Here is a 129,768-nt window from a genome sequence, read left to right as displayed (position 1 = left end):
GCTGAATTTTGAGCAGCTCCTGGACGAGAAGAATGATATGCATCGAGTGCAAATTGCACGCTCCAGTCGCGCCTCCAACGAAAGAACGCCGCTTCTCACTGCGCCTCAAACGAAATCGATCCCGAACGACGATGCACTCACTGCTAGTATATGCAACTACATGAGCACCGAACCTGCAATTCAAGACGGCTTAGCAGTCTTACACAGCAAGCCAGAGGACCTCAGCCTTCCGCCGCCAACTATAAAGCCATCGGTTCCTGGCTGGAGCGAGTGCGGCAACGCCTTCGTCAACGAGCTGACGCGCTCAGTCACATTCAAACGACCGACAGTGAAACTATCAAGTCTCCGCAAGATCAGCATCGGGCAGATTGGCTCTAAGAACGTCCTCGAGATCGACGTAGCGGACTTCGCATTACCCGGAGATCCGGAAGAAGACCACCATGCGCTCCGGCAGCGGATACAGAAGCGATTTCCCTTCTTCGACGAGGCGTGGTACTCCGACGAGAAAAATCAACATCTCTCTTCTAGCGATGATGTTGAAGATGAAGGCCACGACGACGATGACGATATACTCGCTTCCCTTCGAGATGACGAGAGATGGGAACAGGAGCCTACAGCGGAATTATTGTCCGCTTTCGAAATCAGACCGCCTGATTTTAGCGCCGAGGTGTTCCTCTCGAAGAATCTGAGCACCTTGTTCTTCTTCATCCAGTATCCGACTACTGCGCTTGGATTGCTTTGGGAGCTGGTGCTATGGGCGCATGAGCTCGCTGGCGAGCCCATCGTCGTTTCGTACGTGGCGTTGCGTGAAGAGCTCCGATCACTTGATACTACGCGCAGACCGCTACTCAGTCTGCTGCGCTGGGTACCTATGGTTTTTGGGCGTGTTATTGTCCTGCTGCTGGCGGGTGTGGTTTGCTTGCTGGGGGCGGCGTTGGTGGTCGCCGTCGTACTCGCTTTTATGCTGGGATGAAGCCTGTATAGTTGGGACGACCTTGTGAGAGTACTTACTCCAAATCATGGTGTATATATGATCAATGATGCTTGTCGAAGGAGACATAGTAAATTCCGAGAAACCTGCCAATAATTGATTCACTTCGCTTGCTCTAAGAATCTACTACTGCGACAGCAGTCCGTGCTACAAACATCACGTCATGTCTTCACGGCTTAACAGCACCTGCTAGCTGCCCCTTTTTTCGCGTTTGTCAGAATTGCATCTACTACGCGCGATCGAACGCGATGTGGAAGTTCGTGACCACAGTCCTTAAGGACGACGAGCATTGCTCTTTCGATATCGTCTCTCAAAGCTTCCCCATGCTCCATGGGGAACACCTGGTCCTTTGCGGCGTGCACAACGACAGCCGGGCAGCGGACTTGCTTGAGTAACTCGCGCGGTCGCCTCAGCCCGGACGCTCCAGAATGGTTGAACTTCGTCCACACAGTCCCGCTTTCCCTCTCATGATGATCCGTGACCTCACACTCTCGCCTAGCTTCGGCTCTCTCCGCTTCCGTTGGCGGCTGGGTAGCCAGTGCAAGGGCTAGGTTCACATACGCTTCAATCCAAGCCTCATGGTCGTCTTGGTCCTCTGGCACGCTGAACGCCTCACCTAACAACCACTGCCCTTCTAAGTGCAATGGTGGCAACTTATCACTGGGATTCTGTTAGAGGGCACGGTTACGATGAGCTCCTCGGCCATCTTTACAGAGTAGTACCACAGCCATTGGATCCATAGCATGAACATACTAGATCAGCTCGTCCAAATATACGTCAACTTGCGGATAACTGTAATTGTCTGGGAGGAATACTGACGCGGGGATGTCAAAATCAATCTCTTAGGCTGTGACATACTTAGTAAGGCGTATCACAATATCCCTTCACCTGGCAGAGACCTGGGTAGTTAATTGCCCCATAAGCTAAACTGTTTATGGAACAGATTTGCCTGAAAAGCTTGCAAAATTGTACGTTAAACATGTCATCAAGAACTTGAACTGATGTAACATTATTCATTATTACCTATATATTTTGTTCTCCCCTACGCCATTTTGGTAAGCGACATTACTGATATATCTAGTATTCTAGCAATTCGTTCACGCCGCAACTGTGCCTCTTGGGCACGCCAGAGCTGCGAGGATGCAAGTGGCGACGAGCAATGGCGGTGGAATTGGAGGGTAGACGAGCTGGGAAGCCCTCCCAGCTCTTAGCGTATGTTGCAACCACGTGGGCAATGGCCTTGGCGTTGATTTCGAAGGGGAACAAAGCAAGGTTGGTCACGTTGTCAGCAGCGGAATGGTAGTTCTGGTCGTAGGTTTCGCCGGCAATTCCACCGTAGATCGCCGCCTCCTCTTCGGTCTTGATGCCATCAGCTCCAGTGTCAAGACCACTGCAGGGCACGCCGGCATCCAGGAATGGGCCGTAATCACTACGACCGTTGAACTCAGCTCCAAAGGTTGTCAAATTCCTGGCGGCGAAGAAGTCCTCGAACAAATACTCTGCGACATCAGAGCCAGGGGGTCCGCTAAGGTTGTAGCGACTTCCGTCACCATCATAGATGCCAAGGTAGTAGTTGGGAGACGCGATCATGTCGAAGTTCAAATAGAGACGGATCTTCGACAGGTCCTCAGCCGTCGAAGTGTTGACGAAGTGCTCAGCTCCTAGCAGACCCTCTTCCTCAGCAGTCCACCAACCAAACTTGACCTGAGCGTTTGTTCTGTATTTAGAGAGTGCTTTGGCAACAGTGAGAATGCCGCAAGATCCGCTACCATTGTCGTTGATACCGGGCCCCTTATCTACCGAGTCGCTGTGAGCGCCCAAGAATAGAACGTTGTCTGGGTCGCCGTACTTGGAAGTGGCGAGAACATTGTGGCTCGTGGCTTGGGTAACGTATGCCCAGTAGGTACCAGAGCTGGTAATTGTTTCGCCTGCTTCGATGCGCTCAGCTAGCGCGAGGCCGTCAGCCCGGGTAAGACCGCCCAAGGGAATCAATTCGTTCACTCCACCGAGAGTGCCTGCGGCAACTCCGGCATCGAGATTGTTGTAGATCATAGCAGCGACGGCACCCTTCGCGCCAGCATTCTCAATCTTCTGGACAAAGGTGCAATCACCTCGGCCAATGAGGGCTACTTTTCCAGCAACGCTGTCGGGGACATCCTCCTGTGTGTTGTCAGTACAAGCACAGTATGAAGATCCTTGCCATCTGGACAATACGAAACATGACCAACTTTGTACTTACCGGCTCACAACCAAGATTAGCAACATTGACAAGAGGCAAGTCTGTCCAGGTACCGTTGTTGCCAAATTCGAACGAATCAGTGTCAAAAGCAACACCACCGGCAGAGAATTCATTGGCAGAAGCGAGCGTAACCTCCGTGGTGAACTCCTGGAGCTCAACCTTGTAGTAATCACCAAGACCCTCTAGTGTGTCTTTGAAATACTGGACAGTACCCTTGTGACCCTCTGAACCGTGTACCTACAGAGTGTATTAGTGATTCCATTCCAAAAATAGTCCAGCAGAGTATATGTTGTGGCAGCTTACCCGGTTGCGAGCGGTCGTGGCATACGCAACATCCTCAAGATCCTGAGCACACTTCATGAGATCCTTGAGGTGAATGGCATTCACGAGTGGTTTCTGTTGGGGGTGGTCAGCCTCTCATGCCATGATCTAGCTATCGCTGTGGTAGGGGCAAATGAGCCTCACATCTTTCACGAGAGGGAGCTTGCACTTCGAGGGGTAATGGGCGGGCTCAGCATTGCTGTTCAAGGCAAGCATGCTAGTGGCCGTGATGGCCATAGCAGAACTGATTCCCTTCATGATGATTGGCAAGGAACGAGTGAAAAGAGGATGGTTCCACGGTAATAACCTGGGCCTATCAATCCACCTGAACCAGCGACGTACAGGATTGACTAAGGGCGACGAGATCCAGGTTGGAACGAGAATATCCAGGCCCCAAAACAGAGAGCTGCGCGGCAGAGGCCATGATTATATACCCAGATGTGTAACTAGCGATCGAGCTATATGGCGAGGAGCTTGTTGCAGCTACTACATCTTGGCTCTTGCTAGAGCTGTTCGTGATCCCTGGCCGCGCATGGCGTGAGTAGCCATCAAGAATCTGTGGGATGCCTGGTTCCAAGCGATGTGAATGACTGGTCGAGTTCAGATACCTACAGTAGTGTATTTCGTAATAGCTGATCAAGAGCAAAGAAGCAATCTCACGGAGGACTTGGCAGATGCAGCATCATTCCCAGCTGGGCCCAAGGACATGGTTGGAGCAGTTCTTATCTAACGTGACCTGCCTCATCCAGATAGGTAGGCGTGTATGCCAAGAGCCAAGACCAGAGCCGGGAGGGCCTCCGGCAACAGACCGAATCATCGGGATATGAGATAACGGTGATTCGTGCGTTAGCGTGCGCGTGCTGGGTCGGGGGGAGCCGTTCTCGCCTGCAGCCCCATCCAGGTACCAGAAAGCCTTCTAGAACAGTCCAGTGGCCATGATGAGGCTATATCCGATTTCATTCCTGGCGCTCTGATCAGTCTTTTTTTTTTTTTTTTTTTTTGTCTCACGTGTATGTTAGGTTCGTCTAGGCCTAGGGCTAATAGATGATAACAGTAGTGCCCAACCTATGTGTGTACACACTACTTCCTACGATTGAATACCCCGGCGAGCTAGCTGAGGCCTCGTCAAAAGATAAAAGTAAGAGGGTGCTGGTCGTCCATCGATTTTTTCATGATGTGACTTCAATGGGCGTTGCAAATTTGGAGTTAGATAGGTATACCTACCGAGTACATCATACGTAGAAGATAACATTGACTTGGTTAGTCGCGGTAACCTCAAGAAGAAGGAAACAAGAATGTTAGCGGGTTAAACACGATCCACATGACCACCTTCTTCGCCTTCTTCGTAATGGGACTCTAGTACTTTCTTATTGAGTACCGTTTGATTTTCATCATGGCAAAATTGTGGTAGATAGAAATCAGCCATTCATTTGATGGTTCATGGTTCATACTAGGTACACATGCAGTACGGAGTGGGTACATGCAGAGATGGTACCTATCAAACCGCTACGACTATGCGGATGGGCGCGCGCTGTAGTGGTTACTCCAGTGCTGTACAAGCTGAGTAGGCAGTAAGTAGGCACCTATAGTAGGGTAGGGAGGTACTTACGTGTACCTAGACTAGTACCCGCCCGTCTCAACCACATATCCTTCCAGGACGGCAAGGACAGGTCTTATAGCCAACATTCATCAGAGGCAAATCTGGCCTTCATAGTGCACGTATACGCCGTAATGCGGTGACATGTCGTCCAACGCCGAGATTCGGAAACGTCAACATGATCGCGCCTTGGAAGCAGCGCGCTGGTTGTATGAAACCCAGAAAGCCGAGCTCCTCGAGGACCCCAATCGACATCGCGCTACCATCTCGTCTACGCGAATTGCCGCTGAGAGGTTTGGCGTTGCCAAGTCCACCGTAGCTCGCCAGCTCGTGAACTTGAAGAACCCCAAGCCAAAGCCTGCTGCTGCGTCTCGGAGCATTGGCCGTCCGAGTCGCCTTACCGATGTCGAAGAGCAGATGCTCTCTTTCCACATATTGTAAGTTGCATCTGCCGGCCCTCAGCCATTCTGGTCCACTGTAACTCTACATTCCCCCACACAACGCCTTCCGTGAACTGTGAGCCTTCGGACGGGTTAGTATAACTCAGGGGTATTGATATCAGGCTCCTAGTATGTTGCGACGTGGGAAACGGTCGGTCAACAGAACCGTGGTACAAGATGCTGCCGATGCACTTCTGTCGCTGAGAAGTCCACCTGGGCAGCCCATTAGCCCCAGCTGGGTGAGACGATGGCTACAACTTGATCGGGCCAAGCGCGATGCCATGGTGAGGACCAACGGCATACCTTCAACTGGACAGCCAGTAGAAGCCGAGGCTGACGAGGCCGACGACGATGATGACTGTTCTAACGAAGATGCACTAAGCGACTTAGAAGCGGCGGGGTTAAACCCGTATCCTTCTGTCAATGAGGCCTCACCTAACCTGGAGCCGTTGCTGCAATGGAGAGCAAACAACTAGGCTAAAACTCGCATCATTACTACATAACAGTTGCCGCCATTTTCTTCATACCCTATTGTTCTTTACTGCCAGCACCGAGTGGTCAATCTGCCTAAGTTTTCTTAAATTTTGCGAATAGGGCTGGAGAGTGTTCACGGCTACGGGAGCAAGGAACATAGAGCACAAGATGATCGACATCACGAACTGAGTTATTCCTTTCTGATGGCACTGATCGAATATTAGGAACTCAACACACTATTTGTTCACGGTGGTATTTCCTATTGCTGCTATCAGCTGGACTACTTCTTGAAATCGAATCCGAGTAGTCAGCTCATCTTTCTTTGATGTCGGCGTACGGCACTCGAAAAGGATGCCTTTCAATTGAAATAAATGAGGCAACACAGGAAGAGTATAGCGATGGGCAACACGAGTCAGCGGAAGATTGACTCACGAACAGAGCGTCGTGAACGTAGTGTCTGTTTCGAGGGAACCAAGGGAACCAAGTCGCACTCGGCTCAATAGTCCAAGTGGGCTTTATTGACGCTCTACCGATAGGATTCGGTACAGAAGAAAGTCTTCACTAGTAAGATTGCATTTGCAATTGTTTATCTGATACTTAGGTCGACTAGGGGACTAGCTATGTGCACCACCTGCTTCCCGGTCAACCAGAAGTAGGTCGAGTTCACCTAGTCCAAAAACAAGACTGGAGTCAATAACGACTTCGAATTGATGTACAAGTAAGACGATTACGCGCTCAATACGGGTATGTGGGCTGGAGTGAGAGACGGAGTCAATATCTGTGTCGATGCGAAGAACACCAAATTTGGTCCGCGAGACGTGGGACGTTGCTGTGTAAAGTGTTGGTAGCGCACGACCAGATTGGCTTGATGTATGGCTAAGGTCTTCCGGTTCACTTTTGATCTTGAGAATACCTAGACAACTTTTGCTTGAATTGTTCCTGCTGTGTCCGCCCCCAATGACACGAGATAGATAATCCCTGAATAAGCACAGAAGATTTCCGAAAAGCATCCCCCGGCCCCCACCCTTCAAACAAGCCACCAACCACAGTTCCAACATATATGAAAAATAATGACAACTCTCTTTAATCATAACAGTAGCGCGATTGACTCAAAGTCAAGATTGTCGATTCTTCTTGAACGCGAGGCCGTTCTCTCTCGGGAATATACCGTCTCGATGCCACTTCTCTTAGGCTCTGGGTGGTTTATGTATCTACTGCCCAGGAAATGCTGAATTAGACTTAGATGTTCTACGTATCCCTTTAGACGCCATTTTAACTTCGCAGCACAGGGATGTCGTTAATGATCCCCTGTCTAGTGTCCTTGCCTTCCTAAGTTCTTGGCAGCGTTCAAAGGGATGGTGCAGCGGTGGAAGAGTAAAGACGAGAGGGTGTGGATTAGATATTTGTTTGCTGTTAGCTTTTGTGTATCCTTATACTGACTTCTCGTTGGATATGTAGGGTTTGCGCTGCATGCCTCGAGGGAGGCTTCTGCTGTGTCATACACTTAGTCCGGTTCTGCTCCATGCAGGGGCAAGTTCTCCATCTCCATCTCACTTTTGATGCCTACAACAAGAAAGCAAGGAGCGCTGCCTCAAGCAGGCCTCCAGAAAGGCAATAATAACGAAATCTCTGAGCAGGTATAGCTAAACATATCAAGTTAAGTAAGAAGTTCCTGGCGCTTACTCAAATGCAGCTTTCTACAGCAGCTCCAAAACCGACAGGCCGTCGAAGCGAGCGAATACGTGCCCAAGAGCTCCTTAAGGCTCATAAATTGTCAGTTCACAAGCCTGCTACTACAAAAAGCCCGGGCGAAACGACTCGTGAGACGAAAGCACGCCGTAGAAAGCTGCGCAAGTTAAACTCTGGGGGGATAAAACGTTCGCCAAATCGCGAAGTCGTTACGCCTCGTGACCGCAGCTCTGCCACAGCTCCGAGTTTACCGGCGCAGGACCAGACCAAAACGAGACGTACGCAAGAGGTAGCAAGGGAGAGTATTCAAGAGACGAGCGCACTTTGTCGCCTCCAAGATTTTGCTGATTACGATCCCGACCCTCAAAAGCTACGGCTATGTTCGGTTCGTCATACCATAACCCTCAAGATCGAGATTGTAAACTCACGATAATATAGCGTCTCGACTCGTGGTTAGAAGAAGTGCGCGTTTCGCCGGTAGCCGACGTCGACCCGTTCTTTTCAGATTTAAAAAGACTCGGTAGTAGTAGTGACATGGCGCGCTCTACTTCCTATTCAACAGAAGAATCTGCAGCTGCATCAGAGCGACAATCTACGGTAAACCCGGATAGAACAGAGAGCGCAAGAAGGGAAGCCAAAAAGGTCTCATTGGCGGAAGGCTTGCGAACCCGCCTGGTAGAGTTTGAGGAGCGCGTCGATGATCCGAAGACGGCTGATCTTAAGGTTGTTATAATTACAAAGGCTGGTGCTATTCAATTGGAACAGACGACGCTGTTACGCAATAAGATCGAGTTATTCCTCAGCAACCAAAATGACGCCAATATCTACGACACAGTGGAAGAATTGTCCGATGCTATAAACGAGTGGAAGTCAACAGTCCAAATGGCGACTATAACAAACCGAGATTTCGAAAGGGACCTCGAACATTGCAAGCACCCCTCCAACGCGGCCGTATTTCAGCGAACCGTCATGATGTCCATCCTCAACCGCCACCAGATCAGCGACAAGTTCGACTTCAATTGCGAAGGTGCGTGGTCACTACGAAGTAATTACTACGTGCTGCCATCGACAGAAGAAAATACCATTCCAGCCCCCAAGCCAGATCTTGCTATCTTCTTCCGTTTCAAATCGCTCGTCGGACGGGGGCCCTACCAGAAATCTACGCCCATCCCGGACGGCTTCAAGGCGTGCATGAGCCCGGACGGGTCCATTAATCGCTGCTTCCCTTTCATTTTCATCGAGGCGAAGAAAGGGTTCCACGACCTGACGCCGGCACTCATGGCCAACATGCACAGCGCTAGCCAGGCGCTCTTCAACATCTATATTTGGATGAGCGCGGCCGGACACCAAGACGCATTCTTCTCCGACGTACGCCTATTCTCCATCGCCATCAACGCCAAGGAGTTCGCGCTCCGGGTTCATCGGGCGCAGGCCGTCGAGGAGGGCGAAGGGTTGGAGTTTTACTACGACGACATTTGCGACGGGCACGGGTACAAAAGGGACCATATCTGCAATCTAATCCGGAATGTACTAGTCGGTTACGCGGAGAAGACACTGCTTGGTGTCTTGAAGCAGAGCGTGTCGGTCGTTTTGAGAAATGCAAGGCAGATGCAAGCGCACAAGAGGAAGAGTGAAGTGGCTGGTCTTGTGGATGGTGATCCGCTATCCAACAAGAAAACGAACATAGCGATCTCTAATCAAATTTTAGACCCGTCGGGCTCATTTGGGATCAGTCAGGTGGCCATTTGACGTGGCATCGATCAGGTAGGTACCTTTCCTTTATCGAACATTCCCATTATACCCATACAGGTTTCATGTACGAATGTCCCGTGCATCAGTAACCGTACAGGCGTTCCATTTTGACATTTCCATTCCTTCTTTCCCTAGGTTAACTCATATTATAGGAATCATACTACAACGAGGGCAGATAACTGGGCTTGGAACTTGATGATATTCAGGATACAGTGATTTAACAAGGCTGCAATGGTCCTTAGCTAGTCAGTTCCTTCTTGGCCTTGGTGGCTTGACCTGACTCTATCATACGTCTGGTCTGCCAGCCCTAGTGGATTGGCTTGTTCCATGAAGCGAAGTCTGTACAATCTTATTTTCAATATTGCCTGCTTGTTTCTGAAGATCATGAACAGCCTGCCTTGGCCTTTGGTACGGCCGAAGCGAAAAGCGAACCGCATGTTCAGCTTGTACGCGTGTAACACATACACGTTATGAATATTGCCGGTGAAGACTTTAAGTGTAGAAATTCCTATTCGGGTCTAATCTAAGCTATCTTTCCAAATAGTCCCGAATTCCATAGCGAAATCTACGTGATCCATGACAAAATATCGACGATACCGACTTAACTGTATAATGATCCAAAGGCGCTCTAAGCTCCCGATATTGCTCGAACCTTTGGGGGATTGTCCCGGTTTCGCGCTAGCAACATGGTTCAAGCTGAGCTGCTGAGTGTTCTTATTTTAGCTCACATAAGATATTCCTTGCCTTCTTCTGTCGAGATAAATCCACGCCGCTGAAGACTTTGAACATTGGCAATCCTAATCGGGTCTAATCTAAGCTATCTTCCCAAGGAGTCCCGAGTTTCATAGCGAAATTTACGCGATCCCTGATGAAATATCGACGATACCGATTTAGCCTCATAATGATCCAGAGGCACTCTAAGCTCCTGACACTGCTCGAGCTCAGTGAACAAGCTGTCGAAACTGGGCCATTGTAGCACGCGCTTTGTCGTTCGCCGCTTTGTAGCAGGTTTCCATTTTCCAATCCGCTCGATCTCGCGAAGCGTATTGGAATAGCCCCTTGCTCGGAGGTATGCCGGGTCGGGATTCGGATTGTATGTTCGTGCAAAAGAGCTGAACGAATCTACAATGAATTGCTGGAAAGGCAAGTCGTTTTCGTCTCGCATAGGCAGACCCTCGCGTGCGAGGTTGCCGAAGAGATAGTACAGTTCGCCAGAATGGCATTTGAAATACTCCCCGTCGGGATCCCCATGTGGATAAGCCGTCGATTTGGGCGGCTCACATACATCTAGCCGTGGGTAGTTTGTGAGCTGGTAGGTACGGTTGAATTCGTAATAGTAGGCGGAACTCAGTCGGTTATTGAACAGAGCCCCGTAGGCAGTCGCTTGGTCGATACATCGGAATTGACCGTCTGTGGCGAGTCGAGCGGTCATATTGAATAAACCTAGCGTTTTATTTGCGATATTGGGAACCGGAAATAGTTTCGGAGAAGGCACCTCGAGTCCCAGGGATGCTAAATAGGCCGATTGGTTCGTGGTTCTAGGATAGCCAATGAAGGCAGCACCGTCATCTCGGGTGGTGCCAATCATTAGATGAAAAGGATACCTTGACCCCTTGGATATGTCGAGTTCGTCTGACACTAGATAAGTACCGTCCACTACTAGAAATGATGCTATAGCTCCGATAGCGCTCAGGTCGGATGATGGAATAGAACGGAGGCAGTTGACCTGAGAAGTTGCATCTGTACAGTTGGTCGATGTAAGAAGTGCATTTCCCACTTCCTTCATCTCTTCATCTATTGTCATGTACTTGGAGAACCTGCTTGCACCACCTACACCTCCTGGGCTGCTGAGAGGTATGGCTGCCGCGAATTTGCCAAGAGCCTTGGGCGAAGCAGCCAGGGCTCGTACGCTAGCAGCTCCAGCTGATTGGCCGAAAATAGTGATTCTGTCCGGATCACCACCGAATTTGCCAATGTGACTTCTCACCCAGTTGAGCGCTGCAATCTCTATTTGAAATGCTCATAGTTAACAACTTTTGTCTTGGCCGATGACATGAGGAAATGATTGTATGAGGGGGGCAAGGTGTGACAAATATTTCCAAAAGGCTACTTTGCAAGAACTAGGTACTCGTAATAGGGGGAAGTTGGGAGGAGAAGAGTACTAAGGGTCTCATTCAGAGGCTACTTACGATCCGCAAGGCCGAAGTTGCCATTGGTCATCCCGTCATCGAGAGCAAGGAAGCCGAAGGTTCCTAAACGATAGTTGATAGCGACGACAACAACATCGCTTCGAGAGGCCAAATTACCACCGTCGAAGTCCTTATCATTCCCAGTACCGCTAACGAATCCCCCGCCGCTTTGTTCGAGTTCGAGTTAGCAGTGATCTAGAGCACTTGGGTGAGATGATGAAAATGACATTCATAATAAGATCATGTGTCTTCTAACTAACCAAGAACATCTTGGTGCCAACCGCAACAACATCCTCAAGTTACATCATAGGCTGGTGTGGAGGATTGGGATAAAGCCCACTGAGACGGTAAACAAAACTAACTCACTGTATCCAGAACTATAAAAGGTCAAGTGTCGTTAGTATCCTGTTTATGATTCCCCGCTTCAATATACGGTATGCGGCACATATCAGCATACCATGACAGGTCTCAAAGATCGTCTACCGGATTTCGGCCCTGGAAGATAAGGGGTCCAAACGTTGAGGAAGTGGCAATCTTCGCTGCCAGAGCTGCCCTGTACACAAGCAGATCCATACTGTGTTGCAGACATATGGCTGTTATTGCCAGTATAGGGCACCGGATATGCAAATCGCTTTGGCTGGGTAGCATACCTGATCCCCAGGAATCGGAAGCTCAAACGATCTCGGAACCTATACAGCGAATGATCAGAGTTAACGATCTACTCGAAGTGATGGAAACCTTACCCAGTTATGTAGTCATTGTTTGAGCGAATCTGCACCTGCCATTTCTTGTTCTTGTCTTGGTATGTCTCATTGGAAAAGGGGGCAGAATGCGTACATAGTACGGGTAGTTCAACAGCTTCGGATATGCTCGACACATGCCCAGTTGTGTCTATGGTCCTAGCAGTCGAGTGTCCTGACTTAACCCAGAACCTACGCCATTTATCATATTTTCCCGTGTATTTCAAATAGTCTAAGTTCATTCGAATGCGAGATATTCCCAGCTCGGGAGCCCAAAGTTCTTCGCCAAGCGCCTGGCATGATTTAGAAGCATCGGCGTGCGAACGCGCATCGAGGATGATCAGCCCTGAATCGGCGAAAGGACTGCGCGTACCTGAAAATTCCGTTAACGAAAGATTTCACCGGAGCGTTGTGGGATCTTTACCTTGTAGGTCATTGACAATGAGCGTAGTGATGGATGAGTGAAGGGACTCAGGTGAGGGGGCCGCTGCGACAGCATATGCTGACAGCAGATATAGCGACCACAGCGCACCCAGCGTTATGCCTCTCATTGCATTCATCTCTTATCTAAAGCCTTGGCCTACAGTGGCATACAGCAGATGAGATACTAGGAAGTGAAGAGCATCATTTCAAGAGTTCACAGACGCCATAATTTATTCGGTATGAGAAATTACAACATCGTACAGGCGCTACCCCCAGGACAGTGGGTAGGAGGTAGCGTAGTGGGGTTCCGTACTCCTCCATCCTCCTCCATCTTCGTACAGCCTAAATTACGCTCCTTCTCCTCCATCCAAACGCGACAGCCAGCCCCGAGACAACAAATTCCATCAATGAGGCCATCCGATTAATCGAACGAAGCGTATGTGCACGGGCCTATGCCGATAGAGTTTTGCAATGCGCCAAAAAATTGGTTGTCCGCCAGGATAGATAACCAAGCATGTCCCACCCCGCGAGCGCAAAGCTGCACATGAGCCTGCTTCAATCTTTAACGAAAGCTCCAAGAATCGGGCGACTTTAGACTTGTCGCAATCTTACTTAGGCAGGTATAGGGGTGTACAAGACTTCTTTGTCTGTACCGTGTAACAAGACTGTGTCCCCTTCCCCGACCGTATGCGGTTTTGCATGAGCCCAAAAGCCTGCGAGGAAGGCAGGGCGCTTCGTGTCGAAAACAAGGAGAAAGAAAACAGTAACTCGTCGAATCAAGAGGGAAATCAGAATAAGCTATGGTTTTATGAGCTGCTGGAAAGCTGAACGAAGATTCATCGCATCGGTATTACACAGACAAGACATGGGTATCAGTGTGCCGTTTCTCCTCTTTAGAGAAAGCCTAAGAGAGCAATGATTAGAAGCCGTACTTTCACGATGTCTTCAAAGAAGCAAGCTAGAGGCTCTGCCGACGAAGACAGCTTCGCAGCGAATCCAAGGATTCGTCTCTTCTCGTGACAATTAGCTAATCGTGTGATGTGATGAACTTACCTTCTTCCAGATGGACCACTCAGACTGGTTCGTAGTGCCATGAAGTCCCAGGCAATTAATCCTCCAGTTCGTCCAATTTATCATTACATGCTTCATCCGCCTCTTCATTCTGCGACCGAGGAACCCAGATATACTCCACCGAGCCCAGTTCTTTGACATCGTCATCGAGATCGGAAGCCTTCTCAATCAAGTCACGGTTGGCGACCTCGTTACCAGCTGCGTTCATCCATCCATTGCGCACCCACTTGAAGATCCACTCGTTCATACACCCGATAGCATATCTGGAGTCGGAGTGAATGCGGATATCAAGTCGGGGAGACGAATCCAATTCTTGGTATTTCTCCAGAGCCCATTTGAGAGCTACAATGATAGCTGCGATCTCCGCTCGTTGGTTGGTGGGAAGATTCGGATACTGTGACAATTCTACCGTTCTGTGGAAGGATAGGCCGCTCCGTGTTTTGAGAACGCACGCGGCGGCGCCAATCGCCCACGGTTGGCCATTGCCACGGCAGCCTCCATCAACGTAGAATTCCATGACATACACCATGTTGCTAGCGAATTTTCAGGCTTCCTGGCGCTCTTGGAGTGTGTATTCAGGTGAGATGGCGGTGAACAGATTTGATTAGGAGAAGTTGCGTGCTGCGATATGAACTATGTGATGCTAGTTGAGGTTTGCGTTTGCGTTTGCGTTTGCTTTTGCTTTTGCTTTTGCTTTTGCTTTTGCATACAAGTGTTGAAGAGTTGGTATCTAAGTCTCCAAAACCGGGTACTGATATCCAAAATTGCAATCTTTCATATCATATCATTTACATTTCACATTAACATAGATTTAATGGATATATGCTTTTATTGAACTACTCTAATTTTATTTAAGAGATCTTTAAGCAATAATTAAGTTAGGTGTTCAAGCTATTGAACGCGTTGGTGTTGAAGTCGTACGGTCGATATTTAGTAAAATAGGGGAACCCTGAAGCTCTGTCCCATCTCTTTAATTGGCTTAAAATTGAGAGAGGGTACCTGAGTACATAGCTATATGTCTGCCCCCCCTTGAAACTACATATGTACCTGGTAGGTAGGTAATCGTCATGGAAACTCTCCGCCGCCCAAAATATCGCTTGCTCTCTTCCATAATATACCCTGTCTGCCGACAAACGAGCCTGCCTGTAACACGGCGCCACAGGACTGGGATACGCGCGCACACGCCGTACATATATTGAGCAAGCGGTTTCGGCAGACCAGCCTAGTAGTCTAATATATTCTTTTCGTCGGAAGTCTCAAGCGTACGTACGGTTGAATACAGGTCGCCTCCGGCTGAGCGCATTGCAAAAGACCCTTTCAAATGAGACACGAAGGTTACTAGCATGAGACACTTTCGGGCTCTGAGAAATTGCAAAGGCCGTATGTATCTAATTCAGCCACCAGAGCCAAAAAGGAATCCGGCAGCCGAGGACCTAACAGACCCAAAAGAGTGTTGTCTCGTGAACAGCTTCAATTCGAAACCTCTGTATCAGCTCATGTTATAGGCACGGTCGATTTGAACCTAGTCACTGCTCTTATATATGAATATCTCTATTAGCGCCAGAAATTATTGCATATAGAGTCAGATACAGAACGGTGCAACACTAATCTCGACGAAGTAGGCCTGCACCTGATGGACAGATTAAGCGCAGCTGTTCCATGACACCAGCAAGATTCAAAATTCTTGGAAATGGAGTCCCTATTACCAGCTATGACCTACCTATTAGCCCATGCCTTGCAATTGACTTATCAAATAAACGCCCTTATACCGCCTGACAGATTAAAGAAATTATAAGATCATTCGGTATCATTGTTACAAATGAAGTACAGTTCGGTGAGCCACACCATCAACCAACTATAGAAATTATCAATACAACAACACCTATCCGTCTAGCCCAGATTGCTCGAGGCCGTAACTAGCTGGCCACCCCTATGGCATCGTATCAATGAAATAGCTAAAGTCCAAAGTAAACTACTATGTAGTATATGGGTTGATGAAGCATTCATACTCTCCTGTAAGTATTATGTAAGCGTGCTTAAAATAAGTGTTTAGGTAATCATAAGTCTTGGCGCCAACATGAATCTGGCGGCGAGCGATGAGACCCTCGTGAGGCTAGAAGCGGCAGATACCGAATTTCCTAGGATTACAGAAACAACGCGCCGTTATGTCTGTACCCCGCCCTAGTCTTTTATTGGGTGCTTGGGCACAGAATAGTGGAAATACTCCCCGAATTGGAAGCGCCACATCAAATTTCTCAACGGCGCTTTGTTTCTATAATCTCAGGGATACCATCACAAGGGTACTACAGAGTAACATATCTACCTCAAGATAGGGAACAGGGTTCGTTTTGCCTTCAAAAGTGCTTTCTGATTCATGCGAGGGTTTTAGTCAATGGTGCTGCCTATATCTTTTGTATGGGCGGCGATTTACCAAGTGCGTACATAACCATGTACGCCTACCGTCCCGGTGTCGGCAACTGCCGAGGGGTTTTCTACTATTGGATGCCTGATGAAGCTTACTATATTTCTTTCTTTTCTTTCTCAATGTATCATTTTGACTTGCGAGACTAGTATCTTGCGAATGGCGAACGGTCGCGATCTGACATAATTGCCAAAGAGCTTATGTTGTGTTAGATTACTATTGCTACTTCTTGGTAAAAACGGAAACCCGAATACCGATTGTGCGGTTATAGTCCCCAGGCATTGGCTTCCCGATACTCAGTAGCTGGGGGTATCATCGGGCCAGCTTGGCACATAGATCTAGGTTGGATCACATGCTCTCGCGTCATAAGGATGTCAGTGAGAAGGGGTTGTTGACAAGGGTTCTACGCTGCACTTCTGAAATAAGCCGAGCAAATCTTCCTCGCCACTGGATGAGACAAGCTGACTAGATTTCCAATCATTGACTTAGTTAAGCTTATTCCCGCCTGATTCGTATACTTATGGTGTGAACTCCTTTCCATAGAGTTTGAAGCCCGGACAACCAAGGCAATTGTTTGCGATGTTTCTATTTCTTTGAAACGACTAACGGGTAACGGACAAAATAGTTGACCGAGGCCGCCGTGGGGATATCTAGTTTTGAAATATCGCACCGTTCAAGTGCCATGTGGAATTAGCCTACTATATGTTTATATCTTTATCGTATTCGATCATATGCCCCTTTCACTCGACCAGGCACTACCCAAACGAGACACATGTGGTGCGCACCGTGCTCGATATAATAATGTAGTTATAAGTCTCCAATGCTGTGTGACGATACAAAAGAAACCTGGGCATATTGACGGCCGAATCAGACTGCGTTGGATTCATGCGCAAACAATCGATCATAGATCGTTTACGTATTACAGCAACAGTCGGACCAATTGAAGCATTATATCTGACGTGTATCGCCGTCAATGCTCCCGTTTACCAGTCATGGGGTTATCTACAAGGCCGTCAGAGTAGCACTCTCTATGTTTACTAGGTAAGTCAAGAAGTAATCATGCAACATCCAATGCATCCAGCCTATCGTTTCGAAAAGTCTTATATAATATTGCCGTGCCGGGTGTGGGTTTGTGTGGTGCCTTGGATGTCTGTTCCACAGGCTATGCCGCGTTCCAAATGTTCGAGTCTAGGCAGCGTTTGCGCATACTTAGACGGTAGTGAACGGAAGAATTCATGGTGTATTTGCTTGATGATATAAGAAGACACCAAAATTATTTTTCCAGGGATTAATGATCTCTTCTTAACTTTACCCATTCATCAAATTCGCAACATCGCATCAAATCTTTCGAATCTTGCGACTGGCATTGAACACCATGGCTACACATCTGGTCATAAGCCTCCTTGTGGCCACTGTGGTGGTCATTGGTATCAAGATCTTCCTTGACGCTGTAAAACAGAAGCCAGGTCCCCTACCTCCAGGACCTAAAGGATGTATGTAATATCCCGAGACTTCCCATATGTCTTCATTCGATTCTCTCAATGCGTCAATGCTTAAAATGTATTTTGAAGGGCCGATTTTAGGAAATATCAACGACTTTCCGAAGGCTGGTGAGCGCGAGTATGAGCATTGGTTGAAGCATAAAGACACCTACGGTATGCAGTGCCACGAATTTTAAATACCAGAGCGAATAGCCACTAACACCTATGACGAGGCAGGACCTATCAGCTCTGTAACTGCGTTAGGAACAACTCAAGTAATATTACATTCGGCGGAGCTAGCCATCCAAATGTTGGAAAAGAGATCCTCGATATACTCGTCGCGACCGAAACTAGTATTTGCTAAACTGTAGGTAATAGTTTTTGCACGCCCCGTATGACAAACAAACGTGTATGTATGGCTTAGCAATTTCAAGGTGCCGCTTCTACGACATTTTCAGTCTCCTGCCGTACAACAAACAGCATCAGGTGACCCGAAAGCTCTTGCATACGGCGCTTGGCACGGAAAAGCTCGCTGCTCGCTATATACATATACAAGAAAAAGAAGCACATCGTTTTCTCTTCCGCGTTTTACAGAAGCCAGATTTACTCTTCGACCACATTAAGGTGTACGTGAAACATAATCCTTCGCTACACAATGCGACGGATGCTGACATCCGGTAGTGAGGCTGCCGCCATTATTCTCAAGATGGTATATGGATATACAGTAGAGCCTCACAAACCAGATCCGTTGGTCCAAGTTGTCGATGAGGCCATGACCTATTTTTCGGAGACTTTTGCCATCGGTGCGCGGCTCGTGGATTTCATCCCCGCTTGTATGTGATTTCTTCAGTCCTTTGAGAACCCATGTGATACTACTACGAGACGTTCGCAAGGGTTACCAAGCTAAGCCTTCACAGTACAACACGTTCCTGAGTGGGTACCCGGTACTGGATGGAAGCAATATGCCAAAAAATGTCACGCTACGGTAACAGCAGCCGTAGAGATGCCATTGCGGTTCGCTCGGAAACGACACGCTAGTGGTGATTTCGAACCGAATATGGTCTCAGAATTTTATGACAGTAGAGGCGATGAAGTATCGGCGGAGGTTCAGCACTGTTTTCAGTCGGCCGCTGTAAGTAGTCTACGATGTCAATAACCCTCCATCTATAAGTCCCTGGATAGTTGTATCCTTCCACCACTTGAATAGCTACAGAGAGCTAACGAAGATTCTAACAGACGACTGCATATTTTGGTGGCTCCGATACCGTATGTCAAACGTGCCTGTCCTAAATATACTGAGTTGGAATGCGGGTTAAATTAACTTGTGAACTAGACCGTCAACACTTTATGTGTTTTCTTTTACTGCATTATGAACGCTCCTGAAGTCCAGCGTAAGGCTCAAGAAGAGATCGATCGAGTCATCGGGAATGGCCGACTCCCCGAGTATAGTGATAAGGACAGCCTCCCTTACATTAGCGCCATAGTATCAGAATCGTTTCGGTGGCACACAGTAGTCCCTATGGCTGCGCCCCATACAACAGAAGCTGACGACGTCGTCAATGGGTATTACATTCCAAAAGGAACGACAATTCTACCCAATGTATGGTGGTTCACCAATGATCCAGCTGTCTACCCTAATCCCTCGGAGTTCAACCCAGCACGCTTTCTTGGCCCAAATCCGAATCCAGATCCGAGCAGGCATATTTGGGGTTATGGCCGTCGCATCTGTCCAGGGCGTTATCTCGCCATTTCGTCTACTTGGGTAACTATTGCTCGGACTTTGGCGGTTTTCGATATTGGTAGGGGCATAGACGAGAATGGCCATGAGATTGAGGAACCCATGAAGATTATCCCCGGTCTTATCCATCGTGTGGAACCATTTAAGGCGACCTTTAAGCCTAGGAGCCCCCAACATGAGGCACTGATCCGCCAAGCCGAGGCGTTGTACCCATGGGAGCAGTCCAACGCTGATGAATTGGAGCACATCGTCACTTAAATAAGTTGGTAAGGGATGATAGCCCATTTTAGTTGAGTGTGGTACGAGGCTGCGGATGTCCGAGGTATTGGCCTGGTTTCGACCATTTTACAGCTTGGTTGTTATAGGAGCAGTTTTCAGTACCAGCATGACACCATGTGGTTATTATCATATCCTACGTTGTTCTTAGATCGTATGGTTACGATTGATTATCTTTTGTTTTTCACGTCAACTGTCATCCTACTAGATAAAAATGATAGTTTTAAATTATGACTGAACCAACCAGACAGTCGTGAGGGCTTCCTACTGCGCTCCTACAGTGACAAATGTAGAAGGACGATTCATATATGGGTATGCAGGCTAATGTTTCGCTATCTTACAATGTTTGATAATGTTCATTGAGGCCGTAGGCTAGAGGATTGGTGGTCACTAGAGGCGGCCTGGATGATGTCTCGGAGTCATCGTGTGCAAGTTGAAGGGAGGTGGAGGGAGGTTATCGGATAAAGTACGTAGAACGCCATTTGATAATCAAACTTCAATTGACTATAAATTCACAGATGAATGGCCTCTGCTACAATGTGAACAGGGGCTAAAAACACAATTACGGACATGAGCTAATACCATTTTGACGATAATGATGAGCATACGGCGGCAACCTTCCACCACTATGAATCGTGAAAGAGAAGACCAGAAATACGGAGGCCAGACTTGACGCGAATGTTGACCAATTGAAGCTCAGGTCAGCATTCGCCATGATGGTAGAAATGATTGCGTTCGTTTGCTTGCGCGGTTCACGTAGAACGCTATGAAACGTACTTAGTTACGGCCAGTCTTGATTACCCGTTACCCGAGTCAATAACCATTCTAGATATGCTTGTTACCAAGGAGAGTGGGACAGAGAGTCCCGCCAATAGGGACAGTCTGAAGAGGCCAAGGTCTTGCTCTGGTTCGAAGTGATCGCTTAAAAGCCTCTGGATTTCGCCCAGGTGGCAAGTATGGGAAGCTACTCCAAGTCTCAGTAGCGAACGTCGAAGATGATTCCTATTTCAACCCGCAGTGATCTGTTAGGGGTTGTCATAGGATTCGCTAGAGACGATGCATCTATGAACATCCGTCGATATCCTAATCACTCCTAGGTAAATAAGCGCACGCCGAACCACCGCCCATTGGAGGACAATACAGCTTGTACGACAACTTTGTCAAACTCTGTACTTAATTGGTAGCTTGGGTGGTAGCGATCTGTTGTGATATGTAGATATGCCATTACTTCGTATATAGTAGGTTGGAACCTTACCAGGCCGAGCCAAGTAACTTCGCAGGAATGCTCAGAGTTCTTGCGCGCCTCATGGGTCGAATTCAACTCGTCATGCATGCTATTACCAAGTCATATCCGCGCAGTGTAAGTAGGCTGAGAGCCTGAGAAATTTCATAGGATCTAGGCTTGCTACAGATGGAGATATGTTATGTATTTGTTGCTTCTGATCACCGCGGGTGGGGACACAGGGGGTCAGCCATTCGGGAGAGTAAGGTAGTAACTCATGTGTCAATATATTACAATTAAACTCATCAAACACTGACTATCTCCCTTAGCCCTTCGTGCTATCGATATCTTCCGCTACGAGATTTACACCACTGTTGTTCTCGTCAGAGAATATCACCCGCCACTTACCAGCAGCTCTGGGGACGAAATCAACGAGCACACGTTCTTTCGGCAGAGGCAATGCTCTACCAGCCGACTGGCCCGTCCTTGTAGCCGGCCATTTACCACCAGGGGGAACAACATCGACGCGCACAAGTACCAGGGCCATCAGCGCTAGCATTTCTGTGCTGGCCAGATGGCGACCTGGGCATAGGACATGACCGCCACCAAAACCACGGAAAGCGGCAGCTGGATGTTTAAAGTTGGACTTGCGCTGGCCCGCTCTCAAGAACCGCGTATGGTCGAACTCGCGCACCGTTGGTCCCCAGAGTGTTTCATCGGTATGGAACATACTGTTGGGCATCAATACGGCACCGCCCTTCTTCAGGAAATACTGATCGCCTAGCATTGTATCCTCGTATATAAGACGCAGCGAGGTGGCCGTGCCATAGAACCTCATCACCTCTTGAAGGGTGGACACCAGCAAGGGGCACTCTGTCCTCATGCGCGCGAGGTCGATAGTATGAAATCCGTCAACTTCGTTTACGAGTCGCATGACCTCTTCTCTGCAATCTTTGAACACGACGGGATCAGATAGAACTTGCCAGACGCACCAATAGGCGCCCGGAGCGGTGTTGAAAGTCGCCGCAGCCACTTGGCCAACTTCGACCCGAGCCTTGTCCTCCAAGCTCAGACTAGTGCTGTCATTCACTTTTTGCGTGAGTTGAACAAAAAGAGAGCCGCCGTCGAGGTGCTTATTTTTGCCGAAATAATCAATAAAGGCTGAAACCAAGCGGTCTCTTGCCTGGCAGGCGCGTCTCGCGAGGATGTTCGGGAAAAGGCCGATGAACATGAGAGGTAGTCCAGATTCAAAAATAGACCAATCCTTGAGGTTTTCGGAGGTACGGAATGGATTATGGGGGCCGTACATGGCGTCGGTTGTAGCATCGAACGTTGCTTGACGAACGAAATCGTAAAGATCAACAGTCGTGCGGCCTTGTGATTCAATTCGATCAAAAGAGGCAGCAAATACCCTGCTTGCTGAGCGTGAAAGAGAATTCAAGCTGTCACCGGGTGCTCCAGCATGTGCGGAGGCTCGCTGGTGGCTGTACAGGTAACCATCTTGGGCCAAGAGGTTATCGCCGTAAATCTTGCTTATGCCAGCTTGGCTCACGCTGCAGACCTTCTTACACGTCTGGGCTTTCATAGGAGCGAAAGGGAGCGTGTCGATGTGACGGTCAACGCGCTGCAGTATCTCCAAAGAATTGACGATGTAGACCGGTACCCACGGTATGTTCAGCGTGTAAATGGGCAGACGGGTTTCGTCTCTGGTCATACCACAATATCAGTATCGGGAACTACGGGGTCTCAGGATGAGGATAAGACGGCGAGAGACGTCGCGCTGTACCTTAAGCGCTGATAGAACTTATCTTGTCCGACTACCATACCGAAGAGGGGACTGAGATAGGGGATGGCGCCAATAACGGCCTTGGGTTCTCGTGCATCATGCCTGAGGAACACAAGAGCCCGGAAGAAAGAATAGATGACGGCGATCGCTGTCGCTGTCAGAGCCAAAGTAGACGGCATTTTGAAGCTTGGAAGCAGGTGGGCGTTCACTAGCGTCGTCAACGGCGACGAAGGGGAAGAATGTAGCTAGAGAGATATCTTAGCCTCACGGCGATTCATCACAAAACGAAAGGTCATGCTCTCGGCTCAATGAGTGCAAGGTACCTACGTCAGATACCTTACTTATGTCAGGTCCTTGTTAGGATGCTACTTAATACGTGTGCCGCATCCCTTACCTACAGATTTGAATATGGTTGGTGTGAATCAATCGGCCCCCAAAACTCGCGGTAATCTCGTAATATTCAGGCCGCCGTCATACCAGTTCTGATTTGCGTTGCTTTCAACACGAACCCATCACCAAGAGTCTGTCTCAGGCTTGTTTGCTGTCTGGATCATTATCATCATCTCAGTGTGACCTTAGTTATTACACCTTACATAGTAAGCCTACCGGTACCTCAGATTCATCGCTACCTTTCGCAGAGAAACAAACAAGGAGAATGTAGGCCCAGCTAACAGTTACCTACCTACCTACATAACACAGCCCCTTCAACATGCATTGCACCACAAATGTCCGACGCCAGCAGATGTGGGATGGTAGTGGTCATTGGTCAGGCGATGCCAAGGCGTACCTACTGATGGGAATGTTTTTAGGTAGGTAGGTATTCTCAGTGCGCTAACAGCCGCCCTATCGCGCTAGAGCTAGGCACCTGCTTAGTGCATTTCGGCGCAATATATCCGTGGACCTCTAACGGTAAATCGCTCTCTAGAGGTTCGGTAGCCCGAGCGCTACAGCGTCTGAACTGCGCTAATGCTCGCTGAGACCTAGGTACTTCATACTACCAACACTCGCCAACCTACCAAGGTAAGTACTTTATATGTAAAAGATGTACCTACCTAAAAGATCCCCCGCATCCCGCCTTCATTCGGGCATCCTTCCCGCACCAGGCACTTCGCTCTGCCGAGATCTTTGTGGCCGCTACTTAGACTACCTACTTACTTAGGTACCTACTCTAGTGAAAGATACTTAGTAGTTTAGAACTTGCGCCATCCTCTTGGAGCAATGCATCCTTCAGAGGATTGTTGCATCGACCGTCTCGGTGTCTCATTTATCGCGTATTGTAGCCAGAAGTGTGCTGTATATCGCCGAGCCAGCACCTGTGCTGTGCCTCAGACGTACGCCCAGCGTTACAATGTCGTAATCGACGCCATGCCACCAACCTGCTCACTCAAAGAGTACCCAGTACATTGGCCGTTTGCAAGAGTCTTCCTGTACGTTTCTATTGGTTCCAGGTCCGTGTTCCACTGCACCACAGATGGCTCAATGAAACCCTGGTCACGCAACGAACCCCCCTTCTCTGCCCCTTCTGTTCAGCCACTCTCGCCACTGTCCAAATCCTGATCCTGCTGTGTCACCCCAGATGTCGTTGGAATTTGAAATATCGGGACGCATCTCGCGCACAGTACTACTTCGTAGTGTAACACAGCATAGCACGCCTATTGAAGAAAGCGAGACCCGGTCCGTCAATCCGTTTGCTGATGTTGCCGCTGCTGGTGCTAGGTAAGTAGTAATGGAAAATGGAAATGGCAATGGCGACGGTGATAGCGACGATTTATAAGCATAGAGCTGAAATAGGTGCTTCAAATTACCATAATCGATATGCTTAGAGCTATACGATAGGCCGTTATGGCATTATATTGAGAAATGAAAGACTCGTTATCTCGATTACGGTCCTACAGTCTGCAACAAGGGCTAGCAAGAGAGCCTGGAATCGGCTCTATTCGCGATACAATCAATAATCTGGCTGTAAAAGGCGGTTGCGTTCCATATGGGCATATTCATGGACTTGGTGGCAGCACACAATTGGATCAGTCTTCCTGACCTGCGAGGTCCACCAATACGTCTCAGATACGCGAGGACTAAATAGCCTCACGTTTGAGTACGAAGGCGTGTTTCACCAAATCCTGTAGGCCATACACGTGGAAATATGTACGGCGCGCCTAGCACGTGTAGCAGTGTCAATACTACGCCGCCAATGGCACCTACTCTGCATGTGTTGTGTTACGTGTATGTATATTAGGTGAGAAGCTAATCTTGTGTAGCCACCTTCTTGTTGATATTCGTTTTACACCATTTGTGCTGGCGACCGTTCGACAAGCACAGTCTTCGTCACCTTGAGATCTTCGCGACCATCACCTGTTTTCTGACTCCCGGCATCTGCCTCGATATCTACCGTTGCGTTGCTATTCATAAGCCATGTATCGCTCATCTCCATATAGCCATCGCTGTCCTTTGCGGGCTTCTTGCGCCTGTTATCAAAACGGCTGTCATTCTTCGTCCGCGGTCGATTAGGACCGGCAGGGACACCAGAGGACCCGCCTCCGCTTTTGTTGGTTCCAAGGGATGACCGGAAAGATGAGAATAGTTTTGAGTGCAAGAATTGAGAACGTAACATATGTGCAAAAGCGGTCGAACAAGGAATGACGAGAGATGCGTTCATATCGATGAGGCTATACAAAATCATGAGAATGGTCCAAAACAGCAAGATCAGATCGCCAGGGTTAGGGGGTGCTTGACAACTTACAGTAGATTTGAAATGACCGCGGCGTTATAGGAGACGTCGCTTCCCTGAGGGCCCCCATTGATGCTGAATGATCTATAGATAAGGGAGATGACGCCCGCAATGACAGCACTAAGGAAAGAGCCTTGTTAGTTTGGGTATGACGGAGCTGATGTGTCTAGGAAGCATCATACAGAACACCAACTAAGAAGACTGCTGTTATCTGCAATTTTCTTCGGGAGGATAAATTTAGTCTCCACAGGATTGGGAGCGGTAGAATAAAGATATATAGATCGATCAACACAGCTGCAGCGCCGGACGCAACACCCCAGTACTGCGAGAAGAAATGCCCCGAAGCTTGACTTGCGATAACACTGTCCCAGGTCTGGCCACTATGGGGGACGAGAAAGTATGTTGAAACAATAATAGCAGTTATATAAAGGGCAGAGATGGCTGCGATGCCGATGTAAATTGCGATGCGCGTTACGCGCGAGACCGTGAAGATCTGCAAAAAGAGGAGGAAGGTGGCGATCTTAGAACATGGCAGGCTGATGTTCGCCAGAATTGTCCAGATATATATCGCCTTCGTGGTCAAGGTCAGCAAGGTGGTTTGGTGCATCTACCCGAGATGCAAGTTACTTACTTGTTGGTATTTACCATTGATCCAGCATAACGGCAAATGCCACGTGTGCCGGAAGTACCGAGAATCTGGGAAGACAGGCATGGTTAGCTGAATTGAAAACTCCAGTCACCGAAATATATCTGGAACCAAGTTACTTACCAACAATTAAGCTCACTTGCAGCGCAATGTTCGCGCCGAAGGCAATGAAGACAAGAACTAAAATGCTTTAGTATCAGATCGATACAGAGTGTTCAGGGGCAACACTAACGATCACTCCATTGGGGCTTGCGGAAGTTGGTATAAAGTCGAGCGAAAACAAAAACTGTAGCCAAGACAGTTGTCGGAATCGTCACGCCGATACCAAGCGCTTTCAGATCTGTGTTGCTGAAATCAATATCCTGTCCCGCCGGCGGTGGCCCTAGGGGGATCTGGCACAGATCGGTTCCAGGTGGAAGGTCTGCGAGAGACATCACGAAGACTTGGAAAAGAAGACTGCTTGAAAACGGGCGGTGGTTGTTAGTTGCATCAAGCAGAGAGTGTCCAAGTTCACATGGATACCAGAAGACAGCAACGAAACCTAGGACTTGATGGTACGGAGCAAGGGGAAAGATGGGTTGAATATGAAGAGGGATCTCTTTCTGTACTGATACATGAACACGAACGTGTTGCTATAATAACGAGCGAACCCCTCGTGAGCCATACACAAGGTTGTAATCGACGCGTAAATTTATCTCTTAGTAATTGCCACGCAGCCAAGGTGACTATGATCGCCGAGTTGTTCACCACTCGAGACGAAATGGATGGCACGCACTACGATGCAGGTCATTCAATGGAGTGTTGCACATCAGATCCGCTGCAACATCTCGGTCCCAACCTTCCAGTCGGGCAGGAGAAGAAGGGGAATGCACCCGAACTCTGCTCCTGAAGGATTCGTGATGGCACGAGGCTTGCTCGCTTGGAGGGGATCTGGTTGGCTCGCTTCGTGCTTATCGTGCACGCGTGCGGCGCAGAACTGAAGCTCTGACCTATCCTCACCTTCTGCACCCCTACATCAAGGCGTGTCTAGCAAGGTTGTATAGCGAATACTACTCTACCTACACTTCTCTGGGTTAGTGGAATGAGACCAAATTAGCAACACACGCAAGTCCTGTCCTACCCAGCTTACGGGCTGAAGAGGGGAGACACTTCTCGACACTACTTACACTATTCAGTGTCATACTTATATATGTAAGTATACCTACCTACCTGGGTAGCCAAGATACCTACCTAGTCGACACTCGGCAACTACCGTCCATCGAACGGCAATAGATATAGCCGGCTTTGGAAGAATTACCGGTGCTACTACCTGGTGGCCAAGAAAGAGGCTTACACTATGTTGCGTGCTGAGCCTTCCTACTCCCGTACGACGTATGACAAGGCGGTAGACTCCGAAAGATGTAGATAATGTGAATTGGCATGGAGGGGAAAGTTGTAACCTAGGTACCTACTTAAGTAAGTAGTGCGGGGGATTTGACAGAGATCCTGATGCAGAGATTCTGATACAATCGTGGTAATGGGACTCTTCTGCTGTGCCTGGTACCTGCCTTATCTTTCTTCATCGAACGGTAGTTGTGCCCCCATGACAGTGGCACTTCTAGATCTGTCACCTTGTCTCAGATAAACTTATTATTCTGTCATCAGCAATTTCCGGTTATCTAGATGGTCCAAGTACCTGACTCACTACTTAAGTATAGCCTCGCCACGTGCAATAGGCTGAAGGTCCTAGAGGGCCTAGAAGAAGGCCGGGATCCCCCTTTCAGTCGCTGTGCCTCTCGTGTCAAAATTGACTAAATACACAGTCCTCCGTAATTATATCCAGGACTTACATAATACATAACGACCTAGCTGAGGTCCTACAATAAGATGCTAATTAACAACTTGAAAGCTTTCGTGAGGGTTACATACGGGGCTAGGCTTGCGAATTGGAAGGGTTGCATAGATGGCTAAGTAGGCTTTCAGCTATTGCGTATGGTAGCCCTGTATCTGCCTGTAGAAATAGTCATCCCTGCAACAGTCCTGTGGATCCCTAGGTAAGGTATTGACCCCCGCTAAGGTACTTTTCATGCCTTGCGGCGTTTCCCGTCTCCGCCGGTCCCGAGTCATTGGGGAAACGCACTCTCCCCTGACATCCAGGCATCTGATTCATACCACCTACCTACAGTAAGTACTTGCCTATAAAGTTTTGTATGTCTATCAAGCATCATTCCAATGATTCCGAGATGGCCCGAGAAACAAGCGGAGAGGATGATGCCAAACACATACAAATAAGGGCGCCCGCTATCAAGCTATGCGTGGTATGTCACACGCGTGCGTTTGGCCTCCAGTCGAGGTGCCATCACGAACGGCTTGTAACCACCTTTTCGCGCAATGGTACCTAGTAAGGCAGATCAATGATACCGAGCCCAGGGTAGGTGAAGTTGATAGGTGCCTCATGTTGCAACCTTGATCGTCCGCCTTTTCAAACGAGACTCTGCTTGAACAGGTGCTTATAATTAGGTGGCTAATGTAGGGCTGGGGGAGAGTGTTATCTATCTTTTCAAGGAATATATTCCCTATTTAGTACAAGCAAAACTAGTGGTCTGCATCTTGCCTGTCAAGTGTGCCTTTAAGAAAAGGCGGAATACTATGCCGAGTATACTGTACTAGCAGGGAACTTTTAAGCTTGTTGGCCATGCAAGCCACCATCCAACACCACGTGATCACCCACACCCGAGTACCCGAGTACAGATTGATCGGGTAGGTACCTACTCGCCTACCTACCTCATCGCCTCCGGCCCCCAGGTAAGCCACCGGGCTTTCCCATCGATGGTCTGATCCTGGGCACAGCACGGGTACATCGTCATGGTCCATTAGTAAGTAAGTTAATCTAAAACGATGGTCACTCACTGTTTCAAGGTTCAGGTGCCGACGACGATGAGTGATCGGTAACGATGCCGTTCTTGTCGTGGTAACTGAAGCCAAAAATAGACCTATACCTAGGTAAAGATCGTAATTCCGCACTGATGCAGAACCTCGAAGGACCATGCAGGGCGAGTGGTCCCTGTGCTCCAGATGTGTCCAAACTCGGCGCTACTACTACGTACAGTACCAACGAATCCTCGGCCAGTCTTAGCGATGTTGCATGGCTGCAAGTCACCCCTTCACATGTGTATGCAGCCTTCTTCGATGACACCAGATGATTACGACACTCCGCTCATAAGGAAGATAGGTGATAATTTCCTTCCTTGGATGAGTCAGAGTATAGCGTCGCGCAGATCGCGGCGTATCTGTATCTTTGTACCCGGCATCCTGTGAGAGCGGTACAGTACCCAGGAAGGGTAGGCAAAAGGACTCCGGACCTGATAGGTACGTGGCCAGGGTGGGGGTTTTGTTTTGTTCTCGCCATGCCGGTAGAGTCTGCCTGGAGGATTTAGTGCTGCCGCAGGTTCCAAGGCTTTGAAGAGGGCTGTACCAACATGATCACTCTACGTAGTATGTAGAGAGAGCCTCGAAGGGGTCAGCCTAGATCTGTGTTACATAGAACCCACCTTTCTCCCAATTAATATAAATGACACTAGTAAGAGGGCAGTCTGAGGGCAGTGATAAATCATTCATAAATCGTTTCTTGGTTTCCTCTGGCCAAGTCCATCAAGACCTTTCCGGCGATCCATCATGAACCAGGCTGCCGTATTCTCATATGATCATTCCATATTCCCGCTTTTGCAATGTGCGCAGGTGGAATCGCGCCCCTTTGGGGCTTCATACTGAAGAACCTGTCACCATGGATCAAAGACTTGAGTATAGCAGTTGTTTTGAAAACTGCTGTCGCTCTTATTTTGATCAAGTTCTTTCTTGATATCTTACTATACCATTACACTCATTGGTGCCGAGGCAATGCCGCGGGCCAAGTTCCACCGCGCTACCCTTCTCTTATCCCCTATTTGGGTGCAGCTCTCGAGTTGGCGCTGGATCATAAGAGCTTCGCTCGAAGAATCTCGTAAGTGTTTGTTGAATTATTATGAGCGCGCTTACTGAGACTGTCTGTGATCAGGTATTATGGAGGCAAATTGACAGCAAACAGAGTGCAGTTAGCCGGCAAGGATTATTATTACATCCAGGACCGGGAGACGCTTGAAACATTATTCAAGCATAAGGCTATGTCTAGTGCTATCGAGATGTACGCCTACAGCCAGTACAATGTGATTGGGATCTCGAAGAAAGCAGCAGACGTTATCAGAGCCGATAACTCTGGCCCTTTCCCCCAACCAAATCCAGCTAGCAATGTTCTTCCACACAACCGGGTTGAAGCCGTGACTCATGGCGTTTCGTTTCGCGGGCTTACTGGACCCGGCTTGAAACCGACTACACGCCGGTACATGAAAGGAGTCCCTCTGAAATTCGAAGGCATAACCACGGAGTGGACAGAATCGGGTGACCTGGTACGATTCTTCAGAGAGCACGTTGGTGAACCCACGCTCCGGTCAATCTTGGGACCCACGATGTTTCGCATAAACCCAACGTTCCTCGATGATATTTTCGAATACGACAGGGTCCTTCCCTACTTCCCCTTGGGCCTGCCGCGTTTCCTATTGCCAAAAGCTTATCGTATTAGGGAGCGCCTCGCGGATCATTTCAAGTCGTGGTACAAGTATGCGAGAAAACACGCTGATCCATCGCTGCGTGACCCCGATGGAGACGGTGACCCGATATGGGGATCCGAGTTGATGCGTAATCGGCAAGCGCTTCTAAATGCTGACCACCACGACGATGACACCTTGGCGCATCTGGATACTGGCCTTGCTTGGGCGTAAGTTCACTCCTTGGTAACATATTGGAGACCACGTTGTGCTGACTGTTTCATAGGAGCATAGGCAACGTTGTCCTTGTCACGATGCTCTCGGTTTATCACATCTTCCAGAGTGAAGAGCTCTTGAGGCGTGTTAGACACGACCTTCAGGAGTACCTTAGCACGCAGTCTGGGACAATTCACGACGTTGACCCCCAGCATCTCGCAAAGGAGGTACCGATTCTCTCGTCTATTTATGCAGAGACGATGCGCATGTACATCAACATCTACTCAATGTACAGCTCGCCGTACGAAGATGTCAATCTGGGGAAGTGGGTGTTGCCCAAAGGCGCACATGCTCTTGTCATGTCGCACCCCAACCACATGGACGCTTCGTTTTGGAATACTCGGAATGGCAAGCATCCTGTGCAGACATTCTGGGCTGATCGGTTCATGGTAGACCCATGTGATCCCACCAGTGGGCCAGTCAATCCCGAACTTAACAAGACACCGCAGCAAGAAAAGCCAAGCGGTGAACAGAAGCCATATTTCTCGCTGGAAGGCTGCCAGGGCGCCTGGCTTCCCTACGGTGGTAAGTTCTATAATCTTTCCCACCCCCATCTACAGGATCGCATCTGACCACATCTCGTCTTTTTTTGTAGGTGGACACGGTATGTGTCCCGGTCGCTTCCTCGCCAAGGCCATCATCGTCTTCACAAGCGCTCTCATAGTGTCAGAGTACGACCTCGAGTTCAAAGAGGCGCTGGAGTTCACCAACACAAGGTATGGGTTCGGAATACCGGATCTCAAGAACCGGGTTCCTTTCAGGATTAGAAAGCGCGCACTACGGTAGGGGATTTCTGTCGAAATGCCATGGCGCTAGTGCTCCACTGCTCCTCCCGCCTCTAGTGTACCGTACTCCATGTGAAAAGTACCCAGCAGCCCTACACGATACCTAAAGTGTGTGCTTGGCCGAGTGCTTACATGTAGTAAGGGACGTGTCTATGGTAGATACTTATATTTTCTGACGATAGCACATCTCCGTAGATAAGTAGATACCGATTAACGTAACTATTGATCTCAACTCACGTTGCACGTCTATTGTTTCCAGAGTCGCATTCTGAAGCGATCTCGCAGTGGCAGCTTTACCTGTTCTGGCTACCCACCCTTGCCACTCCATTCGGGACGAGATGAGGTGTGGCCGTGTACAGCAAAGGACTCTGCAGCTGACTCCTGAGTGAAATACCGATACTTCATTCGTTATAACCCATCCTTGTCATTAGGTCATAGTAGGTACTGAGTACGTATATACCTATGCAGTACTGCCTATGCATACCTGCTCCAGAGCACCTACTCTGACCTAGGTACCTAGGTACGTAGTACCCAGAAGCTAGTAGATGCAGATGCCTGGCTACCTAGCTACCGTAGATCTAAGTACTGTAGCATTATCCCTACTTAAAGAGGTAAGTTGCCGACAGCTAGGGCAGGCTAGGGGAATGGAGTAATAGGTATCTCTAATTTAATACTTAGCGTTATACTGGCGTATCAGATGTAATACAAAAAGTACCAGTAATACTTGACTACATACCTACCTACAGTACCTAGGCCTTCAGACGTCGAATGCCTACTTCGTAGAAGTTGCGAATGAAACCCCTGCTTTCCCTACCGCATCCTTCGGCATAAGTACATACCGCATACACTCGAAAAACTCGAACAACACTAACAAGACACTAACGGCCTGTAGCCAATCATACAGCGTTAATTCCTGGGGAAGTGGGTATGATCTTCACTTTATACCCACTTCCCCAGGGAATAACGCTGTATGATTGGCTACAGGGCCGGTAGTTTGTGTTAGTGTTGTTCGAGTTTTTCGAGTGTATGCGGTAGAACCAATGTCTGAAGTGTGAGATCGGTGGCTGCATCAATAGTTCTTACTAAGGACTAAGGGTTGAATACCTACTTCGTAAGGCAAGAGCCGCTGTGCCGCACGCGCGCATACTTACTTACCACTTTACTGCTGAAAGCCAGCCACCCCTTGCCTAACCTACAAGCACTTGTTGGCGCTGTTGATGCGACATTCCGGTTCAATCTAATGACTGGCTCGTCAAATTTGGAATCGTCAGATAGAAGTGCGATTGAATGCACATGCTTGTAGACGCGTATATGCACGGTTGCTATGTCCCTGATGTCGCGTGGCATTTCGTTGTACCCTCTCAGTCGTCGTCGTCGTCAGGTGACAATCGCGGGCCCGAAGTTGCTCGCACCGTTGTTGTTTGATTGCTTTCGGCTGAGAGCTAGTCATTGACTTAGAGAACTTCCCCATCCTCTTCAAAGATGGCCACGGAGTCGGTCAAGCGAGACTCGGCCTTTCGGGACTGGCTTGCTTCTAGACAGGCCCGCCCGGCGTTGCGTATCGGCCTGGCCTTCCGCAACCTCTGCGTGCATGGATTCATCGCATCGAACGGGCTTCAACATACCGTCTCCTCATACCTTCTTTCCCTCCCACGGTACGTCGTCGACCAGCTTCTTCGAAGGCGCGGCAGTCGTGTTGAGATTCTCGACCAGTTTGACGGTCTGGTAAACCATGGCGAAATGCTACTTGTTCTTGGCCGCCCCGGCAGTGGCTGCACAACCTTGCTCAAGACGATCGCTGGCGACACACATGGCATTTTCGTAGATCGAAAGAGTCGGATCAATTATGAGGGTGAGAATACTTCAATCTTCCCTCAAATCTCTCTAACAGACCACATGATAGGAATCCCCTATCCTGAGATGCACAGGCTCTTCAAGGGCGAGAGTGTTTACCTTGCCGAGCTTGACGAACATCTACCTGAGCTTACGCTGGGCAACACCCTGACCTTCGCTGCTTCGACTCGCGAGCCGACCTGGGGACAGCCAGTCCAGTCACCCAAAATCAGTGCCGACATCTCTATCCTCTTTAGCCTTGAAGGCGCGTATGATACGTTTATGGGAAACGCGCTGATCAGGGGTGTCAGCGGCGGCGAGAAAAGACGGACGAGCATTGCTGAAGCTCTCGTTGGTGGGGCTCCCTTGCAATGTTGGGACAACAGTACCCGTGGTCTCGACAGCTCAACGGCATTGGAGTTTGTCAGCCTCTTGCGCAGACTTACCGACGAAAGCCACTCTACCGTCTTGATGACTGTTTATCAAGCTTCTGAGAACATGTATCAGGTAATATCTTTCGTCTGGAGCAGAGACCTTTGCACCATACCTAATCGGGTTCGTCTGACCAATTTGACTCCTAGAAATTCGATAAGGTCACCGTCTTGTATGAAGGCCGTCAGATATACTTCGGCCCAGTTGAGCTTGCAGCCCAGTACTTTCAGGATCTTGGCTTTGAAAGGCCGCCCCACGCGACGACGCCGGATTTTCTTACCTCTCTGACCAATCCCACTGAGCGTGTCGTCCGTGAAGGCTTTGAGGGTCGAACACCTCGTTCTCCTGATGACTTTGTCAAGGCCTGGAATAAGAGTAGTCTTCACGATCAACTCATATCGGATATTGAAAGCTTTGACGCGGCTCATCCAGTTCTCGAGAAGGAGGAGACAAATAATAAAAGCAAGGCGGGATGGCGGAATAAACTCGCGTAAGTCCTAACGCGTCTTGACCCCATTAGACATGTGCACTGATGTCTTGCAATGACACATAGTCTAAGGACTTCAACATACGTCATCTCTCTTCATCTCCAGATCTTGCGTTGCCTCCAGCGAGCTTTTCAGAGACTCAAGAACCAGCCCGGGCCGGTGATTGGGTCCATTGTTGCCAATATCATTCTTTCTTTAGTAATCGGCAGTGCATTCTACAACCTGCCCCAGGATTCCAATAGTGTCGATCGACGTGCCGTTCTAATATTCTTCTCTTTGCTCTATACGGCACTTGCTCCTTCATTCGAGGTAACGTGCCGTGCCACCCTTTCCGAACATTGACTTAAAATTTACCTATGTAGTTGGCCTTGCTGACTTAAGGGCCGGGGTATAGATCCTCCTCATGTGGAAACAGAGACCTATAGTTGAAAAACATAATCGGTATGCTCTTTACCACCCTGTCGCCGATTCTGTCGCTTCAATTATAAGCGACCTTCCGAACAAGCTCCTCAGTGCCGTGGTCTTTCAGACTGTGTTGTATTTTTTCACCAACTTGCAGCGCACGCCAGGGGCGTTCTTTACGTGGTTTCTATTCAATTTCGTGCTAGTGTTGAACATGTCAATGTGGTTTCGTTTTGTGGGTTCGATCTCTCGCACACTCGAACAGAGTACCGTCCCCACGACAATTCTGATTTTACTCGCCGCCATCTATGTGGGCTATGTTGTCCCTGTTCCCTATCAGGTAGGGTGGCTAAAGTGGTTTCGTTTCGTTGACCCTATCGCATATGCTTATGAGAGCTTGATGATTAACGAGGTATGTTGCACTTTTCCAAAACACATGTGGGCCTAACAGGTCATTGATGGACCTCTAGTTTGGGCATCGCCGGTTCCCTTGCTCTCAGCTACTGCCTAGTGGTCCATCATACGCGGATGTCCGTCTACAAGATCAGATTTGCTCTACTGTTGGGTCAGTTACGGGGCAAGATTATGTTGAGGGAAACGCTTATCTTCTTGTGAAGTACGGCTATTTGCCCAGTCACAAATGGCGGTATGTTACAATTCATATTCATCCCACTGTATGTGCGATTGAGAGCTAAGATGAGCGTGCTCTCCGCGGTTTCAGCAACCTTGGCATCCTTATAGCAATGATATTCATTGTGTTCGGTTTATATCTACTGGCTGCTCAATATGTACCTGCCCAGTCTTCGAAAGGAGACATAGGTCGTTTTCGACGCCCAAACTCCCAATGGAAGAAGTTTCGCAAGCCAGACTCCGGAGAGGAACATGGATCGCCTAGGTTCGCGCAATATTTTGGCGAGCAACATGTTCGCAACGTTAAGAGTGAGAACACGCAACAAATCGTGGCACCCAGCATTTTGAAGCAGTCTTCCGTATTCCACTGGAATAGTCTGACTTACGAAGTCAAGGTTGGGAAAGGCAAGACCAAGAAGATCCTAGATGATATCCAGGGATGGGTAAAGCCTGGAACTTTGACTGCGCTGATGGTAAGTCCGCCGTTCCAGGAGCAGCCGATTTCTGAAACTAATATAGCTCTCTCATTCAGGGGGTAACTGGAGCTGGTAAAACAACACTCCTAGATGTGTTGGCAAACCGCGCCAATTTCGGAGTTGCTCGGGGGGAGATCTGCATAGACGGGCAAGAAAGGGATGACAGTTTCCAGAGAAAGATAGGGTATGCCCAGCAGGAGGATATTCATTTGTCCACTGCCACTGTTCGCGAAGCTTTGGAGTTTAGCGCCTTGATGAGACAGCCCGAAGCCAGCAAAGAGGAGAAATTGTCTTATGTTGACAATGTCATCCAGATTCTTGATATGGAGAGCTATGCCAATGCTGTTGTTGGTGTACCAGGTGATGGTGAGCTTCTATACTGACAATGCCCAGTGGGGATGTCGACGCTAACACTTAGCTAGGTCTTAATATTGAGCAGCGCAAGCGACTTACAATCGGCATCGAACTGGTGGCTAAGCCAGAGCTGTTGATATTCTGTGGTAAGTTTATCGTTTATTCTTGACTTATCATGATCGTCATACTGATCGGATACACCAGACGAGCCGACCTCAGGCTTAGACAGCCAGACAGCATGGTCTATCTGCACCCTACTCCGGAAGCTTTCGGACAACGGACAGGCAGTCCTATGCACGATACACCAACCATCATCGCAGCTGTTCATGTTGTTTGATCGGCTGCTCCTATTGAACAACAAAGGCCAGTGCGTCTACTTCGGAGATATTGGCAAGGACGCCTCGACGCTAGTGTCCTACTTTGAAGAGCGTGGTGCCAAACCCCCCGCCGCCGGGGCTAATCCCGCCGAATGGATGCTGCAAACAACTAGCAGGGAAACGACGGAGGAATCTAAAGAACTGTCGCCAAGTGAGTTTTGGGCCCGGGAATGGTCTACTAGCAAGCAGAAAGAAGATGTCAGCCGCCGCCTCGTCGAACTCAAGAATGGCGATGCAGCCGAAAAGGTGGTTGGTGTATCGGAGCAAAAGTCGTACGCGACGCCATGGCTCTTCCAGATGGTTTCTGTGACGAAAAGGATATTCCAAGAGTACTGGAGACGGCCAGTCTACATATACTCGAAATACGCGTTATGCATCGGAATCGTAAGTACAACAGCATCCACACCACTCTTCCTAACCTAAGACTGTAAATTGCGTCCGCAACTGACTGACTTCATGTGTCATACTAGGCTCTCTTTGACGGGCTCTCTTTCCAAAACACCCGGCTCGACCTCCAAGGTTTCCAGAACCTCCTCTTCTCTATGTTCCTATTAACGCAGATCTTCGGGACAATGGACCAACAGGTGATTCCAAGGCTGATGGACGGGCGGGCCATCTTCGAGGGCCGCGAGCGGCGATCCAAGACATACCACTGGACCGTCTTCCTGGTGTCCAATGTCATTGTCGAGTTCACGTGGCAGTTACTGGCCTCGGCGCTCATCTTTGTGATTTGGTACTATCCCACAGGCCTGTGGCGGACCGGCGAAAGCGATGCAGCGTTCGGCATGGCGAGCCGCGGTGCGCTAAGTTTCATCACTATTCTCCTCTTCTGCTACTGGATCATCACCTTTTCGCAGGCCCTCGGCTCCGTCATCGAGCTTGAAGAGAGCGCTGTTCAAGTCGCAACGCTGCTGTTCTATTTCTCATTGGTGTTTTGCGGGTAAGATAATCAATCAAGTCCCCAGACCTCCTCTTCCGTGGTTCGACTTACTAATAGAGCTTGCCCACTAGAGTCTTAGTTTTTCCAAGAGACCTCCCTGACTTCTGGGTATTCGTCTGGCGCGCATCACCACTGACTTATTTCGTTGACGGGCTCTCTCTTGCGGGCCTGTGGAATGTGGATCTGACCTGTTCGCCGGCCCAGATTCTGCGTATCCCCGCCCCTAGCACTGCTGGTAATGGTTCGATGATGACTACCTGCGGCGATTATCTAGCGGATTTTGCAGAGCAGAACTTCGGCGCCGTTATGAATCCGTCGACGACCACGGGCAGTTGTGAGTACTGCCCGCTCGCAAACACCAAGCCTTTCTTCCAGGAGACGCTCCAGGTCTCGGGCGATAATCCTTGGTATAATGCGGGGTACCTAAGTGTTTTTATTGTTTTTAATATTCTCGCAATGTTTGGCCTGTATTGGGTCACTCGGGTAAGGGGTAAGAGTGGTGGTCTTTCATAATAATATCGGCGAGAAATAGACTCTTGTCTTGACTGGACGAGCGAACGCTTTTGTTGAGGGAATCCAAGCTTGCAGACAGGATATATAATTAAAGTTTAGACAACAAAAAACACTCGGCAACAGTGACATTCGTTGAGTCGGCCAGCAAGGAAGCATATTTGACGCTAACAGCACTAGATTTGCTTTACATGAGGGGCCTTGGCGAGCTCTGAATGCGATATCTTAGTCTCGCGGTAAAATGCCAGTGGCTAGTCGGCAAACATGAGCGCCGATAAGCTGGATTTTGTATATTGAAGATCGAGAATTACATAATTATGAGTATATTTTACCCAGCCTCACTAAGAAAGACCAGCTTATAGATAAGCCTGCCTATATTCTAGATACTCGATCATCTCATCGATTCCAAAATTTCTTCATCGCGAGCTTTTGCGAAATTCGGACTACCTCCGGAAAGCTATGTTAATGTTCTTACCTGCGCTCTTGATGATGCGTGAAGCGCGTGATTTTGTTCTCGGTAGTCATGTCGACTGCTTTGTGCACTATCAAGACCTTTCTCACGGAGAGATTCTTATCAACATGGATTGATGCTTCGAGACGGGTGAGTTGCTGACATTGTTTGAGGGCTTACAGGACCTGGACCAGGAGGAGACTGGGATTTTTCATCGCTCAATAAGATATCTGTATCAACGCACTGTACCAAACCTCCAAAGCAGACCGGTCTTGGCTTTCAACGGCGAAATGGCCTCTTAAAGAAACCTCGTTGTTATCGGGTTTATCGAGTGGTAAGTGTGGTATATACCACCATTCGGTGGGCTGCATGTATGCGTGCATTCGCAGACCCAACACATTCATCCGTACACCGTTCCTCAGCTAGGGCATTGGATTCTCAGCATGGATCTATAAGCGCGGCCTGCTTCTGTTGACTCCAACACCTTCGTTATGTAATGATTATCCTAGCATGTGTGCTAGGTGAGTCCCGTACCTCAGTTCTTCCCTACCTGCTCTTCAACGCTCGTATGCTTCACGATGCAGATCAATTACTTTTATGAGCGCCGGGGAGGGAGAGGCCTGCAGTTTTGATCCATACGGCCCATCTTGCTTTCCTAAAGAGTATATTCGCTAATCCATGATTCATCATCGTGCGCAACCCTCACTACCGGCCAGATGCAACCGTAGACGACCCAAGCTACATGCAGCATGCGGGAAGAATCGCACGCGAATGCTACTTGACGTGGGAAATCTTTTCTCTGCATTTCTATTTATACTGTAGGTATTCGATCATTGATCGCCTCATCGCCTCCAACGACCAAGGTTGCGAGCAAAACCACACATATGTATACACGGGCAGGTACAGCGTTTACATACTATGTACAATCTCCAGCGAGAAAGCCTGTCGCCAAGCAAATAAATCCCTTCGACGGAACGAGCAGTAGGTGTCCGTCTGCCCCTCCATCGCCGTCACCAGCGACAACTATACCACCACCACACTCTTTTCTTTCGACGCCCGCAAGGCAAGCGGGCCAATTGACCAACCAGAACGAACCCTGACAGATGACAAGCGAACCCCTTGGTTTGCTTACGGAACTATTGGACAGAGTGGCGCTGCTTACCTACCTACACACTATAGGGTCACAACAACGCCTTTTTTTTCCTCTGCGAGAGTCACCATACGATGCTGAGTAGGTAGGTAGGTACCTAGGTAGGTAGGAAAGTAAGTACGGTATTCGGTTTTCCCCCAACCCCGCAATTGGAGAGAAGCGTGGTACCCGCGGGCGAAATTGGGGATGATAAGATACCCGTTGTAACATCATGGGCTTGCATATCATATGGGACACAAGGGACCTTACTTATGTAGTACATACGGGGCTCGCACGTTCCGCCGTGCTGGGTCTTGGCGCAACGTCGGCAGAGGTGAAAAGGATGGTCCTTCGAGGTTGAATCGCCTGGGTACCTAGGTAGGTAGGTAGGGTTTCCCTCACACGACGTTGCCCTCGTTTGAGCGGCGGAAGGACCCCATGGTCTCTGCGCTATGGAGGGGAAAGTTGTATTATCCCCTTTCTTCCCTTTGTATTATTAGAAAGCTGGACACACACCTGCATTTGGCTGTTTGTCGTGTTTTCTGCCTGTCATGAGTTCATGATGGTGGAGGGTTTGTTAATAATGATAGATATTATATTATATGGCTGGATTGTGGAGGGGGGCCTGTCGCGGGTATTTTGTGGAGTTTATTGACTGAACTACCTACCTACCTTTCCCTCTCGGTTATTAGGGATGCTGTAGGGCGGAGGATCCGGAAGGCGGGAGGAAATGAATAGTACGTCCGTCTTAAGTGGTATGGTAATGTCAATGTTTCCCCCAGGGTTGTGTCGTTAGTATGCAATACAGCCACTTGAATCCTTGCGTGCCACGAATCCCGCTGTGAATATGTGCGTCCAGTTGCCTGCGTCGTGCAGATACGCCTTGCTCACTGTCAGAGGTAGGGGTGTATGTGCTGATGCTCTTGCGTAGGACCATGCAGTGCGGTGTGTGATTATATATAACTGTGGTGATGGTGTGCCCCCTGACGGGAGGAATCGCAGACTTCATTTTTCACTTCGACGGTCAGCTCACAGTCACCAGTTCTCATAATTGCTTGTCCTCAATTGATTTCATCCAGGATTCGGTTAGTCATTGTGATATCGGATTGTTCAAGATGGCAGGTAGCGGTAGCGACGTTACGAATAACCACGATGTCGAGAAAGGGCTTCATCGAACGGATACGGCCGTCACAATGCCTCCGGAGCTCTTCGAAAAGGTGAGAACAGGATCGAACTTCAATCGCGTACTTTATCATCACCTCAAACTGCTAGCTGATTCTCTCCCCTTAAATACGAGCTACCTCTATCTACTTCCACCTGCTATCCTACTTCTAAGCTAACAATCGCACCCAAAGCTTTATCTTACCCCGAAAGTCCCAAAAGTAGGCGATTATAACTTGCGGTTCGCCAACCCTACCGCACTCGGCTTCGTCGGTTTCGTCATCTCAACTTTCACGTTCTCCATGGTCTTGATGGGCTGGGGCGGCTCCGAGGGCTTCTCGCCAGTCGTCGGCATCTTCTTCTTCACGGGGCCCTTGCTCCTGACGTTCACCATGGTCTTCGAGTGGGTGATGGGGAACTTCTTTCCGAGTGAGTCTGATTCATCATGGTATCGCGCAAGAAGCCGATACTTCGTCGAAATCACATGGAGGAAGATGTGTTATCGGTTTTTGATGCCAAAGGAGACGAGGGAAACGGGTGGAAAATAGAATAGTGAAGGAGTAATAGATGAAGAAGAGGGACGGGGAAGGATCCAAATCAGTTCCCATGTCACAGAGCGCTAATATCTGTGAGACTAGTGATGGTCATGGGCCTTTTCTCCGTGTTTTGGCTGTCCTTTGGCGTCATCCAGCTGCCGACCTTGAACCTATCACTGCCCTATGCGACGAGCGGCGACCCTACCGGCGCTACATCGCCCGCTTTCAACACGGACGTAGGATTATATCTTCTCGTCTGGGGCTTCGCGCTGTTCACCTTCTTCATTTTCACGCTGAAGATCAACACCGTGTTCGCACTTATCTTTGGGCTCGTCAGTGCGGCTGCCTGGATATTGTCAGCTGCTTGTGAGTTTGCCCACTCTGCTTCATTTATTCATGGCCTTAGGGGAAATGATATGATTTCGAGAATGAGATGGAATTTGTGATATTTCAGATGAAAGTGGCTGCGCCCTGAAGGAAGTTTGTCTCGGGAACGATGGGTTGAAAGAAGGGTTATTGCGCAATGATGACCGTTGTGCTCGTCCTGAGAAGAATGAAAGCTAGAGATATGTACCCAGACAGGCGGCGGAAAGCTCAAGAGCAGGATCTCCTAGGATACCTATTCACTACTCCTCATTCATAATACATCAAAACACTGACATACCTCATCGTTAGATTTCAAGGTAGCAGCCGGCGATTTCGAAACAGCCGGTAAACTTCAAAAGGTATCTAAAAGCCAACAATTTCACTTTCACTTTCACTCTCCTCTCCCCTTCCCCTTTTACCTTCATCCAGACAAATTCACCAAGACACGACTGCCTGACTAATCATGAACGCCAGGCCGGAGGCGCCCTCCTCTTCGTCGTCGCCGCATTGGGCTGGTACATGACGTTCATCATCATGGCAGGCGAGATGCGCATCACGGTATGTACAACGGCCCTTTTGCCTGAGACCTCAGTCACTTCACGTCGTATGGTTTGGACTTCGCAAATCCCACGATACGATATACACTTTACAGATCTCGACTAACGCGAAGTCACGCGCGCAGTTGAATCTACCCGTGGGCGACCTGAGCCGTTTCTGGCCGCGCACCGACATTGACCTGGCCGCGGCGGCCGCGACTTCGACGCGGGAGCACGGAGATTGAGTAAAGGATTGTAGTTCTCCGGCTCTGGGTGTCGTGAACGTGGCGGCAGGAGAAATAAGTGAAGGGCGTGTTGTCTCTCGGGATCGATTGTGCTTGTATATGGTTATGATTCACATCTTGAAGTCACTTCGTGATAGTTGGCTTGATCATAGTTCCTATGGGGCCCGCAGCTAATGTCAACAACTATGAGGCACGTATTCATATGATAACATGAGTAGTTCGAATTGTTTGAGCAACAAGGAGCTGTGATTAGTATGGATGTCAAAAAAATTACCGAGACCATTTTGCGTACCCTACTATCTTCATCAGACATGTCGTAAGTCAAATATTGAAATAATGATTTGGTCGAGTTTTATGACTCGTCTATCAACTTGTTTATTTTCATTTTCTTATTCGCGTAGCCCAGCCACGTACATACATGATTTGTTTTGACATAATGCTGACTGTGCGGTGCGGAAAGGCGTGCCAGACGGGGGTACGTACAAAGCAGAGATTGTGTCTGTCCCATCCATCGATCTAGTAAACATGGTCGCAGTGTTGCTATAATGCTACGATGCCAATATTCAATGCCAAAAAAAAAAAAGACAAAAGGCTCTCAGAAACTCCAAAACCCCTTTCAACTCCCCGGCCTAATAGAAAAGAGGCCCAGTCAGGGCAGATGGTGGTATAGACAAGATTCAAAAATGACAATGATTTTTGCCAGCCAACTAACTCCTGTTCCTCTTACAGCCCCTCGTCTTCTCTTGCCATAATGCTGCCTTTTCCTGTGCCGATAATGCATCTTCACACGTGTCAACGTTTCTTCTATGATTGGCTACTATTTCCCATCCTTGGCATGATCCGGGCATCAGTGAGGATAGGCTGGACCCCAATGAATGCAGAGGCGTAGACATCCAATATAGTATTTTCGCAGCCCAGGCGTCAAGAATGGCTCATAAATTTAACATAAGCCGATCACCAAGGCTAATTTTTCCAACATTCAAATGCAAGCTTCGGGTGTCGCATCCAGTAGCCTGTTTGGGCATTTAAGGTTCTGATGACTCAGAAGATTGAGTTCATTTTAGTGACCACCAACACTGTCCACAACCCTCGAAGCGCTATCGTCTTTCTTTCCACCCACTGAACCTGCGCTCGTATAATTGGGATTCCAAGATGACATGATATTGCCGACTCCAGAGGTTCGCTTCCTGGCGCGGATAGTGCTGTCTCTTTCGCCATCTTCGTCCATCTTAAACACAAACTCCCCATCTTCCTCGCCGATAGGTGTCGTATATCGTGCACTGGAACTGATGGAACCACTGCTAACATGTCGCTCACCATTGCGCCCCCCGGGTCTCGGGATATGTGAGTGTGGATGCAATAAGGGCGATTCTCCCCCGCTTCCATTGCCATCAATTCGGGTACGTTGCAGTTGATCGCTGAGTCCCTCAAGACTACCGGATCGACTGGCGACACGGGACCTCATCACGTCAGCGCTCAAGCTGGACTGTCGTAGAGGACTTCCAATATGCCCGAAAGCCCCAGCACTCGCTCCTATAGCGTGCTTTTTAGCCTCTTGTTCTTCGTGTTGGCGCTGGAACAGAGGACCCCATCGACTTGGGCTTGATGCGAGCGGACTACCGAACTTGGAGGTCGGCTCTGCATTGGGCGTTCCAGTTCCACTGAGACCGATGATACTGGGCGACGAGCCATTGCCTCTGTGGCCATTCATGTCATCGTCGGCGGCACGGGAGCCGCGACGAGCTTTCTCAGCAGGTGTCAAAAGCTCCTTCAGATTGTCGGGCACGTAATCTTCCTCCGAGAAGGGGAACTCGGACTCCCAATCCCGATCAATTGCACCAGAAATTACGCGAGGGGCGCTGCTACTGAGCACTTTAGTCCTAGCATAGCGACTCGAGTGCATCGGTCTCCGACCAAAGTATTCATCAGAAGGCTGCGTTGGTGGCGAAGAACCAGTAACGGTAGAAGAAAGGCGATCATTACTACCAAAGGCAGAGTGATGCAACAGCTTGAGAGCTTCGGATGTACGGGCGTCCTTAGCTGCATTTAGTGATGGAGAGGGCGAGTCGAGGCCAAACTGGGAAGGCACAGAGGACGGCCAAGGACCGGCGGGGAACCTGGCTGCGTTTGAGATACCGTTCGAGTCGAATGAGGCTGGCAAGGGCGCATCAAGCACGGATAGACCTCCAACTGGTGACAGGCCCAAACCCAGCCGGGTGGGCTCTTCGTCTCGAGGCGAGCCATAACCAGAGCTTGTGTGAGAGTATGTTGTATCAATCACGGGGACGTTTTCGAAACTCGGGCGACGATCGAGGGTTTGGAAGGAATCCCCAGGCGGGATTGCATAGCCATAAGGACTGTAGGGAGCAGCGGCATCGGCACGCATGAAGGAGTTGGTAAGAGCGCTGTTGGAATTGTTATAGGCGGTAGGATTGATACGATTGCCTAGATGAAGAGGCTGTCCAATGGAGATACCATTCTTGCTGTAATTGATGCGTCGGCCGTCGGCAAGAACATGGACATTGGCACATTTCGGACCGAATTTGCAGTTGCCCTATATTTTGTTCCACTTGCGTCAGCATGGTGAACACCATTGTTTCAGCCGAGCTCGGCCGCTAGCCTCGGCCTCTACTTTGTTGTACGACTTGAAGCGAGAAGCGCAACCGACAAAACGCAGCGATGGCGAGGTACAATGAACAAACAGGGACAAGGGTAGGGCAGGCGCAGATGCAGACGCAAGAAGCAAAGACAGCGCTAGCGTCGGAGCCTAAGGTAGAGGCGAACAAGCGCCAAAGGAATTATAGAAGAGGATAGAGGAATGTGCGGCTGCTACGAGCGAGTTTCGGGATCGCATACCTTGGCAAAGTATTTGCAGACGGTTTCTGAGGCAGCACCAAGATCATGGCTGAAGGGACAAGCCGAGCCAGCCTGACAGGCGCCTTGACGGAAGAATTTGCAAGGGACGTGGGAGGTGTCTATAATTGAAGGCCGGCGACGATTAGTATTTGACCAGATGGAGGACGTAGGCCGTGGGATTACGACTGAGTGCTGGAACGTACTCGGTGGGCTGCGCGGGCCGTCGAAGCGGCCATGGGCTGGCCCAGGAGCGGGAGCAGCTGCTGTGGGAGGAGCACCGCCTTGCGAGGGAATATTGAGGCTGCCCGACCTCATATGGCGATAGTCACCCATTGTAGCGGCAGGCGGACTGCTCGGAGAGACTGCGCGGTCGAACCGCAGCGGCGACGAGGGGGACAGCGGGTGGGATTTCGGGTGTTGCGACGAAGGGCGTTGGGGCGACAAGTGGGAGGAGTGAACGTGGAGGTGAGGATCGAGGTAGCGGCGGCGGCGGCGGCGGTGGTGGTGAAGAAGGAGGGTCGACGAAGGAGGGGCCGTCGGCGCTGCTGTCGAGAGCATTGGCTGGGCTGGTGGTGGCTCGCGCCCACTATAATCCCCTGCCTGGAGACGGGGTTTCGGGTGGCCGATTATTGCACTATCGCCTATCGCAGCTACCTAGCTGAGCAATGTATGTATGTACCTACAGTATGTAGGCAGGTACTGTAGGTACTGTACCTCGATGCCCAGGGGTCTGTCAGGGAGTAGGTATGTAGGTACCTACCTAAAGGTACATACAGGTAGGGAGGTTCCGCCGTTACTCGTTACCTCTGCAGGTGCTGCACTGTGATGTTACCTTGCGCTGACAAAGAGATGCAGGTAGATAAAGTAGGTACTTGTAGCTCGGTACCTAGAGGTAGTAGTAGGTAGGTAATCGCGGTAGGTAACAACAGCCCTCCAGCCCTCCAGGCGCCAAGGGTAGCGGGGAAGGCAAGTATCTTAAGAGGGGTAGGACACTGGAGTGTACTTGAGGCCCTGGCTGCTAGGGTACCTTATGTAGGTAGGTACCTAGGTGTCTTGATACTTAGGTCTCTAGGTATCTGGTAACCCTCTGCTCCCCCGCATTGGTAGGCCAGTTACAGCGGCAAGGTCCTTCTGCACCACTGCACAGTACTACAACGCTAGGTACTTAGTAGGTACCTTTCAGTAGGCGGTATGGCATGTAAGTCTCGCCAGTGGAAGCTATGCGGGCACTCGACTCGAGACTGGCGGTGCGGTGATCTCGTCAGGTAGCAAGTTGGCTATTATTCGTCAAAAATACATTGGCATCTCGAGTATCTGACAGCAACATCGACCAGATATATAGAGTGGTGACAGCTTACACCGCGTCCCCGTCTATTGTTAGTCTACTTACATCCGTAGACTTTCCCTGTGGTCAAGTTCCGCGAGAGTGGCACGTAATCGGAGAGCCGCTCCTGTTCCGCTGAACAGTGGGAGAGCAAGTAATGGCAATAGCTGATCAGATGTTCAACTGCTGGCTGGCTCCCAAGACAGCTATCTTATTTCCAATGACAAACTGCCACAAGCTTAAGAGTAGAGTTAAACAGGGGAGACGAAAGTTAAATAAAGATAAAGTTGACAAGGTATGGAGGAGTGACTAAATGCATATGGCGGATATCGTGCCCTTTTGTCATAAATGGCCGGGTGGATAACACATGTGGCGGATCAAGGATATCAAAGGATTCCCAGGTTAGACTCGACCAGGGGCAAATCGGGGTAATGTACGTCTCTGCAGGTTTTCAATGTAGTGGGAGGGAAGGGAAAGAGACTAACGATGACGGAGAGGACGGGGACGGAAACGCGAGTGCGTATCTTTTCGCCCGTGAACAGGATACAACTCACGCGCGTCAACTACATACATGCTAGCAAAACTGGAGGGGCGCAGAGGTCACTTTTGCACTTGCACGATGTGGCCTATACGAGCCGGTTGCTTGGTTTAAGACTAAGACGCGCAACAAGACGGGCCGAGTACATCGAGGATGCCAGAAGTGGAAACTGATCGGACATGTTGGTGTGGGAGGGTGAGTTGGGAAGGGTTGTCGATGATGGAAAGTGACATGTTTCCTAACACGACACATCTAACGAGAGGGTGAAGAGGGTGAAGGATCCGTGGAGTGTGAAGGCAAAGACAGAGGCAGTGTCTTCCGCGAGTTGTTTGTCTCCATCCCCAAAGAGCCTTCAAATTGGCATACACTACCTGGGTAGGTGGGCAGCCTGTTTTAAGTTCTATTCGCCTGACTTCACCGAGATGCCTCAACGAGTATCCCGCAACAGTGTCACTACCTCTTCTTACGCGTAACACTGACCTGTATACGCCAGCTGAAGAGGCTGTGTTAGTAGACACAAATACCAAGACGAATTCGATGTGTATGGCTAGGTAGGCGTGCATACATCGAGAAGTCTCATTGCACTGTGCCTATATTCCTAATATGTATGCAATGCGATGTTGATGCAGATGGTGTAGGTCTGGCATTCTTCATCTTCCGTGTCAGATTTACCTGAAGTCCTGGAACGTTGCATGAGACTGGCACTACGTAGATAAAAGCCCTACTTGAGGTTCTGCTTCAAGATCCAAGCACATATCTGTCATTGGCCACTTCTTGATTTCTCTGCCTCGTCGAACAGTATGCATGCTCTGCTCATGGTGTGGCTAGGATCAGTGGAATCAAGCTAGGAGTTACATGTATGTAGCTTGGCTGTCTGTATGAAGTCCTGGCCGCCCGGAATAAGCGCCTTCAGTGCAGATTTTGCACGCCAGAACACCTCATAGTAGTAGTAGAAGACAACAACACAACTCGATCGCCTGCCCTAACGGGATAGATGATTGTTGGTGCATTCGGGATTTTATCATGTTTGAACAGCTGACCCCGGCAACAGCATCACAACTACCAACTTGCTGTGTGGGCTTCCGGTCATATGCATGTGGGCCGATGGCACTCTTGCATGCCATGTAACCCTGAAGATGGCGTCGATCGTTAGAGCATCTTGTATGCACTTAGTAGAGCGCACTAGCATCGCCGTGCATCAACTGCTTGGATGCTGGGGTGCCTGGATGCTTGGATACTGCTTGGATATCCCGCCACCCTCTTTATTTTTACAAAGTCCGCGCGCCCGCCGCGGCGGACCGTTAATCGCACTCGTTCCTGTCCATCCTCCATCATGTAGGTAGATATTCGCAATCCGTTGCGGCCACAATTGCCTTTAGGCAGAGATGTCTTCCAGCCCCTCCTTCGTACATACACTATGGACGCGGGAGGAACACCGAGAACAAATGCCTTTTGAGATGACTCAAGCCATCCGAGGCAGCCCAATCCTCATGAGATCCTCCTCGCGGACGGATGCGATCCACGCGGCGGGGCCCCATTCACACACTGGAATCGTCGCATAGTAGGTAATCTAACGCTGGGTCCCGCTCCATTGTGACATGAAGGTGCCTTGGCTGCACCCGGGTCGGTACTTGGGCATGGTGAGCCCTTCGGTGAGAGGTTTGCTCGATCCGCAAAATCAAATACTTGCTACCTAAACGAATGGGAACTTCAACCGAAACCCCCCCAAACGCCCTACCGAAAGGGCTACCAGTACAGTACATTCTAGGCAGCCGGCTATACAGGGATAGCAACTACTGCCTTTCTTGACTGAGCATCTAGAACTCCTCGTACCTAGTGGGAGGTCTTTAGCATGAAATAGTAGCATCGACTAATAAATCTATATGCTAGACCAGGTAGGTACTTGTATACTCAGTATGTACTATCTTTCGATTCATCGTCGCACCAGATATCCCGTCTTCCGCTTACAGGTTATACTAGTGTAGGCCACTTTCGGCATACATACTTGTATGTATATGCACCTACAGCAGGCCGGCTTTTAGGATCTGGGTTAGGTGATCCATCTGCCTAAGACAGGGCGAACCCGACGATCACCGGTTCACGATCGAGCTTAGCTCGTAGCATCCAATTGGATCAGCGCGATCTATTTCGAGCAATCTGTCTCCGGGGAGGAGAGTTTGGACGCTCAACTCTGAATGGTTGAAGGGAGGATAGCACCGTACTACATGACCAGCCAATGGATAAGAGAAGGATAGGTGTAGTTGGACGGAAAGAGAAATAAGTTTGAAATGTGGGGGAAGGGGGGGGAAGGGGGGCGCGGCAGATGAACCTGCATCGTGAAATAAATGCCATCGTAGATTTGTCGATGGCGATAGTTGTAAGTATGGTGTCTACAATACGAGAAACGATAGTCGCACTTCTACCCAACTAGAATAGGTATGAATAGGTATCACCGCAAGACCCAAGCAAGACTCGGTCGACTTCGGAGCCGACGAGGGACCCCATAACATCCAAGACCTTGGGCATGTGTTGGGAGTAGCACCGGTAGGGTGACTGCAAGTATACCCTACTCGCTCTTTGTAGCCGTGGAGTGTGATATCTGACGAGTCCAGAATACCACATCTCAAGAACTGCACACACTAGTTTTAGCCGGATGCAACGGTAACAAGCACTCGGGAAATACCACCTAGGCTATGTTAACATCTTGCGCCAGGATAGAATGACGTTGCTGAATGCAAGGCAGATTCAAAATTCGACACAACAAACGCCCAAAGCTTCACAATAGCACAAATAGTAGATATCCCAAACTCGAATCGTCTACTGAATAGGTAGGTAGATCCCTACGTAACCCAGGCATAAGTATACCTACAAATATACCAAGTAAGTAAATCAGTAATCGAGCAAACTAGCAGAAGTCGGGATACATTAAGCTCGTGTTACCCCCACGGACTGGATCATGGGGACGGGTTGAACAGCTGAGCTCATCCCTGCGTGATAGGTACCTAGTCTGTGATGCACTTGGACGGAACGAGCAATGGCAAGCTGAGGTAAGCGCTTCATTCGATCGTGAAGAAGCTACATATATTTGATATTGAGGCAATCGACATGGAGGATACTTAGAGTAAGTACCTACCCAGGTCAGCGGGTGCCGCTCTCGGCTTGCCGTTGTATCGGTTGCGTTAGGACGCTATCTGACGCAGATAAGAGTGGTCTGATGAACGGTATCCCTACCTAGGTACCTATTGCCCCGTGGGTGTTCTCAGATAGCCGCCGGAGTGAAGCTTGGCCAACCCGCCGCAACCGAAGCAGCCAAAATTCCGTGAGTGGCGATTCAAGGCAGGCAGCGTGGTGGGACAGGCAGGTTGATGTGGGCGTAGACGGTGGAGGAACTTGTGCGCTAAACCCCAGCGCAGCTAACCCATCTCGCCCATCTCTTCTCAGTTGAAGAGAGGCTCGAGAGGCTCGAGAGGGGGCACAGCAGAAAATCAAGATATATTTGAGGGTGTCGTGGCAAATGTGTCGCCACAGGCATGGGCGGTATACTATGTATAGAAAGGATGAATCCCTCCTGAACAGTTATGCCATACTTATGTACCTGTGTGCTTACATCGCAGATGGTTGCTTCAATACCTACCTACGAGTAGTAAAAGTTCTGGCGTTCTTGATTAGGCACATTCTCATAGGTATACTACTTCGTAAGTGCATTCATTATTCTTATCTACTACCGAAGGCACAAACTTGAAGTTGATGCATGCGGGGAATACTGAAGGAAGGGCCCATATAATTTGGTTAGATGTATTATCAAGTGGGCTAACGAGGATGGCTCCAAATGGACACCGGTACATGACTTGTTTTCCCAAGTTGAACACTGATGAAGCTATCTACATGTTTTCACCATGATGATATGATGATATGATGTACCTACCTACATACATCGTAGTAAGTAAGTAAGGCACATTCTCATTCGCAAAAAAGGTAGGGCTGTCATGGCGGCCCTGAAGGTGCAACTGTAGGCGCCTCTACATGTACTGAAATGCCAAATGCCCAGTTTTCACGCCAATCCATTGCTTCTCCACTCCTCACCTTGATCCACACCACACTTCATGCTGGTATCCCTTGCTGTTGCTACGAGAAACACTCATTCCTTCTTCCAGCCAGCCTGCGGTCCCCATCGTACTCATGATCGCCCTGTCACCAGACTCGGCCTAGAGGTGGCTTGTGAGATAGAGCGAGAATGACGCGACAATGGCGGGAGATGTGCCCGCAGGGGTCGTCAAGCCGTCTCCAATGTCGCTGTTGACCCCCGTTCTCCTCGTGTCGGCTACCTGCATTCTCCAGAGTCGATCGTCCTCGAGTGCCGGTAATGGCATGGGTTATGTATCAAACGACACAAAAATGCCCTGTCTACCCAAGCATCTACCCGTGAGGACTGCTTTCATCGCGCCCCAGCCGAGAACACCTCCCTGTTCAGTACATAGGGTAGGCGTATGAGTTTGCCTCTCTTCTTCCCCTTTCATCGAGAGTGAGGTACACAATGGTCCCATGTTGATGGATTTATTGCTTCTCGTTAATGACTAGTGTCTATTTTATGCAAAAATTTGACCGTTCTTAGATGCAACCCGTTTGAACCGTTACCGAGAGCATCCGGCAGCCCCATACAAAATCCACGGATCACTTCGCAGAGCAGAACAGGTGGTTGCTCAGCTTAAAATCAGACCAGACTTGAGTGCTTCCTAATAAGCCCCGAGCGAGAATCGTCTATCTAACTCGATTGGTCTTCGGTCTAGGTGTCAACCGTAGGGAGCAGGGCTCTCCCCACGCTATGGGCGTGCATCAATAGATGTTGATGGTTGTAACACTCCGCCGCCGCCTTGCTAGTTGTCTCTCCACTCATATCTCGCCGAAATGGTCGCCTTGCAGCTTTATTCATGTCTTCTGATCTAATCAGCCTATCCAAGACACTGAGAGGCCAATCACATCTCCACTATTCAGCACCCAGGGGAATCAAAAATGGCTCCGGGCTAGCTTCCCACAGTTGACTGATCCAAGCAGTCGATCTTCAGAACCAATATTCTACGTGCGTTCCGTGTGATCATGAAGCGAGCTCCGCTGTCTCAGACTCTAGGGACGCAGCGCGTTGTATCGTAAACCAGCTCGACAAAACAACGGCAGGTACTCAACATATAATTTGCTTGGTGGGTGCTGACATCCCCATATCCCTGGATTCATGATATACAAAATCAAAACAACTAAATGCTCGATCGTCACCCCGTCTCGTCCATATCCCCACCGGTACTTCCTGGCTTAACCCGCAGGTCCTAGTCTAGACAATGACTATGCATGCAACCATGAGCGGTGCAATTGACACTCGCCTTTAAGAAAGGGCAACGCTCCAGATCATCTATATTGATATAAGACTATCGCCATAAGCCGCATGCCGCAGCAGGTTCGCCTATACCAAAGTTTCCTATCTCATAATCTCATACTCATGTAATTACTCCTTCCACGTGCCGTATCATCGCCATCGGGAAAGGTGTCGCCATCTGACCAAAATTAAGAACGGCAGAATGACTCACAACCAGCGGTTAGGGTGATATACAAGCTTCTCAGCCAAGTCCAGGTGGCAGGTCTGAAGATGCCATTCTTCTGACAATTCCATAGCATTGGATTCACTATACTGGCCACCGTAACACTACCATCACCAAGGAATCGGCATGTAGGTTTCTCATCTAACCATCCTAGCTTTAATCGCTAGTATATCTCATGACTACTGCTCCCTATGCTTAGATCGATAGCCTATCGAGCTATCAGATACATCCTTGTCTGGCACACCCACTTCAAGCCACCCTCGCACTTTACCGCGTAAGTGCCTCAGCCCTTTCTCAGTAGTCTAGCATTAACATTCGTTAATCTACACTTTCTGTCAAGCCAGACATCATCTACACCTGCACTTCACCATGATCTGGGTGGCTTATGTAGACCCATGCCACTATGCTGCCGTACCCCACAGCATGGGCTTCATGCATGCCAGCATCCACAGCACGCCACTTTCGAGCCCTAGTGTATACGTACGACCCGCAGTCTTGCTGCATCGTAAATATGCTCTCGCATGATTTGAGACTTGACTCTACAAGAGTACTGGTCTTTATCAATGCGTTTCCCAGCAGTAAAGTAAACTGTGGATTCGGTGACAACCATAGCGCATAGATTCGCAGGGAATCGACTAATTTAAAATGCAATAGCTGTAGACTTATACATATCGCTTGCGGGCGTGACCACCTTGATTTGCTGAAGCGCTACAACCCTGGAAACCAACCCTTAAGCCCCTTAAACGTGGGCGTCGTGAGTAAACCCGACAAGATCCAAGCTATTGTATGACATCATTGATTTTTGATTGACACCTTGTGTTTTAAAAGAGCTGGTTCTGAAAAATCGGTCATAAGGTAGCTGGCTATTGACTGCCTGCCTCCCTACACCCCACCGAGCTATTACACAAGTAGTCACTAATACCGGGCAGGTGTTAATACTCGTGAAACTTGGCTCCGACGCTTGTCTGCTTCTTTCGAACTCCCATCAGGGAAACATACGTCTTGTGTACTTGATACTAAACACAGTTGGCTAAACTCGGGCTTTTTACACAGTTAAAGACTGTGGTTTCTTGCTTGATCTTGGAGAACTTCATTTACGACAAAGCAAGGACGCAGATTCTCTTGTGTAGTAGCTTGTAGCAATTAAGACTACCACACTAGCATTTAGAGGGGTGTTCCCTAGGAAGTAATACTTTACATCTTCAAAGTGCATATCAATGTGGGTGAGAGAAACGTGCTTAGAAAGACTGGAAAATAAATAACCCATGAAAGTAAGTGTATGTACTACGCGTTGTCGTCGCACACATGATAGAGCCCCACCCTCACGTTCGCGGCCGGGGGCCATGTGATCTTCCCGGGTACGGAAGGGTGGGAGGGGTGGGACGCGGTTCGGTTGGGGGGAAAAGGATGCGAAAGAAAAATGGAGGGGGGAGGCAAAGGAGCGGTGCAAATGGGAAAGGGAGACGAGAAAAAAAAGAGGGTTGGACATCCCGGATCCGTCGGTAACACCCGGCGCGTTGATTGGGAATGTTTTGTTGCCTATCCACCCATCCACACCCCCATCGTTGCAAAGTACCTGACCTACCCACCTACATAACGGTATGTATGTATCTATGTATGTATCTATGTATGTATCTATGTATGTATCTATGTATGTATCTATGTATGTATCTATGTATGTATCTATGTATGTATCTACACCATCCATCTGTGCAGATACGGTATATGGTGGTTGCCATTATACCTGATCCGACCTGGCTTGATCTGAACATGGGGGAACCGATTCCCGTTTGTGGCGCCTTGGGGTTTGAGGACTCTGGATGCGTGAGTCATGGGTGTGGCGGAGTGCTACCTGCCTACGTACCTACGTGCCTGTCTACCTACCTAGTTAACCTACCTACCTTTTGCTTCGTATCTGTCGTATCGCACTGATGGCGAATGAATCGATGTTCGGGTTTTGATAAAACCGGCGCTGGATTGAAAGGGGGGGAGTGTGGCGGTTCCATTGGCCGTTGGAGGCTTGCTCCTTCTTCGGTGTGGTTCCGGGAAATGGCGTTCTCTCTCTTATGGTGGTGAGGTGACGTCGCTTGGCAGAATTAATGCGCCGAAAGGGGTGTTGGAGGCTCGTACAAGACCTTCATGTGGATTGTATCGTAGCCCTGGGTGTTTTCTTTTCTGCGTGCGGTGTCCTTGTGGCGCCTCGCTGTGATGGATAATTACCTCCTCATCTATATCCTCGAGTGCGGTACACCTACCGCTCTCCCCTGACGTCCCAGGTATTTCTTGATCCTACCTTGTGATGAGGCCATTATTCGTCTTTGACATGTTGCTCGCAGTGTAGAGGGAGGTTTCCCTTTATTCATCCCCTAGCCCTCTCCTTACACAGTCTGGCCATCGGCTAAGGCGATAAGTGACATCCCCTATTGCTTGAGTATATCAGGTACCATTGTTATATAGATAGCCTCACCTCTTTTCAATCTTTTGATGAGATATAGCAGATGGATGCAACCTAGTAATCTAACTCTGCGACTGACAGCCCCAACATTCTCCGTGATAATCGCGGTAGATATGAGTCTGTAGAGAGCCATGTGGCATCATGTCTGAGACCAGGGGGCTCAGCGCATCCTCTCTGGATCACTATTGGATTTGACGAGTTAACACTGGCGTTCTGATAGCAGAAGACAGCTGAAATTAGTACTTGCTCCTAGCGCCCATGCGGTATAATAATTATAGCTAGACCTCAAGGTCTAGCATCCTGGGATTCTCGAAAAGGATTTAAGCTGAAATTTCACCATCTGAGACCGATCTGATAGAGGTTGTTTGAACTATGACAGCTACTCCGTTTGTGGATGCCCCTATCTAGTATGTCTCACATTAGCTCGTTTCTATTCTGTGCCAGGACTATCATCTTCATCATCCATCCGGCCTGCGATGCTAGACAGTCTGGTGATCACATCAAAGATACCTTGTGATCAGAAGACGAGCGGGCGCTCATCCGCGCACCTCACATCTAGTACAATGTAATATGTGGAGGTGTGTGGACTGGGAGAGGAATGGTGGGATGTTATTTCCCCTTCAACATAGTCAGCGTCTTACCATAGGAGTTCAAGGTGCGCGTGCATGGTGATCATGACTTGTAGCTGACCTCTGAACACGTAAGATATGGAACCTCGCTCTTCCAGGGAACTGTATTGCAATAGGTATCTTCCATTTCGAGCAGCCTACGTGATGAAAAGGATTAGTCGCCAGCTGTGATGCTTTACATGACTCACAATCTCCTAGCCAGGTAATTTTCTAAGATAGCGTGGTTTTGGGACGTTCTCCAATTTTCGCTGCAGTTAAATCACTTCACAGCGAGAGTGAAGAGAAGTTCTGCAAGTTGTAATAGGTATCTCGTCAGCATCTACTACATGATTATCTAGTCCTTTTTCTAACTAGATGCCGGGACGTACTTAACGCGTAACTGTTTCCTTGTTCGATATCTTAATAAGTTTATATCATGCAGAGATTTAAAAAGCAGTGAACTATACAGAGAGAGTGTCCAATAAATTCGGCTTTTACATGTTTGACTGTATTGATAGATACTCTTGAAGTGAAACTGAACAGAATCTCCCTTGCGGCTACTCTGCCCCTTTAAATAGCAACCACCACTCTAGATTCATGGACCCGACTTAATTGACGTGGTCTGTAGGTATACCAATTCGTCGCGTAAGTGTCGTCTTTGCTTCCACTAGATCAATTCCAGCTAAAGCGAAGAAAATAAATTCAACTGAAAGCATCAGGAACAGCAGATGAAAGATGAACGAAAGAGAGAGGGAAGGTAAGACTAAAAAATAGAGACAGTTTTTCACTTTAAGTTCGTTACAACTTTCCCCGGTGGCTTCCTGGCACAATATCATATGCTAACAGAAGACAACACAGGAGCCATTTGGAACCTGAAGGAGCTGGCTAACTCTTCAGGAGCAACTAAATATTACAATGCAACCTCGTCAGGTTTATCTGGAATTAGATCAGGCTGATACTATTGTCTCTATTGCCAACTATCTCTTCTGGTCCTGATGAATTTCAATCCGGGAAGTCTAGAATCCTGGGTCGCAGTTAATATTGACATCCACTTGCGTCGGACACATTCTTCGGAGAAGATGAATATGCGTTTCCAAATAAATTTATGCGAATAGATCTACAATTCCCATTATAAGGGTCCTTGAACTAAAAGTTAGTTTTATAGGTCAAGACACATATGTAGGCAGATATTAAATTGATGCAGCATGATCCTCACCTAGTACATGCGACCTGATCAACCTTCGACCTCCGTCAATCAACATGCCAAGTAACTACTTGCGCATATAGTCGTCGCATTATTAGTAATAACTGAAGATGTGTCTTCAAATTTTCGACACTTCGGCGCTTCCCATTGTGTAGACAGACCTCTTAGAAGCGATAGGTCGTAAGTGAGTTGCCAAGGAGCATGATGTAGATGCGATGAAGCCGGATCGTATCCACTTAACATCTGCGGCTACCGTGTTCCGTAAGACAGGATAATGGAGAGCGGGAGGAGTTGCAGGAAAAGAAAGGGTATTGGGTGCGGAGAACGAGTAGATCTAGTCGCACTACATCCGGGATCGCTGCCTGTCTTAAAGCTTGGTCGTACAACTAACTGTAGGATTGAGTTCGTCCCCGCACTTCACATGCGCACTTCCGGTGATGATGACTTAGGTGGTCAAAAGTATAATCTCAGTTATTATTCCATTGGATTTCTTTGCTTCACGCATCGATTCCGTTAGAGTTCCCCTATTCCAATACTAAAGTCTTGAGAGAACGTGTTGTGACCGACAATATGGCCCCTCAGCCGAGACTAGAAGGCAAGGTGGCTATCGTCACAGGCGGAGCTTCGGGGTTCGGCAAGGGGATTGCAACTAAGTTCGTCGAGGAGGGTGCCCAAGTCCTCATTGCAGACCTCGCCGAAGAAGCTGGTAGAAGTGCGGCAAAGGAGTTAGGATGCGCGTCCACCGTCGCAGATGTGACCAAGCGCGAGGATTGGGAGCGATTACTGAAAGAGGCCGTTGACAAGTTCGGCAAACTCGACATTGTCATCAACAATGCAGGTGCTGCTTACAACAACAAAGCCACTGAAGACGTCACGGAGAAAGACTTCGACCTTGTCATGACCGTCAACGTCAAATCTGTGTACCTGTCTACGAGTGTGATCGTACCTTATTTCGTGGAAAAGAAGATCGCAGGGTGCTTCGTCCAGATTGCGTCCACAGCAGGAGGTGAGTGGCGAACGTCTGTGCTAGTTAACTTGCCGTGCGTTTAGATGGCATGAAGTCCTTGCTCGCCCACTCTCTTCCACTTGAAAGTAAACCGTTCTACAAGAAGGAGGAACTAATATTCTGATCAATAGTGCGACCCCGCCCACGGCTCACTTGGTATAATGCATCTAAAGCAGCCGTGATCAATGCTACAAAGGTAGGTGTGCTAGATTTAGCAAGATATCATGGCTTCTACTAAATCTTCCATTTCCAGGGCATGGCTGTTGAGTATGCTCCGCATTCGATCCGGTTCAACTCAGTATCCCCTGTCATTGGAAGTACTGGTATGACACATCTCTTTATAGGCAAGCCGGACACCCCTGAGAATCGTAAAGCCTTTGAGTCTGTCGTACCGCTCGGCCGAGGCTCTACTCCAGCTGATGTTGCCAACGCATGTTGCTATCTTGCTAGCAACGAGGCAGAATTTATCACTGGTATTAACCTTGAGGTATGCGGTGGTCGCTGTGTGTAGGCGTGTTGGATTGGTATCATCGACGGCACGAGCCAGGTTAACTTGGTCATATCTGCAACCTGACGGGATAATATGTTTGAATGTCAAATATTATGAGCTTATGGGATTGCTAGGTACCTTAATACTGACTCGGCTTTCATCCAAATGGGATATAATTAAATGCTGGGCTAAGGCCAGCAATACCAAGACAGTCAGAGAACCTTAACATTCATTTTATATAACGTAAAATATACCACCCTTCAAGGGCAATAATAACGCATTGTATTGAACAGAAGGTTCGCAGTTTGATGTACCTGACAACGTGCCATGTTATACTCTGTCGCCTCGCGGCGTTGCTCTGCTCTAAGTTGAAAAATCGCATAATAGCTACCCCTCTAGAGTCGTTGCCACACTTTTCTCTCTCTTCAAAATACTTTAAACTTTGTCTTAGAAACTCCCAGTTGAGCCCTTGCTCTTTCTGTATCCTCTAAGGCTATGTAGTAGTCTAGACATCCGCAACTTCAATTTGCTAAGCTTCGTGTTCATGGCGCTAGTAGTCGAACGTGACGATGTGCCTATAATATCCGTTGGCCGACCTGTAGAAATTGCTTATATGTCAATTTTCAGCCTAATGCAGCGCAATTGCCCCCATACTGTTGCTTGGGGCGGTGGATAACGTACGTATGTTTCCTGCACCGCCAATCCCATAGCCGCGAAACTGTCTATCGTCCTCTACAGTATAGCCATCGTCGTGGTCGTATTCTTCGATGTTGCCACCGTCATACGAGGTTTTTCGTCTCTTTTGAATGACACGTACATATTTGCAATGCACATCTGTACGGGTGATCGAAGTGCCGTTTTTCACCTGCCTGGACTTTGTTACCGATACTGTCTGTACGACCGCCAGTCGACCTTGAATACGCACGCGGCGAGCGCGCTGTCGGCGGGGTAGAGGTCGGCTTGCCTCTCGGTGTAGGTTAATAAGAGGAACCGTCTCGTCGTTTGTGGCACCTGTTCTACTGTAACCGTGGCCGGAGACGAGATTAGACAGTCCATTCAGTCGTGGAGACGACGACACGAACCGCCGGGGACGCATCATGATAGCGTCGTAGGCGAGTTACGGAGGTATGTGGATAAGTTTGTGGTAACATGAGTGATGTTCCGTGAGACGCTGAATTGATGTAGTTATGATGACTCTAGAAACATGTACGATCGAGGCTACGTTTGTCCAAGTAGCTAGTCCATGTTTCACGCAGATTTACGAGAGAAAAAGAAACACTTTGACGAAGAAAGGGGCAAGGAAGCACAGACACCATGCATGCACTGTGAGTCGGTCGAACCCCGTCGACGCCTTGCAAGCTAATAGCTCGTGATGAGATACAAATGATTCCAGTACCATAGAACCGTGAGTTTGAGGCGTCGCTGGCTGTTGTCGATCCTTGCAGAGCGTAGCAATCATGGCGTTTAATATCCAGTTAGTCTAACGGTTAGCTTTCAGCTAGACAACGATAACACTGTGAAAACACACGGTCGGTACCGGTAGTTGAAGGTAGATGATTACGTCGTACCGGTGGGTAGGACTATATGGGGTTTCATCGCTTTTCTCATGATTGTCCGGTAACTGGCTACCACGGTCCCTCCATCTAGAGATACTTCCTGATACGGGGACGCCTCGCTGAATATTTCCTTCTCATTGGCCATGCCGAATACTACACGAACACGTAGATTGCTTGCGACTCCTGTGAACATGTTATATGCGATTGGTCATTGTCGCCGGTAGTAGTTGTGACCAAGGTTGGGTAAGGGAGTGAGTGGGTGGACTGTCGGCTATGCTTCCTTACATGAGGGGCTAAGGTGTAGGTCGGACTTTGCGACCCTAATAAAAGGGCACCCGCGAGCTATATCTTGTGTCACCATCGTCTTCAGACGGTGCGCTGTCCAATATGACTATCTGTCGGGATATGGTTTCTTCACTGCGATTACGGCGCCCCTTCATTGATGCCATTCGACATCTCGTCACACAAATGCACTGAGCCATTCAAGATACGACACGCAACATTGCAGTTGATATTGGTCGGTAATATATATGTGATGTTTGTGTGACAATTCTTATCACTTGACCCTTTAGCTTTTCACAGCGTGAGCAGGCGAATGAGGCTATGAGTTGGCTGACCACCGGCAGCAGCGCCGAGAAAACGGAGGCTTTCGCCCCCAAATCTATGCGCTCTCCGACCGGATCAGAACCCGATTCTCATCAACTATCCTCGATGTCAAGGTGACAACTCGGAGCCGTCTTTCGCAGCGGCTAAACCTTAACTAAATGCAACAACACATAATGTTAGTTAGACACGCATCAATGCGTACACGTCATGCTGCAATAGGCACACTAGGGTGTATTGTAGAGATGTCAGCTTCATGACGATAGCATGGTAACATACGCCAGCCGTTGAGCGGCGGCGGTTGTAAACTCCGTCGGAGAACTGCAATATATTAAAACAAAACGTCGATCTTTCCAAGTGCCAGATCACGGAATGGCATCCGATCTCTTATTCCCCATCTGGTCGGAGAAGCGGAGACAGCTGAGAACGAAATAAATTCACTGGAACGGGAATAGCTTAGTCCGATCTTACTAGGTTGGTATTTCCAACCATATTTCTAAAGCCAAAGAAAAGACCCATTTCGCTTTCCGTCTCCCATCAAGGTCCATTCGGGCTTCCCGTTTTGACTCGAATTGCATCACTACCTAACTTTAATTAGATGTATTACACATATTTACACAAGAATGTCGACTGTGGCGGCGCCCCAGGCCTACTCCCCTACGAGTTATAGATATTCCCGGTTGCCATAGGTCGTTACTCTGGTCGTTACATGTATAACTCTTTCAGCCCCGGCTTATATCCGCTCCACCACTCGGGTCTCATTACGACCCTCGGCATCACCACACCGAAAACCAAAATACTTCTATCATCTACTGTAGTGTTGTGTAATAGAAGATTGGTAATACGCAGACACCGGATCAGGTAGATATACACATATGGATACATAATCTTCGGTTGCTGCGTTATCACCGATGACAACTGCGTATGTCCGTATCATTACGATATGTAATATCCCCGGGACTCACGGCTAGCCCCCGGGTCTCCAACGCGGTGGCGGCAATCCGTATCCGTAAATGCAAGAATTGAAGCTCCCGAAATCGGGTCTAGGATTCACCATGTTGTACATAAAAAAAATACCAAATACAGGATGAACAGCCGCCTCAAGCTCACGAATAACAAGCCTTCGTTCAATCGACACCTGATTACTAAGATAATCTTGCTTCAAAGATGCCCGAGTTACACTAGCTTCCCCCATCGCGGCCCCATATCCCATCTTCTTCAGTACCCACCGCCTGCGGGTCGGATTCAAAAGCTTACTTAGTTGGTTTAACGCCAACAATACAGTAAGGATGCGGAAAGCGTGTGGCTCATTGGGACGAATGTGTCACTCGAGGCTCCGATGCAGGGGTGGTCATTCCAAGGGCGATCTGCCGAACGAAATTTCTTTTCCCGCCTGGTTCATAAGCACGTTTGATAATAAAAACCGCAACTTCGGCCACCGTCCATCTCACCCTTTAGCCCGATATAGGTCCCAAGCGCGGAGTCATTGATTCCTCTTACTTAGTATATGAAGAGCTGAAAGGACTAATCAAGTCGTTCGTCTCCATCTCGACTTAACATTCCCGTTGTGAATGACTTTCCCATCTATTATAGTTGGGCCTTCTTGTTTCTAGATACGATATCGTCATCAATAATTCAGAAAGAAAAAGGTGTATCGTGAAACAATAAGAACTCTCATTTGGACCTTCATCATTGAGTGAAAGTGAAGTGTTCGGCATACTCCCGTAATTCAGCCTCCGTTTGATGAGAAAGTCCTGATACAGCTACCGTTCCGAGCACGAACTCATGGCTTCAGATACGGACAAGAGGTCGACCTCTTCCACTACTCCGAGCTCCAGCGATGGGGAGTTGCGGATAGACATTGAGAAGCAAGAGTCTAGGAATGCTTCGATACATGGGCAGCCGCGGGCCCAGGGTGAGGCGGTATCAAAGGGCAAAGAAGAAGACGATCAATGGGAGGTAGAGCCGGAGCCGGATTTTATCGACCCCAATGCAAGCGGTGCTGTCGGCACGTTGGGGCGGGTGCTTAGCCGGATCTCGACCAACGCGAGTCGGAACCCCGGACCACCGCCGGACGGAGGAAAGACAGCCTGGCTGATGGGTAAGCAAGACCGGTCTTCTATATCCTATTTTGAGGCAAGATCTTGTCATACCCAATCTGTTGCGTGCTAACAGCAAAAACATAGCCTTCTGTGGACATTTGGTCGTAATGAACACATGGGGTTACATAAACTCATTCGGTATCTTCCAAACATACTACGCGGACACTCTAGGGCGGCCTCCCTCCGATATCTCTTGGATCGGCAGCATAACGGTGTGGCTGACCTTCTTCATTGGAGCTTTTTCGGGTCGTCTCGTTGATGCTGGCTTTCTGCGACCCGTCCTGGTCGTCGGGGCTACCTTTCTCCTTCTCGGCATCTTCACCACGTCTGCCGCTACACAATACTGGCAAATCCTCATTGCTCAAGGTCTGACTACGGGGATCGGGTGCGGGTTTCTGTTCTGCGCGGCAATCACAACAGTCTCGACGTATTTTAGCAAAAAACGCTCTTTCGCCATCGGCATCGCCGCATCCGGCAGTGTCACAGGCGGTCTGGTCTTTCCCGCTATGGCCCGCCAGCTTCTACCGCAGATCGGGTTTGGGTGGACGATCCGCTCCATGGGTCTCGTCACGGTTGTTTCAATGATTGTCGTAGTAACGTGTATGCGGTCGCGCGTTCCCCCGCGACGCACGGGCTCCCTAGTTGAATTGGCCGCATTTCGGGAGCTCGAGTATACCTTTTACGCATTTGGGACATTTTTCAACTTCTGGGGCATCTACTTCCCCGTATACTACATCAGCGCGTATAGTCGCGATCCTAAATTTGTTCACCCCTCGCTCTCATACGTTGATTCCCTCAATTTGGTCCTGATTCTGAACGGCGTCAGTATCGTCGGCCGGTTGCTGCCGAATCACCTTGCTGACCGCTGGGGTCCTCTCAATCTTCTTGGACCTTTCTCTTTATTGGGTGGCATTCTGAATTTCGTATGGATGGTCATCGATACACCTGCAAAGGTATACGTTTGGGCTGCGTTTTATGGAATCTCGGCAGGAGGTGTTCAGAGCTTGTTTCCGGCAGGATGCAGCTCGTTGACGACGGATCCGCGAAAGCAAGGGACCCGTATAGGCATGATATTCACAATTGTCAGTTTCGCCACGCTGTCGGGAAATCCAATCTCTGGAGCCATCATTACTGCTAATGGTGGAAGATATGTCGGTGCTCAAGCCTTTGCCGGAACCATTTTGTTGCTCGGCACGGCCTTCATATTTGCAGCAAGGGTTGCAAGAATGCGAAGAACAGGCTCAGGGTGGGCAGTGAAAATTTGAAAGGCCGTGTGAGATTTAGAGGCTCCAGGCTTCCCCTATTGAGGTAGCGTACCATTTCCGATGGAAGAACGGAGCATAAAAAGAGATAGATATGTCTTAATTGATTAATACCACCGGAACTCCTGTGCGTCCCTTCCGTGGCCTGGCTTCGTGTGTCATCTATTCTGGCTAGACTTCAAGAAATAATAGTGTCGGTAGGTGCTCCAATGCGTAGAGGTGGGTTCAAATGGATGGTTGCAATGTTTGCTGTCCCCAATCAAAGCCATTAGCAAATATCACATTGCAGCACGCTGATCTCTCGTAAGCCTGGGTCATAGTGTTCTCCATGCTGTCTATGCTGTCGCTCTCTAAGTCATGCTGCCTTGGCAGGGGTGTCCTTAACATTCAGTCGGTCCGTAGTAATACAATTATGTGGTGACAGCTGAAAAGGTTACTGTTTTCGGCATCGCTAAGACACAGAGTGCGGAGGTGGCTGATTCCCGTGGTCAAGAGGAGATACCAGAAGAGTCAATGGTTCATCCGGTGTGCGGCAGAAGATAAGATGGCCAAGTACAAATCCACCACGTGTGTGATTGGGATATGGACGGACCCTGAAGGGTCGCACATGAGTTACACTTGCTTCCTCATCCAGCCACTGGCGAGTAACCTATTCAAGAAATCCTACTATTAGAAATACTACATAATACACCTCCTCAAGCACCTCTTTGGCAAGAGCCTTAGAATCTGGGTTTTCCCTTGCTTAACACGAAAAGCTCCACAGCCATACACATCTTAATAGGGTTTTAGGGTTTCGATTGAAGAGATTATAGATAACGATGGCTGAATTTCTGATCACCGACGAGTCTTTAACTAGTGTCGAAGGGAAGGTAGTTATTGTTACAGGTGCGACGGCGGCTCCGAGATTTCATGAGAGCCGTGAACAGTAAACTTACACAAAGCTCTACGCAGGTGGTTCCTCGGGAATTGGGCTATCGACAGTACAACTCCTCCTCTCTCTGGGTGCATCCGTGGTCGGCGCTGATTTGCACGAACCCCTAGAGGGCGCCGTGAGCTCGGCACGATTCACATTCAATCAGGCCGATGTATCGAAATGGCAGGATTTGGTCGGGCTCTTCAAGAAGGCCATACAGCTCCACGGCCGGGTTGACCACGTGCTTTCCAATGCCGGTGTTGGACCACGAACCAACTACATCAACGGAATCGAGCTTGACGAGAATGGAGATCCGAAAGAGCCAACCAGCCTTGTGCCCGATGTCAATCTCAAAGGCGCGATTAACACGGCAACCCTCGCCATCCATTACATCCGCAAGAACCCAAGTGGTGGTAGCATTGTCGTCACCAGCTCTGCAACGGGCCTACATCGTTTCCGAGGTGTGGATTACAGTGAGTGTCTCCCATCACCTTCTGATCCGTATCGAAAGAGGGCAGATTCGTCAGACTCGCGTACCAGCAAGCAAGTTTGAAATGATGAGACTAACGGTTGACAGCGGTATCGAAGCATGGCACTATTGGATTAATACGCGGCCTGCATACAGCACTGGCAGCGCAGGATATCCCTGTGCGCATCAATGGCTTAGTACCTCACTGGACAGCATCGGGCATAGTCCAAGAAGAGCTATTCAAAGAACTGGGGATCTACACGCAGCCAGCGAGCGCGGTCGCGCGTGCGGCCGTGAAGCTGTTCGCTGATGAATCGCGCCGCGGGCAGCTCATCCACGTTGATCATGGGGTGTATAAAGAAGTTGACGAGACCCTCTTGCAAGTCTATGAGACGTTCCAGCACGAGGAGTCAACGGGCGGCGACGAAGGGATCGCCCTGCTAGCAGCGCGCTTGAACTGGTTCACAGATGCAAAATAAAGAGAACGCAACGCAACGTACGGGGATTGAGGCGGTGAACAGGGAAATGTTGTAGGTGCCTGACCTGCATCTTTCAACGCAGGCAGAGGGGATCATCAGATCATCAGAATCACAATACCTACAAAGGACATTACAGTAGGTACCTGGCACCTGTTGTTGGGGCGGTCTTTGGTGCTAATCAAAGCGCTAGCCTTAGCAGCCTTAGGTAAGAGCCACACCAAAACTTAGCGTGGTCAGTGGGTAACTACATACCTAGGTACCTGGTAGGTCAGTACCTAGGTATGTACTTAGGTAGTTGCCAACATATATCAAGGGCTTAAGAAAGACTGCGAGGTTTAGGAAGTGCGTATGACGATGAGCATGAACGATGAGCATAATTCTGAATACGGAAGCAGCTCATGTGCAATAGTAATCACTTCAATTGTCCGAATTTTTCATGTCGATAGCTCTGCACCCACCTACGCTACCTAGGTACCTTGGGTCCTGCCTACCTACTTACCTACGGTAGGTACCTACCTAGGTAGTGTTAAGGCATCTATCTGACTGCCAGCCCAAGTTATCATCCTCTCCAACATTTCAACGTCCACACATGCCTCGATTCACTCGTCAATTGATAGCTCGTCCACTAACTGGAACATTCCAAACTCGTCAATTGTTTATTCAACTTCCATCCAGCGTCTAATCAACATTTGTCGACTACTTGTTCGGCATATGTTCGACTATCCGCAGACTCCTCAACGCGAAAGACTTGATTATATAGCAGTATTTGGTTATGTCCAGAATTAAGAAATCGTTCGATGCCACCACTGGCCAGGTATTCACTCAATGGGATTTTTCCGGCCCTCGTGGCATGCCTGGCCCCTGGAACCACCGACTTAGTCGTATGCTATATAGTTTCGAACCTCCCCAGCCCAAACCTGAGCCTCCAGCACCGCTCGTCGACATATGTGTAGAATTTGTCGTGAAACACATCGATCAAGTAAGAACGGAACATCTTCAGCAACTCCCAGTTCATGGTAAGTATGATATCCTCACCTCATCAGATGTAGTTGCTGACACTCGATGGTTGGAGTCATAAATAGAATATGGGAGCGCATAAAGCAATATAACTGGATATCCTTGGAAACTTGGAAACTCCTGGCTACGATGCTGGCACCAAATTGTAGACCCACAGAGGACATCTGTCCCCTCCTGGTAAACCATTATATGGTTGTGGCCAAGATACAGCCCCTCGCAGCATTCATAGAGCCCTTGAATTCTCCTACATTTGACTTTTTAACACACCTTACCATTGCTAGCAATGTTCCCGGTAGCGCCGCCGAGCTGTTACAACTGGTCCAGCTAAAGAATTTGGCTATACTGGAGTTCATACAAGTTGATACGACACCAGAAGCGCGTGGTTTCTTACATATAATGGACCAACTAACGGACTCGGTTTTGCGAGAATGGTCCACAACGCCGGGCGCCTTCCCGCTGCTCAGGGTAATGAGGATTTGGGGAAATGGTTGCACCACAAGACACTCCCTCCGTTATATTAGCGCGTTTCCATCCCTTGTTCTGTATGATGTGGCTGGAGAACAGCACGACTGGCATTTTACGGACCACTCCGTCTGGAGAGGACGACATGGAACCTGGAAACATCATCATTTTGAGATAAATCTACATACTCACGGGTGGCTTTTGGACCGCGCTCTCATTCGTGATCCAAGAAAGTTGAGTCCTGCCCCATTCGCCCGAAACAACCCCTCATTAAATCAACAGGAAATTATAAGCTCATAATTTAAAGTATTTTCTAACCAAGTATATAATAGAAGGACGTCTCCTGGAATTAGCTCCACCATTAAAAATTACTTTTACGGCGATCAATGCTGGGGTTTTCTCATGTATGGTTATATCGGAAGACTGCTATCCAACCGAGACCTTAGCTCGCAAGGACTGGTCCTTGGTGAAACTGCACTCGGCCTCGGAAAATTGTCTCTTCCACCCCGGCCTATCGTCAACGTCACCCTCGGACCAATGGGAAGCGACTGTAGTAAACTAACTAGGTTCACTAAAAACGACGACCTCGCCCGAAACTTTGCGACCCAGATCACATTTGTGCGGTATATCCATGCTGAGAGACAACAGGAAGCAGCGAAAACGACGCCGGCCACAAGTAAGGCGTTCAAGAGGCCGTCTTCTCCTCAGGCTGCACCGGATAAGATACGGGCTAAAAAGCGGCTAGAAACCTCGAGTCTTCTTGATTCTTTCAGCAAAGGGTAACCATTCGTGTGAAAAACGAGAGATGTCTCAGGGTGGAATAACCGATTGGAATGGACATTATGTCTAGTTCTCTTATACCTAAGCAGAACCTCTACTAGGCATCGTAAAGAGTAAGAGATATTTTGAATAAGGGTGTTTAACACGAATTCGTGAAATATATTGTAACAACGACAGTAATATCACTGGTTTGACTCCTATGATCTACCGCGTGTGACCAATACCACCGCTCTAAGACATCTAATGATCCTTTGTAGATGTATAAGAAATAATACTGAGAACCCATTAATCTCATAGTCGATCAGCTTTAAAAGGAGCCCGGACCTTCAGTAGAGTGCATATAGTAGACCCATCAGGTCAAGAGACATTTAAAACTATAAATATGCTCAAATCCGTAGAGGATCTTAATTCTTGGCCCTTCTTAGTCTACGAAGATGGCTACACTTCTCTATCATTGGGATACTAATGGATATAAAACACGTTATGCTTCTCATCCTCACAATGCAACGCCAAAACCAGGAAACGCTATATACATGATGAATAGGGAAAGACAGTAGTAGACATCGTCGTTCAAGCTTTATAGCATGGGCTTCAGGTCTTCAGCGACGTGGAATGGGGCCTCGGTCTTGCTCTTGATCTCATCCACAGTGACACCATCCGCGATTTCCACGAGGGTGAGGCCATGGGCGAAGTCAACATCAAACACGCCCTAAAGAGCAAGGTTAGACGAAAGATACGGTACTGAGTCAGCAGATTGAACACTTACCAGCTCCGTGATGATTCTTGACACACAAGCGCGACCCGTCAAAGGGAAGGCGCACTGCTTGACGATCTTGGGGTTTCCCTTCTTATCTGTGTGCTCCATGGTGACGACGACCTTGGTAGCGCTGGGGTTGCTGACCAGATCCATAGCACCACCGAAGCCCTTCACCTTACCGGGCAGCATCCAATTGGCCAGATCACCAGTGGCGCTGACCTGCATGGCGCCGAGGATGGTGAGGTTGATGCGGCCGCTACGAATCATACCGAAACTCTCCTCGCTGCCGAAGACAGCAGCACCTGGGCGCAGAGTCACTGTCTCCTTGCCGGCGTTGATGAGGTCGGGATCTTCCTCGCCCTGCTTGGGGTAAGGGCCGAGGCCGAGAATACCGTTCTCGGACTGGAGTTGGACTTCGACCTCAGGGCCGACGAATCCAGGGGCAAGCATGGGCATGCCGATACCAAGGTTGGCGTACATGCCATTCTTGAATTCCTTGGCGGCTCTCCGGACGATGCGCTCTCTCTTGGCAGCTGTGTCACCTGAGCCAAGGATCTTCTTAGAGTCGGCGTCGTTTTCATCCTTCGCCCAAGTATACTTTTCGATGTTCTTCGGGGTGGTACTCTGGATCACTCTCTTCACGTAGATACCCGGGAGGTGGACAGCCTCAGGGGCGATCTCGCCAGGCTCGACGATATGCTCAGCCTCGACGATGGTCATCTTGGCATTGCGTCCCATAGCACCGTTGAAGTTGTTGGCAGCAAGACGGAACTGGCAGTTGCCGAGTTTGTCAGCCTTGTAAGCCTTGACAAAGGCATAATCTCCTTTGATACTGTGCTCCAGGAGGTACGACTTTCCGTCGAATACTTTGACATCTTTCGGGTAAGAAAACTGATCCGGTGTGCCGTCACTCTTATTTCGCAAAGGGAGATCGCCTGTCTGTACCACTGTTCCAAAGGCCGCAGGTGTGTAGAAAGCTGGGACACCCTTACCACCAGCAGCGCACCGCTCGGCCAGGGTGCCTTGAGGAGTAAGCTCAAGTTCGACTTCACCCGTCAAGTACATGGTCTCGAATGTCTTGTTTTCGCCAATATAACTAGCAATCATTTTCTTAACTTGCTTTGTCTTCAAGAGCTGGCCCAAGCCGGAGGTGTCAGTTCCTGCATTGTTTGAAACGGCCGTGAGACCGGTTATCTCGGGCTTTTTCAAAACTTCGTTGATTAGAGTGTCAGGCACGCCGCAAAGACCAAATCCACCGCAGAGAACGGTTGAGTTAGGCTTCATATCCTTGAGAGCTTCCGAGGCCGAGGGGTAGACCTTATTTATTTCAGCCCTACGTGAAGTGGCAGAAAAGGCCCTAGCCATAACTCGAACATGCTACATGGAGAAATAGTCAGCGTATGCCAAGCATAGCCATGCAATAGGGATTACTTACATTAGAGCCATGACGAGAGTAGGCTCTCAGAGTCCGCATACATACTGCTGCCGACGGCATGGTGAGGCGGGCTCTTGCGAGGAATTAGCTTTAAATGCACGGCTCCGTGGGTATCTGCCGCTTCACGATGTGGGGAGGAGCTCGTCTCCGATCATTCAAAGCTACCTAACAGAATGGGAAGCAAAGCAGTGCAATCGCGCAAAACATGTAATCCGTGCTCTCGCGGCGATTTCAATCAAACCAAGTAAAATAACTAGGTTGAGAGAATTCTCAAGGAAGACAACGTTCTGACAACGTTTTGAATGTCCGATGCGTTCGCTCAAAAGAGCGCCGGTACAATTCCGAGTCACGGGTGTTGTTCTCGGCTATGAGACGACGCTCCACTGAGCACCCATGGCCCGTCTCAAGCTCCAGCTTGTTCTGTCTCTCCAATGAGAGGGACTGGTTCCTGGCGGTCTGGTGCGGAGCTGGGGAAGGTGGATCGTCTCCAGACTTCTTTGAACAAAATCCGTCGGAAAATAGCGGCAAATGGAGAGGTTTGGCCAGTCAGGCTAGGATAATCATTTACGCATTGTATCGGCATCACCTGTGGGAGGCACATTGATGACCGCGGGGTTAAGCGCGGCTCAGCTTGAACTAAAGCTGAAGGAATACATACTGATACCCTGGCGACTTTAGGCAGGAAGACAATACCTATGTAAGTATGAATCACGCTTTGTGCCAGTTGACCTAATTGACCAGCATGCTTTGTTATTTTCGCCTTCGAGAATAACATCACAGATCACAGGTGCCCGTTGGTGTGGACATGCATGTAGGAGGTGGTTGGTGCCTCAGACCCGGTAGACGCGATTCTATCGATATAAGAATAGCCCCGGTAAAATTAGGTAGGGTGGGCTGCCCAGCGCGTCAACATCAGGAGCATCTATCGATAAAGCATCGTGATAAGCAGCTTCCAAAAATTTATGGGAAGCGGGACAATCGCAAAGTCGGCGTAGCAAGCCAGCCCCAAATTCATCCCGGTATTCATTGCTGGCGCATATGTAGACAACATTTCTAGCGTTCTTCTTCTTTTCTTCTTTTTTTATCTGGACGTTAATTATATGAAAATGGAATCCAATTCGCCTAAACGACGAAAGTTGGATCATACCAATAGCGGTCCGACTTTCGAAACTGCTACATCATCCTCCATGGGCGTCTCGGGTTCGAGTGCCTTTGTACTAGAAACCGACGAGTTATTGAACGAGGTTAAATTGGACTATTCAAAGGCTTTCGTTGGGCTCGATCAAACCTTGCGCCAATTCAAAGACGCGATCGACGGTCTTGAGCAATATGGCCCCATTCCTGTATGTGACGCGGGAGCGCTGCGGCGCATTGCTGTCGGATTGTATATGTAACACTCGCGGCAGAGTATTTGCTAATTGGTAGCAAAATAGATCAACGAAGCATCAGCAACCTGGGAGAAGACGAACCGTACTGCTATTCCCTACCCTGACCCGAAACCTGCGAAGGACTGCCCCTACAAGGTCGCTTTCGAGAAACCCACCCATATCAACGTCGTAGGGTCCTATACGTCGCGAACCATGGTTAAGTCGCAGTCCAGCTTCGCTGTTGATATGATTGCGGTCATGCCGGCTAGCCTATTCTCGGAGAAGGATTATCGTGACTATCGCTACTTCTACAAGAGGGCCTTCTTTCTAGCCTACATTGCCGATGGCCTACGCAAGAAGTTTTCTGAGCTGGAATTTGTGTACACCAACTTCAATGGCAATGTGCTTCTCCCTATCCTGGTCGCGCGACCACAAGCCCAATCCTCGAAGAACCAAGATTCCGAGACTCAGGGACAGCCGGGAAAGCCGCTCCACTACGAGATCAGGGTCATACCCAACGCACCCGAAGGCTTTTTTCCACTATCGAAGTTATTGGCCACTAGTAGTTCTATTCGCCGCAATGAAACTGGGGAGTCAAAAGATACGAAGTTGCCGACATCTTTCTACAATAGTACTCTCAAGTCAGAGAGTCAATTCATCTCTTACTTGAAGCTCCTTCATCGCGCATCAAATACATGCGCTTCCTTCAAGGATGCCTGTATACTGGGTCGTATCTGGCTACAGCAACGTGGATTCGGTGGTAATGCAGCCGATGGTGGTTTTGGCCACTTCCACTGGGCGGTGCTGATGGCGCTTCTACTTCAAACTGGGGGGAGGAAGGGTGAACCAGTTCTTTCGCCTTCACTGCACGCTTCACAACTGTTCAAGGCCACGTTACAATACCTCGCTTCATCGAATTTACACAAGAAAACCGTGGTTCTCGGGCCAGCCCTGAAAACCCAAGAAGCTATTCGCCAAAATGGACCGGTTCTGTATGATTCGGCCCGAGAGATCAATATCATGTATAACACGACAACTTGGTCTGCTTTCATGCTGAACGAGCACGCTAAATTGTCGCTGACAGCTATCAATGACCCTCAAGTTGACCAGTTTGATTCATTGTTCATCACGAAAGTTAACCAACCGTTGCAGATGTTTGACTTATTCGTTAAAATAAAGATTCTGCCTGGTGGTGCGCGAAACTCACCTGGCGTTCTCGACGGTAGGAGTCCAACAATGGCCGCTGCTGAGGACATATACCGAACAGTGAAAAAGGCGCTTGGCGAGCGAGCCAAATTGATTAATATTCAATTACCCAAGCTATCGACTTGGAAAGTCACACCTTCGTCTGCCAAAACAAAAACAGAGAGTATTCTCGTTGGTATAATGTGTGATCCTGCCAAAGCATCTCAGGGAAGAGAGTTCGGGCCCCTTTACGAGCAGAAAAAGGATGCAGCTAGGTTCCGGGAGTTTTGGGGCGATATTGCTGAGCTTTGGCAGTTCCCTTCCGGCGAGATAGTCGAGTCAGTCAACTGGACCGAATACTCTCCTCTCGGTTATTTTGGCATCTGTCAGGCCATCATTCGTTATATCTTGAAATCGCGACTGGAGTTGACTGATGATGACCTCGAATTCCACGGCCAAGAATTCTCGAATGTGATATCCTTATCTCCTACGGATAAGGCGAGCTTCGATGCTGCAAGGGCCTCCTTCTCAGTATTTGAGAAAGACATACGAGAATTAGAAGACCTGCCTTTATCTGTGAGACAAATCGCGTCGATCGGCTCCGAGACAAGATTTTCATCTTTGCGCTCGCCAATCCCCAACCAACGAAAGCAAGGTGCGACACCAATCGATGTAGTGCTCTCATTTGAAGCATCTGGGAAGTGGCCTGAAAATATTGCCGCGATCCAACGAGCCAAGATAGCACTATTATTACAGATTGGCCGTTCTCTCGAAGAAGCCAAAGATGGAGTCATGACGCATATAGGGCTAGAAGATGCCTCGCGCGAGACCGAGAACTTAGCATTCTTGGATATTATGTATGAAGACGGGTTTTCGTTCCGTCTGCGGGTTCATAGCGACCAAGAGGAGACTCTGCTTGATAGACAAACCAAAGACCAAACACTCGACCGCCACGTCCGGACTGAAGCTGCAGCCCTGCTTTCATCTGCGAGATGGAGAAGCGCAATTCTGCCGCTTCATAACCAGACCATCTCAACATACTGTACCCGTTTCCCCGCATTATCTTCATCGATACGTCTGGCGAAGCACTGGTTCAATGCTCATCGTCTTGGGAACTACTTTAACGAACCACTCATTGAGCTCTTTGTACTACAAGCCTTTTTGCAGCCTCATCCATTCCCAATGCCCTCATCGACATCAACCGGGTTTCTACGGACTCTTCTATTACTTGCATCATACGATTGGAGGGAGGAGCCAATGATTGTTGACCCATCGGATTCCCTGTCTGCCTCGGAACGTCTCGATATCTCAACACGATTGGAAGCTTGGAGGAAAATCGACGCAAATATGAACCGCACGACGCTGTTCGTAGCCACATCCTTCGACGTCACTGGCGTGGCCTACACACAGGGTATTCCCAAGGTCATTGCAACGCGCATGACAACCCTCGCCCGATCCGCTACCAAGGCTGCGAAGGACAAAGGTATTGAACTCGACCCGCGCACGCTCTTCCAATCCGGCCTTCGCGATTACGATGTCATAATACATCTCTCGGCCAAGGCGATCAAAGGCGTGCTTCGAGATGACGGGACCAAGCACTCTCACTTCAAAAATCTCGACGAGAGCGGTAGTTCCGAAGCCCTTCCTCTCTCCGAACCCCCCGTCTCAGCTCTCCTAAGACGTCTAAACTCCGTCTACGCGACGCCGCTTCTCTTCTTCCACGGCGGCCCGGAAGATACAGTAATAGCGGCGTTATGGAACCCGCAGCTGCATAGCCGTGGATTCAGCGCGAATATGCCGTCGTCGTTTAAACCGACGGGTGCGGACTCGGATACGTTTGAGTTGAACCGAGAGGCTGTGCTTGCCGAGATTGCGAGGATCGGCGGAGATATGATTGAGAAGATTGATGTAAAGAGTGGCTAGCAGGAAGAAAATCTTGGAATAGAGTCGGGGCTGTAATTAGAGGAAAGACAGGTGTTGGCATATATAGCAGTACTACTAGGTATTTGAGTACCCGGTGCATCGGTTTTTCTCACAACAGGGAATACTAAAGAATAAATCTGATTGTACATGTCATAGTTGATAAGCCCGTGTTACTTACCTAGGTAGTTTACTTTGGTCTCTGTCAACACCACAAAGAATGGGAAGCGAATTCGTAAGTGTCAACTAACTACCTACTTACAATTACCGTAGTTCCCTCGAGGCGGCCACGAGCCACGAACACAGAATGAAAAGTTTTTTTTTCTAGCTAATAAGGTATAACTAACATGTTTTTTATCTATATAATTTAACGTAAGTTAGGTATATATATATGTTATATACATTCAAAGTGTAAAATACCAGGGAGCGTGATGTTCAATGGGGGGTATACATATAATCAAGCATCTAGAAATGCTAGAGGCGAGGGCAATGCAATAAGAAAGAGCCGATGACCTCTTGTCAACGCCATCACCGTCTCACCATGCAGGGATAAATGTATATATAACAATTTGGAATAAAAACCAAGGGAAGCCAAGCAACCAACCAACCAGACAATGCAATTCTTCGTAACGGCATGAACGCGTACAAAATGGAATAAATGAATTGAATGCGCGCACACACTCATTTAATCCATGTATCCAAAATTTTTGAGACTTCTTACTCATTTTTCGCATGACACATTTACTTTCAACCCATTCTTTAATCCTTGATGAAATCTAAAGAGCCAGGTACTCATCCATGATGGGCACTCAGTCTTCGGGAAACAGCTCCTTGAGATTGCTCGCAAAGACACCGTTCTCGCCATCCCACCGCTTGAAGAACTTGCCAGCCATTGGGACAAGATCCTTGATCTCAGGAGGTAGGACCTCGAGCCCGCCGCGAAGCTCGACGGCCTCGATGCTGCCTTCGGCGATGATGTGGTGATCAGATCCGTCTGTTCCCACCCTGTGCTGCAGTTAGTTTTTCCGCATTCGGTTTCTGTCTCTATACGTGATTGAGGAAGAGAGAGGGGGGAGTAGGATTGGGGGATGATAGATTAAGAGGAGAGCGATCACCTACATGCACCGATAATAAGGCTCACTAACTCCATGCCACGAATCGCGTAATGAAGAGTTCTGGTCCCAATTGGCAATACCTCCTGCACCCTCAGTCGTCCATCCAAGAATAATGCCGTGATAGTCATAACGTTTGTGTTTGAAAACCTGACCGACCCGAAACTTGACGTGGATGCCCGGGGCGAGATCGCTACGCCGCCGTGGTGCACGAGTAGATGCGTCTACACGGCGGATATCTTTGATCTGATCGCGAACCCGTTTCGAGGGAAGCTCCCAACTGCTCTGGCGTCGTGAAGGAGCCGCAAAGGTGTCATACATCGGACAGACATACTTTTCTATCAGCCAGGAGTCCTCCGGGAAGTATTCGTAAAAATATGTCAGCAGATCTCGGACATCCTGCTGCCAATCCCAGCGCACTTCGTCATTGTCGGGAAGAATTGGCACCATCATGATACTGGCCCAAATCATGCTATATAGTGCCGGTTGAAGATTACGCGCCCAGTCTCCTCTATTAAGTTCAATCATGGGGATCAGCTGAGACAGGGGTCGATCGATTGTCCGGAAACTAGTGAATGAGGCCCTGATATTTTGGGCGGTCCTCATGACGATCAGATCAGTTGATGTGGGTGTAAGCATATCATCGTGGCCAGTGTAGATTCCTAGCCTGAAAAGCATATTCTGAATATGATCAATAGGAACTTCCTCGTCTGACCCATACGGGTCAAGAAACATGCTTTGCTGCTGTTCGGCCACATCTGAAGGAAGAGGTGCCCCATCCAAAGATATTCCGGGTGGTGAGAGCACAATAGCATGAACCTGATTAGGTAAAGCGCATGGGTAGGCTTCGAAACCGGACCGCGAAGCCAAAGCTGAATAAATGGCAGCCGAAATGATGGGAAGCGACGTGTGCTGATCATCGCGAAGCGCTCTGCCAATGAGGCAATTACGCAAGTAGCGATAGGTCTCTTCGGTGGGGTCGTTCAAGCCAGTCATGTTATTGGCGTGTAACCACCGAGCAAGAGCAGTCGCCTTTTCCCGGGTGGTGGCTTGGTCTAAATCGGGATTGGCAGCGCGAAAGCGAGAGGAAATGTCGTCGAGAAGCTCACAAATCTACAGGAAACATTGTCGAATTAGCCAGTTGCCTTGCGTTATCGCGAGTAAGGCCGAAGGCAGCGTACCTCATCCAAGTCGCCTTCATTATCGTGAAGCATGAACATGTCGAATGCACCAAGTGCGCGCTCTAATCTCATGCCACCATTCAGTCTTTCAACATTGGAGGGGTTCTGGTCGAAACGCCGACCGGTGTATTTTTGATATTTAGCCCATTCTTCGATGGCGAGTCCTCGATGAATGCTATCCAGAACTGTGCAAGAATAGTACCTAGAGTAGGGGTCAGTATACAGCGCCGATGGATGCGCACGTGCAACAACAGAATATGAGACGGCCAGTGGCATGGATGAAGAGAGTATTACTGACCGTCTAGCCAGGACATCTTCAGCAGATTCGTCTATGCGACATTGCGTTAGGAGGTAATCCTTTGCATCATAGCCATATTGACAGATTTGCTCGGTCTTCTCAAGACGTGACACGCGCGAGGCCACAATCCCATCAATGAGGTTGGCGATGCGGCTGTTGCGCCTCAGGCGCAAAAGATATAGGGATTTCCAATCGACGTCATGCAGATTGCCGTGCACCTTGTCGTGAAAGCGATGCTCGGCCTGCCAATACCTGAAAGCGGTCTGGCAGTAGTACTTCCATAACAGAGGCTCGTGCGCAATGTTACAAAATCGGCGAGAGACGAGTGCAAAGGCGGTCAGAGTCTGCTCGGGTGCGAGGTAGTGAAGAATATGGTGAATCAGCTCGTCGGGGAGGGACTCAAACGAAGGCATGACAACGGACGACGGTGGAAAAGGCAGGGGATATGTCTATGTCGTCAGAGCAATGCTCAATCAATTGCCATCTGCCGAGTAGTGTCGGTTCGGGGAGGTAATTCGTTCAATATACACAGGTGACAAGAAGGCAGATGAGAAAGAAGGGTGAGATTGTATGAAAAGAGAGGGGAGGTACTACTAGTAAGGTTGTGGGTGGGGGGAATATCGACAGGTGAGTACACATACAACTCGCCTCTTGGATTATGGTGTTCGTGCGGGATACAGCCGACGACGACGACTAAGACGAAGACGAAGGCGACGACAACGACGACTATAGACTGACTACATGAATATGGCGGCTGTACTACAACGGCGAAGAACTCGGGGTGTGGAGGATTACTAGTCTTAAATGGACGGAATCAGGAGACCACTCAGAGACAGCCCAGACAGACCAGACAGACCAGACAGACCAGACGGACCAGACACACGGCTGGCGACAAATGATGGAACAGTAATGCGATTTGGACCGCCTCTGATACGTCGGGGTCTGGTCGGGCGAGGGCCGATGCAGGTGCAGACCACGGCAAGCTGGCAAATGAGGATCGGGCTTGCCCTCGCCCCATCGACCTCACCTTACCAAAACGGACATGGGACAAGCAGCCTTCGTCATTGTTTGACTGTTTGACTGTTTGACTGTTTGACCGTTACGACCGTCGAGATGATGATGAGTTAGTGAGTGGTTGATTGAATATGAATACCTAGTATGTATTTTCTTCATTACATAGCACTTTACCTACATCGTACTGGGAGTGGTGGGGTACAGAGAGAGCTACTGTACGATGCCAGTCATGAACATGGCGTAAGTACCGGTAGAGCACACTAGACACAGACCGACTTGCTGTAGGTTATTACTAAGGTCAGAATTTAGATGTCTTTAGTACTGTTTCGGCCGGCTTAGGTCTGTTTAGAGGGACCTCCCGGCAGTGATTGATCGACTCAAACTTGTCCGGTACAGTAGATCGGAAGCTACCGAGGCTAGGTAGGTCATTATGACATTATGATACTATGTATTGACGACCGGTGAAGCATATTGCATGTGAGAACCGCGAGAAGGAAAACACAGGACAAAAAAAAGGGAAGACGCCGCAGTATCCGAAGAATTTATTCAGTCCTCTAGTTCGGGTCATAACATAGGTACTGTATACACCTGCCTCCTACTTATGGATAGACATGTATATACCTACATACTGGAGAGATATATGTCCTTCAGTGACCAAAAACCACCATGGCAGACCTAGGTAGGTACATACATAGACAAAGGCTCAGTACCTACGAAGTATAGTCACACACTTACCCGGTGGAGTTGGATTTCCCTCAACAAGTTCATCAAGATGCGACTTGCAACATCGGTTTACAAAATTATTTTTAGAACATCCATATGTGTGTTGATGAAGCTAATTTGGCATTGAAGAACCTACTCTAGCAGTCCTCTAGATACCTGGTAGCGCGTAACTACTATGTACCTAGATAGGTAGTGAATAGATGCTGTAGGTACCTAAGTAGGTTTTATGAAACACCCAAGTAGGTTCGTACCTCCATCCTCGGCTCTGCTGGGCCATCAAGGGTCCATGCTTATCGCTTATCTAATACAAAGAGGGTACTTAGGTACTCGCTAGCGAAGGTGGGTGCCGGCTGTAAGCTGCCGTACCTACCCACTGAGGCAAGTAAGTAAACAAATGCTTGCCCAAACGCGTCTTGTTGCTTCACACAGCCTTGAGAGAGCAAATCAACAATCCTCATCTTCAGCCATACCACAACATTTACTACCAAGCCAGAATTCAAGTCGCTGCCGCTTTTCACTCCCATCACACTGCGTACCTCATACCAACTCCTACCAATGCAGCCCTCAATCCGCTACAATCTCACTGGATATTAGCAGCAGTCCTCCCCTCTGCCCTGACCATCCAACTGCAGCTGCGCTTCTATTCTGCACCCTGCCACAATGGACACCCCGAGGACCAACGTGGGTGATGCCACCTACCTCGGTCGCCAACCCCCCGACTTCGATCTGACTCTAGAGCCCTCCTTTCACGCACCCTCCAAAGACAACGACCTCGTACAGCAGCTGCGCAATGGACGCGCCGCCAACCTCAGAACCCCTCGCGGGAGCCGTGCCCCCTTCGGCGACAGGCGCAACCTCCCAGCCGGCCTCGGCGGCTCCGAATTCACACCTATGCTCAAGTCTGCCACCCGGAATAGCGCCCGAAAACGCGGCAAGGAGAACACGAACGGCCTGACCACACCCGCGCTAGGCAAGATCAACGAGGACATGGACATGACCAACGTACCCGTCGAGTCTTCCCTCTTTGGGCCCTCCCGCAACTTGTCATATGTGGATGCCACACCATTACCAGAAGCCGACGCCAGCAGCACCGCGTCTACCCCCTTAGTGCTGCCCACACGCCGTGGCGGGAACCAGGGCCCGCTGCAGGACGGAAATCAACTATCACTTCGCGAGCAAGAGAAGGTCATCGATAAGATCAAAAATGAGAATTTCGGCTTGAAGCTCAAGATCCACTTCCTTGAGGAGAATTTGAGGAAGACGGGCCCGGGTTTTGGCGAAGCTGCTCTGAAAGAAAACACCGATCTCAAAGTCGACAAGGTCACCATGCAGAGGGAGCTATCCAAGTACAAGAAATACTTGGCATCTGCCGAGAAGGACCTCGAAACGTATCAGCAGCAAATCTTGGACATTCAACAGCGAGCCAAGAAAAAGTATGCCGATCAAGCCCAAATGGAAGAGAATGATGCTCTAAAACAGCGCCTGGAAGACAGAGAGGCCCGCATCGAGAGCCTCCAGCGACACCTGCAAGAAAGGGAAACAAATGACGACGATGAGGCTGGCCAGCTTCGCGACAGGATCGAGGATCTAGAGACGGATCTTCGTGCAAGAGATATGGAGATCAACGAGCACGAAGACGAGATAGAAAATCTTAGGCAACAATTGGAGCAACAGACTCAGAACGACGGCCATGCCAACAGGTTACAGAGCGAAATCAGCGACTTAGAATCCAGTTTACGCGCCAAAGAAGACGAAGTTGGTAATCTTCGACAACAATTGGCACAACGGTCTCAAGACGAAGGCTTTGCCAACAGGTTACGGGGTGAAGTTAGCGATCTAGAATCCAGTTTGCGCGCCAAGGAAGATGAGGTTGATAATCTTCGACAACAGTTGGCGCAACGGTCCCAAAACGAAGGCTACGTCACCCAATTACATGGCAAAATCAACAACCTGGAAGCCGATCTTCGCGCCAAAGACCAAGGTGTTAAAGTATATCAAGTTAAGATATCCGAATTAGAATCAAATTTACAAGAAACAGAGGAAAAGTGGAGGACTACTCGAGCCGAATTTGAGGCCCTCCAGCAGCAACGACACACACAGGACGATCGCCAAATCAGTCAGTTACATAGCAAAATCAGCGTCCTGGAATCCAATTTGCGCTCCAGAGATCATGGTGTTAAAGAACATCAAATCAAGATAGCCAGGCTAGAGTCGGATTTGCAAGAAATGGAAGAGAAGTGGAAGACTTCTCAGGCCAAAGTCGAGGTCCTTCAGCAACAACGACAGTCGCAAGACGACCGCCAGATCAATCAGCTGCGTGATGAGATCAGCCGGTTGGAAGCCGACCTTCGCGCAAAGGATCATGAGGCCGAAGATCGTGAAGATGAAATAGACGAACTCAACCGGGAGATCGAACAAACTAAGGCTACTGTACGCGAAAAGGATCATGAAGTCGGGCTGCGTGAAGACGAGATAGATGAGCTCAAGGCAAAACTCGAAAAGCTAGCGACCAGTGTACGCGCACAGGTCAAAGAACGCCAAGATATGATAGATGAGTGGAAGACAAAATCCGAAACAGCGGAAAGCAGGTTGAAAACCATTGAGAAAAGGGCTGCCGAATCAGAAATAAGTAGCCAATCACGCGAGGAGCAAGCAAAGGATACGATAAAGTCGCTCGAGGGCAACATCCGTCGCCTTCAGCAGCAATTAGACGAAAGAAATGACCGGTTACAAAAAGCCATCGACGTCGAAGGCGCTCTGTCAGGGAAGGAAAAGCAACTGCGAGATGCCCTGGACAGCGAGGTAGAACGCCATAAAAGTGAGGAAGCTCTCCTCAGCCTCCAAATCGAAACCCTTAAGCGTGATCTTGAGGCTCGACAAGCCGCGTTGACTAGTCTCCGCGGTACATTAGACAGTGAAACTGAGCGAAACAGCAGTGAGGAGGCTACGCTCAGGCGGCAGATTGAAGGCCTTCGGCGCGATCTTTTATCACAGTCGCAGGATTCTAATGCCCTCCATACTGAGACAGAGAGGCATAAGGGTGAAGAAGCCGCGCTTAGACAGCAGATCAACAGGCTTGAGCGCGATCTTGCATCGCAATCACAGGATTCCAACGCCCTCTATACTGAGAGAGAAAGACACAGGAGTGAAGAAGCCGCGCTCAAACAGCAGATCAACAGGCTTGAGCGAGATTTTGAGTCTCAACAGTCAACATTATCAAAACTTCACCGTGAGATTTCGACCCTTCAGGATGAACTTCTTCAGCGTGAACTTGAGAGCAACGAACAGGCAGAGAAGATCGAGGCTCTAGAGGATGAAGTCGAGGTCCTGCAGGCCACGCTCGATGAGGAATCGGAAGACGCAAGCAAGAGGTTACGAGAGGCTGATGAGCTATGTCAGGAGCTCCGGCGTCAATTAGAGCTTGCCAAACGCGACCAGGTGTCACGAGTTGATCGCCTGGACCAGTTGGAAGAGGCCAACAAAGTTGTTATATCACTGAGTCAACAGTTAGACACGGCCAGAAAAGACCTCGACACGACTAGAAAAGAGCTAGATTACGGTAAAGCAAACAATAAAGAGCTTCGCCAAACACTCGACCGACTACGTAAGGAACGCGACACATACAAAACGTCAGTCGCGAAATTGGAAGCTGGCTGTGAAACACTCGACCGAATACGTAAGGAACGCGATGCGTACAGAGCATCAGCCGCGAAATTGGAGGTCGACTGTGAACGGTTGAAGAAGGGAGCGCAAGATGCCTTGGCTTGGATTCAGGCCAGAAACGCAGAAAACCTAATCTCACCTCGTTCTGGTCCCACTAAGACGGCACACATCCAATACGGTGACTTCCAGATGGATATAGTAGACAAAGAAGATCACGAAGCTGTCATTCGTGCCGCCGACTTGGCCCAGCGGCGACATGAGAAGGAGCTGCGTGGCATGAATTTGCAGATCGAGTGGATCAAAGCACTCTGGGAGCGCGAATCAAAGCTGCGCCATGATGGTGCCTTTGCCAAGAAGTACCTTCAATTACGATTAGACATTGCGGATGCCTGGTAAGTGGCTTTGCCCTATCCCATTATTATTGCCCCCTTTCCCCCCTCGCTAGCATTATCGACAATTATACTAACACTCTTGATAGCAACAAGGCAGATTTGCGTGTCCTCAACCAGATTCATCGAGAGCTTGGTCTTAAATCAACAAAGGAGCTGTTGCTACAGAGACAGAAGAACCACAAGCCTCCTAACAAGCTCAAGGTCTTCGTAGCCGTCATCAAGGCCGTAGCCCGCATGCGCGTCGAGGCGCAGAAATGGGCCGCCCATAAGAAGACGCGGCAACGACTCGTCGCGCAGATTGAGAAGCAGAAGCAAGAGGCGTGTGCATGAGCAGGAAGCGTCGTTATTTTCTTAGCGGTTTGAGTTGCATGTTACTGGAGTATGAATGGATGGATGGGATACGATTTGGGCTGGCGTTGGAAAGACTCAATGGTTTTTGATTTGGGAGAGGGGCGCATCATTTACTGGCAGGTTGGGCACTGAAAACAAGGTACCTATAACTTAACTCCATAAGCAGGAGAGGGAGCAGATACCAAATATGATTTCGTAGTACAAGCGTTGCTTGCGCGTCAAATTCGATTACAAAGAATGGAAATATCCAATTGCTTCTCTATCTTGTGCTCAGAATGCTACAATTCCATGATTTGTAATCTCCAGGAGAGCAGTGGTTGAAATGGTTTCAATGTTAGTCACCGTCACTTTTGTTTTTCCGCTTCTAGTTCTTTTAAATGATCACGACCTAAACGTGATCAGATCACTAAGTCCTCATATCAGATATTTTCAATCCCCTACTATGCGCAGTTCATGCGTAGAGTGCCTAGGTAGATAGGAATTTGGATACAGCCATTCATCAGTCCGTGGTATCTACAGTATTATATAGCCGAGCATGTAATTCCATATCCGTTTTTCCGTAAATGCATTTGAAGACTGCCATGCATGACTCACTCACTCAACTCCCTTGAGCACCTCTCTTCTTCTCAGACACTAAAAAAGCAGTGCTGATCCTCTTGAGTCTCATTACCACACTCAGATAATCCTACTTATATTTGATATAGGCTATTATACCTTGCCAGCAGGAAAAATACAATTTCTCTAATTGAACAAACTAGGTAGTGTTATTATGGCGTTGCAATGGGCATTCAAAGGGACAGTTGGCACGAATGCGGGTCGAAGGGCTACTGATGTGTACACGTACACATGTAAATACCTACTAGAAATCACCATAGACGGTGTCGGTATCTAGGTTCGTATTGTCGCCTATCAACACTTTAAATCTGCATTGAATTAGCTGGGTAGATATAAATATATAAAGAGAAAGAGAGAATGTAGATAAACCTGTAAGACAGATATGTGTTTCGGAGATATATAATGCCTCGTCTTCCAAGGCAGGTGGGTAGATAGACTAGCTATCTACATTTCGAAGCAAGCCCTTCCTCATCTAAGCTCCCAGGAATCAGATTAAGCAAAATCAGGGGAAGAGAATAAGAGAGGAGAGGAAACGGAGTCGACAAATCGAATGAAAAATGTTCAGTCTCACTCAATTGTCCAATCTGGCTATGAAAAACCAACAACCAAGAACATGGAATCTCTCAACTTACGTTTCACATCCAAGCCTGTCAAAGGATATATGAGATCAGATGGCACGAAGTCGGGAAAGACAACGAATGTATAATAAATACAACCGCCATAACAAATCATCCGTCCATAAAACCATACCTAATGGATATAAACAATAATATATATAAACCAGCGAAGCTCATTTGAAATTAATGCTATTAAGGGCTCAAGATATCTACCTATCGGCAAGTAGCGCGCCAAAGAACGTACCCTAGGTAGATAGGGATATAATATATTCGCTTCTCAATACATCAATCAATACAGCGAGCCGACCCCGACACTCCGATTGCAGTGATTCCAGAAAAGAATGCCTATCCATCCATTTATCATCATCATCGTCATCTCATCAAAGTTGGCCACGAATAATAGTAATAATAGCACCTCACGTAGGACATTATGCTGGTACGTGTGAGTGAGCCAACCCCAACGACCCTAGACTGTGGGACACTAACGCCACCCTTCAACCGTTTGTCGGTCGGATAAAATCACTACAAACCACCCTGATAATGATCACATCACTGAACTCGAGATGATTCATGATTCCTCCACTATCCTTCACATGACAAACAACAAATTGGTGTCTAGTCGAGCAATGTCAACATATGATAGCCCTTCAAATACCTTTACGCCCGGTTACTTACTAAGTGGGTGACTGCAGGACAGTTGGGGCTTCTGTGTATATCGAGTAGCCAATTCGTCGCGGATACTATTAAGAAGCTGTACGTAGCTCTGCTGAGGTTTCTTCTTGAGTGCTGTGATAAAAGCCCACGACATGGCGCCAGTGGCCTGAGACGCGATTGTAGCATCCGCCCTATGCAATTGTTAGCCCTGTGAGCAGATATGATTTAAAGCCCGATAACGGCAATGGCGTGATGGGGGGCGGAGAGCCAACGTAACACGTCGCCCTAGATGCAAAGTCGCGGCTTGTGTAGCTGCGAGCTTGCATCCAAGGCGTAAAAAAAAAAATCTATCTATTTACATATTCTCATGCCCCGAGATAAACATATGTCCTTCCCTTGGCCCATGGTATTGCAAAGCCCATATGGGCAGGTCATGTACAGCATGTATAGGAGGCTGAGGTATTAAAGGTGCGGTATCTAATAACGATGTGGGCTGCTGGAGTGTAGGAAAGGGGTATACGAACGAGGTTTGATCGTCTTTGCTACCAGAGAGCATAATGACGTCTGCGGCTGATGTTTTGGTGGCCAGGGCTCGGTTATGAGCATCCTCACCACCAGTGGCCTTCTTAAAGAAGCCCATGATATTGTTGGCAACGCCGCCAAGATCACCCTGGCTATAGGAAGATATAACACCGAGTAGACCTTGACCAGCTTCCTTGGCCAAATTGGGCTCTTTGAGAACGCCTTGCGTCGAGTATATGTAAGGCAGATCGAGGGCTGTGCCAGAGTGACATGAATCGAAAATAGCTGTTAAGCGTACGCCGGCCTGTAAAGGACGAACCATGATTCTGTGCATCTCGTCGTCGGTTATGTGGCCGACCTGACGGAAATCTACAGGGTAAATCACTTCATCGTAGCCATCGGGTTCGTCGCCATCCAGGTCCTTTGTCTGCCCGCCGTGACCTAAAAAAGATGTTAATGAAACAAACGCTAGCAGGCTGTGTAACGGGTCGAGGCGCACCTGAATAATGGAAAAAGAGCGAGTCATTGGGTCGCGCATCCTTGACTAACCAATGCATTGCTCGGAGAAGATTCTGTTTCGTAGGCTGGCTCATGGGATTCTGCTGATCGTCGGTCAAAATGACCATGTCTTCTCGCTTGTAGCCATAATGTTCAACTAGATAATTCGACATATTCCGCACATCGTTGATACAACCCCTTAATTGGCCCCGTTGGCCAAAATAGTTTATACCGATAAGAAGCGCTTTTCTCCGACCGGTGCAGTTACTATACTGGAAAGCATAGTTCTGGGGAGCCCCATGCCCAAAATGTTGTGGGCCGGCGGGAGGAGGAGGAGGAGCGCCGTAGTTGCCGTGATTGTACGAATTCGAGTTCACCGATGGTGCCATCGCTAAGTGAGAAGCTTGTTAGCTTTTGACATTGCATTGTGCGACATGATGCTCTATTTCTTACGCATTCGACCATATTGGCTCGGAGGGTTGCTGTATCCGCCATGGTGCTGGGATGGTCCCTGTCGCGACGATCAATAACAGTTCATGGTACAAACATGATGCGAAAGAGCACACACCTGATTATAATAAGGCTGTGGAGGCGCCTGGCTGTAACCGCCGTACTGCTGAGGCTGCGCTTGTTGAGGGTACCCGTTGTACCCCTGGGGTGGACTAGCAGCATGTTAGTCGCGACATGTCGAAAAAAAGAAAACGCGTATAACGGCGGGACAGTCGTACGGAGGCTGATAATAGTTCCCGTGGTGTTGCTGTTGCTGCTGCGGCGGAGCGTATCCTCCAGGATAACTATAGTAGGACATATCCAAGGGCAAGACCGAAGGTTATGTAAGGCGGATTGAAGATGATGGGCTCCTGTCGTGGCCAGCAAACAACACGAACGGGCGGCGCAAGTTAGTATCGGAGAAGAGCTGGCGTGCGTGCGTGCCGGAGGTATCGCGTGTGCGAGGCGGCGGCTCGACAGCAGTGATGGATGGTGGGGGCAAGTGTTCGGATTTCGGCCTATCGGGGCGTCGGGAAGGATTCGACGTGGACTTGGACTTAACCTCAGCCGCGGGTTCAGTCAAATGTTCTAGACTTGGATAGGCTGCGAGAACGAGGAGATATATATCTCTCAGCGTCGATGCGAGGGTCTGCGGAGAGGGCGATAAGAGCCAAGAGGTACCGAAGCTCCCTGCAAGCGATAAGAGTGATAATCAATCAGTGTTTATATCCCGAGCATCTGATGGGAGAGGTGACGAGAGAGGCCATGTTGAGAAGCAAGGTTCAAGAGGCTGGAGGCTAGGCCGCTCGCCAAGACACAAGACACGATAGCATGCGCACAATGTACTCGGGACAACGTACACTGCCCGGTGCTGTGGTGTCATAGCGTAAGCCATAAGCGCTGTGTGCGCTGGGCAGGCGCTGGGCAGGGCCAGCGAACCGCCATAAGAGCCATGTTGCGTCGAGGTCTACTACCTCTCGCTTAGATGCAGATGTACCCTATACATTGCAACCCTGACTGACAGTGCAGATGGGAGCCCAGGATTGGAGCCCAGATGAGAGATGGGAGATGGGAGATGGGCAGGCAGGTGAACGGATACCTAGGATACCTACCTAGGTAGTATGTAAGAAGACGATCGCGCGCAGGGTGGGGGAGTTGTTCAAGAAACACAGCCCTTTGCTAAAGTTAATCCATCCAAGGTGGCAGCAGTCCTCACCTGCAGAGAATGAAGCGATCGAAGCGAACGAAGCGAATGAACCTACACAAACTAGGAAGATACTCTGCGCTCGCTCTGCAAGGGCGCGGAGAAATTGCTAAAAGAGACGATGGCTAACTGAGGCTGTGTGATGAACCTGTCTGGAGGTAGTGTAGGTACAGATATTTCGTGGTCTGAGATGTGCACTAGGAATCTCCGAGGTTGCAGGGTCAGATATGACCTCAGTTGTAGTACATATGTAGGTAGCAGATAGGTAAGTACCTACCTAGGTAATGTATGTACTAAAGTAGGTAGCCCGTAGGGCTTGAAAGCGGGACCGGCTAGTGTACATAATAATGTGCTTACAGTAAGTACCTACCTGGTAGGCAGATACATATGTACATAGGTAAGGATGTACATAGTAGCCACGGACTGCAGTGGTTTGACGGTTGATGACGACGTCTTCTTGTCTTCTTCGCACAGTAGGTACTTGGTCGGTAGGTACCCATGTCGTGATGTGTACGCCGGTCCACACTTACTTAGTGTACCTACAGTTGAGGTCACCAGTTGCGAGGTTCGAAGCGCACACCAGTTCTGACCAGAGAAGGGTTTGAAAAGGGACTGAGAAGAGGAACCAATGACAACACCATCTCTACCCATGTCTGCCATGTCTTCCATGTCTTCTTCCCCCAGTAGAATCCTAAGAGACAACCCCAGTTCCGCCCCGTCCCAATCCTGGTTCTGATCCTGGGAGCCCCTCTAGTTCAGCTTGGGTTTAGTGTACCAAATTTCGATCTATACATGCAAAGTACTCGCCAATGTTCAGTTCAATGAGTTCATAGATGCCCTCATTCTCTTGGATAGACGAGATGGTTAGTCAATTGTAGGTAGGTAGGTAGGTAGGTAGAATGGATAGTGGTAAGGTGTGCATGTTACGTGTTGTCACACGTTACCATTAACCACGTAACATAGCTAGATGGTTGGCGGTATGGCCAATACCTATCAGACCTACCTATCAGTCCTATCTGTCCTACATGCGAGGTGCACTAATGTTGGAAGGTCTCCTCTCGTGTTACTAATATGGAGCCATCTATGTCAAGACGCATGCCGACTTACCCCTACATACCTACTGTAGGTAGTGCTTCAAAAGTATTCACGTTTCATGTCAGGGTTTGTATTCTGACTCCATACACCAAGGCCTATCTCCTTCCGCGGAGTTCAAGAATCCATCAGACAACGGGAGCTTTGTTATTGTAGACGTGGGTATTAGCTATATGTGCAATGTGATATTCAGTAATATATCAAAACTACATATTACATAGTACACTACCTAAGTCAGGACCCTTGAAAAGTACTAACAAATCCACACACACACATACACTACACACCGTAAGTACATCTTCCTGGGAGCATTACTTATAATTTGAGAAATAGCCAATGATATTGCTAGCAAGGCCCATGTCCAAACGCTATCTCCAACCCCAAGCGACAAGGCTCGCAGAGCGAAATAGGCTGTAGGGACTTTTTGGACTACCTATGGTGCTTGTCTGTTACCCCATGTTATCGGATTTCGTTTTATTTTGCCCTTGAGATTTCGAATGCTCATGTTGTCATCGTCATGTCTCCAATTCAGCAACCATAATTTCCCCCAGGGCGTCCTTCAGAACGAATCAAACGTCAAATGTATCGCTTCAACCCCAGGGCAATTTAGCCGCCGTCGCATCGGCCCGCGTTTTTAGACGTACAGTTTCTAAATGGTAAAATTTGTGTTTCTAAACAACTACCTACTATGTAGATGCCCTACCTACTTAGGTACATAGTAGTGTTACGTACATGTCCATGTGCCATCCATCCACCCAATGGTTAGGTAAGTATGCATGGGATGCGTGCGAGATAAAAGAAACACATGGATATCTAAATCGGGCATACACTGCCTCTACGATCTGGTGCGAACTGTAAGTCCATCGGTCGATTAGCATGGGAAAAAACAAACAAAACGTTCTAGAAAGATTCTTCCCGCTTGCCATGCGTCCGGCAACCCCGTCGCAGAAGGACATTGATGCAAGCGGGCAGCGGACAGCGGACAGCAAAGCGGTTATGTGTGCGCACTGAATAAATGTCCGAACCAACGAGCGACGAGCCGGCCATCGGGGCTCGCACCGTTTCGGGCGCTTCATGTAACCCCCGGAAACGCAAAAAAAAGAGATTTCGTCGACACGTTGTCGTGCAGGAAAAGTGCCGGGGGGGGAGGAGTCTTGTCTACCCAACTACACGTCTGTCACTGAACGTTGGAGCTCGGGAGCTACTATCAGCGAGGAAAGGGTGTCGACGGTGTCTACGTCTCCGCGGCTCTCTGGATGGGAATAACAGTTCCCCATCTGCAGCCCCGTCCAAAGAGGAAATCGACCGGGATACCCGTGAGAAATGGCGCACCTGAACATATACCCCTTGGCCAATCACCAGCGGCCCTGCGAGCGTAATCCTGGTCGATTGTAACCCAAATGGCTGTAGCGTCATGTCTGGGCATGCATTGCTGAGACTTTCATGCATTATTGACAACCTACCTGCTCGGTTCACGGCCTGAGATGACGGGATCTTCGTCTGATGGTTTTTTTTTTTTTTTTTTTTTTGGGCTTCTCGTTGCTGACTTTTCATGTCCCATCTTTACTTACGGTAACATGGCAGTTGCTATTTTCCCACCTCTAGTCAACGTCACCGCTCCATAACGTGCGACGCAGATATTCGTGGTGCAGTTCTCTACCATCGCTTGCTTCTTTTAGTCTAGACATACTAGCGGTCTGAGGCAGTGATGCATTGATGCATTAGATAATGCTCGTGCAAAGGAGACTCCGTGCAGCAGAATTTGGTTTATTCATATCTCAACACATGACTACAAGCCTCAATCAAACTCTTCTGATCTATGAATAGAGACAACGAGATGATCACATTGCAATGCACTGCGCGTTGACTAGACACAACCGAGGGAGCCCAAGCTTTCTCAACCTTCTTGCCAGTCCATGTCTTGTTTAAGGTTCTTAGATGATTTACACGGAAACGTAGCGGAGACGGCATCCTTGTCCCGAGAAAGCGAGCAAGAAAAGCTTTTCCTTCCCATGCCAGACCCGTCACCAGGTCTGCCAGTCTTCCTGGGTCCCGGGTGGGGGTTGATCGTCGACATCCAGGACACACTAAACCGTCTTGTATCTCGGTTGCACCGTCCTTGGCTTACAGGCGCCACAGCCGATTCCCAGAGATTTGGGAGACCCGGAAGGACCACACATAACATCCACTGTCACCACACTACACCCAGCATCCGCAGCAGAAAACGTGGTTACGGCCATGACATGACTTAGCCGCCGCTGCCGTGCATTGTCGGCCGACATTGGGAGTGCCGTCTAGGTACTGTATGTACGCATAGTAGATAGAGTGTGTGAGGGTTGGTATGGAGGCGAGGGAGGGTAGATACCCCTTCGGGCTGGAGATCCGGCGCACGCAGGAACCCGGGGACGGGATGGTAATATGACCCCAGCTATACGCCTATATGGCATGCTACTATGTGTTCAGCCACCATGTCCGTTGCCCTGCAAACCCATGGCAATGGCCACGATCCTATTTTCTCACTCTATCTCTTGCGACTGCATATACCTACTCTGCATTGCATGGCTTGTCACATCCGACCTCCACAAGCGTAGCCAACGAGAGTATCCGCCGACCTTCAGCTCGTCAGCTGGTCGGATGAGGCTATATAGAGCCCTGGACGTACATGATGGTAGGGCTGGAGCTGACCCGCAGCCGCCTCGCCTACGACTGACTACCTCGGCACACACCATAGTCCCCTACTAGTAACTCTGGTAGGTAGTACACCACGTAAGTAAGATATGATGCAAGTAGCCGCGGGCCTAATTCCATACCTACCCACCGCTACCTCAATACGTTAGGCACCCCCGGAAAACTTTTCTTTTGCCTCCCCGACATATTACTAAGGGAGGCCACCGTCTCCTCCCCGGCAAAGTGTAGCCGCCCTCGAGTCGCCGCTGGGTGCCGAAGATAGATGCTTTGTCCACCATGATATGCAAGAAGGGCTACTATACCGGTACAGTTCCGAAGGTGAACGTCACGCTCACCTCGGCGTTGTGCATGTACTTAGTCCTTACCTACCTACCCAGCTTGGTCCCCATGTGACCCTAGGTGATACGTTACGCTCATGACTTCTTTAGCGATGGGTTTTTCGCTCACGAGTGCTTACGAATTCTAAGCAAGAGGCAGCCAAGACGAAATTTTCGTTACCTATGTACGTCAGCGCGTATCGAAGCAGGGGTCGGAGAGACATTGTCTACGATGAGAGACATCCAAACGCGGGGTTTGGAAATCATGTCATTGCTCCCTGGTTAACTGTTGTCTAAAGCAGATACCTTCAGTCTCTTAGGTTCTAGTAGACGAACAGGACCAATGCGTATCCAAGAAATACTACTAAACCTCAAAGATGACGTAGCAAGTAGGCATCCCCGGCAAATACGGCAAGAGGCAACCTACCCAACCTCAATGCTAGGTATCTCAACGGTTTTCCTAAGATAGATGCCACCCGACCCTACTCTCTAGACAAAACCAGCCTACGTCACAGGGTCGACATAAAACACGAATCATCGGGAGGGTAAACGAGCCAACCAAAAGCGAGAAGAAGAAGGAAAAAACATACAGTGCTATTCAAAATCAAAAACAGCTCATTCACTATATGTCTCGTCTGATCATAGGCAAGGGATATAGATAACGCTATCTATATTGCTCAACGTCGAATCTAAGTTATGAGGCACACAATCATGCACTTAAATATATAAAAATTTAAGAGGTCCCAGGTGATCAGAGCATGCTTCTTTTATTTTCACGTAGCGTCGTCTTTTCGATATAATCCTCTATGTAATGGTTTTTACCGTTTTATCTCGAGCTCTCCCTATCCTCCTTAACTCTATCTACTTTTCGACAACTATTCAAACAAGTAGGTTCAGCGTTGTCTACATTCTTCATCCACTTCCATTTTAGCTTATATATAGATATATTTATATACGCCAAGCTCGTTTTCAGCCTATCCTTATCATGACCACCGCAAGGCGAATAGATACAATGATAAGGAGTAAAGATAAAGCGTTGTTTACAACGTTATCAAGTATCGATATAGATATCTCTAGTATTTCAATGTTAAACAGACTCAGAAGCAAGCGACCAAGCCCCATTACTTGCCAGTCTACCTAGATGCCTATCCATCAGCCGAGGTCACAAGTTTCCTCTCGATCTCTATCTACCCAACTTTTTAAATCTTAATATATAGTCCCAACCCAGCCGAATGAATAGAGCTCATGCATTGGCCATGATTTCGTCGTTTTCGTGATCCGTCTGCCGCATAGACCACGCCATCATGCCCCAGAGAAGGCGCATGGCTTCGAGCCTCTGCTCGACAATGAACAGATCGAACCAATGGCTCCGCCAAATCTCTAGCTTACCCCAGCTATGCCCCTCTCTCTTATCATCCTCTCCTTGGTCTCCTTCTCGTTCTGTGTCTTCCTCGATAGTATCCTCAGAAGTGCCATCGAGAATATGCAGAAGTCTCTCCGGCACGCGGACGCGAAGAACGCTCAGGTGATGGAAGAGACTACTGACGACGAACACGTCATCGTAACCGGAACCCCTGATCTTTCCAATGGCCTCGTACCGCGCCTTTTTATCCCAATTCGACGAGGGCAGACGAACCATGCGGTAACGATCATATACACTGAGAGTCTTGCGCGGTTTCTTGTTCAAGGGCGCTCCACGTACGGGGATCCCTCGCGGGTAACCGGGCTCTTGTGGTGAAGGTTTATCGGTAGACGAGGACGCGGTGTCTGCTGAGCCACTGCCCTCTCCATTGCTTTGACCACCAAAAGTGTCCTTATCCCCTACGACAATATCCCCTTCTACCTCGCGACCGATAGGCCCGCCCTCGCCGCCTCCCCATCGTTTGGCCGTAGCCCACCACTGTCCTTCGCCGAAGCGTTTTTCTGTCTTACCCTCGCGAGCGCGAAGCTGGGCAGTGACAAGAGCCGCAATGAGCTCGCGACCAAAGTCAATATTTGATTCTAGAGGCTTGGAGAAACTAGTAGTGTTACGAGCAGAGACAGCTGCGATGGGACCTTCGACGATGCCAGCACGCGCTGCTTCACGAGTGATAGGGGTGCGGCATATGAAGACGCAACCCGAAGAAAAATAAGACATACGGCGGGAAGCGAGGCCGCCTTTCGGCTTCGCCTTCGTTGAGAGCGGTTCGGCTAGGTGCAGCCTTGGTTCAACCCTCGGTGGCGCAATGTTGCAACCAAAGTCGTAGGAGACTAACTTCACAAAGGCGGACACCAAATTGTGGCGAATCTCGGCCGGCATTTGCGAACCAGGCACAGTTCGGTAAGTTATCCTTTCAGGCGTGCCCGTCTGCTCGGAGTCTTGGTCCTCCTTTGCGACATCGTCCTGCAGGTTTGGCAACGAACTGTCATCCCAGTAGGTAGCTAGAAATTCCAACAGTCTGAAGAATTCGTAACAGTTTCCCAGACGGATCGGCGGCTTCCCTGGTTCGGGTTTCATACGACGCACCGTCCGGAAGGCGGTTTGATTTGCAACTGAAAGCTCATCGCGCCTCTCTGCGTAGCTACGAGCCTCTGGCGATAACCTCCCATTAGACAAGGGCCGCCGAAAAGTAGGGTCTCTGCGCCTTGCCTCATCCAGGTCAATACCATCCCATCCAGAAGCAGAGGGTATGAAGGATGGGTCTGGGACAACGTCTTCAGCGGCAGCGTCGACGTGTACATGAACCCCAAGGGCAGCAAAGTGTGATTCGTTCACCTCTGTTGGACGATGGAGAGTCTGTAAAAAGCGCACAAGTGAGGCACACGGCCGTTTACCAGAAGACTCGGCAGACTGAGGCAGCCGGGGGTTGCATTGCGGTAAACTCAGAGGTGTGGGTGGTGGCACATTCTCCGGTGGTTTTATGGGAGTTGTTTGTGGAACTAGGACAAGGTTATAATGCTGCGTGACAAGACGTTTTTTGCCTACAGTGGGACTATGGAGGCTTGAAGGATGATTGGTTTGATGAGGAGGTTGCTTGTGACGAGGCTAGCGAAACGGTATAGTACAATACGATATCATCACAGGACGTGACAAGGTGATGAACCACGGCGAAATTGCGCCTCGGCATGGGAATAGCCAAGACAGAAGATGGATGGTATAGCCAGGGGCTTGGTGAAAAGAATCAGAGGGGGTTCGGTCTCCGAACTAACACTAGATACACTTGATCTATATCGCCGTGGCTATGATGGGCCTTTGTAGAGTGGGCCGACAGCAACCACGGCGCCGGGCAACTACAAGACGACGGACGGAGCATAATGAATTAATTACTTACCCAAACTCGCAAACGCGCTAAACATGATGCTAAATCGCCTACGCCCGTCGGTGCGGTCTACACAAGTACCGAAGCCTTGTCGTCGAGAATGTGAAGCTATCTATGGGAGGTAGGTAGGTAAATGGCGGCTCAATGCAACCCCGTCTAGGTAATAAGGGTGTCGTGTGTTGAATCTGAGGCTACTGCAAAAGATGTCGACCTCGTCAGAGATAGGCCGTGGCGGGACAAAATGATGCAGCAATCCAAGACGTCAATCCAAGATGACAATCCAAGATGACAATCCAAGATGACAATCCAAGATGACAATCCAAAGAAGACTCCGTGCCAGGCTGTATCTGGCGTAGGCATGGAATGCCTAGGGCCACACAGAGAAAGAGAGATAGGGGGACGGGAGAGGAGAGGAGAGAGAGCGAGATGAAGAGATGAACAATTTCCTAAATGGGACTAAAAGACAGTCGTGTGTAAATTGAGAGATCCCGATAGTTGGGAACAGAGGATCGAGGATTCCTACCTACCTAGGCACTTCGTATGGGGGGACAGGGCAGAGACAGGGGAACGAATCTTGGGATTGGCGGCTGCTTTGGGGGGGGAAGGAGGGGTGGCTGCTCAAGCGCCCGCACCTGCTGAACTAACCCCTACCGACCTTCTACCGACCTCTACCAACCGGAACCTACATATATACCTACCTAGGTAGGTAGTTAAGCACTGTAATAAAACTTCGGCAGGTACCTACTTACCCATCCAGCCGCTAGATGCATGTACCTATCTGGATACACATCTAGATACATCGCACGTACCTATCCTTCTTGGATACATGTAGGTAAGGTAAGGACCTGTTCTGTGCGGTGGCTACAGTGTGGTCAGGTCAGGTAGGTAAAGTGGCGAGTGGAAAGTGGAAGGAAGGGAAAGCCCGTTGCATTCTTGCATGGGTCCGTGGCCGGCTCTCTGCTGGTTGGTCCGAATCTCCATCTCCGCGCCGTTGATATACATATCTACCCTACCGTACCGCCTTTCTCTTGCTTGGCTTTTACAATATCCGTACCTGTCTCGCCTGTTTTCTAGTACCTGGTCGCCTGGTAGTCTGCTGGTAGCGTACCGAGCCACTGGTCCCTCCAAAAGTTCCTTATTTGCTCGCTTGTGTCTGCTTGTGGCTGGTTGAACATGTCGTATCTCACCTAAGTACAGTAGGTAGGGCACTAGGTACTTTTCGGTGGCAGGCCTAAGTACGCAACATGTCCAAGGAAGCAATCCTATCAGCCATGCAAATCTGTCGAACCTTGTCGCGACTATCGTAGAAATCCGACACCGGGCATATTCGGTGACGAGGAGACAGTGTGTTTTGGGTCTAGTCATCGTGTTTCGCCTTGAATTTGGAAAAGAATCTCACACTTTCAGTCTTCATCCAAGCAAGCTCGCTTGAGTAATGACTACAAGCCGCGCAAGCCCCTTGCGATAACGATGTGTAGTAATATAGAATTACCCAGGAACGCTGAAATTGATGCTGGGTATTTTCGTTTGCATAACATTGTTTCCGGCGACACGGGACAGGGAGTGACCCTTGGTTTGTTTCCACAACCGTGCGAATGACAAAATGCGCGATTAGTTACGTACGCCAGAGTATCACGACAAAATACAAGCATCACAAATGCCAGGATAGACATTACGTGAGGAGTAGGTAGGTAAGTGGGCGACCGTGGAAGCTGGCGATCTGCCGATGTCTAGCCTCGAGGTGGGCTGGGTATATCAAGTCCAGCACGATATCATCATCTCTGTTCACTTATCACTGAAGACAAGAGCACAGATGATATGAACGCGTGCAAGCCGGTGGTGCAGTGGCTGTATATACACTGACGGTTGCCTCAGATGCCTACGCCATTTCTGGGTCGATTTAGCTGTGGGGGAGCAAAATCCAGCCCCTCACTGCGCCCTGCACAGGTAGGTAGGTAGGTATGATCCTGTACTTACTTTTTATGTGTCTTCAAAGTTACAAAAAATCTTTGCCGCGAGCGATTTCTACAATCGATTACACCTTCATAATGAGTGAGATACGTGTATGTCATAGATGATCAAATCGCTGGGCCTGTCGGGCTTGGCATGAATGAAGCTTTCAAGAAATCACTCAGCTACTACGAAGGCACACACACACACACACAAATACACACATATGTTTGATGTACTGCCCATCATAGATCAAACACTTCCTGTCGTCGGCAGTCCACGGCAGTCCACGGCAAAACGGCCCCTTCATTGATCGGAAAGACCCCGCATCCGACCGATCCGGACATACTATCACATAGCATCCAGCCCTCAACTTCTTCACGCTCGAGCTCTCATGCAACTCGCCTTCGTCGCTGGCTCTGGAGTCATGGCCACGAATTCCTGGATCGCCTACCTAGTTCCCTACATCTTTTGATCCCGTGATGAGTAGGGTGTGAGTTGTCCTCGTTGTCGTCGAGCCCACTCCGTCTCTATTTGTACAGTATGTCGTGGTTGTTTTACCGGGCATCCCTGAATCTTACTCATATATTTGGATATCTTATTGCGTGCATCGCCTCTTTTGAAACGATTAGTTTGTCACGTCAACTACTCGATCTAGGATTCCTCGAAACATGTCTTCGAACCATTCATGGCCACATCTCTATACTCTACTCGCTACGGCCCGCCTATGTACCGTCGGGCAATTCATGATTACTATTAGCTTACTTATATGTTCCTCAATATTCTTAGCAATATCTTGGCGGCCCTGCCGCGAAACATCCAAACAACTATGATACGGCATTGACAATGACAATACTTTTATACATGCTGCTAAGTCACTAGACAGACCACACCCGCCGTGGTGGTACCGTGTTTAATGCTGCAACGGCCACTATCACTACGGCAGCCAAGTGATGGCCGATGTCATTTTGCTACTGTGTAGATGCCTACTTGGCTACAAGTTTGAACAACAGCAAAAGGATAAAGGCAATACAAACATGCATGATAAGTCGTTATTATAGGTATTATAGGTATGGTAAGACCCCAGAAGCTGGGGGTCGAGCCGACGGAGATTCTGCTTCAGGTTTGTTACAGAACAGGGGTTCGGCCACAAAAGCACGGCCCTGCTCCACCGGGACAACCCCCCTTGCCTTGACTGTGACGACGTCCTTGGGCTCCCGAGGCCGCGCGCAGCCAATCCCGTTTCCTCGCCTGGCCCGTTGAACACCGTGGTGCATCGTAGTGCCAGTAAGTTGATGAACCCAGGCAGTACCCAGGCAAGATCTAACGGCTTGAGCATAGCCATGCATAGGCCTCCCTCTGCACACTTGCGGGAGGTAATGCTACCCGGGGCAGGGAAGGGAGAACCTCACTTTAACTGAACCCGGCTCTAGGTGTAGTGGCATGTGTCGCGTCGCAGAAGCTCACGCCTCTGTCCTCCCTTGCTACGCTGTTGTGAGACGAGCTAGCCCGTCCGTGTCGTCTGCTCCTCCACACTATCCTATCGTCTCTCTTCCTTCTCCCACGACCATCTAGAGAGTAGATATCTCAAACTCCAAAGCTTCGTTTGGTCCGTCGTGGTGTGGTTTTGGATTTAGCCGTGAAGTGGTTTCCGGTTTCCTAGAGATCCTGTGTACCTTGTTTCTCGACTATTCTTCTCCTCCCTTCTGGTATTTGCTTCATGATCTTGTCGTGATTGTGAGCACGGCCGGGCCGGCCTTTCGTTTCTTCTCGTGTGTTATTCCTATTGTTCCTCCCTCCACTCCGTCTACATCGACGAACATAGAAATTTCTTATTTTGACTTTGGCGACTGGAATCGCCTATACACCTTCATGAGACCATGTCGTCGCCCTTCCCCGTATCGACTATTAATAGGAGGATATGTACGATAGTGCCTAAAGGCTCGGGTGGGGGAGTAGCGACGACAACATCGATATCGACTACTTCAAGCTCGACTTTGACCTCAATCTCAAGTTCAAGCTCAGCTTTAACGTCAGCTACGACGATTTCTACGTCAACAATATCCTCAACATCTTTGGCCTCCTCATCAACTTTAGAAACCATACCTAATCCAGCGGTCCCCGATACCTTCATCAATGTGCCAGCTCCCTCGACATCCACAAGCACTACTTCAGAAATTCTTACTAGTACGGCGAGCTCTACATCTTCCCAGAGTGTCCCCCCAAGTATTATCATTGCATCTAGCGCTACACAGACAAGTGCTCTTTCAATAACTTCACCAATTGCTGCGCCTCTTGAAAGCGAGGTCTCTAATCTATCTTCTACTACCTTCATCCCCGACACTATAACCACGTCATCTTCTACGACAACAATTGAAGGTGCGGCCTCAGAAGCACAGACTAATGACGATTTAGCATCGACATCTGCGTCGGGCGTAGCCTCGAGCGTTCTTAGTACCCCTTCAGAAATTATATCAAGCAGCACGGAATCCACAAATCCAGCAGCGACAGGCCAGTTTGGATCTTCAAATCCTGCTACAGACGTGGCGACGGGCACTGGCAGTAATAATGCTAGTGGGGGTGCAATCAGCACCCAGACAACCGTGGCCGTTGCGGGGGGTGTGATAGGAGGCTTAGCTTTGCTCTCGATCATTGCTTTCCTGTTCTGGTTTTGGAGGAAACGACTAATGAAAAAGCGGCGCAGTACTATTCTTACGCCTTTAAACACTGACTCTCCCTACCGTCGCGGTGATATGGGACCCTATGTCTTCAGCCGCACCTCGCTCGGCCCAACGAGCATCCCAGAAAAGATGAGAGCCGCAGTGGGTTATAATTATAGCAAGTTTCGGGGACGTGTCAGCGGCCTAGTTTACCGTAGTCCGAAGCCAAGCGTAGACCTGAACCGTGGAAACTCGCAGTTTGGTCTACCGGACACGCCCGCAACCCGGTCAACTTCGGGGGCCGGTATGGCTAATAACGACGCAACAACACTGAAGGGTCGATTAGTAGATTGGTGGGGACGACTGACTGAGAACGGCGGATTCGCCTCAAAATTTCGCAATGGCTCAAAGAATGAGCAGACCAATAATGACACCTACACCAGTATATCCAACACCGCGCGAACTGGAAGAAGGGGGTCCCAACCCAATTTTCTAGGCCTGTTAAGCATGGAGGAGAAACAACAACGAGGGTCTAATAGTAACCCGCGCCGCTCCCAGTCCCTTGGTAACGACCCATTACTCGGTTCTCTCGGGCTGAACTTCGACACGGAAAACCCCTTTGCAGATTCGAATGCCATGAGCCACGATTCAGCCAAGGTGATGCCCCTCGCGGTATCAGCAGGTGCGACCGGGAATCCATTTTCTGATGCAAATGCCATTCCAGCGCCTGCGAAATCTGCCAATAACAACAGCAGTACAGCCGGCGGACCGGCGACCTACGTCCAAAATATTCGCCGCTCCCGGGGCTACAGTACCAGTGCCGCCAACTCGCAGCTACCCAGTGGAGTCAGAGCAAGCCGCATGCCGAGTGTGTACCGCGACTCAATCATAAGCATCGACACAACCGATACGCGGCGGAATAAGTTCCGTTCAGACCCGTTTGATCTAGATAGACCCGAGCTCTTGGCACAGTCGTCAGCAGCGAGCCCCCAGGGCGCAGTAGACAGCGGGCGAGACAGTAGATACGGCCGACAGAGCAATGGCCGTGGCCTCCCAAACAGGCCGCGGCCGACTCACACGCGCACAGAGAGCATCGGATCGAGGTACTCGAGCGGTGTGAGTAGCTTGGGCGAGTGGAGCGATCCGGGTCCGGACGTCGGGCCTGCAGCCGGACGCTGGGTGCCTAGTCCCGACAGCATGCTGGGACGGCAACCATCGGTCAGAGATGGGGGTTCCGGCAACAAGCGGAACGTTGGCAAAGCCATCTGATAAATGAATCTTCGACCCAATATCCCTAGTCTGCACTATCTACGCACCTATCTACCCATCCTGGTATCATCACAAGTCTTCAACCACGACACACAATACTACATAACTCAAATATAATGTTTTTACCTCACTAGCATTACATTACCCAGTCTGATCAATTTTCTTCATTCTCCCACTTGGTTCGGCATGGGTCGGGGCGCGACAATACCTGGCTCGGTGCTTACAGGAGTTTTTGTCTATTCGCTTGATTTTATTTCTTTCTCTTCGATATTATGCAGATATAAGGATGGACCAAAAAAGGGAGCGGGGAAGGGAAGGCAATAATGTCGCCACACTCGTTTATGATACCACGTAAGGACACGAATCACAGTTGCATACCATGGGGGATATGACACAATGAGTACTTTCTATATGGAATAGATACAAGGTGAATTTGGAGAGGTGGGATACTTGCATACATTCGATAAGGGGAGAAGAGGAGGAAAGGTAGCAGTGTTGCTCAGCGAAAGGGTACGAGCCACTTTCGTCACTATGCGATCAATTCTTATATCCCCAGCAAATCTGGGATGAGCGGAGTCTCCCCATCAGGGACGGAGATGACGGCGGGTTTTGGCTGTCTGAGAGCGGATTGAAATTGGCGCTGTCGCAAAGTTTGGCTAGCATCAGCTTGATATATCAGCAAGAGATCAAGTTGAAAGCGGAGAAGACGACACATTCGTTACTGTGAGGAAGAGCGATATTGACATGCAACACAGCTAACTGCGTGAGCCATCAACAAGATAAAATAAAGCCGTCATTACCAAATCAATGAACTTCCCGTCATCAAGGATGTAGACAATTAGCTGATGTAATATGCCAGTTTGTTTGCGTGAGTGATTTAACACATAGGGACGGCGTATATACATGATGCAGTTACTAGACTAGGTAGGCAGATGAGACTTGAGTTAGTCGGCCTCATTCTCTCGGGCGGGACTTGAAATGCAGTGAAGATGCATAACGCTTCACTTCCATCCTGCATTTTATATTATCATACGCAGTCCAAAGCAGGCTACTGTGCGAAGTGCCAATTTCCGTTTTATGAATCTAACATAACATTGTAAGCTGATATACCATGCTGTAAAAACGTTATGTCGTTTTCGGTAGAATTTGCTCCTCGCCATCGTTATGGTTCGGTCTTATCTAACACAGTTGACAGAAGGCCTCACTACTTCAAAAGACTCTTCATCCGTTACTAAAGGCCAGAATATATTTTAAAATCCTTAGTCATGTATGATAAATGCTTGAGAGTTAGGATACACTTCGCAGCATGCTCTTGTGACTTGACGTTAGCTTTTTCATAGCGCTTTCGCATACGGTTAAAACATAACTATGTACACATCGAATGAACAATATTCTAGACGAAAGCGTGCCGTCGTCACATCCCAACTCCACCCCAGCGCATCCACTTAACAACTATTTCGATTTATCTGCCAGCGCGGTACACGGCCCACTGGTTGTGCATGCGGATCTGCTGGCCGAGCGTAAACTCAGTGTGACAGTCACTACAAGAGAAGCGCGGAAGTGTTAGCCATTTTAGTCATCCGTTAGAAGATATTGATATTCTCTTATAGCTCGTCGAAAGCGAGGGATCAGTGGATAAAGTAGAGAACTCACCTGCCCGTGTAGCTCATGTGGTTGTGGATGGGGTCATTGCCAGGTTGGCCAGGGCACGAGTTGCGGATCTCGCATCCTCGACCCGGTGGCAAGGCCTCGGAAGGGGTGTCATCAACGTAGTCACCGGGAGAATTACAGCCGTTTTCGAATGTATGGAACAATCCAAACCAGTGCCCGACCTCGTGTACCCCCGCCTTGCCGTCGTTCAATCCGGTGTATGGGGCATCATCAGGGAGCGAGCTAGTGAGAATCTGACAGCCATCGAAGTTGTAAGTCCCGGCGCCGTTGACGGGAACGGGGATTGTGCACACCCCCGCTGCACCACCTGTAAGGCTGTATATGCGACATGTTAGATTTCGGCGCAGTGGAGATGTAGATAGGAAACCTGCTCCTTCGACCCGAGGGGGCAGGGCTGGTTATGGAAGGGTAGCTTACTTTAGGTGCAGATAAATATTAAGATCACTGTAGCTACCCATGCGCAACTGTGATGCCATGAAATTGATATCCTGTCCCCGAGCCCATGTTTCGTTGATGGTACGAATTGTTTTAGCCAATTGAAACTTTATGCCGTGTTTATTGAAGTTGTCGTTTAACACGTCCACTGCAATTCTCACTTGTGTCAGCTTTTATATGCTGGATTTCTTGTTTCAAGGAACCCCAAACTTCATGACAGTTGAAGAATCTCTGTCACCACCAATCATGAACTCTCGAGATATCGAAAATGTTGATAGGGGAGCAGCGCATAACTACCTACTCTGTTTCTGTAGGAGATCATCCTAGTCAGTGTTAGTGTAAGTTCTAGCATCATTTTATATGATATCTTTAATTAGTCCATCATCGCGGTATGGACTCACAGCTACCCAACCATCTTCTGGTTTCTCCGAAGAGGCGAGGACTTGGAAGTACACGTTCACAGTAGGAATCTCGGCATTAACCTGGGTATTCTTCATCATTCGTTCCTCAGCGAAGGCTCGAGCCATAACGGCGTGCTCTTCTGCCGCCATAGGGGGGTTACCACACGCGAAAACAGTAGCGTTAACGGGGGTGGCATTCGGAGGCATCGCGGCTACGAGAGCCACGAGCAAAGCGAGGGAGGTAAAAGCGAACTGCATCGTCTGGATTAGCCTGGTAATGAAGGGCTGGATGATCTTGGAGATTTCAGTAGAGAACGATAACCAGAGTTATAGCTCTGTTGTTAATTCTCTCTATTCGTTGCTCCCTGGAGCCTCTTATAGTCGAGTGAGAGCCTCTCCTTGAAACAAGGGCGCAATCTGGGTTGTGCGACCCCTGCCCTTTCCGTAGCGATAAGTTGCGGTTATGAAATTATTCCTAGATCTCACGACGACAACTTAGTAGTTAGGGTCTTATTTAATGTGATTATAAATAGAACCGATCGCAAGATCTTGTATCTTGTGTCCCACTAGTACATGTCACTCACTCTCGAAAACTAGTAGGCCAAATCGACTCCATGCCTACACAGACGCACTTTGACTACACGATTGGAGTTGGCTTGATTGTTATTGAATGGGTGAGCATAATTTCCTAGGTGGTTTTCAGATTCCTAACGTAACTACGACAAAGTATCCAAGACATGCAGTATATAATTAACCAAGCTACCTCGTTGTGAAAAGAGAGTCTCAGTCAAGATTATATGAAGCTTTCTTCTGTATTCAAGAAAACAGCTACCGCAGAAAGGACACTTCCAAAATCGCATGGGGCTTGAATTAGACACAGGCAAAGGGAGAATATTCACGTAAATCCTGACGTACTGGTTGTCAACAACCCATCATGAAACACGGACCAAGGAGTTGGGACAATTGTGCGACTAATTGTAAAGCGAGCTAATTGCTAGAACAAACAGTATAGCTAGTGTGAGTAAAAACCGATGCACCGGGTACTCAGCTACCTAATAGTACCGTTTCATATGCCCATAGCTAGGTTAATTTTACGGAAAAATGAGCCTATGAAATCCTACCACACCTCGGCACCATTTTATATATGTGACCTGCCAGATCGGATCCGTCGCAAGCTGTCTAATCGTCCCCGAGCAGACACTTACTCGGAGTAGAAAGCAAAGAGATCGTGACACTCTAAGCTGACCATACCGTATATATATAATATTACCTCAGTTAGTGATAATTTTCGAAGTGGCTTACTCTCATCAAAGGATACTTCTACGCCTTATGAATTAACTGCTGCTGACTATACGCGTGACAAATGTAACAAGCACATTTCAATGTGACATTTGTCTCATGCCTGTTGACGACCATGGTGGAGAATAGTGCCACGCCCAGGCCCAGTAGTGGTGCTCAACGGAGACGGCAAACCCTTAGGACCTCGTAACGGGTATAGCGAACTAAGTAAAAACTCTTGCTTACGAGGTATTTCCAGATACTTCTGTCACTAGGTTTTCCTTCTGGGGTCTATGTTGGTGAAAACAGGCGGGTTCTTGTGCTAAGACGGAATTCTCGGAATGTTGGCGGGATGATATTGGTCCGACTCCTTCGAAGAATGATGCATCCCTCAAGATTGAGGGAGGGCATTGTGCCGCATGACGAACAATCGCTGTCGCGTGGCCAAGATGTTCTCTTCATAATAAAGTAAATCTTTCAAACGAAAACGCGTCTTCCGAAACATGGCTGCAATGGCGTGCGCTCATGCTCTCATGCTAATGGGGAGTAATACTTCTTTCTCCTCAGGCTGACAAGTACCACGCAACATATGCAACACCGGAATTTGGATTCCGCTCGAAGCATCATAGGCGGCTCGCGGAGCGACTCAAGCCTCATTGCTTATATCATAGTCGTTTTTATAAAATGTAAGGCACCGCAATCTTGCTCGGCTTCTAATCAATTTTGGAACTGTCATGTAGTAACTGCTCGTTGCATATCTTCTCTGAGGCCAAATCGAGGCTGACTACGCGGAGATAACCCACACTACAGCAAGAATGTCTCCACTCAAGAAATATGCTCTCATCATGGGCTGCTCAGCAGGCGGTATTGGTACAGGTCTGGCTGAGGCCTTTCGCGAGAAGGGATACCATGTTTTCGCAACTTTGCGGAATCCAGCAAAGCTTCCTCCCAGTCTCAATGAAGCTACTAATGTCACACCCCTCATGCTCGACGTCCTGTCCTCGGAGTCCATTGCCGCTGCAGTCAGGAGTGTAACGAGTGAGACTGGTGGGCGACTAGATGTTTTAGTCAACAATAGCGGCCATAACTTCATCATACCCGCCCTAGGCCTCGGCATTTCGAACACCAAAAAATTATTCGACCTTAACTTCTTCGCTCCGTTGGCCATGATCCAAGCTTTCATACCTTTGATCATTGAGGCTAAGGGATACGTTGTCAATCAATATTCTGTGGCTGCCTACGTTCCGATGCCTTTTGGAAGTCAGTTAAACACATATTATCCTATTAGTTATTCATGTTTCCTCATGTCTATGGCCTGAACTTAGCGAGCTGACGACAAACTTGTTTGGCACACAATATATATAAGGTCGATACACGCAGTACAGATTGACGTTCACCTTATACATGCATCACGTCATTATTCCAATCTTTACATTCGTTACGTATCAAGTTGAATGTGCTCCTCCTTGACCACCAAAGCTGGCTCGCCTTCTCACAATCTTTGCTACGGAGATACCACCCTCCATCGTTGGTATTGGCGGGTATGGAAATTGGATCCTTATTGCAATTACAGGCGGGTCATTTTCAGGACCCGAGCTAAAAAGTCGGAATTTAGAAGAAGGTATCTCATGTGTGGGTCACAACAGACAGCATCCTCGGGGTTGGAGGAGGCTCGGGCAACTACGACAACGTTTTCTCTTCCGATGCGAAGAGCGTCCTACAGACTGATGACGGTTCCGAAATCCTTGTTTCGACCCGTGGGGGAGGGGGTATATCAGGAACAGACGTGCTAGGTCTTCACGACAAAGAAGATGGTATGGTGTTTTTTTAGCCCGACATTATTAGATCTACGGTTCGATCTCAACCTGATTAAGTGCTTCTGAGTAAATAACTTTTAACCTAGTCGAATGTTCGTCCGTCGAGCAAAAAAGTGAAAATCTAAGAAGAATCCTTGCATGCATATCCTCCACGCCTAACGGCGATCGTTGCCACGAAGTGGCCAGTTCGTGGTTGAACTACAGTCCGCCACTTGTGTAGGTGACAGCATCAACGGACAGCGGTGCGACCCCTACGTGATAGTATGGTGCAGATAGATAACTAATGTGCTCCTTCATGATTCCGGTTGGTGAATTTAACTTAGAAAGAGTTGGTTCATCCAAAAGCGGCCGGCAGGGCCTTGTGTATTCAAGTGCCCCTGAAGTGGTTGGGCCACATTACTACCTCCACAACCTGACACCTCGGCTGGGCCTGGCCGCGTAAGCTCGACGGCGGTATATTGTAGGCATGAACGAAGATCTCGAATGCCTGTCGCGAGCTGGGTAAATACGCCGCCTGGATGGCACATGTCCTGCTCGCCCGCCTCAATCGCAGTCATCTCAAGGTTCTTGGCGATGCGGTCCAGGAGCACGGGTAGGTCTATGACGGCCCGTGCGTGAGCGCGATCAATTCGCGAGTCCTCCAACTCTTCCAGTTGATGTAGCACCTCAATACAACAGGCGAGCTGACCGCACTGCAAGAAAGCTATGGATAGGAAGCTGGGCGGCTCAAGGCTCAAGAGAGCAGAAGTACAGACACTAATAGCGAGAACGGATTGCCACATGTATGACAAGTCACTTTGTCCCATCGATATATTGTTCCTCATGGACGCGTCGTCACCACTACTGTGAATCTTAGTGGCTTCAGGTACATCGACGCACGAAATAATCAGAGTAGATGCGCGGATAGTTTCTAGAATAAGCACTTCCACATGATGAAAATGCTCTAGCTGGACTTGAATGGCTGTGAATATCCCAAGTTAGCACAGAAAGCTGTATCCGCACAGAAATCCGCCGAGATTGCGAGGGGTAGAGAACTTACACTCGTGACAATGAGAGGACAATGGGGGTTCCATACGGAAATTTTGTAGCTTTTGATAAAGCAGCTTGGCATCTTTGAAAGTCGTAGCTGCTAGTGTCCCCCCCCGAGCACCATGATTCAGCTGCGTTTGCAACATTTGATGAAGCTGGATAGCCTTGGCAGAGAGTAGCTGAAGGCGAACTTGATAGACCAGGTCTGCGGCCGTCAAGCATGCTTCAGCTGAAACTGTGTCGTCGAGAACGCTGTCCAGTTGTGGTGTCCACTTCAACCGCTAGAGTCAATAACTCTTTCAGGCAAAAGTTTCCGGAGTTTTATATACTCCCGTGACAAACTTGTGCCCCCAGTAGAACGGAATGAAAATAACTCCAGTGATTACATACCGGCAGGGGGTCCATATCCGAAAGTAGTGAGAGACAACAGTGCTCAGTACGGAACAACCCAATACGGCGCGCCGGACCTCAGCAGAGAGTCGCCGAGGGCTGTCTGAGGTGAGGGTGGGCACCGGTAACACCAAGAGACGACCTATGTGGGCGTCCTCAAGCGCAGGCCTAGTAAGACGTATCTCGCCCACCAGGGACACAGATAGCATAACTAAAGGCGAAAGGCTGCCACGATGACGTACATGATCCTAACCCCAACTAATATAAGTCATGAGAGCTAGTAGTAAGTCGAGTGCGGAACTGATATCATTAGACTGATTCTTCCCAGCACGTATCTGCCGCAAGAACGCTTCTTCGCAGAGTCCACGCTTCAAGTCGAGAGCCCGGGCTTCTCTCTCCCTGGAGAAGGGCCATGCCACGCAGGCGATAGCCTTGAAGAGCAGGGGTCTATTGTAGCAGAGCTCTTCAGCCGTTACGCGTTGTGGAAGGTGGATGAAGGGGAAGTGAGGCAGCATGCGCGTGCGGAATCTATCGAGGCATGCCACAGAAATATTGTCGATCAACTGAGGGACAGTGGGAGTCACCAAGTGCTCGCGGGGGGTAGTCGGAACTGTAGGAGACCCGGATCGGACGCGACCCCGAGAGTGCTGGTAGTCCTGCGGGTTCTCGGGTTCTTCAGAGTGTGGTAGAACGGCATGAGAATCGGGGTCTTGTTGTTTTGGGTTGCCCGTTGGCTGGCGGAGGAGTTTGGTTGGCATTGTCTGCTGAGGCGGTAGCATCGCTCACAGCCATCGCCATCGGGTCGACTGACGCAGCGACATTTGTCTGTCACACATCGCATATATGCCTGGCTATACTAGGCCGAGCGAGGTGCAAGCCTACGCTTCATACTCGAGACGATGCCAAATAAGTAGGATCACCTAGTACACTGGATGCATGCTTCAAGACTTAGAGTGAATTCATTTTCGGGTTGGAGAGGAAATTCTAACAACGGATTTAATTAGTTATCCCTGTTGACATTGGCATAAGATACATATCTATCGGCTAAGCCACCACAGCCATACTCTACTTTCAGAACACGAAACTCCCTTGAAATCCATTTCACATATAACGAGACCTGCGAAACATCGCTATATATTGATTGTTCATAGTTTCACTTGCAATTAGCCAGTCTGCTTATTTACTAATGTTTTCGAGCAGCTTAGTAGGTTGATGGCTCTTTGCACCAACGAGCTAGCGAAGTTGTGTTTATGATTACATGTGCAGTGTATGAACAGCCCACGATTGATCTACATAGTAAATCACGCAGGATCTAAAAGAACAGAACTCATACGGTAGATCCTGAGCAAGCCATACGTATAGCACCGTAAACACGAGCGTGAAACGTTCGTCGAGGATATTAACGAATGGTTAATTTAGTATACGAGTTTTCAGAACTAGAAGCGCGAAGCGCATCATCGCTCCTTTGGCTACATGGAAGCTCCGCCTCGGGAAAAGAACTTACGTATGTGCTTTGCAGGCGCTTCAGTATCAACTCTTAATTATAGAAGATCTTTGGTGATGGAAGATGAAGGAGAGGCGTCCCAGAAATAAAAAGCGCCGTTACCGGCCGATTTTACTGCTCTTGTAATCCCGCTGAGCCTAGAAGCTTAAATGCCGAAAAGATTCTTGTCAGTATCGTCCGTCAGTTCTCATCCCTTGGGCTAGAAGCCGCTCTTCCAACCAATGATGGTGACATACCAATCGCAAGAAGATGAGGGGTTTTCTATCTATTCACTCAAGCTTCAAGACAGCTACGACCTTCTCTTGAATCCCCTCGATAGCTAGCCGACAGTAATAAGCATCGGAGACACTTTAGACAAGTGCCATCCAAGAACACGACAGAAATTACCCGATAAACAAGAAGGCGTACTTCGCGAATCTTCAACCCCTATCAAGATGTTTTTGCCTAGCCGAGACTATCAAGACATTGAATACAAACTGCGGGATTATCCTCTCCTAGAGCTTTCCTCACCTCCTAATTCAGTTGATATCAGCCGTTTTGTCGAGTGCGAAACTAAATTATTAATGAATCATAGGAAGCCCCTCCATCCAACATATAGAAAGGATGACTTTGAAGGATGACTTTGAGCAGAACACATGTAGGTCTCCAATGGGGCTTTCCATGGCTAGAAATTAGAATCCATTGTCAGTTTTGACTCACAACATTCTTTACTCTTGGTTCCCCATTGCTTCCTAGTTATAGCCTACACTGCAAGTCCTGGTTTGAATTCCGCCTTTCAGTCCAATGCCCAATTGTCACTCATTTCTTGGAGACTATTGTGGCTAAGCGGGCATATAGAGCTGAGAACGGTAAACTTTGGTAGAAACCCCCCTCTATTTTCCTGACTTTTCTGCGCTAGGCTGCGTCCGCACCAGAGGAAAAATCTTTTCTCTTCTGAGACCTTGGAGGCGGGCACAAATTGTATAAGTAACAGGCTTCCATAGTCCAGCCACTCAACTCATCAGCCTTGTCTCTGTTTGCCTCCCAGCCCAGACTAGGGTTTGCATTAGTCTGGATGGTTCGATGTAGGAGTTTGTTACCTAGCCAAAGGCAGTGTAATGTGGCCGGCTCCAGGTCACAAAGCCTATTTGGGAAACCTTCCCGCACTTAGCATTATTCGTTACAGAAAAGAAATTGGTCGGGGTGGAGATGTGGCCAGTAAGAACGCACATACAACTAGGTTAAGAGGCATGGCAGGTGCCAAACCGTACAACTTGATTCTTTTGTCCAACGGCTCCTGTCCTACCCCTTTCCAGGTTTGCTACAACAGGGATGCCTTCACATTTGTTTGTCTTCATCATTCGATGGCCTTAGCTTTGTAGGTCTTCTATGCCCCAGGACAGGTCGTCGGTAAGAACAGCTATTATCAGAAATTCAGACTTAACGAGGCGTACGAAGAGTGCAAGATGAATACTTGACATTGACTCAGACGAGATATGTATGTGATTACGCGGTACTGGCAGGTTGGCTTTAGGGGTACACAATAATTATAGGCGAAATACACATAAGACACGCGGTACAAACCTCCCTTTAAAGAAGCCGGAGATGCCACACGTAGCAATAGCAATAACCAGGCTATCGGTAACACTAACACACCGTACAGAGCCCTGTGGTCCTTGCTCAATGATCATTTCACACACCACTACCCGAAACCGTCCTGGCCCTTCGTTTCTGGGGGAAACTTATCTTTGAAAATCGACTGGCTTGCATGCTGGCCTGTGGCATGTTATACAGTGCTAGATGCGCACCTGACTGGGTGGCTTCGTGCGTCTCAACCACTTGACCGCCTTGGAACTGCTTTTCCCAATCCCACGGTTTTCCCGTCTCTAGATCAGCTGTGGCAGAATTTGCGTATCTGTAACACTTCATAATACCGGATCACCTGTTGGACTGTGTCTGCGAAACTTTCACAGTAGGACAGAACACCAGCTTCAATGACTTCCTATAATTATTCCTACAAAACTTCCCTTCATCATCCTCTTCCTCTTCATCTATTGTCGTCCCTTTTACAATTATTACTTACATATTCTTATTTTCACAAACCATTCGATATTTTAATATGCTGGATGCAGTGATTGCAGCCTATGTGGCTTTTGCCTACATAATTGCCATTACATTGATCGGACTATGGATGGCGCAACAATTGTTCTCCCATCGCGACTCTTCTACTATGGGGCCCTATAACTATCCCATCATGACTTGGTACACCGCGATGGCTATTATCTCCTCTTTAATCTACATCGCATTTGGTATCGCATTCCTTACTTGCACAATCCTCCACGGACAGACATGGGCAAATTGGTGTTGGAGATGGGCGATTATTGGGTCACTTTTCGACGTAAGTCTACTCGTGAAATTCATGACGGTCGAGCTAATTTGAGCAGTCATTGTTTGCGATAAGAAAGATCAAGACAGCCACCCAACAACCCCAGCTAGTTCTGGTGTTCTTATTCTCAATCGCCTTTGTGGAGACACTTTTGGTCATCATCAGCCCGGCAATTCCTACACCTGTCGTTGCCCGATATATTACTTTTGGCGCGATCATCTGCCACGTTCTCTGGACCTCTCTCTCAGCTTTATTCTTATTGCCCCCTGCACTATCACGATGCAAGATGGTTCGCTTGGGTGCAAGTGTAGGTCAGGGTCTTGGTGCTATAGCGTCAATCTGGACTCCATTGGGTTTTGTGGTTGTATGTATACTTCTTCCTCTTTCAGATCTTGACTAATAATTGCAGTTATTTTGCTCTTGTTCAATCATTGTGTATGTGGGAGAGCTCCACCAGTCTCGACAGCCCCTTTTGCCTATCGCCTCTACCAACATCCACTCAACATCCAAGAGCCGTCAGAAATACAAAATTGTCTTTTTCGGTCAAGGGGTAGAGAGAACTCAGTCACTACAGAAAGCGCTAAGCTGGCCACGGATAAGTCGAGATGCTGGTGGTTTGATCATGTATGAGCATCCCACGAGGAATGATACAACTCTCATCAGCGTGCATCCTAGGATCGAGGCGGAGACCGATGGATGGCAATACATGCGCTGCCTAATACGTGGGGCGACTGCTGTTGTGTTGGCGTTCAACTTAGGCAACCCGGAGTCCTTCAAGTACATCAAAGCACTGAAGGGTTTCCCTGAAGAGCAACCTGGGTTATTGGTTGGGTATCCAAATGCACAGGGGGAGTCTTTTGTCTCCGAAAAGGATGCCCAGGATCTGGCACGTGAGAAAGGATGGGGTTTCACCATGTCTAACGACGTGATACCGGCATTTGAGGATTTACTTGGCAAAATGTTCGCAAAGCCTCACCCAAAGGGTAGGCCTTGTTTGGTTTAACCATAGCGGCGGGCAATAGGGCGCCTAATATCCATAATAGTTATCTTTACAAACTACGTAGGCATTTCTATCTTCTGTCTTCGCTCTTATGGATGCTAGTGAGAGACAACAATAAAAAAAATCACAAATATTATTGGCACCTTCGTTATAATATGCACACACACTGCCTTCACTATTCAAAAGGTGCGTCTACACATAGGTACTCAAGGGTCCATGGTCACAGAGCTATTGACAAGAATCATAACCGTCAAGGAATAGGATTAAACTAACATGAATGGGCACTGAATGGGGTGCCATGGGTGTGTGCAATCGTGGTCCACAAGAAAATGTTGATTGCCCATGCAAATGATTCAAGTCACTGTGAGTAGATTGTTTGCTTGCATAAAGCTTTGACGCAGTTTGGAGTAGTACCCGGAGGCAAGAAACCATCTTCGGGTTGGCTTTCAGGTCCAGTGGGTGAAAATGTGTTCCCCTCACACATAAACTTGAACAACAACAACAACAACAACAGAGCACATTTGCTTGCTTGTCATGGATGTAATTACCCCCAAAGCAACCTGTAAAGGCATCTTTCAGATTAGAAAAGGCATCCAACCAGGTCTTTGTGTCGTTCTGTTCAAGATAATATGTGAGAAATACGTCCGAATCATGCCCCTTGATCATTGGTTTCTGTGATCCTCCAGAAAGAGATGCCGTAGCATGTACTACAAGGAAGGGTATGCGAGAAACCGATCATCCCTTACAGGACGATAGGGGTACCTAGCACCTATGTACAGGAACGCTAAGGCCAATGAAGCAACTACTAGAGAAGAAAAAGGGGAGGAATATGCACTAGCTGCGATGTTTCAGTATCCAAGTCCAACGCACTGGTTCAGAAGACAAATTTTCAGTAGAAAAGGACTAGTCAGAGGCTGGTAGGTGGATGAATATTTATCTTGTATAGAACCATTCTCTGTTTGTTTCTCCCTCGCTCCAGCTCACTGGAATATGGGAGACTGAGCTTGGATTTCCCAATACAAAAGGCAAGGAAGATAAATGTGCTAGGGAAGGAGAAGACCTAGTAAAGGCAGAAACAAATGTTTACAGCTCTTGACAGCAAAGAATAGTCACACATTACTTCGATACAAGTACAACCATGGCGTTTTTGCCCAGCATATGGGTAGTCTGCTGTATCCTCTAGCGATGTGGTCCACGTGCTCTACAGCAACTGTGCTAGGTGCTACGCGCCTTGGAAAAATCGGCAGTCTGGGAATTGGAATCAAGATTTGGTTTCTCACATCTTCTGGGGATTTTAATTTTGTCTGCAATGATCATTCAGTCCCTGCATGAATCTCTACAATAATAATTGCCATTATATACATCAAAGGGGCCATTGGAGAATAGGGGCACGTTGAATACAAAATGAGGTGTAGTATTCTGTGGACAAGAAATTTCGTTTCCATCAGAATGCTGAAACCTGGGAAGAAGCAACGGAAAGCACCTAGAGTATTTCTGAATGTCTGCTACAATTTATTTTGCCATGAACTCTAATCTAGGCTAATTTTGGTACTTAAAATACGCGGGTTAGACAATGCATTGAGTCTCACTATCACATTTCTGGCCGCTCAAGTATCTACCCAACCACCTATCACATTCATTCAGCCACCAGCAGATCGGCGGCAAAGTTGTTTATTTGTAATTATCTACAAGGGCAAGAGGATAGTACAAGACCACACAGCTCATGCTACTCGCGTGTTCCGTGATCGTACCAATAGTACAGTTGCTAGATATCTGAATATTTTCAATACTGATTGGTTAGAGATACCCTCCTCTTGAGCAGCGGGGATGAGGCATCGTTCTTTAGGGTTTCACCGTTCAAGGAGAATGGAGGTTAGCGACATTTATTGACAAACAGCTCTGGGCAGTACGATACACGACATTCGTGTTGCTCACATGTCTTTTGCCGTCAATTTTCATTACCATGCGTCCTGAGAACACGGCTGGGGTACTGTAGACAGCTGATTTGGCCTAGACTAACACCACAATGATTATCTCAAGGGAGGACAGCCTTAGATGGCCGCTGTCTCTTCGGGGCTGTATATGCATACCCGTGTTGCTCGTTAACTCACTCTCTTCACGACTCAGGGCTCTACTTGTCTGTGAAACGTTTTTCCCGTCGAGAAAGGGCACATCAGCGGTCTAAGCCAGTACGCGCGGTATCTGGTTCATTTGGTGCTTGATGGGCACACGCCGTGGGACACGGCCGCTAATTAGGGCTTGTTTTTGCAAGGAGCTAAGTGTGCGGCATATTGTTCAAAAATTTGCTCAACCTGGTTTCCTGAACGCGATCTAATCACACAACAAACCGGCCACGGAACATTTACGAAATCAACCTCATGTTACCTTCTGCTGAACGCCAGGTCTCGGTTGGAAAGGTTTCCTGAGAAATAGAAGCGCTTTGGATCACAGAGGAGTATCCAATCTGCTAGAAGATGCAGTCGATACGCTGTTTACATTCATTGCTGGAGTTTTGATGATGCTTCATTCAGCCCAGATCGAATCCTTCCCCGCCCTATATATCTAGTGTAAGTTATATCAGCGGAGTCTAACTCATAAGCCCCTTCTGGTATGTTGTTGATCCTAGAATTTGCTCCTATAGGCGTCAAAGGTGGTTGTATTCCAAACGTAGGACTGTCAAGATGACAAAATTAGGTTATTTTGTCAGTGTTTAGCATCCACGAGCGCAAGAGCACCCATTCGAATATTTACACATCTTATTAACAAGAAACTCTACAAAGGGAGAGTATCTAGTGTTTGCATGGTTCAGTGAATCTCCAAGAGGCTGGATTCTCGTGAAGCCTTGCGGAGTGCACGCAGGCGCGTCGGGGAGGAAGCACTTCTAACCAACGCTACACTAAGACAGCCTGATCTAACTATTCTAGTTACCTTCTTATCCCCATCCGAGAGACGTATACGAAAGACCATAATTCGCTACCTACCATTTTGCCACTCCCCCGGAACACAGGCCTTTATAGCCAGCCTCCCTCCTCCGACCCGACCATATCGAAGACAGCGTTCATCCTCCCCAAGTCGCCCATACTCAGGCCAATAAACATCGGGGGGAATCTATCGATGTTTTTGAACAGATGGCACGAGTCACAGCTGCCTCCGGGCGCAGAAAAGTTGGAATAAATACATGATCTAAGTACATCACGGACCCCTTGGTCTAATAGCAAGGAACGATATAGCCGGGGGTAAGATGACAGCTGTGAAGGCCTTAAGCCAGGCTAATGCGTGCTGGATGTTGTAGTTCTAGCCTGCAGTCAACTTCTGCAGCTAACGGCTTATACAAAATAAGCCCACATGCTAGTCATCTGGTTGTATATGGTAAATTCGGAGTTTTCCCCCTTTAGTTCCTTGCAGGCTTATCTTTTCAATGGGCTACAGCACCTAATCATAAGATCTACCTACCAGGAGCCTCGCTACCTAGGTACGTTTTACTTTTGATGGTGTTAAAGTAGGGTGTTGTAGTTCTGCCTGGGGTAATCTTGTAATAATGAGGCCCTACTACGGGATTTGCTGCTCTAGACTTCAGTTGAATTTGTTGGTTCTCAGCTCAAGGCGAAAAGCTCAGCACGATTATACTTTGAAAAGAGTATCGTTCCGCGATAACTACATTCAACGGGAAAGAACGCTGGAAGGAAATATCCGCTCAGCCAATGAATATCACAGAATAAATCGTTCAGAGTTCCAACTTCTCTAAAAGAATTCCCGACTCTGCCCCACGCCCTATATATCTGACCACCAGTTTCTATGAATTTTGGAATCGTGTACCAAGACCCAGACATTTCTTCTCCCACATAAGACCAGAGTGACAGTTCTGAGGGCTGGCCAATGTTTGTTAGGATATATAATATAATATAGGCGGCAAATACCTAAGCGTAAACAGAGCGTACTTACGTAAAAGGAATAGAGAAACTCTGCATCTTACCCGACTCTGCACAGTCTCGCTGGTTGTTTAGGCAAGCATCACGTATGTAAGACAGGTAAATCCAATGCAATGAACATATGAACACATCCATCCGGCCTCTGAGCTACCTATCCAGTGGCACACCTGTCCATTATATCATCTACATAAGCTGAGTATATGGCTTACACCAACCAAGCACTGCAAATACATGGGCAAGATAGAGTGGGAGAATACTTTTCGGAAAATATGTATGTTACAGCACTCTACCTATAACACTCCTCGAATAAGAACTCCCCCCGGTAAATGACACAGGTGACAATTCGCGTTCCAGCTTTTCCACTGCACACATTATCCAAGCCGTCATCTGTGTGGAAGTTCGTGCTGCGGTATGAAAGGTATGTATCCATATCCAGTGGGGTTCATGCTGTCATCAATCCCATTAAACCCCCCTGTATACAGCTCCAGCCCCTGCAGTTGCAGCTCACATGCAGAAGAGGGGTTCCCCGCCCCAGCCCGTCACACGCCCTCTAATTGGCCGATGGCCAGAACCCCCAACGCGAAAATTCGCGTCAGCAGGCGCCGAGCTACTGAGTACGCGCCGCGACGCCGCACGACACGGCGCCTACTATACAACCAACCCGCGTGGAAGGGTCAGAAACGATGCCCCGTCGAACAACCACACACCTCACGCTCGCCATCATCTAGACCATGTGCTTTGATATGTACGGCACTATTGTTTTCGCATTGTTTCTGCTATTAGTATAGTTACAATGGCATCACTAACAGTCCCCTTCCCCCCCAATGGCGCGTTATCATGCCGTGATAGGTAAGCTGCTTAGTTGAATGGCTGGTTGCGCCAAACCTTCCTCACGACAGCTTGTTGCGACTTACACATCTTGATTTCGGATGTTCTCCCCTTCCCCCACCCACCTCCGCTCCATTCGGTTCCGACATCTAAGCTCTTAGGACAGGTATTACATAGGACGAGATGACTCTTGCGTCAGCAGGAAAGGTAGCGAGAATTAGACTCGCAACACAAATGAAGTAGTGCCTAGCCAACCAGCTAGGAAAGCTCCAAAATATCGTAATGTAGAAGACATGAGAATCAAAAAACAAGAAAGGGAAAAAGTCATGCCTTTGACCGTTTAACTCCGTGCCTTGGTGTCCCTCTACCGTATTTCCTCCATGGTGACCAGAACACGAGCTAGTGAAAGCAGTTCTTTCAGCTCGTACCAGCGATATGGCGTGCCTGATCTGGCTAGAAAAACAAAAACAAAAAGGAAAAGTAACGGTGGCTCGGTGGCCGGTGGAAAATGTATGGCTGGCACCCGGGTGGGTGACAAGTAGAAGATATCAGTGGAAAAGGGGGGTCATTGATGCGTTTAGGGACACATCGTCAAAATTATTCTCGCAGGTAGTCGGTCGTAATCATAACACGAGCATGCATTATAATGCGGGCTCGTCAAATGTAAGTCGTCGCCGGGCTAAACCGAGCGGCGTCTTTGCCGTGGGTGTCTTAACTGTGGAGAAGGCCAGTGGTGTCTTCCAAGGCTTCTGCGCCGGGCTGGGCGTGATATTGACAAAGTCGGAGAAATCGAACGGCTGCCCTGGCGTGCTGGGAAATAGGTTTCCACCGCCCGGTGTGGTCATCATGGACGACGGCAGGGCCATATCTTTCCGTGGTGGCGGCGTGGATGGGGGTTCCATACGGGTTCTAGATCCAGACATAGCCGGTGAGGGCGACGTGGCTAGATACATCAGCAAGTCGGCCCCCTCTTCACCCGACTTTTCATTCGATGGCCCTCTTGCATCTCGGCCTCGACGGACGTTGGCGCTGCGGCTGCGCATAGGGGGTGTCCTAGGAGGAGACGACTGGCCGACCTGGAAGGAATGCACAGGTAATAAGTCGTCTTCGTCGCCTACCGAAGTGGCAAACGTAGGCGACGTCAAGTCTACCGAGGGCCGGCGAGTGCCCTGAAAAAAGGATACGTCTGGACCAGTGGAGGTAGTGAAATGTTGTCTTCGCGGCTTGATAGGCGAAGACTGTATTAGCTGGTGTTGTTTTCTCCATGAGTGGTGGTGGCTGGGGTTGTTGAAGGACTTGTGTAGAGTGGGAGAGGATCGGAATCGTTTGGTAGGGCTGGACATAGTCATGTCAAATGTTGCTGTATATGTACGTTTGCGATGCCCCGAGCTACCACTGCTCGAGGTGATTGCGTCGGAGAATAAAGGAGCCTTGAGTGGTGAGCTCATTAATGTTCTCGTGGGATAGGGGAGCTCGGATGTGCTCGAAGAGGAGTCAGAGAGAACATCGCCATCGCAAATGCGCCGACGACGCTCTTCTTCGACCTTGGGCTCTATAATGTCGAGGGTTAAGTCCTCCCAACCATGCTTTGTCTTGAACTGTGCCAGTGCCAAACGACCTTGGAGTTTGCGAGCGATCTATCGAGCGGAGAGGAAATGGTTTAGCCCTGTCTTATGTCATGTGAAGGTTTTCGGGAGTCATACCTTGCTAACTTCTACTCGCTTGAGCACTTTATCAGCGACAGCGTCTGGGTGTTTCTTCAAAGGCGACGACATTTTTCGTTTGTCTGGGTGAGAGTGCACCCTCAAAAGGACTGTTTGCCGATGTCGAGTACTTGAATGGTTATCAGGAATATAGAAAAAGACTGCCGAGAGCTGGTACAGGACTGATTGGGTCGGTTTGAGAGCCCCGGCGCTTGATGGCTTTGGCGAGGGGGTGGATTCGTTGGCTCGTGAACGGGTTGGTTGGCCGACGTTTTTGATCCTGGATAACGAGGCGCAATGAATCCCCTGCGACGTAAAAGAGAGTATGCAAAAAGAATGACAGAGCAACAATCGGACTGTCGAGTTGGTTGCGTCGAAAAGGTACGCCGAGGGGAGAGGAGAAGAAGACTTCTTCAGTTGCAGTCCTGGGATTCTCAGTCACAATGGGATGGAAGAAGTGTTGCTAGCAAGTCTTCGTAGCCAACAAGAAGACTGACCTACAGTGTGTGCTGGGAGCGCTAGCACGCTAACCTTGTCTGGTAACCTATTGGAACTGCCCATTCCTCTGACAACCGCTTATTCACCAATCGTCGTCATTAATTGACATTAACTGCCCATTTAAGCCTGAGCTCAGCGCCCTTGGAGCCCACTATAAGGTTGCCAAGAAGCCGCCTGGAAAGCCTGGAAAGGCTCTGATCAACCACTAAAATCCGCTATACAGTCGCCGTGCTGCAAGACATACCTTAAGAACTTAGCGGGTGCCGGCGTACAGGTACCCCCCCTTAGGTATCATAGGGAATGTAAGGCGCATTACACACGCTGGCTTCTACCCCCTTGAAGCTACATGGAGGCATATTGACCTCATTTCACCATTTACACAGCTGAGAGACCAACAGCCTTACTTAAGGCTGTGGTTATTATGCCACGAGGACCCTCAATACTGGCTAGTTGGAAATTCCTCAATGGACTCTTTGTTATCAATGAGAAGTTGAGAACTCCTACTCACATTTCCATACCTAGTTATTCTTTCTGCCCTTCTCCCTTTCCCACCACCCTATGCTTGCTCAATTGGGTGGATTTGCGAATGTCAAAGCGCAGCAATAATAACCGAAGAAAAAACATTTCATTAGCAAAAATATCATCAGCAAGGGATACACATATAAGATATAATTAGTAAGAATAAAGGAAAGGGAGTGTATTCACTCCTTTAATTGCCTGTCTTCCCTGACCGCTCATAAGGACCCATCATAAGGATATGTAGGTCTTAAACATATGTTTGGACGAAACAAAAGGCCGCTGTTTGTTCATAATTGTATACTGCTAGAGTGCCTTAAGAATGCTTATTCAGACGACTGAGTAATGTTCTTATGAGGGAGGTTGCGTGGTTGGCAAGTCGAGTCATGGTACGGGGTGGTCCGGCCGGGCAATTCAAACAAACCCAAGTTCATCCACAATTTTCTGCAAGCTCTTTACCTAGCAATAATGCTGAAAGAGTCTTAGGTCTGCCAAGCCATGCGTGTAGGTTGCCTATGGCGCTTCCAAGTGCAATGAGAATCGTTTTGATGGAGAGTTAGCCAGAAGAAGCCAATAGTTAAACATTTTGGTATCCAATCAAGCAACGTTTTGAGACTGAGATGTGCATCCTAGCTCATCGTCTAGTGCGACTGAGGTTAAAAGTAGGCGGGCGGCTGGTGGATTTCAACACTCTCTTTGGTGTATTGGATCTCTATGTTGGCTACGGTGTTGCGCTTGAACCATGTACATATCTTGGTGAATTAATACTGCTTGTAGAAGCCTGTTACCTGATCTCTGCCAGAGGGAAAATATGGTTTCATGGATATAACAAAATTCTCGAAACCACTTTGGCGTTGCTGATTTCACTGTCCGCCAGCCTTTACCCGCAATGAACGCATATAGGTGCCAGAATGGTTGTCAACTTGCGCTACTATTCGTTTTGAGTTGGCACGAGACAGACACTCTCCTCTGTAATGCTGGTATGTATATATGTACGCAAAGTGAACAGTCGCATTGACACCTCTAAAGTCTGCGACTACCTAATTGTTTTATCTAGACAACATGAACATTTATGCCCTTGTTGCCCTTGCCATGAGCTTTTGGATTTTCGGATATTTCACAGCCCTTTACGTAGCTGAGGTGTCTCAATGGTCCGATCTTGCTTACATTGAGTGTCGGCATACATATATGATTGAATTTTGGATTGTGGCAGATATTTTCCATTGCTCTGGAGGACCTAAGTATAGGATGCCTAATGTGTATCCTAGTCGCACCGCATTTCTCTGTCTTCACAAACCACACACCATCGAGCTCCCCTTGGCCATGTCCTCCCCGACGGCGTCATCTCCAGGCTCCACCCTACGATGCGCCTTTTTTCTCTCTTCTCCTAGGTACTACGTACAACGCTCCTACAACATATCTAAGGTTAGTACCTACTCCGTAGATGGGTACTACTAATGGAATAAGGCTCTAGGTACTTAAGTTTGATGAACCTTTGCTGCACACACAACTACCACTAGGCAATCGGGATATCCGACCTTCTGTGCTAACAAGGGACATTGGGTAGGATAATTTCTCCAAGGAAAGCCAAACAGATCTCGATCTGTTGGGTCGCTAGCCAACGGCATTCGATTCTCTGATACCGCCGTTACATAGTGCACACTACTCTATACACTACGGCATTTAGTCGGATATGCTATTTCGAACATCCATGCTCCAAAAAAACCAACATTAATAAGAACAACCCTGCTGCGACACAATGATCTCTGTTCGGAGTACGTGTTTGATCCAATATCCAGGTGGGTGATCAGCGTGCCTTATCGCTCTTTCTCGCCCTCTCTCTTTTTTTCCCTTTGGTGGATGGTTGGTTGGTGTCCTACTTACGTAGGTACTTATCTAGTGTCTGTCTGTCCTTGTTAAGCAAAATCTTCCAAGCATATTATGATTGGGCCTTTGTCCCGCGCGTTGCTCGCTTTTACAGAATGGTGTGAGCTGAATTGTTCCCTCTCCACGCCCAGGGCAGTACCTCACTGGGCCATTGTTTTCTATCTACCCCGAGGTAGGTTGTGGTGTGTGTCTTTGAATCCGAGTTGCTGCTACCTTCCAGACAACGACATGTTCGTATTTCCTTACTGTAGGTGGGCCGAGCGAGGTGTGTTTTGTACCTGGGTGTTACTGCTGTGGTCTAGACGCACGAGATACTTACCCACAGTACGCTACTCCTGCACTAACCTAGGTACCCGTACTGTGCCAAGAGGCATGCGAATAACCAGCAGAGACCAGCAGTAAGTACCTCTAGGTAGCCACCTAGGTAGCTTAGAGGGAGGTGAGTCTTGAAGATACTAAGCCAATTATAGGAGGTCAGCTACCTATACATAAGTATAGGTACTCTCCACAGGCTGCTCCTTTGTTTTATTGGCTATTCTAGCCCATTTTCCATCATGTCAACTTGTCTCCTGCTGCCATACAAAGTAATCCATACAGTACTGTACTGGTAGGTGCATACTTGGTGATAAGTAAGTACATATGTAGGTATGGTTGGTAATTGTAGCGTGCCCATCTGCCAAATGGGAACTGACTTTGAAACTTGGTGCAACCCACCTGGCTGCGGTTCCTTGGTGCCTTGATACCAGATACGGATATCCAAGACGTCATCACCAGCCTTCCCGTGGCCTTCTTCCTTGGCACCGTTGCTGCCAGCTTTGCTCTCTACCTATTTCTCTATCTATCCCTCTATCTATCTCCCAGATCGGAGCTTGGGTATGGGTAGGTACGCCTTGGCATGAACGTACGTAGGTAGTAGGATTGAGTAACTCTCGGCTCTTTGAGCTCAAAGCTCTTTGAAATTGCCTAGGTAGATTGACATGTTACCGCAGCTGCATGCTGTTATTTTGTAAGTACATGCCTACCTACCTATCTACATACATACATATGTAGTAATGTATGCACATGCTGTAAGCAGGTAGGTAGAAACACACAAGGTACCTACCGGTAGTAGGCATGTCTACACTGTATATACAAAGAGGTATACAACAATTACATCCCACATGGTACATAGATAGATAGTATACCACATGTATCTCCCTACTGTGCGATGCGTGTACTATCGGTATGCTATGTATAGCACGGTACTCGCATGGTACACTGCACCTACCCCCTGCCCGCTGTGGCCCACACACATGTCATTACCCGTATTCTAACTTGGAAGCTTACATGGCAAAAACACCTGCTTGCTGCCCGGCTGCGCAGTTCAACTGATCGACAGCTCCACAATCCTGGCTTCCTATCCCATCCTATCCGCACCAGGAAATAGGTCAGTTGTCTATCTGGCGCCATTGTCGTTCCTGGGTGGGCAACGTAGTCAGTCAGTCAGTCTGGTCCGTCTTCCTTCCCGGCCATCATGGTCGTCTGCGTCTTTGCTGGCTATTGAATTGAGCCAGCTTAATTTTTTCTCCTGCCGCTCATTGCATACCCACCTCCTAGTGTACTAAAACGCAAACTCGCCATCATCGTTGTTGTGGCTGTGGTCTACATTGTCTCTTTCACTCCCTTTTCTACACCCGTCACACCTGTGACATGTTCCTCGCATATTAGACTTGTTGATAACACATGACTTGTCCATACCAGTCCGCATACTACGAGCCCTTGGCCAGCCTGTCCAGCCTGTCCAGCCTTAATCCTTAGTCGCTCGTTTGTTTGTCCTCAGCCGTCCTAGGGAGTTACTCCTGAAGCTTGGTCAGCTCCTAGTCACATCAAGAGCGCCTGATAAAGCTTTGTTGTAAACGGCATGTCCAAGTGAGCTTGTGTGCATTGCTGCTCTTGTTGTGCTTGTGTGGTGGGGGGGTGTTGTCGCCAGGGACAATAATCGGTTGTACTGGAAGGGTGGTTCCCCGCGACTCGACATTTTGACCACATATTGCTGCGCAACGGGAGTCAACAATAACTCCGCCTGTGCCCTTGGTGCTCTGTTTGTAGCCATCTGTTACCACCACTTTTGAGCATCACAGGCTGGAATTTGCACACCCGGCTCTCTCGTTTCTGTTTTCTCTTGTGCAGTTCTTGTTAATGCCACCGGCATTCCATTATCCTCCCATTCACTTCCCTTTCCTCACCAGCAAGCTCTCGGTTACAGATCAGCCATAATGGCACCTAAATTCAATTTGAAGCAGATTAGAAGGCGTTCACTCGCAAGCTTCCGAACCAGTCGATCAACCGATACCTCAAGTAACGATGAACCGTCAAGTTCGAGTCAGGAGTTGTCTTCGGTAGGATCTATCACACCCCCTTCCCTCGCCGATGAATCTGAATCCGACCCTGCCCTCCATACCCATATCCCTACCTTGACGAGACCGCCACTCGAGTCGAACAACAACCGGTTTAGTATCGTGGAGAGTGTTGCGTCCGAACATCGCTCAACTAAAGACCTTCAGGATCAATTGCAACATAATCAGTCTCTGTCGCAGTATGCGCCACAGGTGACCAACATTCAAGATAAAGCTACTGTAGGTCACATAACTTTTATATCCCACTTTGTGGCGCGCTGTACCCCGGATGTACCCCGCCGACACCTTGCATATTGTCTTTATAGTTCGCGTAACCCGTATATTGTGATTGGGATGTGTGGCTTGTGCTCACAGCTGCTTAGGTCTACCAAAAGGTTCTGCTTGTGACGGGTGTTGTTGGACAGGATGCCAATCCCCAGATCGATGGCACCCTCCTTGTATCCCGTCCCGACAAGGCTTTCCCGTCTACTATCTGGCCAGTGTACGGTGGACAATTCAAGGCTCTTGTTTATCTTCTCCCCGGACCGAACACGGTTTGCTTCGAATTTCAAAAGCCCGGATCCCCAACACGCCATCGCGCAAGCATTGTTCTTTATATGTTCGACCCAAAAAATGCCCCGCCACTACAGCTTGCAGTCTTGGTAGCCAAAGACTCACCTTACGCATTTGATCAAGTACCCACAAACAACAGTGGAGAGGATCATAGTTTGGAAAAAGCAGTCAGCAAGTTTCGTACGGCTGCGTATCTTTGGCAATCATTTACTGCGGAACAGATGGAGAAGAACGATTTAGGCCGGCGTACATTTCGCTTTGACGAAGAATGGACAAATGGCACCAGCCACCCTCGTGATTTTTTTGAATCCACCATGCGTTCTGAAGCTCGAGTCCATATAGTACGAATGGATATGACTGTTGCTGAGATTCATGATCTCGCAAGTGCTCAACAGATTAATGGTACTTCGGAGAAGAATCAGCTTGTGAGCATGGCTGCAGCAGCATTGAGAGATTATTTCCGCATGGCACCCGGCCAAAAACAGTATGTCGCATCTCTCATCTTAGATTCGCACTGGGATATGAAGGAGAAGGTGATTAAGGGTCACACGGCTTTCGGAGGACAGGTTGGAGACGACCTGCATTTAGCTATATTCGGATCACACTTCCTTAACTATTACCCCTCCACGATTTCTGAGGCTGTTAAAGCATTTAGGGATTGCTCACCAACGGAGTTGAAGATTCACGTGGACGAGGGCAATGTTGCAGGTACTTCGTGGGAGGCTGCGGCCTATGGCATTGGTGCACACCTTCGTGAGGTGGGCCACTTGCTGGGCTCCCCTCGCCAGGAGAAGGGTATTATGGCAGGGGATTTCATTACTGTAAGCCGTGCTTTCTTAGTAAGAGAAGCCTATTCAACACGGACAAAGTCGAAGGGCGGGCCAGTTGAATCGAAAGATGAACCTGCCTGGCATAGGTTAGACGTTTTGGGGTACCGATTCCATCCTCTGTTCCGGAACACTACCGACAAGATTCCGTATCCGGATGGAACCGTCCATGGATGGGTTGTGGCGAAGGACAAACTGCTCGTTACAGCAAGTTCTGGACTACTTTGTGCAGAAATCTTCACGGAAGGCGATGAATTTTGCAGCACCTGGGTCGAATATCCCCGCGACGGACAGATGATAAGACGCACTACTCTGATAGAGCCAGAGCTACGCGAACGCCTGCCCGAAAGCAAACGCCGTTCCAAGATGACAGTCATTGTCAGATCCATGGGTGGAGGAGCATTGGTTATTGACGATCTTCGCCAATTATGTGCCAATTCAACTCTTAAGCTGACTTCAGGCCCCCTAGCCAAGTTGGCATACCGGAGCATGAAGATTGGCCCCTCGGAGTTGAAAGACAGCGAGCCCCAGGAGGTTATCTTCAGTACCGCGATAGCTAGTGTCAACCGTATCATGACTAGTGTGACTATCTATCACGACAATGCGGTGTATGGACTTGAGTTTCACTATGAGGATGGGTCAAGTCAGCTGTTCGGCAAGCGAGGTGGCAATGCGGCTGGTGACAGGTTCATTATGGGTCAGTTCCTATTCCAGCTCCTCCCCATACCAAGCGACCTAGCTAATTAGTACAGATATCCGCAATGCTGAAGTTCTAGTAGGCTTTGCCGTCCGAGCTGGATCGTGGATCGATGCCATCCAAATCATCACGAGCACGTCACGAAGATCGAACATCTATGGCAAGATGGATGGCGGATCGTTGTAAGTTCTCACCTATGCATCGCAATCTAGCTGTCCTCAATCCTAATGGTCACTCAAGGCATACTTTGCTCGTACCTAATGGCTTCAAGCTCTGTGGAGTGTCCGGAAGCTGCGCAGATTGGCTCAACAGTTTTTCTCTTCTCATCACCAAATGAAGAAGATTTTTGACGGAGTAATGATAAGAGTGTACATTGGACCACATATTTGTCACTCTTCCATGAGATAGATATCGAAAGGAAGCTATACTGCTAATAGGGGACTGAGACGAGAGACGAGGAAATCGTCCCTGTAAAAACTACGAGTAATTTCCATCAGGTTCATGATTGGGGTTAATCAAGGTCATGTCAACGGAATACCCGCAACTTTGAAGGGCTGCATGTCGGAGCATGAGCATTTCGGCGTTTACAAGGATTGTCTAGGTTTTGTGTCGGCAACGTTGTCTGGCCAAGGAATGCTTGTACATAGGAAGTCAGCCAGTCAACCAGGCCACGCAACAAATACACATAGAGGGGAATCCTCTTTCGACCAAGATATGACAAGCAACGCTCTCATTCTGTATAGAATTGATAACATCTTGGAAACGGCAAGGGATACGGTAAGTCTAGTAACTGAGATGCAGCATGCGTAGGTAGTAAATTTTTCCACAGTCTACTCGCCAATTAGGGATAAGTCTAGATGCGTACAGAGGATACCACATGTATTTACTTCCATGACAAGTATCAGGCGAATGATCTCTAGGAAGTTTGGGCGCAGTCATCCACCGTGCGCCATAGTAGCGGTAGCACTGTAGCAGCACATAGCACAGCGTTCTGTGACCAAATCAAGGTTGGAGGCAGGCTATGATTAGCGATACCTAGGCTGAAAGACAGGCTAACCTAACGCTTCCCAAGGCGGCTAAAGCAGTCGGACCCACGTAACCTGAAAATGACTTCATCGAACCTCTCAAGAGCTGTCGGGGGGGGCAAGCCGACGTACGCGCCCGACGGCCTTCAACCTGCTCCTTTGTACTGTCTTGCAACTGCCGCCCTGATTCCTATTTCAAACAAATCGCGACAACGAAGAAAAACCAAAGACTATACTATTCATTCCACTATCCTTTACATAACCGTGGCTACGAGAGATACCTACTGAGACGCAACCTATTCTGCTACCGCTCTGTTCTGTTGACGAGCCTTCCTCCCCTCCTGCGCTGCGCCACCTATCCTAACACGACACAACACAACCAGCGCAAAGCAAGACACCGTCAGCGGCATTGTAAAGAAGTATTCACACGAGAGCAGACACGGAGAAGTCATCGTCAGCAGCAGCGATCATGTCGAAACGAACCAGTGTATCGAGCAATGGCGGTGCGCTCAAGGCGGGTGCTGGAAACGAGCCCTGTACGTGAAATAATGCCTGGTCATGTCTCCTGGGAAATAGGCTGCTAACGTCTGGATGTAGCCTACGATAAACAGAAGGACCTCCTCGCCTCGACTACCGGCCACTTCTCACTCTTGCGAGCTCTTCACATGGCAGACTACATTACTGAGTTGAATGGTATGTTCTCCTTATCATTGGTCCCCCCCTTCGATTCCACTTCCAACGCGCGAAGGCAGAGGCTCTCCTAGTAGCTTGCGATGCTATTCTGCATACCCTCAAAGTTTCTCTCCTAGAATACTACCAAGCAACTTGATCAACTGGCTGACATTCTTATACTGCTCTTAGGTGCCTGTGGCATTCTATCAGTATTCTCTTCTCTACGGTACTGTCTTGGTGATCCTTCAGACAAGAGCAACCTGTACCTCGCGCTCGCCTTTCTCCCCTTCGGTCTCTTCTTCGACTTTATGGACGGACGCGTTGCGCGATGGCGCAAGAAGAGCAGCATGATGGGACAGGAGCTGGACTCGCTAGCTGATCTCGTACGTGCTCACTATCCAAAACGCCCTGTTGCGGGAATTCGTATCCAGCTACAAGCGATCATCCTGAGATCTTACGCAACCATGGATAAAAATGCACAGCACACATGTTCAATGGTGGACAAAGCCTCGCTAACGAACATCAACAGATATCCTTCGGTCTAGCTCCTGCCTGCGTAGCCTTCAGCATCGGCCTGCGCACAACTCTTGACCACGTTTGCCTCGTAGTCTTTGTACTCTGCGGTCTCACGCGTCTCGCTCGCTTCAACGTCA

At 48.8% G+C, this 129,768-nt stretch overlaps 37 protein-coding genes across 37 annotated transcripts in view; 19 read left to right on the top strand and 18 right to left on the bottom strand.

Annotated features, from left to right (window-relative positions):
- Window positions 1-1,115, top strand: part of F5B22DRAFT_602333 (uncharacterized protein) — a 4,066-nt gene extending 2,951 nt beyond the window's left edge. Inside the window, exon 1 of the mRNA XM_047974660.1 lies at window positions 1-1,115. This exon is cut by the window's left edge and continues 2,951 nt beyond it. Within this exon, the coding sequence (XP_047831874.1) occupies window positions 1-973 (973 nt within the window). The 3' untranslated portion in view covers window positions 974-1,115.
- Window positions 1,116-1,167: 52 nt separating this feature from the next.
- Window positions 1,168-1,722, bottom strand: F5B22DRAFT_654554 (uncharacterized protein; the record flags this gene model as incomplete). The annotated part of the gene is made up of 2 exons (XM_047979808.1): window positions 1,168-1,659; window positions 1,717-1,722. The coding sequence occupies 2 exons, from the start codon at window positions 1,720-1,722 to the stop codon at window positions 1,168-1,170; spliced, it is 498 nt and encodes a 165-aa protein (XP_047831873.1).
- Window positions 1,723-2,068: 346 nt separating this feature from the next.
- On the bottom strand, window positions 2,069-3,809 carry F5B22DRAFT_635650 (uncharacterized protein; the record flags this gene model as incomplete). The annotated part of the gene is made up of 4 exons (XM_047977177.1): window positions 2,069-3,151; window positions 3,231-3,467; window positions 3,534-3,626; window positions 3,696-3,809. 4 exons carry the CDS (start codon window positions 3,807-3,809, stop codon window positions 2,069-2,071), a joined length of 1,527 nt encoding a protein of 508 aa, XP_047831872.1.
- A 1,109-nt stretch (window positions 3,810-4,918) lies between these two features.
- F5B22DRAFT_99278 (uncharacterized protein) lies at window positions 4,919-6,370 on the top strand. Its single transcript, XM_047980760.1, has 3 exons — window positions 4,919-5,122; window positions 5,171-5,585; window positions 5,719-6,370. The coding sequence occupies exons 2-3, from the start codon at window positions 5,293-5,295 to the stop codon at window positions 6,062-6,064; spliced, it is 639 nt and encodes a 212-aa protein (XP_047831871.1). The 5' UTR covers window positions 4,919-5,122; window positions 5,171-5,292; the 3' UTR covers window positions 6,065-6,370.
- Window positions 6,371-7,097: 727 nt separating this feature from the next.
- F5B22DRAFT_602325 (uncharacterized protein) lies at window positions 7,098-9,902 on the top strand. The gene is made up of 5 exons (XM_047974659.1): window positions 7,098-7,450; window positions 7,521-7,699; window positions 7,756-8,136; window positions 8,190-9,515; window positions 9,656-9,902. Exons 2-4 carry the CDS (start codon window positions 7,622-7,624, stop codon window positions 9,498-9,500), a joined length of 1,770 nt encoding a protein of 589 aa, XP_047831870.1. The 5' UTR covers window positions 7,098-7,450; window positions 7,521-7,621; the 3' UTR covers window positions 9,501-9,515; window positions 9,656-9,902.
- A 418-nt stretch (window positions 9,903-10,320) lies between these two features.
- Window positions 10,321-12,983, bottom strand: F5B22DRAFT_645470 (Alpha/Beta hydrolase protein; the record flags this gene model as incomplete). The annotated part of the gene is made up of 6 exons (XM_047978590.1): window positions 10,321-11,510; window positions 11,693-11,859; window positions 12,059-12,069; window positions 12,150-12,381; window positions 12,436-12,805; window positions 12,857-12,983. 6 exons carry the CDS (start codon window positions 12,981-12,983, stop codon window positions 10,321-10,323), a joined length of 2,097 nt encoding a protein of 698 aa, XP_047831869.1.
- Window positions 12,984-13,477: 494 nt separating this feature from the next.
- On the bottom strand, window positions 13,478-14,763 carry F5B22DRAFT_99226 (ribonuclease H-like domain-containing protein). Its single transcript, XM_047980758.1, has one exon. The coding sequence runs from the start codon at window positions 14,453-14,455 to the stop codon at window positions 13,964-13,966; it is 492 nt and encodes a 163-aa protein (XP_047831868.1). The 5' UTR covers window positions 14,456-14,763; the 3' UTR covers window positions 13,478-13,963.
- Window positions 14,764-17,723: 2,960 nt separating this feature from the next.
- F5B22DRAFT_635648 (cytochrome protein) lies at window positions 17,724-19,825 on the top strand (the record flags this gene model as incomplete). Its single annotated transcript, XM_047977176.1, has 8 exons — window positions 17,724-17,841; window positions 17,920-18,003; window positions 18,067-18,196; window positions 18,264-18,455; window positions 18,511-18,662; window positions 18,747-18,961; window positions 19,066-19,095; window positions 19,163-19,825. 8 exons carry the CDS (start codon window positions 17,724-17,726, stop codon window positions 19,823-19,825), a joined length of 1,584 nt encoding a protein of 527 aa, XP_047831867.1.
- Window positions 19,826-21,283: 1,458 nt separating this feature from the next.
- F5B22DRAFT_98604 (cytochrome P450) lies at window positions 21,284-23,595 on the bottom strand. The gene is made up of 3 exons (XM_047980756.1): window positions 23,188-23,595; window positions 22,852-23,096; window positions 21,284-22,771 (listed from the first exon to the last, which is right to left on the bottom strand). The coding sequence occupies exons 2-3, from the start codon at window positions 23,028-23,030 to the stop codon at window positions 21,391-21,393; spliced, it is 1,560 nt and encodes a 519-aa protein (XP_047831866.1). The 5' UTR covers window positions 23,031-23,096; window positions 23,188-23,595; the 3' UTR covers window positions 21,284-21,390.
- A 1,331-nt stretch (window positions 23,596-24,926) lies between these two features.
- On the bottom strand, window positions 24,927-26,659 carry F5B22DRAFT_645466 (uncharacterized protein; the record flags this gene model as incomplete). The annotated part of the gene is made up of 7 exons (XM_047978589.1): window positions 24,927-25,007; window positions 25,139-25,517; window positions 25,592-25,699; window positions 25,762-26,150; window positions 26,211-26,275; window positions 26,349-26,405; window positions 26,458-26,659. 7 exons carry the CDS (start codon window positions 26,657-26,659, stop codon window positions 24,927-24,929), a joined length of 1,281 nt encoding a protein of 426 aa, XP_047831865.1.
- A 2,044-nt stretch (window positions 26,660-28,703) lies between these two features.
- F5B22DRAFT_98697 (uncharacterized protein) lies at window positions 28,704-29,592 on the bottom strand. The gene has a single exon (XM_047980757.1). It carries the CDS (start codon window positions 29,250-29,252, stop codon window positions 28,800-28,802), a length of 453 nt encoding a protein of 150 aa, XP_047831864.1. The 5' UTR covers window positions 29,253-29,592; the 3' UTR covers window positions 28,704-28,799.
- Window positions 29,337-32,574, top strand: F5B22DRAFT_654540 (Pfs, NACHT and ankyrin domain protein). Its single transcript, XM_047979807.1, has 4 exons — window positions 29,337-30,204; window positions 30,289-31,014; window positions 31,071-31,585; window positions 31,656-32,574. Exons 1-4 carry the CDS (start codon window positions 29,933-29,935, stop codon window positions 31,844-31,846), a joined length of 1,704 nt encoding a protein of 567 aa, XP_047831863.1. The 5' UTR covers window positions 29,337-29,932; the 3' UTR covers window positions 31,847-32,574.
- A 753-nt stretch (window positions 32,575-33,327) lies between these two features.
- F5B22DRAFT_635645 (ABC-2 type transporter-domain-containing protein) lies at window positions 33,328-38,290 on the top strand (the record flags this gene model as incomplete). The annotated part of the gene is made up of 12 exons (XM_047977175.1): window positions 33,328-33,697; window positions 33,749-34,185; window positions 34,260-34,600; window positions 34,664-34,907; window positions 34,993-35,412; window positions 35,471-35,646; window positions 35,722-36,103; window positions 36,163-36,472; window positions 36,529-36,606; window positions 36,665-37,221; window positions 37,308-37,777; window positions 37,849-38,290. The coding sequence occupies 12 exons, from the start codon at window positions 33,328-33,330 to the stop codon at window positions 38,288-38,290; spliced, it is 4,227 nt and encodes a 1,408-aa protein (XP_047831862.1).
- A 2,248-nt stretch (window positions 38,291-40,538) lies between these two features.
- F5B22DRAFT_98503 (GPR1/FUN34/yaaH family-domain-containing protein) lies at window positions 40,539-42,763 on the top strand. Its single transcript, XM_047980755.1, has 7 exons — window positions 40,539-40,890; window positions 40,947-41,084; window positions 41,223-41,457; window positions 41,667-41,930; window positions 42,240-42,289; window positions 42,405-42,488; window positions 42,613-42,763. The coding sequence occupies exons 2-7, from the start codon at window positions 40,983-40,985 to the stop codon at window positions 42,709-42,711; spliced, it is 834 nt and encodes a 277-aa protein (XP_047831861.1). The 5' UTR covers window positions 40,539-40,890; window positions 40,947-40,982; the 3' UTR covers window positions 42,712-42,763.
- Window positions 42,764-43,771: 1,008 nt separating this feature from the next.
- Window positions 43,772-45,900, bottom strand: F5B22DRAFT_635644 (uncharacterized protein; the record flags this gene model as incomplete). Its single annotated transcript, XM_047977174.1, has 3 exons — window positions 43,772-45,265; window positions 45,568-45,686; window positions 45,771-45,900. 3 exons carry the CDS (start codon window positions 45,898-45,900, stop codon window positions 43,772-43,774), a joined length of 1,743 nt encoding a protein of 580 aa, XP_047831860.1.
- An 11,697-nt stretch (window positions 45,901-57,597) lies between these two features.
- Window positions 57,598-58,945, top strand: F5B22DRAFT_97633 (3-oxoacyl-reductase). The gene is made up of 3 exons (XM_047980752.1): window positions 57,598-58,290; window positions 58,422-58,486; window positions 58,544-58,945. Exons 1-3 carry the CDS (start codon window positions 57,855-57,857, stop codon window positions 58,799-58,801), a joined length of 759 nt encoding a protein of 252 aa, XP_047831859.1. The 5' UTR covers window positions 57,598-57,854; the 3' UTR covers window positions 58,802-58,945.
- A 171-nt stretch (window positions 58,946-59,116) lies between these two features.
- F5B22DRAFT_97612 (uncharacterized protein) lies at window positions 59,117-59,958 on the bottom strand. Its single transcript, XM_047980751.1, has 2 exons — window positions 59,462-59,958; window positions 59,117-59,376 (listed from the first exon to the last, which is right to left on the bottom strand). Exons 1-2 carry the CDS (start codon window positions 59,877-59,879, stop codon window positions 59,228-59,230), a joined length of 567 nt encoding a protein of 188 aa, XP_047831858.1. The 5' UTR covers window positions 59,880-59,958; the 3' UTR covers window positions 59,117-59,227.
- A 2,480-nt stretch (window positions 59,959-62,438) lies between these two features.
- F5B22DRAFT_97531 (riboflavin transporter MCH5) lies at window positions 62,439-64,417 on the top strand. Its single transcript, XM_047980749.1, has 2 exons — window positions 62,439-63,040; window positions 63,126-64,417. Exons 1-2 carry the CDS (start codon window positions 62,725-62,727, stop codon window positions 64,304-64,306), a joined length of 1,497 nt encoding a protein of 498 aa, XP_047831857.1. The 5' UTR covers window positions 62,439-62,724; the 3' UTR covers window positions 64,307-64,417.
- A 489-nt stretch (window positions 64,418-64,906) lies between these two features.
- F5B22DRAFT_97533 (putative 15-hydroxyprostaglandin dehydrogenase) lies at window positions 64,907-66,729 on the top strand. Its single transcript, XM_047980750.1, has 4 exons — window positions 64,907-65,188; window positions 65,255-65,689; window positions 65,794-66,299; window positions 66,355-66,729. The coding sequence occupies exons 1-3, from the start codon at window positions 65,122-65,124 to the stop codon at window positions 66,162-66,164; spliced, it is 873 nt and encodes a 290-aa protein (XP_047831856.1). The 5' UTR covers window positions 64,907-65,121; the 3' UTR covers window positions 66,165-66,299; window positions 66,355-66,729.
- Window position 66,730: 1 nt separating this feature from the next.
- On the top strand, window positions 66,731-68,635 carry F5B22DRAFT_97406 (uncharacterized protein). Its single transcript, XM_047980747.1, has 3 exons — window positions 66,731-67,180; window positions 67,237-67,876; window positions 67,976-68,635. Exons 1-3 carry the CDS (start codon window positions 66,937-66,939, stop codon window positions 68,424-68,426), a joined length of 1,335 nt encoding a protein of 444 aa, XP_047831855.1. The 5' UTR covers window positions 66,731-66,936; the 3' UTR covers window positions 68,427-68,635.
- A 224-nt stretch (window positions 68,636-68,859) lies between these two features.
- F5B22DRAFT_97361 (coenzyme A transferase) lies at window positions 68,860-70,846 on the bottom strand. Its single transcript, XM_047980745.1, has 3 exons — window positions 70,616-70,846; window positions 69,190-70,557; window positions 68,860-69,132 (listed from the first exon to the last, which is right to left on the bottom strand). The coding sequence occupies exons 1-3, from the start codon at window positions 70,673-70,675 to the stop codon at window positions 69,001-69,003; spliced, it is 1,560 nt and encodes a 519-aa protein (XP_047831854.1). The 5' UTR covers window positions 70,676-70,846; the 3' UTR covers window positions 68,860-69,000.
- A 730-nt stretch (window positions 70,847-71,576) lies between these two features.
- Window positions 71,577-75,317, top strand: F5B22DRAFT_97383 (Nrap protein). Its single transcript, XM_047980746.1, has 2 exons — window positions 71,577-71,958; window positions 72,049-75,317. Exons 1-2 carry the CDS (start codon window positions 71,716-71,718, stop codon window positions 75,088-75,090), a joined length of 3,285 nt encoding a protein of 1,094 aa, XP_047831853.1. The 5' UTR covers window positions 71,577-71,715; the 3' UTR covers window positions 75,091-75,317.
- A 176-nt stretch (window positions 75,318-75,493) lies between these two features.
- F5B22DRAFT_97411 (uncharacterized protein) lies at window positions 75,494-78,286 on the bottom strand. Its single transcript, XM_047980748.1, has 4 exons — window positions 77,679-78,286; window positions 77,381-77,582; window positions 76,207-77,312; window positions 75,494-76,092 (listed from the first exon to the last, which is right to left on the bottom strand). The coding sequence occupies exons 1-4, from the start codon at window positions 78,089-78,091 to the stop codon at window positions 75,897-75,899; spliced, it is 1,917 nt and encodes a 638-aa protein (XP_047831852.1). The 5' UTR covers window positions 78,092-78,286; the 3' UTR covers window positions 75,494-75,896.
- Window positions 78,287-79,818: 1,532 nt separating this feature from the next.
- On the top strand, window positions 79,819-84,083 carry F5B22DRAFT_602196 (uncharacterized protein). Its single transcript, XM_047974658.1, has 2 exons — window positions 79,819-83,470; window positions 83,557-84,083. Exons 1-2 carry the CDS (start codon window positions 80,076-80,078, stop codon window positions 83,798-83,800), a joined length of 3,639 nt encoding a protein of 1,212 aa, XP_047831851.1. The 5' UTR covers window positions 79,819-80,075; the 3' UTR covers window positions 83,801-84,083.
- A 1,128-nt stretch (window positions 84,084-85,211) lies between these two features.
- F5B22DRAFT_602192 (peptidase C14) lies at window positions 85,212-87,906 on the bottom strand. Its single transcript, XM_047974657.1, has 6 exons — window positions 87,296-87,906; window positions 87,181-87,238; window positions 86,729-87,118; window positions 86,232-86,670; window positions 85,729-85,898; window positions 85,212-85,668 (listed from the first exon to the last, which is right to left on the bottom strand). Exons 2-6 carry the CDS (start codon window positions 87,182-87,184, stop codon window positions 85,643-85,645), a joined length of 1,029 nt encoding a protein of 342 aa, XP_047831850.1. The 5' UTR covers window positions 87,185-87,238; window positions 87,296-87,906; the 3' UTR covers window positions 85,212-85,642.
- Window positions 87,907-93,760: 5,854 nt separating this feature from the next.
- Window positions 93,761-95,853, bottom strand: F5B22DRAFT_635635 (uncharacterized protein; the record flags this gene model as incomplete). Its single annotated transcript, XM_047977173.1, has 2 exons — window positions 93,761-95,436; window positions 95,829-95,853. 2 exons carry the CDS (start codon window positions 95,851-95,853, stop codon window positions 93,761-93,763), a joined length of 1,701 nt encoding a protein of 566 aa, XP_047831849.1.
- Window positions 95,854-96,115: 262 nt separating this feature from the next.
- Window positions 96,116-97,774, bottom strand: F5B22DRAFT_602176 (uncharacterized protein). Its single transcript, XM_047974656.1, has 3 exons — window positions 97,692-97,774; window positions 96,574-97,507; window positions 96,116-96,522 (listed from the first exon to the last, which is right to left on the bottom strand). Exon 2 carries the CDS (start codon window positions 97,179-97,181, stop codon window positions 96,678-96,680), a length of 504 nt encoding a protein of 167 aa, XP_047831848.1. The 5' UTR covers window positions 97,182-97,507; window positions 97,692-97,774; the 3' UTR covers window positions 96,116-96,522; window positions 96,574-96,677.
- A 1,591-nt stretch (window positions 97,775-99,365) lies between these two features.
- F5B22DRAFT_97209 (uncharacterized protein) lies at window positions 99,366-101,967 on the top strand. Its single transcript, XM_047980743.1, has 2 exons — window positions 99,366-99,953; window positions 100,182-101,967. The coding sequence occupies exons 1-2, from the start codon at window positions 99,647-99,649 to the stop codon at window positions 101,693-101,695; spliced, it is 1,821 nt and encodes a 606-aa protein (XP_047831847.1). The 5' UTR covers window positions 99,366-99,646; the 3' UTR covers window positions 101,696-101,967.
- A 1,190-nt stretch (window positions 101,968-103,157) lies between these two features.
- On the bottom strand, window positions 103,158-104,409 carry F5B22DRAFT_645447 (uncharacterized protein; the record flags this gene model as incomplete). The annotated part of the gene is made up of 5 exons (XM_047978588.1): window positions 103,158-103,236; window positions 103,349-103,681; window positions 103,784-103,949; window positions 104,103-104,124; window positions 104,203-104,409. The coding sequence occupies 5 exons, from the start codon at window positions 104,407-104,409 to the stop codon at window positions 103,158-103,160; spliced, it is 807 nt and encodes a 268-aa protein (XP_047831846.1).
- A 1,833-nt stretch (window positions 104,410-106,242) lies between these two features.
- Window positions 106,243-106,979, top strand: F5B22DRAFT_654531 (uncharacterized protein). The gene has a single exon (XM_047979806.1). The coding sequence runs from the start codon at window positions 106,296-106,298 to the stop codon at window positions 106,797-106,799; it is 504 nt and encodes a 167-aa protein (XP_047831845.1). The 5' UTR covers window positions 106,243-106,295; the 3' UTR covers window positions 106,800-106,979.
- Window positions 106,980-107,598: 619 nt separating this feature from the next.
- Window positions 107,599-108,731, bottom strand: F5B22DRAFT_654527 (uncharacterized protein; the record flags this gene model as incomplete). The annotated part of the gene is made up of 3 exons (XM_047979805.1): window positions 107,599-108,258; window positions 108,337-108,598; window positions 108,717-108,731. 3 exons carry the CDS (start codon window positions 108,729-108,731, stop codon window positions 107,612-107,614), a joined length of 924 nt encoding a protein of 307 aa, XP_047831844.1. The 3' UTR covers window positions 107,599-107,611.
- Window positions 108,677-109,474, bottom strand: F5B22DRAFT_654520 (uncharacterized protein; the record flags this gene model as incomplete). The annotated part of the gene is made up of 1 exon (XM_047979804.1): window positions 108,677-109,474. The coding sequence occupies one exon, from the start codon at window positions 109,472-109,474 to the stop codon at window positions 108,965-108,967; it is 510 nt and encodes a 169-aa protein (XP_047831843.1). The 3' UTR covers window positions 108,677-108,964.
- Window positions 109,475-112,471: 2,997 nt separating this feature from the next.
- Window positions 112,472-113,588, top strand: F5B22DRAFT_645443 (uncharacterized protein; the record flags this gene model as incomplete). The annotated part of the gene is made up of 3 exons (XM_047978587.1): window positions 112,472-112,597; window positions 112,644-112,949; window positions 112,995-113,588. 3 exons carry the CDS (start codon window positions 112,472-112,474, stop codon window positions 113,586-113,588), a joined length of 1,026 nt encoding a protein of 341 aa, XP_047831842.1.
- A 5,345-nt stretch (window positions 113,589-118,933) lies between these two features.
- Window positions 118,934-120,229, bottom strand: F5B22DRAFT_97144 (uncharacterized protein). Its single transcript, XM_047980742.1, has 2 exons — window positions 120,046-120,229; window positions 118,934-119,979 (listed from the first exon to the last, which is right to left on the bottom strand). Exons 1-2 carry the CDS (start codon window positions 120,115-120,117, stop codon window positions 118,984-118,986), a joined length of 1,068 nt encoding a protein of 355 aa, XP_047831841.1. The 5' UTR covers window positions 120,118-120,229; the 3' UTR covers window positions 118,934-118,983.
- Window positions 120,230-121,915: 1,686 nt separating this feature from the next.
- F5B22DRAFT_602169 (uncharacterized protein) lies at window positions 121,916-123,151 on the top strand. Its single transcript, XM_047974655.1, has one exon. It carries the CDS (start codon window positions 122,122-122,124, stop codon window positions 122,515-122,517), a length of 396 nt encoding a protein of 131 aa, XP_047831840.1. The 5' UTR covers window positions 121,916-122,121; the 3' UTR covers window positions 122,518-123,151.
- Window positions 123,152-125,088: 1,937 nt separating this feature from the next.
- Window positions 125,089-127,837, top strand: F5B22DRAFT_97065 (metallopeptidase). Its single transcript, XM_047980741.1, has 4 exons — window positions 125,089-125,561; window positions 125,705-127,418; window positions 127,474-127,600; window positions 127,659-127,837. Exons 1-4 carry the CDS (start codon window positions 125,202-125,204, stop codon window positions 127,753-127,755), a joined length of 2,298 nt encoding a protein of 765 aa, XP_047831839.1. The 5' UTR covers window positions 125,089-125,201; the 3' UTR covers window positions 127,756-127,837.
- Window positions 127,838-128,912: 1,075 nt separating this feature from the next.
- Window positions 128,913-129,768, top strand: part of F5B22DRAFT_654510 (uncharacterized protein) — a gene marked incomplete at its 5' end in the record, with an annotated part of 1,671 nt that continues 815 nt past the window's right edge. Inside the window, 4 exons of the mRNA XM_047979803.1 lie at window positions 128,913-128,979; window positions 129,041-129,136; window positions 129,305-129,498; window positions 129,645-129,768. The exon at window positions 129,645-129,768 is cut by the window's right edge and continues 815 nt beyond it. Of these exons, the coding sequence (XP_047831838.1) occupies window positions 128,913-128,979; window positions 129,041-129,136; window positions 129,305-129,498; window positions 129,645-129,768 (481 nt within the window). The remainder of the gene's footprint in view (window positions 128,980-129,040; window positions 129,137-129,304; window positions 129,499-129,644) is intronic.

This window comes from Xylaria bambusicola (assembly GCF_022495145.1).
Source record: "Xylaria bambusicola strain CBS 139988 unplaced genomic scaffold F5B22scaffold_15, whole genome shotgun sequence".
Classification (NCBI taxonomy): Eukaryota; Fungi; Ascomycota; class Sordariomycetes; order Xylariales; family Xylariaceae; genus Xylaria; species Xylaria bambusicola.
The sequence above is the reverse complement of the archived record's forward strand: the minus strand, read 5'-3'. Positions and strand labels throughout refer to the sequence as shown.

Excerpts from the sequence above, each read along its gene's own strand:
- F5B22DRAFT_99278 (XM_047980760.1), top strand. The coding sequence starts at position 5,293 with ATGTCGTCCAACGCCGAGATTCGGAAACGTCAACATGATCGCGCCTTG. Across the intron at positions 5,586-5,718 it reads ATGCTCTCTTTCCACATATT|TATGTTGCGACGTGGGAAAC; the intron begins GTAAGTTGCATC and ends TCAGGCTCCTAG.
- F5B22DRAFT_602325 (XM_047974659.1), top strand. The coding sequence starts at position 7,622 with ATGCCTACAACAAGAAAGCAAGGAGCGCTGCCTCAAGCAGGCCTCCAG. Across the intron at positions 7,700-7,755 it reads ATAACGAAATCTCTGAGCAG|CTTTCTACAGCAGCTCCAAA; the intron begins GTATAGCTAAAC and ends ACTCAAATGCAG. Across the intron at positions 8,137-8,189 it reads AAAAGCTACGGCTATGTTCG|CGTCTCGACTCGTGGTTAGA; the intron begins GTTCGTCATACC and ends ACGATAATATAG.
- F5B22DRAFT_99226 (XM_047980758.1), bottom strand. The coding sequence starts at position 14,455 with ATGGTGTATGTCATGGAATTCTACGTTGATGGAGGCTGCCGTGGCAAT.
- F5B22DRAFT_98604 (XM_047980756.1), bottom strand. The coding sequence starts at position 23,030 with ATGCCGTCTACTTTGGCTCTGACAGCGACAGCGATCGCCGTCATCTAT. Across the intron at positions 22,772-22,851 it reads AAGTTCTATCAGCGCTTAAG|AGACGAAACCCGTCTGCCCA; the intron begins GTACAGCGCGAC and ends TGGTATGACCAG.
- F5B22DRAFT_98697 (XM_047980757.1), bottom strand. The coding sequence starts at position 29,252 with ATGGTCCTTCGAGGTTCTGCATCAGTGCGGAATTACGATCTTTACCTA.
- F5B22DRAFT_654540 (XM_047979807.1), top strand. The coding sequence starts at position 29,933 with ATGTGCGCAGGTGGAATCGCGCCCCTTTGGGGCTTCATACTGAAGAAC. Across the intron at positions 30,205-30,288 it reads AGCTTCGCTCGAAGAATCTC|AGTGCAGTTAGCCGGCAAGG; the intron begins GTAAGTGTTTGT and ends GACAGCAAACAG. Across the intron at positions 31,586-31,655 it reads CGCCTGGCTTCCCTACGGTG|GTGGACACGGTATGTGTCCC; the intron begins GTAAGTTCTATA and ends CTTTTTTTGTAG.
- F5B22DRAFT_98503 (XM_047980755.1), top strand. The coding sequence starts at position 40,983 with ATGGCAGGTAGCGGTAGCGACGTTACGAATAACCACGATGTCGAGAAA. Across the intron at positions 41,085-41,222 it reads CTCCGGAGCTCTTCGAAAAG|CTTTATCTTACCCCGAAAGT; the intron begins GTGAGAACAGGA and ends TCGCACCCAAAG. Across the intron at positions 41,931-42,239 it reads CTGGATATTGTCAGCTGCTT|ATTTCAAGGTAGCAGCCGGC; the intron begins GTGAGTTTGCCC and ends CCTCATCGTTAG.
- F5B22DRAFT_97633 (XM_047980752.1), top strand. The coding sequence starts at position 57,855 with ATGGCCCCTCAGCCGAGACTAGAAGGCAAGGTGGCTATCGTCACAGGC. Across the intron at positions 58,291-58,421 it reads GATTGCGTCCACAGCAGGAG|TGCGACCCCGCCCACGGCTC; the intron begins GTGAGTGGCGAA and ends TCTGATCAATAG. Across the intron at positions 58,487-58,543 it reads CCGTGATCAATGCTACAAAG|GGCATGGCTGTTGAGTATGC; the intron begins GTAGGTGTGCTA and ends TTCCATTTCCAG.
- F5B22DRAFT_97612 (XM_047980751.1), bottom strand. The coding sequence starts at position 59,879 with ATGATGCGTCCCCGGCGGTTCGTGTCGTCGTCTCCACGACTGAATGGA. Across the intron at positions 59,377-59,461 it reads TGGCGGTGCAGGAAACATAC|GTCGGCCAACGGATATTATA; the intron begins GTACGTTATCCA and ends CAATTTCTACAG.
- F5B22DRAFT_97531 (XM_047980749.1), top strand. The coding sequence starts at position 62,725 with ATGGCTTCAGATACGGACAAGAGGTCGACCTCTTCCACTACTCCGAGC. Across the intron at positions 63,041-63,125 it reads AAAGACAGCCTGGCTGATGG|CCTTCTGTGGACATTTGGTC; the intron begins GTAAGCAAGACC and ends GCAAAAACATAG.
- F5B22DRAFT_97533 (XM_047980750.1), top strand. The coding sequence starts at position 65,122 with ATGGCTGAATTTCTGATCACCGACGAGTCTTTAACTAGTGTCGAAGGG. Across the intron at positions 65,189-65,254 it reads GAAGGTAGTTATTGTTACAG|GTGGTTCCTCGGGAATTGGG; the intron begins GTGCGACGGCGG and ends AGCTCTACGCAG. Across the intron at positions 65,690-65,793 it reads TTTCCGAGGTGTGGATTACA|CGGTATCGAAGCATGGCACT; the intron begins GTGAGTGTCTCC and ends AACGGTTGACAG.
- F5B22DRAFT_97406 (XM_047980747.1), top strand. The coding sequence starts at position 66,937 with ATGTCCAGAATTAAGAAATCGTTCGATGCCACCACTGGCCAGGTATTC. Across the intron at positions 67,181-67,236 it reads TCAGCAACTCCCAGTTCATG|TCATAAATAGAATATGGGAG; the intron begins GTAAGTATGATA and ends CGATGGTTGGAG. Across the intron at positions 67,877-67,975 it reads CTCATTCGTGATCCAAGAAA|AAGGACGTCTCCTGGAATTA; the intron begins GTTGAGTCCTGC and ends AGTATATAATAG.
- F5B22DRAFT_97361 (XM_047980745.1), bottom strand. The coding sequence starts at position 70,675 with ATGCCGTCGGCAGCAGTATGTATGCGGACTCTGAGAGCCTACTCTCGT. Across the intron at positions 70,558-70,615 it reads ACTCTCGTCATGGCTCTAAT|CATGTTCGAGTTATGGCTAG; the intron begins GTAAGTAATCCC and ends TTCTCCATGTAG. Across the intron at positions 69,133-69,189 it reads CAAGAATCATCACGGAGCTG|GGCGTGTTTGATGTTGACTT; the intron begins GTAAGTGTTCAA and ends CTTGCTCTTTAG.
- F5B22DRAFT_97383 (XM_047980746.1), top strand. The coding sequence starts at position 71,716 with ATGAAAATGGAATCCAATTCGCCTAAACGACGAAAGTTGGATCATACC. Across the intron at positions 71,959-72,048 it reads AGCAATATGGCCCCATTCCT|ATCAACGAAGCATCAGCAAC; the intron begins GTATGTGACGCG and ends GTAGCAAAATAG.
- F5B22DRAFT_97411 (XM_047980748.1), bottom strand. The coding sequence starts at position 78,091 with ATGCCTTCGTTTGAGTCCCTCCCCGACGAGCTGATTCACCATATTCTT. Across the intron at positions 77,313-77,380 it reads ATGAAGGCGACTTGGATGAG|ATTTGTGAGCTTCTCGACGA; the intron begins GTACGCTGCCTT and ends TGTTTCCTGTAG. Across the intron at positions 76,093-76,206 it reads GAGCCTTATTATCGGTGCAT|GGTGGGAACAGACGGATCTG; the intron begins GTAGGTGATCGC and ends ACTGCAGCACAG.
- F5B22DRAFT_602196 (XM_047974658.1), top strand. The coding sequence starts at position 80,076 with ATGGACACCCCGAGGACCAACGTGGGTGATGCCACCTACCTCGGTCGC. Across the intron at positions 83,471-83,556 it reads TTAGACATTGCGGATGCCTG|CAACAAGGCAGATTTGCGTG; the intron begins GTAAGTGGCTTT and ends CACTCTTGATAG.
- F5B22DRAFT_602192 (XM_047974657.1), bottom strand. Across the intron at positions 85,899-86,231 it reads AGCAAAGACGATCAAACCTC|GGCGGATGCTACAATCGCGT; the intron begins GTTCGTATACCC and ends ACAATTGCATAG. Across the intron at positions 85,669-85,728 it reads GTCCTGCAGTCACCCACTTA|ACACCAATTTGTTGTTTGTC; the intron begins GTAAGTAACCGG and ends TTGCTCGACTAG.
- F5B22DRAFT_602176 (XM_047974656.1), bottom strand. The coding sequence starts at position 97,181 with ATGACTAGACCCAAAACACACTGTCTCCTCGTCACCGAATATGCCCGG.
- F5B22DRAFT_97209 (XM_047980743.1), top strand. The coding sequence starts at position 99,647 with ATGTCGTCGCCCTTCCCCGTATCGACTATTAATAGGAGGATATGTACG. Across the intron at positions 99,954-100,181 it reads TACTTCAGAAATTCTTACTA|CATCGACATCTGCGTCGGGC; the intron begins GTACGGCGAGCT and ends ATGACGATTTAG.
- F5B22DRAFT_654531 (XM_047979806.1), top strand. The coding sequence starts at position 106,296 with ATGTCTCCACTCAAGAAATATGCTCTCATCATGGGCTGCTCAGCAGGC.
- F5B22DRAFT_97144 (XM_047980742.1), bottom strand. The coding sequence starts at position 120,117 with ATGTCGTCGCCTTTGAAGAAACACCCAGACGCTGTCGCTGATAAAGTG. Across the intron at positions 119,980-120,045 it reads AGCGAGTAGAAGTTAGCAAG|ATCGCTCGCAAACTCCAAGG; the intron begins GTATGACTCCCG and ends TCCGCTCGATAG.
- F5B22DRAFT_602169 (XM_047974655.1), top strand. The coding sequence starts at position 122,122 with ATGAACATTTATGCCCTTGTTGCCCTTGCCATGAGCTTTTGGATTTTC.
- F5B22DRAFT_97065 (XM_047980741.1), top strand. The coding sequence starts at position 125,202 with ATGGCACCTAAATTCAATTTGAAGCAGATTAGAAGGCGTTCACTCGCA. Across the intron at positions 125,562-125,704 it reads ACATTCAAGATAAAGCTACT|GTCTACCAAAAGGTTCTGCT; the intron begins GTAGGTCACATA and ends ACAGCTGCTTAG. Across the intron at positions 127,601-127,658 it reads AAGATGGATGGCGGATCGTT|GCATACTTTGCTCGTACCTA; the intron begins GTAAGTTCTCAC and ends TGGTCACTCAAG.